At 32.4% G+C, this 144,179-nt stretch overlaps 9 protein-coding genes across 9 annotated transcripts; 1 reads left to right on the plus strand and 8 right to left on the minus strand.

Annotated features, from left to right (window-relative positions):
* Positions 1–1,001: 1,001 nt before the first annotated feature.
* LOC132734680 (allene oxide synthase-lipoxygenase protein-like) lies at positions 1,002–1,925 on the minus strand (the record flags this gene model as incomplete). Its single annotated transcript, XM_060721469.1, is given in 1 exon segment — positions 1,002–1,925. A coding segment is annotated over 1 exon segment (485 nt), but the record flags the coding sequence as incomplete, so codon positions are not given.
* Positions 1,926–6,069: 4,144 nt separating this feature from the next.
* LOC132734683 (polyunsaturated fatty acid 5-lipoxygenase-like) lies at positions 6,070–6,546 on the minus strand. The gene has a single exon (XM_060721472.1). It carries the CDS (start codon positions 6,544–6,546, stop codon positions 6,070–6,072), a length of 477 nt encoding a protein of 158 aa, XP_060577455.1.
* Positions 6,547–8,334: 1,788 nt separating this feature from the next.
* On the minus strand, positions 8,335–10,062 carry LOC132734682 (allene oxide synthase-lipoxygenase protein-like). The gene has a single exon (XM_060721471.1). It carries the CDS (start codon positions 9,472–9,474, stop codon positions 8,950–8,952), a length of 525 nt encoding a protein of 174 aa, XP_060577454.1. The 5' UTR covers positions 9,475–10,062; the 3' UTR covers positions 8,335–8,949.
* Positions 10,063–15,633: 5,571 nt separating this feature from the next.
* LOC132734684 (allene oxide synthase-lipoxygenase protein-like) lies at positions 15,634–16,131 on the minus strand. The gene has a single exon (XM_060721473.1). The coding sequence runs from the start codon at positions 16,129–16,131 to the stop codon at positions 15,634–15,636; it is 498 nt and encodes a 165-aa protein (XP_060577456.1).
* A 6,218-nt stretch (positions 16,132–22,349) lies between these two features.
* On the minus strand, positions 22,350–24,476 carry LOC132734685 (allene oxide synthase-lipoxygenase protein-like). Its single transcript, XM_060721474.1, has 3 exons — positions 24,374–24,476; positions 22,979–23,766; positions 22,350–22,394 (listed from the first exon to the last, which is right to left on the minus strand). Exons 2-3 carry the CDS (start codon positions 23,711–23,713, stop codon positions 22,350–22,352), a joined length of 780 nt encoding a protein of 259 aa, XP_060577457.1. The 5' UTR covers positions 23,714–23,766; positions 24,374–24,476.
* A 7,375-nt stretch (positions 24,477–31,851) lies between these two features.
* Positions 31,852–47,187, minus strand: LOC132734681 (UPF0547 protein C16orf87 homolog). The gene is made up of 7 exons (XM_060721470.1): positions 47,020–47,187; positions 43,673–43,748; positions 42,015–42,064; positions 40,903–40,969; positions 40,078–40,187; positions 35,075–35,195; positions 31,852–33,763 (listed from the first exon to the last, which is right to left on the minus strand). The coding sequence occupies exons 1-7, from the start codon at positions 47,062–47,064 to the stop codon at positions 33,624–33,626; spliced, it is 609 nt and encodes a 202-aa protein (XP_060577453.1). The 5' UTR covers positions 47,065–47,187; the 3' UTR covers positions 31,852–33,623.
* A 3,742-nt stretch (positions 47,188–50,929) lies between these two features.
* LOC132734677 (UPF0547 protein C16orf87 homolog) lies at positions 50,930–60,796 on the plus strand. Its single transcript, XM_060721465.1, has 5 exons — positions 50,930–51,121; positions 55,042–55,117; positions 55,794–55,915; positions 57,456–57,618; positions 59,374–60,796. Exons 1-5 carry the CDS (start codon positions 51,041–51,043, stop codon positions 59,505–59,507), a joined length of 576 nt encoding a protein of 191 aa, XP_060577448.1. The 5' UTR covers positions 50,930–51,040; the 3' UTR covers positions 59,508–60,796.
* Positions 60,797–62,186: 1,390 nt separating this feature from the next.
* LOC132734678 (uncharacterized) lies at positions 62,187–68,855 on the minus strand. The gene is made up of 2 exons (XM_060721466.1): positions 68,691–68,855; positions 62,187–64,111 (listed from the first exon to the last, which is right to left on the minus strand). Exon 2 carries the CDS (start codon positions 64,102–64,104, stop codon positions 62,386–62,388), a length of 1,719 nt encoding a protein of 572 aa, XP_060577449.1. The 5' UTR covers positions 64,105–64,111; positions 68,691–68,855; the 3' UTR covers positions 62,187–62,385.
* A 12,554-nt stretch (positions 68,856–81,409) lies between these two features.
* Positions 81,410–91,320, minus strand: LOC132734679 (uncharacterized). Its single transcript, XM_060721467.1, has 2 exons — positions 90,776–91,320; positions 81,410–83,202 (listed from the first exon to the last, which is right to left on the minus strand). Exons 1-2 carry the CDS (start codon positions 90,812–90,814, stop codon positions 81,433–81,435), a joined length of 1,809 nt encoding a protein of 602 aa, XP_060577450.1. The 5' UTR covers positions 90,815–91,320; the 3' UTR covers positions 81,410–81,432.
* Positions 91,321–144,179: the final 52,859 nt, after the last annotated feature.

The following is a 144,179-nucleotide window of genomic DNA, read 5'->3' on the forward strand; positions in this document are numbered from 1 at the left end:
CATTGTCAAGTTGAGCTGAATTGACTACATATTTCTGAGGATTGACAGTTTTAAAGGTGACTGGCCAACAATTGATACTGAAAAAAAATGTTTAGGCTCCTGAATTATAAAAAGACTTAACCCCACTCTTTTTATAATTTGAATGTTAAAGTTAATTTCTGAAGGATATTTGATATTATTTATGGGCCATGTGAATTATTTATCATTCATGTGAAGTGAGTTATAAAACTGAAAGGAATTCATAATAGCAAAATGTTAACTTATTTTGACTTTCACTTATTCAATCAAAATATACACTTGGATGCACATAATGTCACTTTAAGGTAAAATATTAACAATTCACCATCAATTTTCAATGTAAAACATGTAAAATAGGTCATGTTGCACCGGAAATAGGATAAATCTAACATAAACGTTTCATACATAATAAACATCATCAATTTACAAGACTATACAAGCTCTTATTTTAAACCACTCAAGTAGGTCAAATGATAAAAATGTAATATATAGTAGTGTTTGTGGTTTAAATCTGTAATAAAATTTCTGTGTAAAATATTTATCTTTATATGCAATTTCTTACACTTGATGTCAATTTTCACATGACATCAGATAAAAATCAACCTAGTTTACAATAAAAAGGAATGCTGCTTTAATTGCCATTAAAGGGAGATGACAATCTGTTTTTAAATATATAAAAATCAGACAGGCATAACATTTGATGTTGTATGTTATACAATTGTGAACAAAGTTTTCTATTCCCAGGGATGTCAAATTGAATATCACTCTAAAAAAGTCAAGTATCTACTTATTATCTAAATTGTTTAAACATAATTTTGAATAAGAAAATGTTGCTTATTAATAAATGCATGTCTCATGGCAGTTTATTTAAAAAAATATCAGTCTATCCATATTGATAATTTGTACCACATTATTTGTTTAATACATAAATATTTATACAAAATGTGACTATACAGGGACCATTTAGCTATACCTGCGCAGGTCCGTTTGGAACTTTCTGAGCCGTCTGATACACCTCGCGTTTTGCTTCAAGCTCCTCTTTTCTCTGATCCGGATGAGGATCGCACTGGGGTAGCGACGTATCTAAGTGTTCAATAAGATAATGATAATCTGGTCTAATCCACCGGAAGACCGGAAATATGTATATGTCATTCGTTTTTCTATTTTCAACAACAATTTTATCCACATACCAGTCGGCACCTAGTCCAGCATTGTCTCGCCAAAATTCCACCCGACAAACATGCCCATCAAAATTTTTTATTTTCAAATCTTTAATAGGAAAAACATCCAACTGACCACTTTCAAAATCATTACGAAAGAAATTATCTAAAACTAAATCATCAGTGTTATTCCCATTTTTATCATGCAGTTTAATCTTTACATTAGCATCTGTACCAGCATGCTTCTTATCTCCAGTCTTTACATAAATCACAAATTGTGCATTTTGCACACCTAAACAAGCACCCATTGTTTTATTTCAAATCCTGTCACTTAAATTTAACTCATTTAATCCATAATTCCAATAACTATGAAATATTTGTCAATTTTTTTTTAAACGTCAATAAATCAATCAAAATTCCGATAGGTAAAAGTTTAAGAGCATACACTGTAGTACACAATTCAAATACAGTTGACAAAATACAAAATGACATGCGCTTTTATCTTATCTAATATGTACAACAACAGTCCAGAGATCTCGATACTAACTCCGCCTATTCACTGTAATACTGTTTCCAATACTAATTTTGCGGACTTTATAGTAATAATGCGTTTATCATACTACCGTAAAAGTTCGTGTTTACGATAAAAGTCGGCGTCCTTTAGAAGTTTTGTCAACTTTAAAATCGCTAGACCATGACGCGTCACAGGTGTATTTATAGAGTAAATTTTACACACAGGGACTTGTATTTTAGTTAAATGAAATAGTATATTGAATTGAATTGTTGTCAAATAAAAACGAATTTATTTAAACGTAGGAATATAAATTTAGCGTGACTGTTCAAACGTACATTAAAAGGGACACTACTGTATATTAGTTAAGTCTGGTAATGTTATACGTTGTTTTTGTTTGTTTTGCGATATTAAAATGGGATTTCATTTTAGTTGAAACAAATGGAAATCCTCTGAATTCTCTTCTTTTAAAACTTTTAAGTTAATTGATCTTTAGTGCAATTTATATTTTGACATACACATGTATTAAATTAATATAGCATATTCGATGAAATTAAAGAAATGCAATTAGAAATATATAACAGTCAAATATATATAGATATATAAATATATCATATTTTATTTGATGTTTAATTATTTGCGTCATTAGTGTAGGTTAAAGTTTAAAAGTACGTATAAACTATAAATGCTGCAAAACTACTTAATAGATTGCTTTTCATTTAGCCATTTAAGCTATATCTTATTTAATCATGAACTCACGTCACCAACGGAACTTTCTCATAAAACAGAACAGAACAGAAGATTCTTCGCAATTTAATGGTTACGATAACTTTATAAATAGAAATAGAGTGAGGACAGCCTTTTTATATTTAAGCCAGGTTTTATATTTTAGTTTTATCATTTGTCATTATCAATTATTGATATATCACCATGTAATTGCCTATCTTTGGAAGTATATAGCTTATTATTGTCAACATGACAACAACAAAAAATGAGTATAATGTCACTATCAAACTTTATCATGCTATAAAAGTGTAAAATGTAATTTGACTAAGCGTCTAAATTTCAAATGCTCCATATGTATTATAAAACCTTTCTTGTTTACAAACAACTATAATATACGTAAATGATTTTTTTGTTCGATTTTCCGACGTTCAGTTGTTTTTGTTGTTGTTGTTTTGTTTTGTTTTTCTCCAATAAATTCTCTTGAAAAGAGCTATATTTTGTGAAACTTCAAAACGGTAACATTTCCCAATCCAAAATCATACTTAATCTTAAAATGCACGTGCAACTTTTGGTTCTGTTTTTTGACGCTGGCGGCGCAACGCGCACTTTCAGCCAATATCAAAGACCATGTCATCTCAGAGGCGCAATTTTGTTTTAACAAACAAACAAGCATAAATAAATAAAATAGATAAGTAAATAAATAAAATAAATTAAAGCTCATCGTTCTTTCCTGTAGTAGACCAACTCGCGTTATTTGTTTCTTTTATTATATATTGAATTATTTTAACTTACTTATTGTTTCATCTATCTTGAATTAATTTAAGTGTGAACATGACATAATGTGGGATAAATAGTAAAGAAGAATCTGCTATGGGAAAAAAACTGCGTCTTTAGTTAATGATATAATGTTATTTAGTAAATAATGTCCCATATATAGACTTGTAAATTAATAAATGGACAACTTATCTACTCTTAAAATCAAATTAACATTCATTGAGAAAGTTATGAATGAAAATACAACAAGGTAAAAAGTAGGACGAATATTTTTAAAATGGTAACCGCAAAGTATTTTATAACAAATAAAGTAGGATGAATTGATGGGTATTTGTCATAGTTGGGTACATCAGCAAATCTATAAATAGTAACATATTACTCGTGGGAGGAAATTGAAACATGCCCTTTTTAATTCATGTTGAATTGCCCGAACATCACGTTTTCTAAGTTTTATTGGCTGACTAGGCGGATACAAAAATTCCTATACGGAACACCTTAATAGATGTACAGCAGATACGGTTCAGTGACGCACCGTCCTTAATGTGGAAATAAAATCTGAAAACAAGTTTTATTATGGGAAGTCGTAAGCGATTCGATAAAAAAAAGACTCGTATTTGCGGGTGGCGAGAGGGAACCTTCTCGAAAATTAGTATTGTTGCCCGTTATATCTGGGAAGTAGTAATTTAACGTCTTCCCAGATTACATGGATAACTTCAATTTAGCAACGCAGTGATATAGTAAATTAAAATAATGGACCACGATATTTAGTATGTCTTTAGTCTAAAATTAATAAAAAAAGTGAATCCGTTAAATAACACAAGTTTTCTGCATATGTGAACCCAATATCACGATAAAAAAGAACACACGTGATGATCATGTAAGTTCATCATCATCATAATCATCATTATCATTATCATCGTCATCATTACACGTAATGGTAACATCGTCACGTTATAAATGCTTACAGATCTAGAGCACACATTTAATTTATAATTGATTTTCTCTTTTTTTCAGGGAAGTTAAATTACATATGTCGTCCTTAAAATCAGGTCAAAATCTGGGGGATATATAACCAGTTTCATATAACAATATATCTAGTAACATATGTCACTATATAGATTATAATCTATAACAGAGAGTAAATAAAAGTCTCTGTCTATAACAACTTGTTACGCAACCTGATACATACATTACAGAAACATATAAAATACGCTAGTTTGCATGTCGATCATTCTCTCATCCCCCCTGTATGTCAGCGTTAATTTGTACCTGTATCATCAAACAAAATATCTTAAACTAGTTGGTAATGTTACATCAACATTCTTCACCTTGCCCCGTGGCGGGAAAGCAAAGGCTGATCATTGTGAAGTCATTCTACTTTCAACAAAACTAATCTTTTCCCCCCTTTACACCTTTCATAGATCATTATCATGCCTTTCTGTCTTTATTTGATATTTTTATTGACTGTACTCATTTCACTTGAAATATATGTTTAGATACTAATATTTTTATTAAGAAAAACTCTTCCTTTTGCTTTAATTATTTGTATGAAAATTAAAAAGTAATACCATAAGACGAGGGTTCAAATTTGTCTACAAAGAATGTAATACCAGTATACACAACGGTTGATTAGAAATATGGTAATTGCTTGATATTAGAATAATATCATAAATACACTTAGTACTCCTTTCTAAGTCTGAATGAAATTTATGCTTCGTTCTCTAAGCTCACATTTCCAAGACTGAAACAGTTAAACTCCCAAAATTTGATGATGTGTGGTAAACTTTGCCTAAGCAAAGTTCCATATCCAGTCAATTTAGCAATATACATTGTAATTTTAGTTAACGCACTGTGCACGTATATGTATACGATTTAACTCTGACACATTTTCAACAGAAAGGTCCCAAACTATGATACAACATAAAATATCAAGAACAATGAAAATGGTCATTGTTTGGTGTGTTTTTTTCTTCACCCCTGGTCTGCAGATAAGCCTTTGCTTCCAGTATGATCAATACTGCTGGTAGCTAAATTTTAATATTTTAATATTGAAATCCCTTGCAATTTGTATTGACTGTTCTAAATTCAAAATTTGGGCAAATCCATTACACATTCAGCAGTTAAATGGTTAATTAAAACCATGTCTGGATAGGTCAGTGAATGTATGCTGTTTTATATATTCTATGGTAAATCTAGTCGTGTATAAAACAGATTTAAGCTTTACTAGATCACAGAACACTTTTTGACTACTAGTGTTTAATTATGAAGATGAAATGAAAGATGGGTTACTTTCTGTTTGCATGTAAGAAACAAACCAGATGCCCTGAAGAATCGTTATTAGATGTATCACAGGTGGTAGCTAAAATGAGGCTGTGTACAATCTTCGGATTATTTCCCACCCCATCCCCATCGACCGTTCGTTTTCATGTATAACATGAACAAATTGTTAAAAATCAGCAGTAAAAACACTAAATTTCTTTGTCATTGTGACCCTTCTAAAATGCGTTACTTCTGCATACCTTGCACATCAAACTACCATGGCAACCGTATAATAATGAACAACCATCATGGTTCGGAGCTCTATGTGCAATATTTACCGTTTAAATTGCCGTGAATTATTATTGAGCCGCGTCACGACAAAACAAACATAGTGCGTTTGCGACCAGCATGGATTCAGACCAGCCTGCGCATTCGCGCAGTCTGATCAGGATCCATGCTGTTCGCTTACAAACCCTATAACAAGTAGAGAAACTGATAGCGAACAGCATGGATCCTGATCAGACTACGCGGATGCGCAGGCTGGTCTGGATCCATGCTGGTCGCAAACCCATTATGTTGGTTTTGTCATGGCGCGGCTCATACATCTTGAATTATCTCCAATCATACCTGACTAGGTGCTCCTTCAAAATGGGGCCCAAGTTCATACTTTTGTCTTTTGTCCTCTAATTCCATCTTTCTTTGGTCTGTGTACGGTTCTGTTTGCGGTAAATTGGTATCATAGTTAACAATCTTATATTTCGTACCGGCTTTTATCCATCTAAACAGAGGGAACTCGTATAACTCCTTTGCAGACGTCATTTTTGTAACCTTGATGTAGTCAACGTACCAGTCATCAAGGATACCGGCGTCGTCCCGCCAAAATTCTATGAAATCGACAGACGACAAATTTTTCTGGCGCTTGAAATCAAAATTGTCCAGTTGACCAGTTTCAAGATCATTTCTAAACATGCAATCCAGGAGTTTTTCTTCCGTAGAATCACCATTGTTGCAGTGCAGTTTTATGTAAACGTTAGCGTCAGTTCCGCTGAAAAGTCTATCTCCAGTTTTTACGTCAATACTATATGTGACGTCACCCATATTCGCGTGATAAACAGACGTAACCGTGAATGACACTATATTATTATAAGCTTGTGTAAATTTCCAAGTTACTACACTTCTATAACTTATACAAATTTTATATTGTACACACTAATATATACATGTATTTCAAAATATCTTTTGTTTAATTCATAAAATTTCCTTTCTCGAGTTTTGTTTAAAGTACGTTGTTTCTGCTAACGTACTTATTTATTAAAGGTTTAAAGTCCGGGTAAAACTTTATATGTCTCACTTCAAATTTCTTTCAGCCAATTAAAAATCAACATCCGTTTTGTACGATGGAACACGCGCGTATATTAGATAACATGCTATTTTATCTTATAAACCTTATTAGCATGTTTTGAAATATTCTTGATAAGATAGCTTTACAATAAAACCGTTCTTAAATACGACACGACATTACTCAGTTATTACAATTCACATATGATACATAGCACTAGAACAATCTCGATTTCTCGAGTGCCAAATTTGAGTGCCAAAATTATTTTTTCATTATATACATTTCACTTCTCAAAAAATCTCCTTTTTTCTGTAATTAATTGTATAGATGTATTATAGCAGCTATCGAAACAGCTTCGTCTGACATCAATTCCTACTAAACGAGGATAATTAAATAAAACACACACTCGTGAAAATCGAAAGTAAAACACATCATTGGAATTATAAGTCCATTAAATAACAGTGGCAACTTTCGTGTGTATATTAATTAGAGAAACGGAGGATTAATATTATCCTTGACGCGTGAAAATGTTCAATATCAATAGTAATACCTGCAGAATTATAGCAAATTCTTTCGATATTAATAACACGTTTACCGTCAGGTTTCAAGAGTATGTTTCCATAAAACAGACTTATGTGATATCAAACTTTTTCCTGCATAGGTCAATGAAATATCATGCTTCATTACCAATGCAGCTGTTTGTTTCATTTTTTTAGAAGCGTCTGTTTATTATGTATTGAAAAGAAATGCTGGCTGGAAAACAACTGTTTGAATATCTTCAACTACTAACTATTTTTGTAACTTAAAAGTGCAATTATGCACATTTTAAGATGGTTTGGTCATGATGGTATGATTTTTTGCTTTTTTAAACGGTATGATGTAATCTTTTTTATATCAAAGATATTTGATATGATATCCTTAAAATAAAGGTATGAACTCATACCAATAGATCCCAGTATTATAAAAGGATGAGATTAAAAGAAATTTAAGGTAAAAGTTGCCATAATATTCTGTAACTACATAAAAACCACTTTAGTGCCTGGACAAGACACAGAGATGTTCGTCTAACCGCTATTTTCCTACTGGAATTGCTTACTTGCAGAGGGTTTCAAAAGTGAGTATGTGCATTTTCAGCTGCAGTTTAGTTTACAATAATTTCAATAAATCAAGCATGCATAAAATTATCGTAAACTAATTAAACACGTGTTTAGTCTAATTTAATTTCAATTTAAACAAGGCTATTAACGAATGACAGGTTCTTGAGCTAATCAGGTCTTTTTTCTCTAGTTGGTTACTTCTGGAAATTCCTGTAGATGTTGCGGAAAAATATTTATAGCATATTTGTTTGCCGGTAGTTTTGAAACTAATTAATGGGCATATTTCTACAAAATAACCCAAGAAATTCCGATAGTGCATAAATGACACGTTCCAATAATAACCAGAAACCAATTTACAGTAACATCCAAATGAAGTATAATAACACTCGTGTTATTTTACAGTAACATCCCGATGGCATGTATCATTTAACAATAAAACCTTTACCCTATTATTATATTAACCATGGAATTGCTATGCAATAAAGTAGCGATATTCAGGAAAAGTTACCCAAAAATCGTTCCGACAGGTATAGATCCTTACTCTTTTATTGGAATAAAAACAGATTTAAACACAAACATTGACATGTATTCTTTTGTTTACAAAAACATTATAAGCTGTGCTGAATTGCACTTATCTGATCATTTGATTTAGACAGATTAGGGTCTTTTATATAGAGAGAGATATATCAATAGTAAGTGTTGAGATTTGTTACATTTCAAACGTTATTATATGAAATGCGTTGTTAGTGTGTGTCCAACATTACATGTATAAGCCTAAAGTCATTTAAATAATGTTAATGACTTCACAGATAAAATCAGATTTTACCAATTTGATGGCAACGAAAATATGACACTGAACATGTAACTCGAGTTTTGTTAAAATACGAACCGCGGTATACGGTTATATTTATATTGACAATTACTCCTACTTTTTATTTAAAATGTAAATCAGACAAGAAATAAACCTGAATTGAAAGTTAAAGCTCGACATTGCAAAATGTTGATTTTAAATGGCATTTGGTATTTACCATTATTGCAAATAAACATTCTGATATGAGCTGAAGGTTATTTTCTTTTCGGAACTTGGCCTTTAAGAGAGGTACTACAGTATAATTTAATTACCTGCGCCGGACCACCTGTAATCTTCTGGCATACAATATAACTGTCTCGTTTTCGTTTAAGTTCATTCCATCTTTGTTCAGCTTCCGGGTCTTGCTGAGGTAAAGAAGTGTCATTTACCCGGAATATCAAATGTGTTTTTGCAGGAATCCATCTAAATACCGGAAAAGAATATTCCGTATCTTTATCTTTTCGACGGACTTTAACATAGTCTAAATACCAAGCACTTCCAAGTCCAAAATTATCTCTCCATAATTCCAATTTTTCAATATTTCTGATTTTAAATTGTTTTTTCACAGTAAAATTGTCAATTTGACTTCGTTCAAAGTCATTTTTCAGTATATTCCGCAGTTTCATTTTATCAGTTTTCCGTCCTCCATCACCATGCAATATGACCTTAACATTAGCATCAGTGCCCGCGTTCTTACGGTCCCCGGTCCGTACTGTGAACACGTAATCCACGGGGTCCATTTTGTTTTGTTAAGATGTAACTACTGGCTGACCTTTTTGTGTTTGTATAGTGAATTTATGATGAATCAATGGTACACCTTCCTAGGTATTTATTTCGTGACACTTTTAAAAATTTGACCACTTGATTTATAAGGTAACGATGTCTAGTTAAAACCCACTTATCACTTCGTAGCCTTTGATATTGCTATAACGGCCCCTGGTCACATCACGTCCATTAAGAACACCGAATTATTGTTGCTAGGGTACGTACATTGTCCATTTTAAATCTATGAATTCCAAAGAATATACCTATTAAAATTTAGGATATTTCACACAAATTTTTATGACCTTACAAACATATTTTTATTGACGACAAACAAATATTTCTTTACCCCTAAGTTTGCTATGATAACAACTATGTCAATATGTTAAGCATAATCCAACAATACAATAATTTTAAAATATATCGTCCTTTAGACGTTAATATCCTATATTTACTAAAATACACCACGGATTTACAAGAATATACACGTTTTTTATTGACGATTTCTTTTCATTAAATCTAAAGTAAATATGCACTTGTCATACTCTGTATTTCATAAATAGTAGTACGGTTGAAGAACGTAAAATGTAAATACCAGTGCATTATTAAGGAAATTTGAAACCACCTTCCATTGTGTTGAGTTCACATCTTTGAAGGGAATTTTTATTTATATTATTACCAACAAACGGACCATATATTCACTGAAGTGGAAAATATATACATAGTTATTACCATTTTTAATTCATCTTCTTGTCATTGAAATAACTATACTTTTACTGCCGGTGTTATATTATATATACACAGCAACCTAAAAAAAATATTCAAAGGCCTAAAGCTAATAACTTTCATTCAAGCCTAGTACATGTAGTATATAGTTATATATTCAAAAAATTAGTCTGCGTATCGCGAGAAAATAGAAGGAGAGAAAAATAAAAAACAAACACAAACATATTAGTATTAAACAATGACTAATTTTTCTGCAGTTGGAAATTCTAAATTAGTAATTGTATTATTAAATATTGTATTTTTTGTGTATATATATCATATGACATACAGGTCATATAATCAGAGAAACTTGAAAACGTTAGTCACGCTTTATGTTAAAATACTATTAGAAAAATTTCATAATATTTTATCTTTTTATACTATTCACGTGCAAACACTTTATTATTCCTGCAAGGTTCGCGAAAATTTTGCTTTTTTTATTAAGAAAAAAAAAACACACAAAAAAACAAAACAACCTTTAATGCTTATCTCGAGGCAACTACAGTAAGTATGCTAAAGTGAATTCTTGAAGCGGTACTTTTGGGTTAATAGTATGACATTAACATAAATTCTATAATAGGGTTATGGCATCTAATTTCTCGAGTGATCAATCGAGCGGAGCTCACTGAATGATACTCAATTTTCATTTAACAGGAAGCTTCAATCGGATTGTCCTCGGCATTTATCTATTATAACCGTATCCGAAGACTGACGGAAGGGGTCGAAAAGTTGCGATTGCTAAAGCTTGTGCTGGGGGTGCGATGTGGAGGTCAATGTAGAGGAAGAGTTGCGCCTAAAAAAGCCCAATCAAACTGAGCCTGCAAAATTTTGAATTTTGCCGTTGGTGGGCGTTCTTTAAGTTTTCACTTTTACCAATTTAATTGATTAAATTGTTCAACTTATTGCAAACTTATTGATAATCGTATTACAGATGAGCTCTGACTTATGCGTTTATCTTGGCTATAAGTTTCATGTAAACAAAAAAACAGATAGCCATACTATCTAATGTAAGCATGTTACTTACATAAATTAGCATAATAGATTATTTAAATAAGCGGGACGACCATAAGGTAATGTAAAGGCAAAAGCCTATTCGTGACAAGGACATTGTCTAAACGTAGATTAGTGGAAAATGAAATGAGCCGCGTCACGACAAAACCAACATTATGGGTTTGCGACCAGCATGGATCCAGACCAGCCTGCACATTCGCGCAGTCTGACCAGGATCCAAGCTGTTTGCTTACCAACCCTGTTACAAGTAGAGAAACTGATAGCGAACAGCATGGATATATTTATGGTACATGTATGCGTTATTTCATGTAATACTAGTATTTCAATAAGAAATCACGTCATTTTATGCTGACATTTATTTGATTGCAATGCATATCCTGGTTAGTCAACAAACAATGAAACAAATACAATAATATGGAAAATATCTGACTGATATACTAGTAATTGAATATCCAATCGAAAGTGAATTATATTGTTTTTACAGGAAATTTTAAATATCCTGACAATTAATTTTACATTGTTACTTGAATTATACAAGTGTTGCATAATGAAACTACTATAATTCAGATTACACGATGCAGCTTGAATTGTTTAAAGCTGCATGCAGATGAGCCAAAATATTTCAAGAAAATCAAACTTGCGGAAAATGTACTTAGATTTTATGAAAATTAAAAGGATTCAAGTAATAATTTAATGTTAGGTGCAATTAATGCCTGATACAGAAGTATTTACGAGTATTTCAATATTTCCACTATGAGCGCAGTATATAAGGACTATTTGTGCATATTTTAACCTCTTTGTTTTGGGTAATTTACGTGGATTGTTAACGCCGTTCATGCAGCTTTAAGATTCTTGGTCATATAACAATATATTTAACAAAATAACCTTATTCATATAAGTTATATTATTTCATTCATCAACAATTATCGAGTTTTTTTTATATGCCATCCGGGTTTTCCGGTGTTGCGAAAACTGGTTGTAGGAAAATTTACGGAAATGAAACTGGCAACTATAAATTAAATATAATGTAACTTGTAGGGTTATATTAACAATGATGATTTTCTGTTTCAAAGATTATCGTGACGTTCATACAAGTAAAATCAATATAGACGACTATTGTACATATATAGAAAAGCTCTACGGAGGTAAAAAAACCAACAAAATAAAACCTGAATTTCTTTTACAGATCAAGACTTAGTTGTGCACTTAAAATGAAAAAAAAATCTGCAGAAAGATAATGAAGAAATATACTCAGAGTAGAATTGAAAATCTTTTTTTTGCGCGCGATTTTTAGCCGGTTTTGAGTGAAAAAACGTTGCAACGCTTTTCATTTCTTGTCATTTTGCACAATAAAAGTAAATATTGTAGGAAAACGGAGCGAGGGAATGATCTGATATTTTCACACAAGTTATTAGTTCAGACTTTCATGATTCTCAAATGTACAAATGTGTACGAGTTTTAAGTGGCGAGACAACCTTAAATGTACATCTATGCAATGTAGCCTATATTTAAGCCTTACGAACACTTGGTTAGCGTCTTTATTAGACAATATATATGTAGCTATTATGTTACTTATATTTGACCTTATTTTTCTCAGTTTGGTTTCATGATTTAAGTCCATTTTACGACCATCTATATCCGATACGGAAAAAAGACCCTTCAAACTGTTACTATATTTATACGATAATCGCTTTTGAACATGGTCCTTCAAAAGAAATAATGTGATCAACACGATATTAGGTGGAAACAAGAATTTAACACCGTTTATTTCTATTTTAGACCAAAGTAAAACACCCCTTTGACACAAAAGATGAAATACGTCTATTTCTGGACATAAACAAGCGTGTATGGAAACATAATTATGTCATAAAGAAATCTCTCTGTTGAAATACGAAACGCAGGAAAGTTACCAGACAGTTTTGAAGTCATATTTTAGGCTTAAGCCAATTTAAGAAAGAACTAATAATAATAATAATAATAATAATAATAATAATAATAATAATAATAATAATTATAATAATAATTATAATAATTATAATAACAATTACGAATAGAATCTTCAAAGCAGGCATAAACAGTAGTGTATTTGCACCAGGTAAATATTCTATATAACAAAAAGTCACTTTGTGCCTGACATTCTGGTCAGATACGATTTTTGAGTTCCCATTTGTCCGGAAATAATGATTCCGCCGGATAAAACAATGTATACTTTCACTTTACTATGAAATTTGGACCGGCATTTTTTGTTAAAATTACAAGTTGATGGTTTTATATTAAATTTTAGAATTTGTCTCCTTTTCTTTGAATTTCCATACGTCATATCAACAACAACCAGTGAATGTACGATCTTTCCGGAAACGGAAGTATACTTCATAACATAACATTGAACCGGATATGACTATTTTCGGGCACGGAAGATATTCATCTAATGATGAAGTGTAGACGGAACAAAAAGCTCCCACAAAAAGCTCCTGTGGTCAGTAAGTGAACTAATGTAAACATGTACATGTAAACGGATAAGCATAAAAAATTGATTTAACGTCAAGACATAAACTTATACATCCTTTGTTTAAACAATAGAAAGTATGTTTATCAATATACACTGAATTAGCCAATTGATTTGTAAACATTGTAATAAGCTCATTGTTAATCATTATTAATTAATTAACAGTACAACTCATATGAAATTCATATGATATTGTCTGATAAGTGGGTTATGCGCGGGGAAAATTCCATGTATCATCATCGAACAGTCTGTACTTCACATTGGAATTGATTTTATTCAATGTAAAAACACATCTTGTTTAACTTGTCTTCATAAATGTAACAATATTTCAGTTTATTTATTAACAATATATAGGTTTTATATAAATTACAAATGATAAGTGAAAAGGCTACGCTTTATTCGTATTTTTAATACTTAAGTACCGGCACTCATGATTCTCAAGAAAAATTTCATTCATAATTTTTTTGTTATTTATTGCAACAACATATGCGTTTTAAATTTGAGAATGTCTTGCGAGGCGAGTATGATAAATTTGGAAAAACCTAATAAACCTTTTATAAAAACACTGTTTACCAAATGATGACATTAATTTGTAAATGCTCGACCTTTTCCGTGAAATTTCGGATATGTACGGTAGCATAAATGGGACATCAGATATATTTTATCTATCAAAAGCGCACGCGATAGCTTCAACGACAACTACTATCGTGCGCACGTGGCAGAAAAAAATATTTCTGATGGCCCCATTATGCCACCGTAGTACGGAAACAAATTCGCTGTAATTCATCTCACTGTCATCTCATTTATAGTAAGTATCGAAATGAAATATGTAATTGTATATGGAAATTAATATAATGTTGTATCATAGTTTGGGGGCATTTCTGTTGAAAATGTGTCAGGGTTAAATCGTATACATATACATGCACAGTGCGTTAACTGGAGAGCAGGTATTAATTACCTGCACTTCAGAGCATGCCCATTGATTGGCTCATTTTTGTTGGGGTTTACTTATTGTCACTGCAGAGAAAGGAAACGCGGTAGAAATATCATATTCAGATGCTCGTTCATTGGTTACTTTTTCTGGGGTTTCATATTGTGGCAACAGGGAACGTGTTTTTATGTTTGACTATGATACAAAAGAGAAAGAACATCAAAACACTCGGCAATCGGATTAATACTCGTAGTACGCCCCCTCGTACAAATCGGATAGCCTCGTGTTTCGATGCTCTGTCTATTACTTATATAGTTATGTTTCACAACTCCGTTTGTGTGTTTACTCTATTACATACAACAGGTGTCTTATTTTGTTTTTTTATAACACAGGTGTGCATGTAATACAAGATAATACGAGGAAATAGGTTCTTCATGTATGTAGTGTTATTTTTAAGCTCCATATTTCCAATAGTTCAACAGGGAAACATGCATTAACCTCTGTTATAGGTAACTAGACCACAGAAATATCAATACAGACGTAGGGGGTATTCTGTGAAATCGTAAGAATATTAGCCAATGAACTTATAATGTAGCTCGAAAATATTTTATTTCTGATATTTCCAGAATTAATGCATGTTCAGCTCTGGCGTATATATGCTAAAAATAAAGCGCACACGCAAAAAAAATCCCGATGTAACTATGGAAGAAACACTTCACAACATGGTCACTTTAGGAAAACGCTGTTTATCGTATGCATTAGTATTGAAGACCAAATGCATAGAAGAGATAGTTTGTATCAAGATGGGCTATTCGTTTCAGACAGATAAAGAAATGAGTAAAATGTGCTGAAAGGATCGCATTTTCAAAATAACTTCCTGTTTAATCATTCGAAACTAAAATCGTTTGAAATGCGAATATAATGTCACAGCTTTACCTGGGCAGGGCCATCCGGAACCTTTTGCGCAACTTCGTATTTCTTTCGCTTCTTCTGCATCTCCTTCCATCTTTGCTCAGCCATAGGATCCTGCTGGGGTAACATTGTGTCGTGCAGACGAAAGAAATGATGTACGTCTGCTTTCACCCATCTGTAAATTGGGAAACTATATTCTGTGTCAGAGCCCTTTTTCTTGATAATTATATAGTCACAGTACCAGCGGCTTCCAAATCCAAAGTTGTCTCGCCATAACTCGATTTTCTCAATAGTTTCGAGTTCGGCTTGTTTTTGAATCACAAACTCGTCAATATGTCCGCATTCAAAATCATTTTTGAAAACATTATGCAGACGAATTTTGTCCGTCTTGTTCCCGCGGTTGTCATGGAATATAATCCGTATGTTGGCATCGGTGCCGGCCCTTTTCCGGTCCCCTGTTCTAACATGCACAATGTAGTCCGTTTTCTTATTCACTGTTGTCTCAGCCATTCCTTACAATCTCACAGAAATACAATCGATATGTTTATGAAGAAAAGAAAGATGAGATTCTCAAGAAAAACTAACCACAGATAAAATTTATATTGTCACTCGAACTGTATAACATAAAACTAAACAATGTCTTTATATTAACGGACAAAAAATCGTCTGCAGTTTGCAATTTAAATCCTTTGTAAACTTCTACACTAACGTACAATCCAACCTTTATGAACTCACTTTTTACAATGCTTCTGAAGTTTGATTTAACAGTCTCCCGGATAAATGGATAAATAATTTCTTAAGTTACCAGTTTTGTTTTCAGTTAAACAATGCAATGTTTTAAGTCCGTCAACGTGTGCTACATTTGTAAAGTATAACTCCGGGTATTGTTTTAATCTCGACAAATCAGCCCGTCCACTTTAAACCATCACATCTCAAGCATGTCCGCGTTATTTCGTGTTGTATACCTTACTTTAACACTTCAGAGCCAGCACTTTTGCGCACATACAACTATTCAATGTACTAATTGCTAGCAATTTATTAATAACACGGCTCAGAAAGTCCATTTGCCACTAATCACATATATATTTATATACATATAATTTCATAATTGTAACATGTTTGATGTTTCTGAACTGAACACTGTTGATTGCCAGTTATTTGCGAGTTGATTTTTTTTCCGCAAAACATATATCCTCAGGGTGAAACCTTAACACGTCACAAAAATGTTTCTAGTTGTTCTTTTCACCGACCTCCTTGTAACCTGATCTTTCTTCAAATATGCATATTATGCAAATCAAAATTTGTTACATTAGATATTTTATATACACAAGTCATATATAAATGACAGTAAGATGCAGATAGTATTTATTGAGATGACAAAGTGGTCACGTATCCTATTTCCTATATAAGTGTTGTTTCAAGTACTTTTATAACATTTCTTACATTCCGGAACACACGAACGTATCATCTCACCATTCATAAAACCCATCATAATCTTGATAAACTTTTTTTCTGAGAAAAAAACCATACACATTTCTAGTACCTACTCTACTCTGTTACTGTAAACCATAGCACCTAAAGGCCTCAACAGACGGTAGGATTTAGTTGTACAGCACTAATTAGAGATAAGATGTACAATTTTCAAAGCTATACAACACTTGCATTCAGACGGTAATTCTATACTGTAAGAATCTTCTGAGGTTTCCCCTGAAAAGGATCCCTTTACATTGATTCTTTACATACTTTTCTAACTTAATACTTTTTTTCGCCATGAGTAATGATTGAAACACATCCATTAAAAAATATATATTTTTTTTTTTAATGTGAAGCCTGACCGAGACTCAAACCTGGGACCCTCGGAATACCGTACTGTGGCTCTACTGACTAAGCTATGTGGCCGCCTACAAATTACCTCCCCTCCCCAAGTTCATGTAATTAGAGAACAATTCAATACCGTGACATAATCATTTTCGGAATAATTTGGGATTCGAACACAACACAACTTTGGGTCTCCTGAAGAGTTTTTCAACATCATTTTTACCCCATCTTACTACTTTGTTTACCTTTTAGCCCTAATTGTTCTGGAATTTCATTCATTACATCCATTATCAGGAGATAATTTGCTTATCTGTTACTTGTCATTGTGGGAGGTCTGTAAAAATCGGTACGACAAGATTTTCAAAATAGAACATGTCCTATCCCTTACATCTCGACATAAGGTTTCCAAAATCAAGAAATAGTAGCCTTCACACATTAAGATTTGCCTGTACATCTTAGTTTTAATTGGTGCTGTACTTCAAAATCCTACCGTCTGTTGAGGCCTTTAGTAACCTCCGCACTCACTTACTCACTTCATAACAAGATGATGGCTTGTAAGTTAATCATGTATACAAAAATAAATATGTCAGGTTATCAAAAAAAGCCTTCTTGTTTATTTATCCGGAAGTATTTACAGCAGACGATTGAAGAACATCACACCTAGGTAATAAAGTGGAGTTTCAGAAAATATTTAGAAGATTGCTATGGCATGATAAAACAATAGTTGTCTGTGAATATTATCCTCTAATTACAACACGTTTTTTTTTATCGAATCAAGCAATAATAGGAGTGTACTCTGGATCATTACAAAACAGAACATGTTTGATTACATTTAAGCTGTACAATTTCAACCGTGTTGCAAAATCAAAGTGGTATTCATCTTCAATTTCGTTTGAATTACATATCTGACTTTCTATCGTTTTGGATATTTGTGAATCTTACACTATGAGTTGAAATACGTATTTACATCATAGGTATGCTAAGGTTTTGTGAAGTGAATTGATATAAGATCATTTGCTTTTTAATTTACTTTTAATTAGTCTTCATTGACGCGATTATGTTCTCTGTAAATATTTAACATTTCATTATTAGTTCAGAAGAACATATCTCTGTTTCAAAAAATAATATACTGATTTTTAATTTGTTAGCAATAACAATATTATTTTCATATTATACGTGACCTCATTTGCAATTCTTTTGATGTGACTGCTATCTGCAGGTGAACGTTTTAAGTTATAACTATTTAGGTATCAAATAAATAACTAAATAAAAATGAAACTGTATTAGAGATGAAAATTAAATTGTCGGAAAAAAAGAAACATTTTCAAAGCATTTCAATTATTACGCATGCTTTTCATTAATTCACATTTAGACAATTGTTTACACAATTTTAAATGATCAATAATTCACATCAAAATTTTGATAATTATATTTATTTATAATGAGTGGTAATTTTACAAGAAACTTAATTTCTTCTTTGACAAGCAAACATTTATTTTTAAGACAAATTTATAAAATGTTTAATAAAACAGATTTCTTATCTCCAAGTTGACTACGATTTACACTATCACCCTACATTCCTTTGTCAAGATTATAACTCTCAATGTTAATGTATGTATTTGGGTTAGAATCCTTGATGATCTCCTTTTTAAGAAATCAGATATTTAATGTTCATATTATTCAAAACAGATAACGCCAAGAAAGTAATAGCTATAAAGTATTCAAATTATTACAGGTTAAAACAATATATAAACCCATAGGCAACAGACAAGGGTTATATAACATACAGCCCATCAATACACGGTCATATAGCCCGTATACCAGAATACCAGACGATTTTATTATGCTTAATAGCTTTCTTCGATCAAAATAAAAATAAAATATATATAATTGAAAACATTGTAGCAACTGTTAATGTCGTCCTATAACCATTAGCCTGCCACTGGCAACTGAATATACATACCCATGTCACCAGTGCAGACCAAGATCAGCTGGCACATCCATGTCGTGCCGGCTGATCTTGGTCTGCACTGGACGTTGTTCAGAACAGAACAGAACAGAACAGTTTATTATACACATGTACCATAAGTCGACAATCATCATACATATAGATAAATAAATTGAACCTATAATAAAATGTCACAACGGTAAAATCAGCACATATCACAAATTCATATTTTGAGAGGATGAACTGTATTTAATTACATTAGTATAAGTAATTCTATAAGTTCTATAAGTACAAGTTTAATATAATAAGCTAGGGTTTTCAGAATAATCTTTATTTTTGTATTTAACACGATAATAACGTTTAATATATATTTTGTCTATACTTATATTATTACAATGAAGAATAATAGAAATAACTTCAGTAGAATTTCAAATATTTGCATTGTAAAGACGTTTCGTCAGTACCAACAATACATATAATATAAAATGGAAACTATAAATTTAATGTGAGTTCGACAGAAAAGAAAACTTCCTGTAACTTGAACCAATTTATCATCTTGTTCAGATGTTTATGCTGTACATTAAGAAAGTATTTCAATGAAATTCTCAGAACCATAAATTTCTGCCGCTTTTAAGAATTTACCCAGGTAAGGAAATAAAGTACAACTCCATCCGTCTTATTTGACATGAGAAAAAATTAAGTTCCGTATCTTGCATCAAAATGACTGATAAATTTGTTTTGTTAAGATTTGGGTTATATAGCGGTGTGACAAGCTTGAAGTGTTTAACATGGACTTGAGTGTTTCTAAATTCCAATGAATATTATTACCTTATAGAATAGCCAGCTGATAAATACGTCCAATTTTGAGATAGCTAGATAACAAGCGTATCCGGCAACACTTTCTCATTTTTTGTCCTTCTTCTTTTTGAAGAATTTCTTAAAGGTATACTATAAGTATTAGAAAAATGATTGATAACTGCTGAACAGTCTCTATGTAAATATTAAATTGACATTTTTTGACTTCACACACAGTAGATATATCATGTTTCAAATTCTAAACATTACAGCTGGTCCACACAATGAATATATATATTTGACCTGTAATAGGGAGCTCAGCTTCCCATACATAGTTTATCTATTCATTTATTCAATTTAGACAAATTCAGTAAGACCTTATAGATTTAAATAAATTTCTGTGAGTAAAATATTTCAATAAGGATGAGAGAGCATAGAAGATCTTTAAAAAAGTATCCGGGTTATATTCAAATATATATGACTCCAAACACATTTGAAACTTTAAAAAGATACTCAGCCGAAGTCAAACGTGTTATCTTGCATAGGATAAGTTACTACTAACCATGCTAACCGCAAACAGAACATTTTAATCGTCCTCAATAATTTTATTTCAGTTCATTTTACCCGCAATGTTTTTCCCCATTAATTGTTATCTTAGATTTAAACAATATTACTTACATTATTTGATTTTAATCAAAATGGAATTTGATTTGAATAGAAATTTAATATAAAACAAAGATTTAGTAGATACTGTACACTAATTCCACGGAGAATTTTGCAACTGTAAATTAGTCGAAAAGATCGTTTCAACTGTGTTATGCCCGGTTCGAAAAGAGAATATTATGACTAGAACAGCTTAGAAGAGAAACCCAACCGAACGCAAAAGTACCAAAAAGGCGATCTGTCATATTTAATTTCATATATTTATTGAAAAGCTGTTAGAAACATCTAGAAAATATCATTATTGTGTTTTTATATTTATTCTGATTTGTATCTTTTCCCAACACTTTTTGCCACAGAGGTAGCTCTTCTACAATCGCAACTACTCGGCCCTTTCCGTCAGTCTTCGGATAAGGACCTCGAACACAATATAGTATGAATACACAGAACGGATGCGGTATTTCGGTCTAACCTGCGCTAAGAAACTAAACATGTAAACAAATAGTAATTTAATGCTGGGAGTTTTTGACAAGTTTATTTCTAATAAATGTAGTAAAAAGTCCACCTAAAATAAGTGAAATCATAGGTAAAAAAGCAAACAATACATTATTTATATATTTATTATTATGGTTGTAGAAACCGAAAGTACTAAAAACCAACCTGTTGACATTTATTCGTATTTGTTTAAAATTGAACATCAGTGGGCATATTTAAATTACAAATTGTTGTCAGACATATTTTCAAGCAAAAGAGTATCGGAATTTCAAATATATACATTCGTTTAACATTATCTCTGTTTCTGTTTACATCTGAAACCACGTGGTAGAACTACTTTCAATCCGTATTGTTTCCGAGGTTATTATAGATAATAGCCGAGGCAGTTCCAAATGGCTCTTCTAAAGTATCAATCGAATAGGCTATTAGTGTTAAAATGACCAATGGAAATTCTGCCTATATTCATTTCTTAGCGGAAATCAAGGCCGAAAAAAGTAGTGTTTACCTGCTGTTTTACTTATTGTAACTTTACATTCATTTTTGTGCTAGCTAGATATATAAAAGTGATATGTAAGGTATAGACATTGTCGCATTGTGAGATGGGGTTTAAATTTGTTTTACGTTTGCTCAGCATATTTGATATAAGGAGAAAGATAGTAGGTTTTTATTTCAAATAATGTACATGTATTTTCAAAATATTTATTATCATTATTAACTCTTTCACAAAGTGACAAGCCTTTCCACTATGATATAGCCAGAGCAGCCTGCGCGTCAGTGCAGTCTAAGCAAGCTCTGTACGCACTGCCTAACATATAATTTAGATGGATTCATTGACAATACATGTATATTTAGTAGAGCAGGCTGATTTAATCTGTATGACAAACAATAGCTTAATTTAAAAAGCGATATACATGTAGCTTAATTTAAAAAATGACATTGTAGCGTTCTGCTGGCGACAAATTAATCAAACAACTAAATTATCATTCAATTCAATAATTAAAAACTGTTCGTATTATATGATATCATACATAGTTCCTATATGATGTACAGACTTAGCCTACAATATAACGGTAGAGTATGATTTATCTACATTGCTCTTTTAATATCTCATTTTATGTAGGCTACAATGCTTTTTTCTGTAATGGCGTGCTGTTTATCGTTTTACCCCTAAAACTGTGCCTTTTATAGAATAGCGTTAGACCAGTATAACTAAACAGAGTGCGTGATCATTGATTCCTACACTTTAAAGCGTTGAAAATTGTGTACAGCTCAAGCCGGTGCTAAGGGGGGGGGGGTTTGGGATGTTGCACGTTTTCATTATCCCTTAATTTTAACTTTCTGATATAAAGATCCCTAATGAAAGATTCCAAAGCAGGATTTGATATTTTCTGAAACGACAAAGCGGTCTAAATAAATTCAAAGCAACTTACATAAAACAAGAACTTATCAGATTTTTAATGTGATAATATTGAATCTAATCTACATCTAAACCTATTGGGAAATACGCATACACTTAAAGAGAGGTCTTACTCATAGATACGGTGGTTGAAATTTCAAAAATCATGCGATTAAGGGTTATTCAAAGCCTAATTTGGATAAGACCACCATTTTATTTAAGACAGTCATATATAGATATCTTACCTGAGCAGGACCATCAGGTACTTTCGTTGCACACTCGTAAGCACGCCTCTTCTCTTCAAGTTGCTCTAGTCTATTTTTAGGCTCAGGATCAAATTGCGGAAGGAAATTGTCCATATGATGTATGATATAGTGTTTGTGCGGTTTAATCCAACGGAAAACCGGAAACATAAACTGCTTCTGGTTTTCTTCAGCCTCGATTTCAATGTAATCCAGAAACCAGTCTGAAAATCCTATTCCGGAATCGTCCCTCCATATTTCTATCTTGTGAATGTCGCCTAAATTAGAAACATTTTTAAGCTTGAACTGATCCAGCTGTCCCCTTTCAAAATCATTCCGAAAGAAATAGTCCAAGTTTATTGGTTTTGATTTATGCCCAGATTCACTATACAGAACAATGTATATGTTTGCATCCGTACCAGCATGTAACTGGTCCCCTGTTTTGACATTTGCAACATAGTGCACTTTTCCAGATCCAAAAAGTCCTTTACTAACACATGTACGTGAAACACGTGTTGTATCTGTAGACCGGAAGTTCCTATGAAATGGCAATCGCGTGGCATTACTCTTGAGGATTGTACTGGCAGTGAAAGTAGTCCTAACTAACTCCTTGTCGACAGATTCCTTTAAGCGATGCTTAAATAGTTCATGTCTAAAGTCACAAAGACTGTTTCTCGTTAAAGTTGTTAATCCATGTCCTACTTTGTGACACCGAGTGCCGAATGTCTTAAAAGACATCTTTAAGTGTGACCACTCTTTTAAAATCTAACAGAAGTTTAGATTAACACTGTCTGAAATGAAATACAGTACAATAATGTAGAACGTAAGGTTCATTTTGTCAATACACTAAAGAATATTTTACGTATAGTAAAACAAGAATACAACCGAACCATACTGAATGAAACTTTTAAACCACAAAGTTTACTTTTGAAAACGATATAAATACGTTTTAACACGTCAGATAAAAAATCTTTTCTTAATCGAAATGATTGACTTTTTTACAATGTCTTTTATAGCTATTATATTGAGCGTAAACTTACACAATTAAAAGGCTTACCACGGCTTACAGTTGTAATTATAGATATAAATGTCCTGCCCGGTAGACAATATATAATTGTGATTTAGGAAGGTAACAAAAAGCACGTTCTTTTCCGCGTAATCTAAAATTTTCGCTTTAATTTATCAGCAACTTTTAAGATAATCTTTATACGGCTGTATTTTGAACAATAATAACCGAGGCCTATGTTTTAACAGGGTTTTTGGTATTAAACTCCCCGTGCATATGATTAACACTATAAACTCGTCTATATGGTATAGTATACTATACAAGTTGTACTTCTAAATAAAACATTGCTTGCATAAAAATATGATGCATGCATGTGAATCTTTTTATCAAACCTGACAAAATCCATGAGTTAAAATTATTCATTCGGAACACCTCATCGATAACCAAAAAATGACAAACGGGCCGAAAAGTTGCAATTGAAATAGAGAATCAAATTATGTTGTTTTTTAAGACCGTACGGAAATAAAAGCGCATCATTTCGTTTTCTTCCCCAATTTTGTTATAAATTTCCTTTATCTTACTTTTTTTTACTTCATTAAAATGTCTGTTTACAAATTTACATATATCGTTTTATGTGATGTTGAACTTTAAGTAGTCCAGTCAAGTTATGACATTATTAAATTTAACTTAGAAATACACTGTTTAAATAGTTGTTTATTTGAAGAAATACGGTACATGACTTTTTATGCGTAGCGCGTAACTAGTGATCCGTGCATTTAACCAACATTGATTTTATTCTCACAGTGATCGATCTTTGATCTATTGATTATCAATAACATTACTTTCATTAATAATCGCACCAAACAACCTTTTTATTTACTTTTACACCCTGAAATATTCCTTTCTTGTATAACGTTTTGAAGAAATTTTTTTTTAACAAACCCCAAGATTTTATTACAAATAAAGTAGGACCATTAAATAGAATATTATTTGTCAAATCCTACAGAAATCCTAGTGGGTAAACATTTCTTATTTATGTACTTGCAAGGAAGTATACAACTTGAATTAAATAAGCTTACAATTAATCATAAAGTTATTGGAAGTAACAGGTGCTTGTGCTCGCAATAATGCATATATACATGTACATTGAATCAAATAGACTCGCAAAAATTCATACAGTGATTCCGATGACGGATTCTCGAATGTACTTATACACTGTATCCGTATCCATATCATACATACATTTATAAATTTTGAAATATCTTTTATTTCTTCTTAATTGTCATGTTTTACCGCATATCTTTTTGACAGTTTAAGATTAAGTTTAAAACGTGTTCATACCTGATACGTACAGGTAAACATACACAGAAACAACTGCTTTATGATATGATTAAAGACAAAATGGCTGAGCCAAAGTTCTTAAAACACTAGCGATCAACTCTCCCCTAAACTGACGTAAAATGGCTTTATTAACCAGAAGTTTTGGCTTCTTTAATGAAATATTGTAACATGTTTACATATAAAGCAACAAAAAAAAAATAGAAGCGTACGTTTAAAGGCCCTTTACATCCCATATTTTTGTCATGCTAAAGGAAAGAATATATAACTGTTTGAGGCATAATGTTCAAAACTGAAATATATCGTCACATCAATGCAGTAACGAGTTAATTTCTACATATTATTAAAAGAAATATGTAGAATCTGTTGGACACTGAAAGCTATATTCACTTGTTTTTATGTGTGTTTGAAAACAAACAAAATGGATGGTCATTCAATCAACAATAGTATATAAGAATTGCACATTCGGTTAGATGAGCCTGCAAATAGTCATACATATGTATTGTTGATTGAGGGATCATTCCTTTTCCCAGATTTTTTTTAGGTTTTTAACACAAACTTAAAAACCAAGAGATTATAGCCTTTGCTACCAGTATAAGGTCTGACTAGCCTGAACATTTGTGCAGTCTAACCAGGCTTTATACCATGGATTTATGCTGTTTACTACAAACTTAAGTTCCCATTTCGATATCCTTCCCAGAGTCCAATACATTTATCGATGCCTAAATTATGATGTTTTTCCGGAACAAATGTCTTATATTTCCATCAGGTCGTGCTAAACAGTATACGAGTTAAAGATAGCACGTGCTTTCGAATAACCAATCAGCAATGTGCATTATAATTATATATATAAACATATTCTTGAAAAAAAAAATGAAACAAATAAATGCTCACCTTTTATGCTTGTTCTCCACCACATATCTGTAGCAATCGAACCGTGCTCACGGGGTTTAGCACAGCTTTATTTTTATACATGAAGCTGTTAAATTATTTACAGACGCTCGCGTGCAAATTGTCGTCTGTGATAAAGATATAGAAATGAAGGGATACAAAATTGTATCGCTACTTAATGCTTGGAAGCATGTCTTTGTTGCCTTATCTTATTTACCTTTTGCACAATTAGAATGGAAATTTCGTAATATTCTGCTAAAACAAAGCAAAATAAAGAAATAACTTCCATTTATTGTCTCAAAATTATATCCAATTTTGCTTTGAACATTTATTGACCTAATCAAATAATCTCAACGTACGGGTTAACCTATCTGTTCTGTCGCTGCGATATAAAATTATAATAGGTCATGCTGAAAAAAATCTTTTCCCATAGGCAAAACAATAAATTCATTTAAGATTTAAAGCAAGCAGTTTTGGCTATTTTTGGTGAACTTTTTGTAATGTAATTTGCAGAGCTGTTCGTTTTGGGGTGATGTCTTTAGCATCAGTTTTACGTTATGAGAGACATCTACTCGTACGTAGCAGTCATCTAAGAATCTGCACCCGTGCGCAGAGACATACAAAACAACATATCTGCCGTACCGAACGGGTTTATTATCTTACAAATAACCTAAAACAAATTTAAATGACGGTAGATAGCGAAAAGCAATATGGTCGAGGACTATCTACAGTCATGCAAACAACACCAAGGACTGTATATAAAAGAAAAATGTATTTTTGTGTGTATTTGCGTTTATTTATACTCGCCACCGGTTGCCCATATGGGCGAGTCCTCCAGAAGAGTATTAGTCATTTTATTTTTTTGGAGGATAGTGCAATTACAGATACAGAAAGATGCCCCAATTCCAGAAGCTTCTCCTGGTTCTTTAGCGTGCCAAGTGTTTAAGCACCCATACACGGGACCTCGTTTAAAGTCTCATCCGAAAGACTGATTAGTAATTTTTAGTTGGCCAGCCCGGGAATCGAACCCACAATGTCGAGATTACAAATCTCGCGCTCTAACCGATTGAGCTATGCGGGCTGGTAGAAAAATGTATGAAGTTTTTGTGTGTTTTAAGTTTGTTTATACTCGGCGCCGGAATCAATCATACGTTTGCGGCTGTCATCGTCCTGGCCGGTCCGCATCTGATACATAACAGGGGGCGTCTTTTTTCATGCTGATCTGTCCGCAGATCTGTGTTTTTCGTATGTAGGTGGTATATAGCAGCAGCAGCAGACGATTACACCAAGGCACCCTTCTAAACGACTCTCAGTAGGACCACACCATTCGAGAAAGTCAGAACAGTTTGACAAATCATCCCTGGTACTTAACCTTTTACCCCATGAGCATATTGTGAAAAATGGCAGTTTTCATTGAAAAGCCTCCTGTTACAAGTTCCAACTGCTATAAAACTATGAAAAATGCTTCAATACTGATGAAACTTGGCACATATGTTGACTGAACAACCATAACCTCTGTAACACTATGCTCAATCTTAAATTTCCTGTTACCATGGCAACGGGGGGAAGTCTCAAAAGTGCGAAAAATCACTATTTTGCATTATTTTTTTCCATCAAAACTTATTTCAAAGTGCTGCAACTTCTCAATGCAATAAGATAGAGTAAAAGGCTTTTCAGCGTTGGTTACACGTCACCTTAAGATCGACCTGAGGCCATTTTTAGCCTGTCACATGTCCAAAATTTTCTTGGCGATAAGGGGGACTACCGCCCCCCTTCAAACCCCAAAAACAGAAGGGGGCACATCCCCCTTCTGGCAACCCCCTGATGTATCATTTTGATGGAGGGCCGCGCCGAAAAAGTGGTCTCTTTTTTAACAACATTTCTCAAACGAAAACAAGTGTTTGGGCCTAAATAGGGCATTTTTTTCACTGTTTGAGGCCTCAAAAAAGGGGGAGGGGACAAAAAGCCGTCGAAACACGTCTATATGAGGGAAAAGGTTAATATCACATGACCATGACGATTTCCTTCTTCGCGACGTCCTTGCCTCTGGATAGATTTGGAGAAGGCATGACAATTAACACGTACACTGCTTTTATTACATGTTTTAACTGCTAGAAACACAAAAGTAACGATCTATGGCCTAGCCGGATGTCTCTATTGTATTCAAGATGGGTTTTTATTTCCTTCTTTTAAAAAAGTGATTTTTTTATTGTGTAACAATATAACAAAACAGGAAATATATAATCAAGGAAAATATCAGTTTGTAAAGGATCTTAATGAATGAATAAACACAATTATCTAAGTCCTTAAATGTTAAAGTGTTACAGTGACAGTATCTACAACTCACATTTCAGATCATTTATGTTCCTCAAAAATATTCCTAGCAGTTCAAGTGTTTTCACTTATTCTCACCATTACTCTACAAGGGGAGCGGTGGCCTAGTGGTTAAGATGTCTGCCTCTCAACCCAGAGATCATGGGTACGAGCCCTACTCTGGTCACGACCATTTTTCTTCGTATGACACCAGTACAGGTTGGTTCCAGGAAGCGCTCTTAAAAGTGATTAATATAAGTTGTAAGAACTTGTAATGCAATCGAGCTAAAATAAATATGTTTAAACCAATACCCTTTCAAGTTGTCAGCCCTTATTTTTAATTTATTTTATGAAATATTTATGTCTTAATCATATACAATGATGGTGTTCCACAATAAATCTACCTCGGTGAAAACAAGAGGGCCATGATGGCCCTGAGGTCGCTCACCTGTATTTAGGCCCCCAACCCCCCCCCCCCCCCCCAACGTTGCAGGGCCAATTTAACCAAAGGGCTTTTATTTGCACAAACTTGGTAGACACCCATAAGAAGATGTTTCATGCTAAACATCTAAGCTCTAGCTCATTGGGCTTTTTAAAAGAAGATTTTTTTTTAAGTTTTTACTATACACATATAGTTAAAAACAATGACACCCCTGGGGCCGGGCCAATTTTGACCCCAGGGCTTTTATTAGAACAAACTTTGTAGACACTTACTAGATGATGTTTCATGCTTAATATCTAAACTCTAGCTATTTGGGTTTTTTCAAAGAAGATTTGAAGTTTTTGCTTTACACATATAAAGAAAATCAATGACTCCCGGGGCGGGGCCAATTTTGACCCCAGGTCTTTTATTTGAACAAACTTTGTAGACACTCACTAAAAGATGTTTCATGCTTAATATCTTAACTCTAGCTACTTGAGTTTTTTCAAAGAAGAGTTTTTAAGTTTTAGCTATACACAGATAAGGAAAATCAATGATCCCCAGGGCGGTGCCAATTTTGACCCCAGGGCTTTTATTTGAACAAACTTGGTAGACACCTATTAGAACATGTTTGATGCTAAATATCTTAGTCATAGCTCTTTGAGTTCTTTAAAAGAAATTTTTTTAAGTTTTTACTATATGCATATACCGGTAGGGAAAATCAATGACCCCCCGGGGCGGGGCCAATTTTGACCCCCAGGGCTTTTATTTGAACAAACTTGGTAGACACTTATTAGAACATGTTTCATGCTAAATATCTTAGCTCTAACTCTTTTGGTTCTTTGAAAGAAGATTTTTTAAGTTTTTACTATATGCATATAGGGTTAATCAATGACCCCCTGGGGCGGGGCCAATTTTGACCCCAGGGCTTTTATTTGAACAAACTTGGTAGGCACCTATTAGAAGATGTTTGATGCTCAATATCTTAGCCATAGCTCTTTGAGTTCTTTAAAAGAAGATTTTTTAAGTTTTTACTATATGCATATAGGGAAAATCAATGACCCCCCAGGACGGGGCCAATTTTGACCCCAGGGCTTTTATTTGAACAAACTTGGTAGACACCGATTAGAACATGTTTCATGCTAAATATCTTAGCTTTAGCTCTTTGGGTTCTTTAAAAGAAGATTTTTTAAGTTTTTATTATATGCATATAGGGAAAATCAATGACCCCCCGGGGCGGGACCAATTTTGACCCCATGGCTTTTATTTGAACAAACTTGGTAGACACTCACTAGAAGATGTTTCATGCCAAATATCTAAGCTCTAGCTCTTATGGTTTTTTAAAAGAAGATATTTAAAGTTTTTTCTTTCGGTTGCCATGGCAACCAGAGTTCTGCATGGAATTAAATTCTTTGAACAATTTTTAAAGGTGACCACCAAAGGAACATTCCTGTGAAGTTTGGATGAAATTGGCTTAGTGGTTTCTGAGGAGATGTCATTTAAAGTAAAAGTTTACGGACGGACGCCGGACGGACGGACGCCGGACGAAAAGCGATCACAAAAGCTCACTCTGTCACTTTGTGACAGGTGAGCTAATAAAAACAATTGGGCAACGCCTTCAAAAGTTACACAGAGGTCAGATCCTAGAGGTCAAACTACTACCGCACTGCGTTTGGGATTAAGCTGCTCTCGCTTTTACTAACAAGCTGCCGATGTCCTGAATGAAGTTTGCAAAAAGGGAACGTCTACAAAGGAAGCAGGGACAAGGAAGAGAAGTCCCTAGTACCTGTGACGGCTTGAAAGACGAGCATGTTGCTTGGCACAAACTGCCCTTATTAGGGTTACCTTCTTCATTATTGCCACAGGTTACTGTACGTTCTAGGTCTCATTGGCCGCCGTACAGTATAACCTTTTCGGGTCAAAATTCATCTCGTTGGCTAAATACTCAGTAGAAATTACCACGAAAGTAAATTATTACCACTTTGTGCTTCAAAATTATTTATTTAAGGGCTTTAGTGGTGGTATGCTCGATAGCGGAGACTATTTTTTTTCAGCTGTAACAATCGGATGGACCTTTATTTAACATACATATGAGATGTTTCAAGATTTCATGTTTAGCTCCTGTGACCTACTTGAACACCAGACTGAAACCATTTATATGACTTTTGTAGATGACCACCAAAGGTTTATACCTGTGAAGTTTGGTCAAAATCTACAAGTAATTCAAGAGATGTCTTTAAAGAAATTGTGGATAACGACAGATGATGAACGACTGCAACAGAAACACTACTATCACAAAAGCTTAAGCAGGAAAATTTCAATGTCAGAACAGGTTTCATGATGCTATTTATATGTTACAACATAGAAAATATTGTTTATTCCATTTTAATACGACTATAGCTGCTTGTTTCAATTACATGAACACATTTGTGACAATCCACGATTAAAAACATTTCTAACAAAGGTAACATTTGTATATTATTACATAGTATAATAACTGGTTTCTAAACTTGTTGATTTTAATTTTAACTGTTGTTTTTATGATGATTGACAAATACAGGAAAAGGTAAGAAAAATAGAATAAATAAAGTACAAACAATTGCCCTAGCAATGTGGACAGCTGGGATGTACACAACATGAACAAAGCATTTTTGCACACTATCAGTGTGTAACATACACCATATATATAGACATATGATTTATCTTTATGTACCAATGTATAATTACCTCGATAGTATTTAATATTACACATAACAACAAATCACGAAAGAATTATACATGTATGTTGATAGCAAGTGTAAGATATACATGATCCGATATTACATGTATATATATATATATATATATATATATATATATATATATATATATAGCAGATAACAAAATGTTCTAATAAAAAAAATCAAATTCTTCATCATACAAATGGTCATTCTAAATCACTTAGAACTTTATCAACATTTTTTCCAGCAGCATTTTATAAGAGTATCAAAGTGATACATTTCTGCTGTGGTTTTTATCAATATTGAATATTTAAAATACTAATGGAAAATATGCCCATTGTAGACCTATACACTTTAAAATTCCAATAGCAGTTTTAACATATAACTGTTATGTGATCAAATTTGATGAGATTGAATTGTTCGTCTTAATATGTGTAAAGCTTTATATCTGACATAATTATATAAAAAATTTCTTATTGAATTTTGAAAAAATAAAGCAAAACTTTCAAAATACTTTTTACAAAACAAAATATGCTTACAAAATGTTGCATGCAAAATATTATTTCTAAATGGTTAAAACCCAACTTAAAATAGCAGCATAATAATTTGTCCCCAGAACATTTTTTTCTGTTTATACAATATGCATGTATGTTAAATAACAGGGTCATTCTACATGACATCTCTTTGATGTATTTTTATTTTTTTAGCATGTTAGTCTATTTCAATAGACAATGCATTATACTCTTAAATTATACAGATCCGCAAATATAGGAAAGACATTATTTACAATAACAGTATGCAATCTACGGTAAACTGTAACTTAATTTGAGCCGCGTCACGACAAAACCAACATAGTACGTTTGCGACCAGCATGGATCCAGACTAGCCTGCGCATCCGCGCAGTCTGATCAGGATCCATGCTGTTCGTTATCAGTTTTTCTACTTGTAATAGGGTTGGTAAGCGAACAGCATGTATCCTGATCCATGCTGGTCCCAAACGCACTATGTTGGTTTTGTCGTGACGTGGCTCATTTAATGTACTCAGTTTCAATTGATTGACAATTCTACAAGCAAAGCAAAAGCAACCAATAACATATCTTAATAACAACATTAAATACAATATAAAAGTGTTTAAAAACAACATTCTAAATTTGAAACAAATCCAGTCAAGCTGAGAGCTGCCATTTACATTTGTCTTTTCTTAATAACTCTAAATTTCCATCTCCAACTCTTTGAAATACAATTAATACATATTCAGTAAAGGTAGCAAACTTTGTACAAAGCATATTTGGACTTCCATACAAAATTCTAAATCCCTATTGATGAACTAATTGCCAAAAAGCAAAAGATTGGAGCAAATAAGTAACAGTAACAAAAAGCAGTAGCAGGACAACAATAATACCAAGCTTGTAAGAAATAATCAAAATAATAAAAAAATTGTCTAAACTGGCCTTTAAAAAAAAATGCCAAAACCATTATTTTTGTAAATGGTTAAACATAGTGCATTTAAAATGCTAAAAAAACGCACAAGCTCATATTTTTCACTTTTTTTATTGTCACAGTTCAAAACTGTTCACTATTTAATAAAAAAATATGGAAGCGGGCAAAAAGCTCAGTCTGTAAAGCCGCAAAACGGTATTCAAAGGGTCCAAGGTTCAAGTCCCAATCAGGCTGCACATTTTTCTCGCCCTGTAACATTTGGCACCTGACGTGGGGCAATAACTGCATAAATCTCTAAGTTCAATTAGCGCAAGTTTGTTACTCTTAAGAAATTCAAAAACAAATTTCAATATAGCAGGGGGAGTATGTCACCGGTCAAAATTGTTCACTTTCCAGGTTCAAGTCCCAGTCAGGCTGCATATTTTCCTCCCCCTGTAACAATTCAAATTATTAAAAATTTCAACATGAAAAGAGTCACAAGTAAGATCCTCTATGTAAAAATTTTACAATGCCCACCAATTATTGTTTCTCATTTAACTCGTCAATACTATCCTTCAGATCATTAACAGACTGTGTTAAAGCTTTCAATGTCTTAATACAATCCTTCATGACCACTGTCTGTTCATATACAAGCTGATGGACATCCATTTCTGTCTTCTCTGAAATATATAATACAAATAACTCAGGTTAACAGATACATAATACAAATAACTCCGGTTAACAGATTAAATTTTATACAAGGTGTATTTCAGGCATGCATACAGGATTCTGTTTTACCACAGGAGGTTGGAAAATATATGTCAAGGGGAAAACCGAATTCAAAGGAGGTATAGGCAGTTTACTAGTTAACTGTTTTCCAGAGGAAGTTATGAGTAAAATTTTCACTAAAATATCTAAGTTGATAATTAAATCTCATAGCTGTAAGAGATTCTTGCCAAATCCCCATGGGTAGATAAAAGACCTAACCTTATCTGGATCCACAGACTGATTTAATTAGAAGAACTACCAGTACATATAGTTAAGATAATGTCAGTTTGATTGAAGTGTACTGTGTATTTAAAATTACTACATACATTCTTCTAAACTGCACTGGATATGAATAATGTTTGTCATTATTTGTTTTATATTTTGCTCCAATTAAATGTGTCAGTGACATACAGCCAAGTAAATTTCATCATAAATCTGAGCATAAGTCTGTCAACAGGTAAGTAACTTATCTTTCAATCAATTCAAAACATACAGAGCAGACACAAATGTTTAAAATTAATAAATAAAGATCTAATGTGACCTTGAACCAAGGGGGCCCAAACCTGCCCTCTGCATATCAACTCATTAAGGTTAACATTACTGCCAAGACACTTCAGTTTCCTTCTATCAGTATAAAAGATACAGAGTGAACACAAAATTTACTAATGGATGGATAGATTCACAGGCACATACTGATAACAGTATAAGCTGAAATTCTTTCTCACCAAGGGAATTATTCAAGAAAAAAAATCTCTGTCTGAAGAGTATGTAACTATATCAAAAAAGTTTGGTATAATTAAAGATATTCATCAAGATTCTGTATCAGAACAGGGTTACATATATTGAATGAGTGTAGTTTCAATAGTAAATTTACTGAACAAGTTGAATAAAATTATATTATGCTAGCCTTTGGCCAGCAAAATATTATTTCATTCAACCAGTTCAATAAATTCAGTAATGAACCTACACAAATATAATATTCTATTTATCACATACCCAAAATAAAGACTGTTTAAAGTGCACACAAATCATTTTTAATTGACGCGCATATAGTGTAACACTTACATTTAGTGCATCTTTGCACCTCTTTACACTATGCTTGTATAACGAAAATAAAACACATCAAAATATATGCACGGCCTTGCAAAACCATTTATACGGAGTCGCAAAATCGGCACGGGCGTGTGATAGATAAGATTATTGTTAAGAAATAAAACACTTACCGTCATCTGAAGGGTTTAGATATATTGCACAAGTATTGGTCACTTTCCTTGGTCGTCCTCTCCTTCTCTTTGGAGCATAATCTGAACTAAAACTACCATCACTTGATGAACTAGTTGATCTCTGACAAAATAACATAAAATTTTCATGAAGAAATTTTACTTGAATAAATATTGTACTTTGTATTTTACTTGGTTGTTCATGGTAGGTGAGTAACAATTTAGACATTGATTTTGAAGGTTATGTAAAGGTTTGTTGAAGATTATATGCTATTTGAATTATAGATACATGTATTATACTTGTATATCTAACAGTATTATTTACTGTGTACACCAGTGGTTAAAAACGCCATTTCATAACACCGCCCACCCCCAAGTTAGAAAAGTCACATAAGTCACATCCTTTAAATGATGTCATTTATTAATGAATTGCATTCTAAAGATGATGCCATTTTGCCATAATGAATGAGAGAAGAAAATAGAGAGATACAAAAATATTCCTTTCATGATTTATATGTAATATTCAAGAAAAAGAATCAAACACTGGCTGTCATCACAGATGGGAATATTAAGTTCTTGGGTAAATGTTTAATTGAAACTAAGGAGAGCCTTGTAACCACCATGAGCAGTTACCCTTGTGCTAGGTATTCTTTTAATCTTTACATACAATAAGGTATAAATCTAGTTATAACAAGCAATTATCATAGTATTGCAAGCAATCCATAAGTCCCCTACCGGTTAAAATATTATAGAAGTTGGAGTGAAAAATACCAATATCTCGAAAAAAAAATCTACGTTCAAGAGGGAGATAATTCTGGAAATAGTCTTGCTTGAGTATTTAACCTTCTCAAAAATGTTGAGTGATAATAAGAAACATATATATGAAGTTTGAAGTGGAAACATTAGTAAATAAAGAAGTTATTTAAAAAAGGCAACTTTTTTTTTCATAAAGATTCTAAGTTCAAGGGAGGTAATACTGATAATTTTTGTGCTAGAGTTGTAAACCTTGTCACATATGATGTGGTTGATGACTAGAAACTTATATTTAAAGTTTGAAGTAAACACATTAAGAAATAAAGAACTTATAGTGAAAAAGCTGAAAAAATTAAATCAGAAATTTTGAAATTCAGGCTATTTGTTGCCATAGCAACCAGAATTTTCAACATAGGAAGAAAAGAAAAAGATGTGCATAATCTCCAGACTGCCATCTACCCATATTTCAAGTTTCATAAAAATATTTTTAGTACTTTTTGAGTAATCATTGGATCCAGTTTATGTGTTAAATTTGCCATATTTTCAGATTATTTGTTGCCATAGCAACCAGAATTTTCAACATAGGAAGAAAAAAAAGACGTGCAGATTATGATAATCTCCATACTGCCATCTATCCATATATCAAGTTTCATAAAAATATTTTCAGTACTTTTTGCGTTATCGCGGGATCCAGTTTTGTGGACGGACTGACAGACAGACGGACGGACAGACGGACGGAGGGTAAACCTAAAGTCCCCTCCGGTTAAACCGGTAGGGGACTAATAACATGATAAAACAAGAATTCCACTCTTTGTTTTAAAATTTTATTGCTGAATTTCTAGAATGAACTTTCCTAATTTTGATTTGAAACTGTCCAGTGATAATGTGTAGGATTTTTAAATCAAAATCAAAGAATTATGTAAAGGTTGGTCAAACTGCAAGAATATGCAGGATGTCCTGGCCTAATGAAATGGAAGCATTCTAATGACATAACTTTGTTTCTATCATAGCCCTTTCTTTTCTCTTAAAGCTGATATGGAAAAAGAAGAACCAGGTGTTTTAAATAACTAAGTATGAAAATTTAATATATATTAGGGATGTCATCTGGAGCTAAAACGGCCATCCGGATATCCGAATCAAACATCCGGATACATCCGGTGTTCGGATCGTTGTTATATTCTTAGTTGGCTGATATGACGTAAACATTTTTTCGCTACCTTTTTCAAAGTGTTGTTGTTCATTTCACTTCCCTTTTAATTGAATGTTATGTGTCAAAAAATTTTCATTATTGGTTTTATTTTTTCTATATACAATATGACTGTTATCGATAAATTTAGTGCATGTGGTACTTAATTACGATTTCAAATGAAATGAAAATGGAATTCATCGCCGATTGTCTCAATTCCTCAATTAGTGCTATAATACACAATAACACAGTAATAAACTGTCACTCACTCACATTTGTGAAAACAAAATAACACCCGTAAAAATAAATATAATGTTTCCATTGTTCAATAACACGCATACAATTTACACACGATGACATTTGACAGGTGTGTAGCCGGCTTTTCAAAAGAATCTGCCAATCTTTGATGTTTACCAACATGTAGCCCTGGCTGTTTGATTCGAATCATCAAAGAAGTCGCTGAAACTTACATGAATTACACACATTTTAAGTGTTCATAAGTGAAAAAAACTGAAAAATTTGTTTTAAAAAAAATGCACATGTTAAGATTAATACTAAGGGAGAAAGTTTTTTTGTCGGATAATTATTGTATCAATTCAAATAAAAGCTGTGATAATTAACATATTATTATTCGTAAGTGCATTTCTTGATTTGATTATTTTATTTCTGCAAATTTTTCATTTTCTCATCAAATAATAGCCTAATTAAATAATTACATTTGGATATAAAAATGTAACATCGTTGCCGATGACAATCACACGGGACTTAGAATTATCATCTTAAATCCTACAAAACTTAAATTTGTTTGGTGTTTAATATATACATGTATTAACAATTGTGTCATACCTGACTCGTAATTATTGATTTTTTGTGGTCTGCAGAGATTATGATGTGTATTGTCAAACTAAGGTACAATATACAATATGGTGTCAACACCATGTCTACGTCGATTATCTCAGCGCATGTTTTTTATCACATTTTCTCAATATTCTTAAATATTTTTTGCAAACATCCGGATTCGAAAATCTGCTCCGGACACCGAGTTGTGATCCGAATGTTCAGATATCCGGACTTCAAATGACATCCCTAATATATATACATGTATACATAATGTCTATCAAGTGATATCTAGGAGAATTATTTATCTGTAGTTTATTTCAAGTTCTTTATATTTTTGGTTAGGTTTTAAAATCATTATGACCTTTTTAAGGTCATATGGCAACTTTCCAGATTAAGTTGTGGAGGAAGGACTGTGGTGTCCCCCTCCACGCATTGTTTTCATCATACTGTTTGTGAGTTAGGTTGACAGCTCTAATATTAACCCATTGCTTCATGAGCATTTTGTGAAAAATGGCTGTTTTCATTGAAAAGTCTCCCGTTACAAGTTCAAATTGCTATAATACTATAAAAACTGCTTCAACACTAATCAAACTTGGCACAAATGTTGACTGGACCATTGTCCTTGCAACAACATGCTATGACTTAAATTTTCTGTTACCATGGCAACGAGGGGACATCTCAAAATTGCCAAAAATCACTATTTTGCGTTGATTTTTTCCATCAAAATTGATTTCAAAGTGCTGCAACTTATCAATGGATTGAGATAGAGTCAAATGCTTTTCAGCGTTGGTTACACGTTACCTTATGATCAATCTGGGGTCATTTACAGCCTCTCACAAGTCCAAAATTTTCTTGGCGATGAGGGGGACTCCGCCCCCCTTCAAACCCCCCAAAACAGAAGGGGGCACATCCCCCTTCTGGCAACCCCCTGATATATCTTTTGGTTGGGGGGCCGCGCCGAAAAAGAGGTCAATTTTTTTAACAACATTTCTCAAACAAAAACAAGTGTTTGGGGCCTAAATAAGGCATTTTTTCATCATTTGAGACAACAAAAAGGGGGGGGGGTGAAAAAGGCGTTAAAAGGCGTGTATATGAAGTAATGGGTTAACTGAAAATGATGAAAATACTTGAAATTACCCTAAATCGCGTTTTTTTCAATGTTTTAAACATGGCCTGTCATATAAATTTGAAGAAAAAATTGTTGTTTTGTAGATTTTTTTACTTTTTTCATTAACCCATTGCTTCATGAGCATTTTGTGAAAAATGGCTGTTTTCAATTGGAAAAGTCTCCCGTTACAAGTTCAAATTGCTATAATACTATAAAAACTGCTTCAACACTAATCAAACTTGGCACAAATGTTGACTGGACCATTGTCCTTGCAACAACATGCTATGACTTAAATTTTCTGTTACCATGGCAACGAGGGGACATCTCAAAATTGCCAAAAATCACTTATTTTGCGTTGATTTTTTTTCCATCAAAATTGATTTCAAAGTGCTGCAACTTATCAATGGATTGAGATAGAGTCAAATGCTTTTCAGCGTTGGTTACACGTTAACCTTATGATCAATCTGGGGTCATTTACAGCCTCTCACAAGTCCAAAATTTTCTTGGCGATGAGGGGGACTCCGCCCCCCTTCAAACCCCCAAAACAGAAGGGGGCACATCCCCCTTCTGGCAACCCCTGATATATCTTTTGGTTGGGGGCCGCGCCGAAAAAGAGGTCAATTTTTTTAACAACATTTCTCAAACAAAAACAAGTGTTTGGGGCCTAAATAAGGCATTTTTTCATCATTTGAGACAACAAAAAGGGGGGGGGGGGTGAAAAAGGCGTTAAAAGGCGTGTATATGAAGTAATGGGTTAAATATTCTGAAGTCCCTGGAAGGACTCAAATACATAGTGGTGACAGGCAATTCAGTGACCCTAGCCACTCAGCCATCAAATAGTTAAAATGTGGTGTTGTGAGTAGTGAGTGAGTAAGCAATATTTCTTTTATAGAACAGCATGAAGAAAGCATAATCAATATCTCTTGATGATGAATGTCCATAAACTTTTTTTATTCTACCTTTAAATGATAAAATCTCCAGGATGGAAGATTTAAGACCATTAATTGTCAGCAACTAAACTGAAATGAAAAAAACAAACCTAATCTTATTGAAAGAAATTTTACAAATGATTTAGACTGACAATAATTTTTATACTATTAATTTATTTTCAAGCCTTACTGCTTTCCTTTTCCTCTTCTTTTTGAACTGGTTATCAATTTTCATGGCATTGAAGAAGTCCGGTCTTTCTCTGTTGATTCTCTCTGTCCTTCGTATCTCTGCATCATCATCTATTTCAGCATTTTAAAAAGATAGAAAATGTTAAGGTTCAGTTTTTATGCCATTTCATTTAATTTATACAGAATTTATTTTAGTTTAAACAATATTTATTTCTTCTTCCATATTTTCAAACAAAATTTCAATACATAAATTGCATCCAGGATTGAGTAGAATGCTTTAAGCTTATATTAAACTCTCTTCTGAAGAAATTTATTTTAGTTTGATTGTGTTGTTGTTTATTGGGTTTTACGTCACATCGACACAGTATAGGTCATATCGCAACGTTCCAGCTTTACTGGTGGAGGAAGACCTCAGGTGCCCTTCCGTGCATTATTTCAGGCACGAACGGGCACCTGAGTAGAACCACCGACTTTCCGTAAGCTAGCTGGATAGCTTCCTCACATGAAAGAATCCAAAGTCCCTGTCGAGATTCGAACCCACAGCGGTGAGGGGCAAATGGTAGTTTGATTGTGTAGGAAGCTATGAGCTTAAAAATACACTTTTTCGAATCTGTTCCTGGAATTAACCTGTTCAAAAACACCTTTTAATATTTAAATTAAAAAACATTAACATAATCAATCAATATAAATTATAAAAATTCTCATTCATGACTGTTTTTGAATGATTTAGTTACATCATAAAAACAACAACAATAACAACAACCTAAAATTGATAATGAATCAAGATGGGGTGGTTAAAATGGCAACATGGTATCTTTCGACTTACCTTTGACAGTTTTTGCTGGAGCAACTTGACATTTACACAGTGGACACAATTTGCAAGCGACTGGAATCTAAAATTAATGTATCATAATATAATATAATCATTCTGTCACACTCTCTCAATACCAAATTTAAGCTGAAAATTGTCTTCTTTTTTATTATTATAAAACTCTCGTGTCAAGAAAACAAACAAAACCATTGTCTTTTCAAAACATTTTTCGTACATGTGAACTTTTTTGGATGATCAAGTGGGAGATTTTCTTCAAAAAGAGGGAGATTTTAGAATTTGTTTATTCAAAGTTTATTTAAAGTTCTGACATCAAAAATTGAGAGATTTCTTTGATTTGTGAAAATACCTCTTATTTTAAGAAAAATCTTTGAAAATATGGCTGCAGAAAGTGGGAGTCTTCCGCTAAAAGTGGGAGAGTTCACATTTATGATGTTTGTTTGGTTTCGATGCTAATTCTAACACACTTTAATGTCATACATCATTAGTCAGTCCACCTTGCCAGCTTTCCTGGATAAATAACAATTGTCACGGAATAATTTAACCTCACTCGATGTACTACAATTTTCATACCATCATGATGCGCACAATCATGAAAATTTAAATGATATGTGAATGAATGCACAGGAAATCCTGGTCAGTAGAGAGTATTGAAACAACATGAAAACGCAAAATCAATGCGAGTGTTTAAGCAGCTTTTTATGGAAAAATAAGAACAAATATGTCATTAAAGTCTTAAATGGTCAGAATTGTCAACAATGAAAACAGTTTGAAAGTTTCTTAAGACTGTTCACATCTGTGAATGCATTTCTTAGTTGGGGGTCAACTTGCTTCTTGTATTGTACACCAGGCCATATATTTTTATATATGTAGCATTTATTAAAATAAGTTATTTAAACAAGTTAATTTACCCAACTGATTATCATCTTAAAAGGGTTAATTTATGGTGAGCCATCATTAAAATGGGTCATTTTTTAAAGCTGATAAATCACAAGTGGGGGTAAATTGTGATAAATTTATTCATTAATTGCTAAGTCCCACGTCTACTAACTGACACATATCAAAATTTTCATCATGGAAAATCTCAGAGGAAAAGAAAAATTTGTTACCTCTTCTCCACATTCAGAGCATTTCTTCACCACTTTGATATCAGATGTACCTGTAAGGTATTTGTACTCGTAATACTATAAGCAGTCACCTTACATTAGGAAATCAATGCTAAAGGTAATCTCTAACACTTAAACAATTATACATATATTTCAATCATACAGAACAATATCTTAAAGAAGCATGCCTCCAGATTCATGTTTTCATGAAAATTTTAGAAATGTATTTGAAAGTAAAATATTGTGAGGTGATGAAAAATAGTAATTTAAATATTGCAATCAGCACTTACAATCCTAGAAAATTACCAACAAATGGTCAACATATGCAAAAACAGCCCTTACTGTGTTTAGTTACGCAGTAGAAATATTGTGATAAAATACTGTAACCCAATGAATATTCGCGACCAATTAATATTCGCTTTATTCGCGGATGGCCACGAAGCGCGAATATTTGTTTGCGCGAATAAGTTTGCACGATTTCGCGAATAAATTGGGAGAGAAATTTTTATTTTAGACGTTGTTCATGCAAAGCTACTTGACCGGATATATTCGAATTTTATGGGCACCTGTTAGGAAGTAATGAATTGTTATGAATATTGCCATAAAGCAATAAAAACACAAACTAAGTAAACTACTACTATTTTATAAATATCAAAAGAACTCTATGTCAATATAGCAATCACTATTTCATTTACATTTAAAGTCATAATTAATTGATACAGTGTTCGAATATTTATAAAGAACGTATAATTCACTCATTTTGGACATAAGTCAATCAACACCCTAAATAGATTAACTTTATAAAAACAGCTAAACATGTTACAAACATAATCATCATTATGACACGTGCTTCTGAGCAATTATCGTCTAGTTTGTGTTTTTCACATGTCTGAAGGGAACAGACGAAAGAAAACTATTAGTCGAGAAAAACAAAGTATAATAGTGTGATACCCACCCTTTTAACGACATGTTTAGAAATGAAGACGAACGATGCGTACATGTACACATATAAATAAAGAATATAGAGAAAATGTTTTGCTGAATTGTGATCACAATTCACTTACCAATACAATATATAAGGCTAGCGTATTGTTAATCCCATTTTAGACACTAATAATGACCTCAATTATTGAAGATTAATAGTCGGCTAGTGGATTTTACGGTCCCATCGGACTTTCCAATCCGCGAATTTTTTTTTTCGGAAATCAAGAAAACGCGGAAATTAATATTTGCGAATATGTCAGACCTCTGCAAAACGCGAACATTTGTATTCGCGAATATAAATTGGGTTACAGTACTTCAAAATCAGTCTTAAACCGCGCATAACATGTAAAATTTAACTTGAACCCTGAATGTTTTTACCTTTCTTAAAATTTTAGTAAATTTTTCTCAATATGGAATTTCTTGAAATATTTAAATTAGGCTCATCTGGAGGCATGCTGCTTTAATTTTGAAAGATGTAGTATTTTTATAAAAAGAGCACACCAGGTTCAAAATTATGTTTTCATTTAAAATACATCTACATGATCTTTAGATTATAAATTACAAAAGTTCTTAATTTTGGATTATCTTTTGAATGACTAAATTACATCAGAAAAAACTCAAAACTGAATATGCAAGATGCGGTGATTAAAATTGAAACATAATATCTTTTTGCTTACCTTTTGGAGTTTTGACAGATTTTGCTGGAGTTACATAACATTTACACAGTGGACATAATTTGCAAGCAACAGGAATCTAAAATTAAGAACCATAATATAATTATTTAGACCGTGTCTCTCATTCAATTATAATAAGAAACTTTAACTTGTTTTTTAACTCCTTTTTTGTTGCATCTCAGAGGTCAGTCAACTCACCAGTCTTCCTGGATAACTATTAAACCAAACCTAAAACGAAACTTCTCTCAAAGTGACCAATAATTATCCAAAATGATTTCTGAGACAATGGAAAATAATCAATAATCATGCTTTTAAGATATAAATATTTTATTAATTTTATGAATGATAAAAAATGTGATAAAGGAAATTATAAAGCCCTGTATTTTTTGTACCAACAAGTTGTACACTACTAAAACTTAAATGTAAGCAGATGAATGCATAGATTGTTTGTTTGTTTGTTTCATTTTACGCCTTTTCCCAACAGTATTTCAGTCATAAAGGCGTAAGATGAATGCATAGAAATTGCTAGTCATAAAAACACATTTAAATATAACAATATGCTGAAGCAACAACAAATTAAGTACTTTACTTTACATCAGACCATACAATTAATAAATTTACAAATGTATATAAACAAATATCAAACTAGTCTAAATAATTAGACTTGTCAAAGAGACATGAAGATAATTATAGTCTTAGACAGGCGATCTTTTTCCAAGTCCAACCACAAACTGCTTTTGTTGTACATGGACATTGCCCAATTACTGAATTAGAAGTTGTTAACTAAAAAAGAAACGACCCACTTTACCAGATACTGGCTGATAGATATCTGTTTTTTTAAACAAATTCCCAATATTTCATTTTTCAATAAAGACTTGAAGACACAATCCCAATTCATTAATCTCTCAATGGTAATAGGCTTTTCAATCTGCCATAGTTAATGATTTTATAGTAACTGTATAACATAACATAACATAACATAACTTTTATTCGACATTAATTTAAAATTGTAACAACAAAATTATACGCGGAAAGTCCGAGCGGGGCCGAAGGCCCCGCGAATGCTGTAGCGCTCTTAGATAACATGTATGACGCGTATCAATTGAAATGAAATCAAATTGAAAGTAAATAAAAATTTCAAAAAAAATATATATCCTATACCTAATGAGCTGTAAAAAAATCCTTAGTTATTGGGGCGCCGCCATTTTGAAATTCTTTTGAGCTTAATATAGATATCAGAGCGCTTTTAATGAGCGTCTACAAAATCCAGACCATTGCTAGCAGACGCATGCTAAATAACACTTCCGGTGAAAGAATGATGTGCAAGATCAGAAAAAAAAAACATTCATTTCATTGATAAGAACTATAGTAACGATTATAAATATAAAATGTTACTTTAACATATCCTTTTTGATAAATTAGGACATTGAAAATAACGTTAGAACAACTGGATTAGAGATTAACAAAAATGGCCGCCCAAAAATGGCGGACAGGATTTCTCCACACGCCGACGCATGCGCAGTGGTAGGTTGAACACCACCAATTTATTCGTTTTGTTTACGTTAGAAAATACCGTAGAAAATACTACTAATGAAGTGCAAAAAAAGATCTGGTTTACATGAACACTAAACATGTTATGCTAAAATCATAATTCATAAGAGCTTTCCGCGCAATAGGTAGCACCTAATTTCATATTAGTCGATTTACATCAAATAGTGCAAAAGTGAGACACGTGAATTCCTAACCTAGAAATATATATATGTTTACAGAGAAGTTCATTACATGACGAATGTCAATCATATTAGAATAAAATATGTATTTGGTAATTATATGTAAATAACATAATCATTGTAACGTATTGTCGGGGCGAGAACTCTGCAAGTGTGTATTAGGTTATTTTTGCGCAAGTTGTTTCCCTTTCATTGCAAAAGTGGTTATCCCGCTTATATGCAGTCAAAACATTACCCCTCTAATTTCCAGTGTCCTCCGGTCTCTGTTGGCCTGCAAATATTGGAGACCAGCAAACTACTGTACATGTTTTTATTAGTCTTTCTCTCTAGTATTTGCCGATCTAGAGAGACCAGAGAAGACTGAATTGGCCATTTTTATTTTATTTCAAGTTATCAAGGAGTTGATTTTTTTCACTATGTCATAACATGTCCGTGAATGATATAGCTGGCAGTACAAATTTAATATAAATCCCTTGCAATTGCATACATTAAAAAACTCATTTTTTATAAATTACTGAGATATTAGTACACATGTAACAAAATATATTCGAATGATTTTTCGAAGAACTGAAATTCATATGTGTATAGGCTAGTTGTATCTAACTTAGCCTACATACGGCTAGAACTTTTACCTTGTGATACCTTGTGATGTTTGGGAAACTTTATTAGTCCCCTAACGGACCACTTACAAACTTGCTTGCATGATTTCAGTCGGCCATATTCCCTAGCTATGAAAGATAACTCCCTGTTTCCCTGTCTAAAATCCAACCAAATTATTCCCCTTTCAAATGAACTTATAGAAGGGACCTTTTAAAAAGACTTTGTACTTATTTATTTGATTTTTTGTTCAGAAACGGACAATTTTTTCTTTACCTTTGTTTAATTTGCTTTCTATCTATATATGGTTTCTATGGTAAACATATGAGTTTTGATGGTAAACAAATGAATTTTCTGAACCGAAAGTAATCTAACACACAGCGTTGCTGTCATCACATGTAAACAATACATTAAATCGGTAAGAATATTGAGATATTTGTTTGACTATCAGTTATTAATATAGAAAACAACTATGTGTAGTTTTTGTGTATTGTTTTAATGTGTTTGTCTGATATTTTAGTTGTAAAAGCCATGTACGCTTAGTGCCGCTTCATAGCAACCGAGTTTAAAACGTGAGCGGAAACTGAACGAGATATGGCAAAGTGCATGCTCGCGCACTGACTTCCGCTCTATCGAAATACTGCATATACGTATAGCGAAAGTTCGTAAGTGCGGACTATCATTCCCCTCGAGTTCCGTTTTCAGTGTCGTCCGCTCCGGTATTGGTCTATCTAATATATATTGTCCATTTTAAGTCTCTTCCATTGCCAGTGTTTATCTAACTTAGATTTGAACTTGGCTAGCAGTACGGGTTCTAGCCATATGTGAGTCAGGTCACTGCCTAGAAATAAGCTCTGTACAATGGGTCAAAATATTCATACAAATTAATCAGACTCAAGTGCTAGACTTACAATATTATAAATATGCTAATTTTGAATTTTCATGAATTTGCACAGTGCACAAACCTGCAAACATGCCAAAGAAACTTCGATAGAATACCTTTGGAAAAAAAGTCAACATTACCTGTTGTTCACACTTAGTGCATTTCTTTACTACTTCACGACTCATTTTGATAAAGTGTGTTCAAATAATTAATGACAAAAACATGCAATAAACAAAGAAAATAAAAAATTGTCTGCAAATTACAATTGCAAAGTATTAAAAACGCTTGGAGTACCAAGCTCTTTATTGAATGGAAGAAATATACAATGAACCCAAAGATTTATTTTCGGCGGCATATTTTCGGCCCTTTCTGTCAACGCCTTCATATGTATACAAATTAACGAATTAAAAAAATATGTTCATAAAGATATTTTGTATCTGAATTCTAATGGAGTTTAATAATGTAAAGACATTTCCCTTTAAATATAATACTAGGAAAGTCAATCTTATTATGTAATAAAAATCTGGAAGAAAATTGATCCCTCGGTTCGAAGCATTAACCACAACAAAATTACATGAAAATTGAAGACCCGGTTTGATTGAGTCTGTACATGAGGGATAATGAGTAAGTGCAACATCCCCCATGCCCCTTGCACCGGCATGAGCGGTACTCAATTTTCAACACTTCAACGTGCTGGAATCAATGATCCCGAAGACAGACTATTCTTCCATTTTCTAGTTCTTACCGTGAGGTTCTGCCCCAAACTATTTACTCCCCAGACAGTTCTTTCTCAAATTTGAAACATGCAGTCAGTTCTCCACCAAAAGTACTTTCTATCTTTTATCTTCTTTCATTCTTTTTCTTACAAAGGAACTTTATTGTTATTAATTTCTAACAAGAGAATTATAGCAAATAGTGTGGACAACATTTTTATATATAATATTATATCAACAATATGACTATTAAGGAAACATTTTTAAAATGTATTAAAGTACAGTATGAAAGCAAGTCTTTGAAAATTAGTCAAGAACTAAACATCAACAATGTCTTAAAGGTCCCCTTTTCGCCCTTACAGCCCTTATCTCTTTAATTCCCACATCCGTTTTAGTTTATATTATTTCACACATTACATGTCATTCTCCTTTCGCCGCCCTTATGTCCACTCCAGGTTTTTGTCGGTTTTTTCCTGGGTGCCCTACTTGGGGGTGTCGGGGGCTACGTCCTGTGAACGTTGCCTTTACCTTGTTGATCTTTATTCTTATTGTTTTTAAAGGTCAGTGGTCAACTATTTCATGAATGTGATTGGTATTACTTGCAATAAAAACATTCCTGGAGATCCTGTTTAAAAAATGTTTGAAATTGATGTTTTCTGCCAAGAAAGTATCTATACTTTTTAACACTTCATTTGTTTAAATAGTTAGTTAAGTGGTAAAATATATTTTCGGGTATGTCACCAAAAATTATCTTTTACTACAAATATATATATTAAAGATATACAATAAATAGTAAAATACAGTTTATGGAATGAAAAATGAAACATAACATTAGTTACACATGTTCAGAAATAATAACTCATATTGTGTGGTAATATGCTATTAAGATTCTCAATTTCTTATTTATATTGTAAATTGATGATTATATTAATCAATAAGTATTAAATAATACATAAGACTTAAAATGGGGAGAAATAGTCTGCACACATGCAAACAGGTTTACCATAAAATAGGAGGAGGATAGTGAGTGAGGATACTTCGGGGGAGGGGGACTGATAAGGGGTATTAACCGGATATTCTGACTCAAAGTATGTCCAATAACACGTTCAAACGTATGAGCAGTCATTTCAAAAAAGGAACCAAAGAGTTAATGTACAGTGTAGTGGATTATACCAGCCAGTGGAACAATATAATTAAGGGCTTCCCCCAGGATCAATATTAGGTTCCCTGCTCTTCAACATATTTATTAATGATACTTCATAAATAAATTCACTTTTTATAATTATGCTGATAATAATACTCTGTCCAACTGGCTTAAATGATGCAGAATTGTTTTTAATCTAATCAAATGCAGGCACACATAGAAATGTTTCAAACTATTTCAGTGTGATGACATACTGAAATTAAAGCATTCGATGTAAGTGAGAACACTGTCTCCTGTGATGAACAGGACACATTACGCAAAGTAGATATAAGCCATTTTCTAAAGGGCAGCAAAACTGTTAAATGTTCTTCAAAGATTAAGTTGAAGCTGATCTATAAGCTACAAAGCCTAGGTGTTCGTCCCAAGGTATTGACCTGGTTCAAATTCTTTCTGTCAAATCTGTGATGACGGGTAGGTGAAGTTTTTCGCTTGTCCATTGTACTCCGAGTCCATCCTGGAGTTCCAAAGAGGTCCTTAGACTTCCCCTATTCGTGGCTTAGATAATAGCAGAGCAGACTCTTTCTAAATTGGACCAGATTGTCTGCTGATGACATTATTTGTTACCGTCCGGGAAATGGGAAAAGTCTGGATTACCGATAAATGCTGTACAATACTGAATTGAAATTAACTATAGAAAAAAATACTAATGTATAACCATTTCTTCACCTTTTAAAGGTCAGCAGCCGGGTATGTCATGTAAGACTATAACAAAACAATGGAATGGAATGTAAAATGTTACAAAGGCTAAACAATTCTGTCAAACAACCATACAAAATTATTTAAACAATTATTGCAATATACAATTATAGCCGCCATAGTCTTGTCTAGCTACACGTTATTAGAGGCTGCTTCCCGTGAACGATACTCTCACTTGTTGATCTTGTCACAATTTCATCCCACGCTACGACATTATACTTTAACCAGCATTACAATTTGTTTTCAGGAACATGTTTACTTCTTTAGATCATTCGTTAGAAAGAGAATCCCATTACCGTTTTGAAGGTGACTTTTGTGTTTCGTCAAATAAATATAATTATTATACATTTAACACATTTAAAACATTTTTTTTTATTTTCTGTATACCTAAGACATTTGTCAAACTACAAGACTTAGTGTCGTATAACTTTAGAAGGAAGCTGGTAAAATAAGATTAAGCTACTTTTAATAAGATAACCGCCGTTGCTTTAGTGCTACATTCACGAATTCCGCGTTACGTCGTAAAATTAGTCTCAATTAATTACGTTTTATCTGCTAAATTATGTGTAATATGACACAAGTAGATTGGAAAATGTCTCAGGTACACCATATATAAAAATCATAAAGTAATATGTATGTTATTGCATTTAAAGACATCAGCGAGACTAAAAAATCGCCGTCAGGTCGTCATTTTCACAAATGATCTTGAAAAATAAACATTTTCATGGAATTTTTTTTATGAGGTTTAAAGTATTATGTCTCAGCAACTGTATGCGCTAACATTGATTTCTTCCATTGCCGTGTACAATCAATAAAATATTATTAAGTTCTCGGAGAATTCAGGCATACTAGTTCAAGATATTCATAATGCACAATAATCTTCACACTTAACTTCGTAGGACCCCTACATATACCTGGTCAATTAACAATGTCCATTTGTTTCTTCGCGTCATGTTTGTATGTTCCCGCGTATTGCATAAGGGGCCAGTTAAGTGTCAAATTGCTAATCAGCGATGCGTGTTTTTTTTTTTTTTTTTTTTTATTTTTGTTTACTCATTTTTACTCATTTTGGCCAAAATATTGGTCCGGCCAAGGCCGGACCGGCCGGACCATCGACGACGGCCTTGATGGTGTGGAATAAATGTATGAAATATAAATACCCTCTTTCGAAACAACTATTACCCTAACTCCTTACCAAGAACTATAAGATTCTGAAATTCCGATCCTAACCCATATTGGTCTAACCCCAGTCTCTGATTATTCTTTGTGAGGATGGTGGTGGTTTGCCTTTAAATCTATCTTTGCTTTTAAGTTTTAACTGTACATAGTGAACTTTTACTTCCTACCATATAAAATCATTCAAATTTTATACTCATAATGCCGCCGATTATAGATCTTTGGGTTCATTGTTGATGATAATTTTTCAAAAAGGCGCTTGGTTAAATATTTCAAGCGTTTCAATACTAGGAAGATTTTTTGTTTATTTTCTTTGTTTTATATTTGATTTTTGCGTCTATATATAAGTCTATTTGATCACAGTTGTTCAAAATGAGACGAAATTCAACAAAAACTGAACGTTCTAGGTCAGATTTTAAAGTGGTGAAGAAATGCACTGAATGTAGTAAAGAGGTAAATTTTACGTTTTCTCTAAATTTTGCATGTTTTGCAGGTTTCTTGTGTCACGGTTCAGAACTGTTCACTATTTAGATGAGAAGATGTGTAAACGGCTGGATAGCTAAATCGGTAGAGCCACGGTAAGGTATTCCGAGAATCCCGGGTTTGAGTCCAGGCCAGTCTGCACATTTTTCTCACTCTGTGACATTTGGCGCCGAACGGATATAGCTCAGAGTTTAATTCACATAGCTCTATAACTCTGTGAAACCGGCGGCACGAAATACCCAAATACACCCAAATATACCCAAATATTGCCCATATATACCCAAATATAGCAATAATCATTTTTGTTTGTATAAAATACAGATTATGATGAGAAAATGAATTAATATTTATAACATTGTATGACTTAGGCAACTATAACTTTCATTCATTCAGATGTTGTAAGACAAAATAAAAATAATCTTGTGACATTGGCTTATTTAGGTTCATTAATGAATATACTAGCAATATATGATAAAGATATGATAAAATTTGTTGTCTACATTTTTTTAGTGTATTACTTTGTTCAAATTTCATACAAGTGTCCATCGTATTATTTTCTTTAATTTAATTTTAATATAGCTTTAATGGAGTATACTGTATTTGGGTAGATTCTATATTTTGGTGATAGGAAAGTGTATAAATGGGTATGTATGGTTTTATCTTATTCTTAGTGAACGTTTATATTGTAATTCATAATAAAAACAGCACTTTTTGTTATTAAACATTTATTTTTAGTATATTTGGACGTTATTTTTAGTATATTTGGACAATATTTGGGTATATTTGGGTATTTCGTGCTGCCCCTGTGAAACAGAGGATGAATTTCAATATAGCAGGGGAGTATGTCACGGTTCACCATATAGACGTGTAAGCCTTTTTACTTACCTTATGTACAAATCTTTACGTACTACGCAGCACTTGTCAATAAATATAATCTTCGCCTCCAGGCATAACTTAAACTGAATTGGTGACTAAACAGTTACTGCCGATAATTGACCGCAATTAACACCTTTAAGAGACATGACATGCAGATTAATCGGACATAATTGCCCTCTAATTTGCCGATGAAAATTCACGAATTCGAAAACCTAGCTAAACACCGTTTTCCGGTACTTTCTGTACATAGCTCTTGGGAATTCACCTAATGGAGTGTAATAGCGAACTCGATGTTTTCGGCCTTTTTTTAAATTAAATTGAAATAAAACAGTTATTTCTTTATAAGAAAATAATTAAATATCATTGTATGAATAATTCCATACAAAAAGTAAAGTAAATACACAAGAAAATATCCTTGTTTATTATGGAGGATTCCACTACGTCTGTTTGAATTTTATTGATTTTCATTATAAATAATTTATTTTTTTGAATAATTTGCAATAGATATTAAAGGAATATTGATAATTTTCAAAAACATCAATTTTTTCACCTTAAACGCTTAAATAATGATAGAAAAATAGAAATATCAGGTAACTGTGTTATTTACTTCATTTGGTGTAATTCCCCACAGCTAAAACGGTAACGGTCCGGAAAACGGTGTTTAGCTAGGTTTTCGAAAAGGTCAATATCACAATTATTTGAGCATAATTTAATTTATACGACACTTGCCACTTTTAAATCAGCAATTTAAAAAGTTTACAACCGCACTCGGTCTTACTTTATTTGACAGTTATTACACACAACGTCACACTGAACGTGTTAAATTACTTGCATATAAATTAATACACAACAGCAGCACAAGTAAATGGCTTGACACAGTTATGTTTGCATCAAGTTAAAGTCGGCGGCACCTTTGATCTTCTTTGAATAGCAGTAGCAAAAGAACAGATTCACAATTGGTAAATAACTAAATTCATTAAAACTGGATCATATAAACACCTGTTAAAATGTGATGAAAGACTATAGAATTAATCTGTTTTAACATTACAACCTGTAATTTTTAGCTCGACTTTTCTATGAAAAGGGGAGCTATCCTACTCGCCCCGGCGTCGGCGTCGGCGTTGGCGTCACACCTTGGTTAAGTTTTTCGTACCACCCCACTTTATTTCAGAAGTATTACAAGTATGGCTTTGAAACTTACCATACTTGTTCACCATCATAACCTCCATCTACAGACAAGAGTACATAACTCTGTCAAGGTTTTTGACAGAATTATGGCCCTTTTTTGACTTAGAAAGTGTATTGAGCTTGGTTAAGTTTTTGTACCACCTCACTTTATTTCAAAACCATTGGAGGTATTGCTTTGAAACTGACCATACTTGTTTACCATCACGACCTTCATCAACAGACAAGAGGACATAACTCTGTCAAGGTTTTTGACAGAATTATGCCCCTTTTTGACTTAGAAAATACATTGAATATGGGTAAAATCCACTTATTGCCTTAACCCTTTGAGATATTGCTTTGAAACTTTTAATGCTATTTCACATCATTACCCCCATCTGTACGCAAGAGAAGGTAACTCTGTCAAGGATTTGTTTTAAAAATTAAGGTCTTTTATCGACTTAGAATCTTGGTTAAGTTTTTAGTACCAGTCCACTTTTTGACTGAACTGTTTGAGATATTAATTTGAAAGTTGGAATACTTGTTTACAATCATGATTCCCAAACATGTCCAGGAGAAGGTAATTCTGTCAAAGATTTTATTTGAATTATGGCCCTTAACTGTCAATGTTTTGTATTATAGGCAAGCACTAAAAAACTTAAAAAATCTAAAAAAATTCATTCCTATCCACTTGTTCACTTTACCATAAATTATGTCATATAAACATTGCTGTAATATTCAAGGGTATCAAACAACTAGTTCACTTTAAAAATACAGAGATTCTTGTATTGCCTTTTACTGCAAAAACTTTTTTTATTGGCAAGCAATAAAAAAGTCGAGCGCGCTGTCTTACGGACAGCTCTTGTTTATTGTTTTGTGTGTACTTTACTCAAAACATTAATCTATAAAAAAAACCAATGAACATAAAAAAAAACGGATTTAATAAATGGAAAATAACTTTGATTTTTTAGGAAATCATGATTTTTGGTTTTTAACTTTTATTTCATTGAAAAGACAGAGCATCAGACGATCACCACTCGATTTCTGTCCATTCATTTTAGGCCGTAACCCCATTATGTCTTATTATTAATGCAATATAATACTTGTTGAATTAAAATAAAAAAATCTGTATTTGTATTACATAAAAAAATCTGCATTTGTAATCCTATTATGTACATCTTTTATATATATAATTCAAATATTAATATATCTGAGTAAATAGATAAAACATCTTTTTATAGATCAAATCAATGTGCCTAGCACTTTTTCACTTCTCCCTATGTCTTCAAACTTCTCTTTGATAGGAGCTGAAGGAGGAGTCACTTCTCCCTAAAATTTTGTTCTAGCTAGAGCCCTGTGTTCAAATGTATACAAATCCGCACACCTGCCTTCAAAATCAACTTTTTTATTCCATTTCCAATATTTTCACATAACCCTTGATTCTATCGACACAGAGCATATTATTCTACATTTTAAACTTCATCTTTAATATATACAAACAACACAACAGGCAAAATTAACATCAAAACTATTGCCGATTTACGCAATTTAAATAAATCATTTGACAAATTCAAACATGGCTCCCAACAACAGTCAAAATAAACAACAAAACTATCACTGTTAACTTCATTTTAAAAAAAATCTTCTGACAAATAAAAAAGTGAATATGGGAACCAGTCTAGCTAAAGTCGGAGCAATTCAGTAAAATGTTGGTTCCCATTTTCAAAGCACCCCATTCAGGCACACAATGCTTTAAAAAGATAACAGCTCTGTTTGTTTTCATGATGTATAGGTTTAGTAAAAATACAATGTACAAAATGATTAATAATATGGTGATACTTTAATTTTAGATTCCAGTAGCTTGCAAAATGTGTCCACTGTGTAAATGTTACGTAACTCCAGCAAAATCTGTCAAAACTCCAAAAGGTAAGCATAAAGGTACTATGTTGTAATTTCATTTTCATTTAAAGTTATCCAGTAAACCAGATGTTGAGATATGACTGGCAAAAATGATTTATAGTCTGCATTATAGAACGGAATAAATGTTTCTTCGCTTTTTGCAACCAATTCTGAAAACTGCTTTAAACTGTAGATTTACGCCACTAATAATTACAAGGCTATTATTGCTTTTCAAATCGAGCAATATTTGTCTTGGAAATGATGCCGCAAATAATGTTCAGGTCACGTGTGGTATTGCCACACTGTGTTTTGAGCTGGTAAAAATTATTCATACATGTAATAATAAGATGTTTGAATTGTTAATTATCATATATGTATATAAAAAAAGATCATAATGAAAAAGGCATGTAGTTTATACAAATTTATTTTAGTTGGATTGTGTTGGAAGATATAAGCTTATTGAAACACTCTTGAATCCAATTCTTGAACCAACCAGTACTAAGCAATGAATGTAAAGTTTCCTGCTCAAGGAAACAAAGGCTTGCCTCTGACAGGGTTTAAACCCACATGGTCAGCAATCCTTAGATTGCTAGTCTGACATGTTAACCACTCTGCCAGGCCAACACACATAAAAAGGCATTTATTGTAAGTTGTATTGAACTAACTAACATAATTATTGGACTATAATTTTCCTATTTTTTAGATGATGACAAAGAGGTTGATGCTAAGATACGAAGGACAGAAAGAATTCGTAGAGAAAGACCCGACTTCTTTAATGCCATGAAAGTTGATAATCAGTTTAAAAAGAAAAGGAAAAGAAAAGAGGTATGGTCGATAAACTGAGAATTAAAATTAATGTCAGTATAAATCATTCATAAAATCTGTTTTCATAAGTTTAGTTTTGACATTTTATTAGTTGATTACAATATGTCAATAGATTCTGATCTTTTATCCCTGATTTAGGCACATGAGGAGCTTTAAGTGCTTTTATCATCTATTTGAATAATAATAAAAAAATGAAAGTTCATCATCAAGAGATACTAGTAGTCATGCTCTTTTCATTTTGTTGAACAGTCCAATAACAAAATATTGCTTAAGCACTTATTTCTCACCACACCTTATTATTTACTACTTGATGGAGCCTCCATGGCTGTGTGGCTACTGTCACTGACTTTGAATCACTTGTACCCAACTGCTGTGGGTTTGAATTTGTAACAATACTAAAGATTTCATATGAGTATGCTATCCAACTAGCTTATGGAAGGTTGGTGATTCTAATTAGGTGCCAGCTTGTGCCAGTAATAATGCTCAAAAGGGAACCCTGGTTTTTTCCACTTTTTGTGCCCCCACGTAAGTGGCGGGCATTTAGATTTACCCTCGTCTGTCCGTCCTTCCGTCCGTCCGTTCACTTTTGTGTCGCACGTAACTCAAAAAGTATTTGACCTAGAGTCATTAAACTTTACAGGAATGTTGATCAGCATGTGTAGTTGTGCACCTGGGTATTTTCGTGTGGATATTTTTAGTATTTTCAGAGTTATTGCCCTTGACTTAGTAAAATTTTGCAATTTTCAACTTGTGTCGCACGTAACTCAAAAAGTATTTGACCTAGAGTCATGAAACTTTACAGGAATGTTGATCAGCATGTGTAGTTGTGCACCTGGGTATTTTCGTGTGGATATTTTTAGTATTTTCAGAGTTATTGCCCTTGACTTAGTAAAATTTTGCAATTTTCAACATGTGTCGCACGTAACTCAAAAAGTATTTGACCTAGAGTCATGTAACTTTACAGGAATATTGATCAGCATGTGCAGTTGTGCACCAGGTATTTTCGTCTGGATTTATTTAGTATTTTTAGAGTTATTGCCCTTCACTTAGAAAATTTTTGCAATTTTCAACTTGTGTCGCAAGTTACTCAAAAAGGATTTGACATAGTCATTAAACCTTATGGGCAGGTTGCTCAGCATATTTAGATTTGCACCTGGGGTTTCGCTTGTGGATTTATCCAGTATTTGTAGAGTTATTTCCCTTGACTTAGTAAAAAGATTGACAGAACAGTGGCGCGGTGGGGGCACCCGTGTCCTATGGACACATTTCTAGTTTAGTCTAAAGCTAGAAAGACACAATATGACCTGTGCCTGAAAACTCAACTAAAAATAAAAGTAACAACAGGATGACCAGAACCCAAACTATGGATAGATTTTTCAAAATCTTACTTGATATAAACATTTAAAACCTTTCATTACATTCAACATAACTATATACCAGGGTATCTGAAAATTGTAACTCTCCTACCATGAGCTCACAAGTATTTGAATTTTGATTAAATAAAATTTGCTCATGAAAATATTAAATATTATTTTGTCAGAGTACAGCCAGTATATCTAGTATTGGTAGCACAAGTACAGCACCTAAACCTACCACAATCCCAGTGAAGGTTCCCACAGATGATGCTGATGCTCCAAAGAGAAGAAGAGGTCGGCCGAAAAGTGTTGCTAGTGTATGTGCTAGTATAGATCCTTCAGATAAAGGTTAGTGTTTAATTTACTTAATAGTTATCTTAGTTACTCAGTTTTGGTTACACTAAAGTCGTATACAATATGGAAGCCTGGTCATCATTTTCATGAATGATCTTGAAAAATAAACTCTTCTCTTGAAATATTTTATATTGGTCAATGAAGTTGAAATGTTATGTCTTAGCAGCCGCAACATATTTGAGTTTCATTAAATTTTATTTACTATAATATATATATTAGTCTATTTCCTTGTCATAGTGCTTTCATCTGACATATATTTGCACAGATTTGGTGTAACTTTTGCACATTCCTGCATTACCGGATAAGAATATACACATCATGGCATTTGTATAAAACTCTGGTTATAACCAAAGTTTTATGTGCAACTTCTTTTGCAATTTCACTGCAACTTCACACATGTCTTACACATATATAGTTCAATGTCTTAGACATACGAGGGTTGTCCCAATATTCTGTGACAAGATTGTTTAAAAGCTAAATAAAACAGGTACGAATTTGATATTTTAATATGTTATAAACCCATATAATTTAAACATTTTCACAAATTTTCATAGATAAATATCAACAAACAACAAAAATATGCCATAAACACCATGGCAACTAACTGAATCGCCGCGCACGTCCAACGTCAAAGATGGCGTTAAATCCATATAAGGCGCCTTTCTCAAATACTCTCAATGGCTTTCAACGCAATAATTGTACCCATAAATCGTCAATTTCTGACTTAAATCATGTGGTTGTTAATGTCTGTTGAATGTTTGGATGGCATACATTAATTTTTGCTATACGCGAACTTCCGGTCTCGTTACTCCTGTTTTAGCTGTAGGAAATAGGCGACGAAGATCGGTCTTCCTATCCGTGTTTTCCTTATTTTCGCTTTTTGTAGCGCAAAACTCTGGTTCCGTTCATGCCTTTTGTACACAAATGCTCAGAATATGTTGCTAAACTGTTATATTTGGTATATTTGTTGAAAATCGTTACATGTGTCATCTCTAAATAGTCATGAAACCCGAGTGACATGTTCTTAGCGCCGCAAATTCTTCGAACGTCGTCATTTTAACTTTCCTATGTTATATGAGATATTTTCATTTATTCGTATCTTTTTCGTTTTTTAAGTTATTTAACTAAAATTTTTAGAGATGATTTAAACATAGCAGAAGAGGTAGTCAATGTGACATTGTGCAGACACATCATCAGATATTTGAAATATACGTAATTAATTTCAGCCTATTCATAACAAAATGTAAATTATATGACGTGCGCCGGCAACTCAAACCAATGTCGTTTATACTGAAAATTTCCAAGTAACTAGGGTAATTTTTTTGTAAATGATTTGTTGTAATGTTAAATAATAAACTTAACGGTTATATGTGTGAATTATTTTCTTTTGGCGTTAAAAATGAACCGGCTATAAAATTTGTCACGGACTTTTGGGACAACCCTCGTACATAGTTCAAAGTCTTACACATACATATTTCAAAGTCTTACACATAACTAGTTCAAAGTCTTACACATATATAGTTCAAAGTCCCTAGGATGGATTTTGATTGAATTATGGCCTGTTTTGATTTTCCTGTGTCATGTATTTTGAAAGAAATATTCTTCCCTTTAATTAATACAGTATCCATTATTTTGTTTTACTATCAAGCACTGAAAATTAGTTGAGCACTCTGTGAAACTGAAAGCTCTTCATATTTATGTCTTGGAGTTATTGTCCAATCACCAAAGTTGTTTCTTATCCATGTCCAGGTTCAGAAACAAAATCACCTCTACCAGAAGAAGACTGGTATGCCAACCTTCCACCAGAGAAATTCATGCAGTACAAGATAATTCTGGCAGAAATCAACAGGAAGTTCTCTACACAAAATTTCAAACCAGTCTGAGGAAAAAATGAAAACCAGAGCTTAATTTGAAACATAGACTGTGATTATTTCTTATGTAGAAATCATAGTGAAATTGACTATGTTCACTTTTGAAAAAGAGTTTTTCAAGGACCAAAATGTGTTCATTTAAAAACTAAGGAGAAATTGTCTTGCAGAAATGGTGTAAATCAGTGCAATATGTTAATTTAGTGGATGTTGAATATAATAATATAAGAGCCTGTTTTAACAAGATAAAAATGTGTATACTTATGAATATGCATAAATTTTATATATGAAAATGTATTCAGATATTGTATTGCCCAAGATGCATATATTTAACCGAAATTAAATTCCTGGAGAAAAGAACTATATTTTTTCTTGGCAACATTGTGAAAATGTTTACACATACATTGTTATGACTTTAAACTGTGTGTAAATTGGAGTATTTCACATGTAGAAATTTTGGCCTCTGCATAACTAGATGCACCTTTAATTTACATATCTAATTTAGTTACAGTTATTTTGATAAACAATGTATCACTATGTAACTAAAAGTGGAATAATCGGGTCATGATGTCAAGTTGTACACAGACACTTATAAAAACTTGTATTTCTTTGAGAAAAGTGTCATTTTTATATGTTTATGGACCAGAATGCGTTAGAGGATATTGCCAATTTATAGTATTTTTTAAGAGGGTATAAAACTATATCTATTGTAATGTTTGTTAATTTTATAATTGCATATGGAGTAATGTTGTTCAAAATCTTACGTTTTTATTTAGACATCAGATATATAACTTTTTACTTTTTGAAGGGATATCACTGAGGTTTTTTTAACATGACAGGACAGGAATTTAAAAAAAAAATTGTCCCACTTGACGAATAATCTTTTTAGAAAATCATTTGCTCAAGTTGAGGAACTAACACACAAATGAAAAGCATTCTAAAGGTTTTAATTCAAATCGGTTATGAATGACACAATTTTTTTGGGGGGGATTTATTAATTCTGAGAATATTTCTTTGTAACCTTGTGTACATTTTCTGTTTTAAGTGCCCAAGTAGATCTATATAGGAATTTTGAATTTTGTTTTCATATTTTTGGACCTCAGTGGAGCGCCTTTTAAGTTGGAAACTTTGTAACAGAATAAAATAGAAAGTGGTGTGTAGTATTTGTAAAAACATTTTTATGCTGTAGTTGTATATATTTTCTCTCTCAAATTTTGTTTTTGTGATAATTATATTGTTTATTGTATTGAAGATATTGATAAAACTTACATTTTGAAATAAATGGAATTTGAAAAGTTGTATAATGTATTCGCATTGTCTAATGTATTCACATTTTCTGCACACTTACTAAGTATTAGCCATTAAATTGTTGCATACTGAAATGTGTTTATATTCTAGGACAGGTTACTCAACAAACGCTAGGTGACTCCAATTTCTTTTCGCTCAAAATGTTTCTAAAATCATGCAAAGTTTAAATTGATTCTTTATTAAGAGAGTATTCATTCTGCCTATATGGATATATGAAAATTGTAGCTTACGGAGATTTATTGAAAACTGTTACATTACAAGGGCAAAAACCATGGACCTTTTTGCAAAAATACTTTTTAGTTTTGTCCCTTAGTTAAAAACTTGCTATATTCATCAGATATTTGAAGAGTATTCAGGGTCATACAAATATTTTTTAAAGATCCTAGTGTAATGCATGTCGTACGAAAGAACGCTTTTTAATTTAAGCAAATAAGTGGTTGAAGTGATATTTCGCCCAATGAAATCGTTTAATTTTAAAAATTCTTTATTACATTTAATTCATTAAATCAGCACCAATTATGCTGGTAAATCAGCGTACTGTATCATACTGTCACTGTGTACATATTCAAAACATTATTTCAAGCATTATGTAGGTAAGTGTCTGTTAAGGCAGTATTTATTCCGTTAAATCTGTCACTCTTAATATATATGCATTTAATGTTAAACTTTATTTCAAACTGCATATCTATTGGACAAAATATTTTCAAACACTAAATTTGATTAATGCTGGCTAACAAACATTAAACAATATTAAGTTATATCTAGACAACTAGAACAAAAACAAAAATGTTAACTTTGCTAGAAACATCACTATTCAAAATGATTAAGTTATGTAATCAAAGGAGTGATAAGTAACTATAATTATACACGAGTGCGTTTTGTAAGATGAAGAACATTTACTCAATATTGGTTTCCAAGCAGTTTAGACTAGAAACAGCATCACTTTCAAATTGTGAAAGCTTGCCTATGATTGACTGTTTGAAAGGTCATATGAAGATGACATCCTGTTGTTGCTTGTCAAATCCTATGCTTAGCATTAATTTGGAGCTGACTTTCATCAGATTGATTATGTGTTACATATAAGTTTATTCTCTGAATGTTCATTGTGACAATGGATTGTTTAAGCCACTAGTCTAGAAGTAAAAAGATACACCAGTTTGTCAAGTAAACGTTTTTAACAAAAAAAAACAAAAAAAAAACAAAAAAAAAAACAGTAAAAAACAACATTTAGACAACAACTGTCACAGTTCAAATTTATGTAAGATAGCTGAAACTACTTGTGTGCAAGTATGTTAAATGTTGGTGGCACTCTGTTTGTTATAAGCTTGTTATAAGCTCACCAAGGGTGTTTGTGCCTTACCAATCTGGATGATGGCAACTTTAATATTGTAATTGTTTCCAGTGAGAAATAGTTTCTTTGTTTACAGAGTTACTGTAAAGAAATAGTTTATTGTTTACAGAGGTACTGTAAATAACAGTCACCAGTTCTTAATAAGTACCAATAATAAGCACCATCTATCATACAAAAGTTAATCCCTGTACATTTGTTAATATTTTGTCTGTCTTTGAAGCAAAATTTCTTTCATTATTTTGACAGTTTGAAGAGTTTTATAAAGTTACTTTCTTTTAAAGCACGGTTGCTTGTGTACAATGTACATGTTTCAGCAGACCAGTAGACAGCTTGAGGGTATTTTATATCCTTTACAACAATCTGTCCTTCACTACAGTCTCCTGATATCTCTTCTATGGTATTGTTGTCTATACAAACAAACACAGTCCCATCATCTGACATTGTCAAGCCACGTGGACTGGCTGTACAAACATATTTACCTGTCACCTCACACTGCCAGTTTAACTTGGTAACTGTTTTTAATGAATAATCAGATACAAAGATACAATTGTCACTTGTTGTAATATAGTTTGGATTTTTGAAAATATTTTCATCTTGTATTGTCTGTAATACAGTGCCATTGATAAGAAGGATTTGAATTTTAGCTGGATTGAGATATGACACCACCATTTTATCTTTATGACAGCTTATACCATAACATTTTCCGTCAACCTGTAGAGTGTGCTTCTTCCTGAGATTATTTCTAGAAACAGAAAAGAACTGAATAGTTTGATGAAATGGCAATGTGACAGCAACTTCATTTTGTGAAACTGTTGTGACATCATAAGGTTCACTATCAAAGTTATGCTGAGCTTGAACAGACTTTCTACTGATATCAACTATTTTTATGGCCTTGTTGTTATAATCTGTGATGATAAGAAGATCAGGAGTAAGGAGAGTCATTCCTGTTATCCAGCAATCAAGTCTGTCTTGTGATGTTTTGATACCGATTTTATCCATTTGTGAACATTGTCTGGACCTCAAAGCAGGAGATAATATCCTACCTTTCAGTGTCCCCAGTGACTTCTCTTTTGCAAGAAGATTTGATATTACCTCATTTGGTTCAAAATTATATTCTTTGACTTCAAATTCTGAGAGCTTAGAAACACTATGTTCATATTCTTTTATCATCTGTTGTGCATGTTTTAGTTCCATGAACAAATCATTGGCTTGTTTGGAAGTATTAAGATTTTTAATGACATCAGAGGATGACTTAACTGATTTAAATACATCTCGACATGCTGTTTCTACAGTCTTCAGATCCTTGACATTGTCTTCTTGGATGACTTTTGCAGCCTTTTTGACTTGTCTTTCCATTTCATCTAGTCTTTGGTTGATTTTTGCTCGGAATTTCAATATGTCTGTCAATGCTTCTGTCAAAGACTTGATCGATAACTCATTCATTTTCTTCATGTCTTGAAGTATTTTGCTTGATCGCTCAGTCATGTCGTTCAAATCCTTCAATACATCTTGATACTCTGTGCCATTGATGGTTTGGCCTGAAATGTCAGGTATATAGTTGACATTGCAAGATGTTACTGTATGCTCAAGTGTTACACAAACACTGCAAAGTAGAGCCTTATGATCATGGCAGTAAAACTTGATCATCTCAATGTTGTGTTTAGGACATGGTTTTGTGAAATTATCTGGTTGCCTTGGAGTTACAGTTGAAAGAGTCTGAGGCATGTTGGTCTTATCAAGTAATGCATGGTGTCTTGACAATGTGTGTCTTCTGTGGACGGTAAAACATGTTTCACACAAATGCTCTGAACAGTTTGTACAATAGCCATGGGCAGGAAGTCTAGGTCCATCTCGATCACATGGCTGACAGTATAGTTTGAGATCTTCATCAGAACCCATAGAAGTTGTGGAAGATGAAAATTGTTTTGTGGCTTTTTTACCTGGGACAGCCATGATTTCCCTGAAACATAAGAAAAACTAAACAAATGAATTACCATGTTTAATGATTTTGAGAGTTTATCATAGTGTGAAATGAATATTTCCTACAGTAAGACAAGTGAGCATGATGTCAAAATAATGTTTCAGTGTTAGGTAAACAGGAAGCACAAGAATTTCAGAAAAGTATTTGTCTTTTTGTAGATACAGTCTTACAAGCTCAGTTTATTGTGGTCAGTCTTTTCATTTAGCAACTACTTACCTGTCAAGTGTTTGTGTTTTATAGATCAGGGCCTCATGCGATCACAAGTGTCAACAATTAAAAACAAAATAAATTTGTTGAAAACATAAATTCCCAAACCATAGCATATGCAAATGAAGTATACATGTGATTTTTCAATAAAATTGATAAGGCAAATCAAAGCTCATTTACTGTGATAGTGTATACGCTACTCTGGCATCAGCAGTTAAAATTGACCTTGAACTTGATCAGCAGTAAAAATTGACATTGAACCTGATAAGCAGTTACAATTGACATTGAGCTTGATCAGCAGTTAAAATTCACATTAAACTTGCAAAATTGACATTGAACTTGATAAGCAGTTAAAATTGACATTGGGCTTGATCATCAGTAAAAATTGTCCTTGAGCTTGATCAGCAGTTAAAATTCACATTGAACTTGATCAGCAGCTTATTGACTTTCGGCTTGATCAGCAGTTAATATTGACCTTGAGCTTGATCAGCAGTAAAAATTGACATTAAAATTAATCAGCAGCCAAAATTGACATTGAACTTGATCAGCAGTTAAAATTGACATTGGGCTTGATCAGCAGTTAAAATTGACATTGGGCTTGATCAGCAGTTAAAATTGACATTGGGCTTGATCAGCAGTTAATATTGACCTTGAGCTTGATCAGCAGTAAAAATTGACCTTGAGCTTGATCAGCAGTTAAAATTCACATTGAACTTGATCAGCAGTTAAAATTGACAATGATCTGCAGTTAAAAATGACATTAAAATTAATCAGCATTTTAAATTGAACTTGATCAGCAGTTAAAATTGTCATTGAACTTGATCAGAAGTTAAAAAATTGTCATTGAAATTGATCAGCTATTAAATGAATTAGTTGTTGTAAAAAGACATAAGTTGTTAATGCACAACAGAAAGCATCACCACTAATACGCCAGGGACAAGTAAAAGAAAACATTTAGGAGTCTGAGCTTAAAATTTCTTGAAAATCAAACATGTATGAATGGATTAAGACCGTTTTGTATGTTATTAAATATTAGGAAGTCATTTTTATGCGCCCAAAAGAATTTCAGCGTATATTGTTGCAAGCACCTGGTTGTCCGTCCCACCGTCCATCCGTCTGTGGGCAGGTTTTCTTGTCCGGTCTATATTTTCTTAAAAAGGTGGAAGGAAATTGAAACCTTTTGGCAAAACTATTAACCATAATGAGACAATGTGCAGAGCGCAGGTTTGACCTTTGTCAGGTTAAGGTCACACTAAGTAATTTTGTTTTAATATCAAAATTTTGTGTCCGCTCAGTATCTTTTGAACCAATAGAAAGAAATTAAAACTTTTTGGCAGAAATATATATTATTTTGAGACGGTGTGCAGAACACAAGTTTGAATTTTGGATTTCCTACAATTGAAATACTGTTGGGAAAAGGCGTAAAATGAAACAAACAAACAAAAACAAAAGCCCCACCCTGGAGATTAATTTATTTATAGGCGTTTTGCTGTCCGGTCTGTATCTTTTGAACCGGTAAAAAGGAATTGAAACTACTTGGCAGAAATGTTAATCATAATGAGACGATGTGCCGAGTACAGGTTTCACCTTCCTCAGGTCCAGGTCACACTTAGTCATTTAGTTTCAAAATTTTGTGTCTGCTCTGTATCTTTTGAACTGAAAAATACTTTTTTGCAAGTATCATTTATATCAAGACGGTGCGCAGAACTTTAAACTTTGGCAGGAATATTACTTATATTAAGACGGTGTGCAGGACACAGATCCAGACTTCCTAAGATCAAAATTGTAATGAGCCATAGCATATAAAATGTGAATTTCTAAAGGTAATTTATCAAAACTATTTATCAGTTTTATCAAAACGTTGGACATGAATACTGTTTTGCTCCATTGTAAGCAGTCTCTCTCTAATTGAAAGACTGATATATGTTCATAGGAAGAAATACCAATATAATAAAACACAGAAAATAAGAATCCCTAAAGAAAGTCCAACACGGCAAAATTGAAAACGTTGCAGGCTCGGTTTGATTGAGCCTGTTCATGGACGGAACTGTCAAGTGCAAACTACCGTCCACGCCTCCTAGCACCGGCTTAAACAGAATTCAACATTTAAATTATGAACTGGTACAATTTTGAAACATCCGCAGATGTGTTCATATGGCGGTTATCATGGAACCTTCAATGTGACACGCAAGTGCCATTCCATGAAAAGCCGTATATGGTCCACAAGTTAAAAAAAATGCGTTTGCCCTAAACGAAAAAACAATGGTGGAACTAAATAAAATGGAATTTTGAAAGGGGATCAGAGGTTATGAAGCCTGCATACCACAGATATGACGTCAAAAGGCAAATTTAAAAAGCAGGCAACATATCCTAAGGGTGAGGAATACTGGAACCACCTAACAAGAAAATAGCCGAATAGAAATAACTAAATTACCACAAGCACAACAATAATGTCGTGCAGAACGATCTTTAAGGATTGGAAATATAACATCTATGATTGAATGTACAGGGCGACTTTTTACGGCCTCCACACGGCACAAACAACGCTGATGTGGCGATAAATAGAGAAAATAAGTATCCTTAAAGAAAGCCCAACACGGCAAAATTGAAATGTTGCAGGCTCGGTTTGATTGAGCCTGTTCATGGACGGTACTGTCAAGTGCAAACTACCGTCCACGCTCCCTAGCACTGGCTTAAGCAGAATTCAACATTTAACATGAACTGGTACAATTTTGAATTTTGAAACATCCGCAGATGTGTTCATATGGCGGTTATCATGGAACCTTCATAAGTGTAGCCCAATGCATTTTGAATTGCTGAATTTTAAAAGCCTTGAATCAAAGAAGGTAATAACAACATATTTCCATATGCCCAAAAATATTGTATTTATGTTAAAGCTTAGATATTTTACATGAAGCATCCCTTGTTGACATCTACAAAATTTATATAAATCATGCTCTTGGGTTCAATATTGGTACTGCCCAAGGGGTCACATAGATAGAAAAACTTATTTTCATATATGTATTCTTATGTTAAGTTACAAATCCCAGATCTCAGTTATTTGGCATGTATCATTTGATAGAAGAACCCAGAAATTGTTCCAAAAATCATTTCACTGATATGAAAAAATGGCTGTACCCAGTTGGTTGATGGGGGGATGGGTAGGTAAAGCATAGTTTACATGTACACATATTTAAATAGTATACATGTTTGAAAAGTCTTTTTTATTAATTTTATTTCTTAAAACAGATTTGCATTTGGGCGTATATTGCCACGCTTATGCGGTGCTCTTGTTTATTTATAGCATCTATTTAGATTATCAGAGAATTATAATTATTAAACATGTATATTAATGTTATTCAAAAACTTCCCCACCGCACAGGGAAGATGTCGTAATTAAATTTTGACTTTTTCTTATGCTTTGTCTTAAGAGACATAGACGACCATTTCTGGTGTTTCCCTTGCATGTTCTCTTTTTTCAAGTTTGACTGTAAAAACCTACTTTTGTATGACAATACATTTTTGTCTGATGTCAAATAAATGAAAAACATCAAAAAGGAGACATTTTGTCAAGCTTGAACTTGTAACAAAATGTGAGTTACATGCAAATCAAGTTCACCATCCAGAAATATACACTTTCTTGTACAATCTTAATCTTATATTCGATACTTTAATATCCTGTTTTACCTTTCCAATCAATTGTTGAAAAATTTTATGTACACATAAAATGATACGTCACTCTCATATTATCATAGACAAACAGTATAGCGTTTTATATTGTTAAAGTATTTTAGATGAATACAAGGTACTGTATAGCGATAAACTATTAAAGTCATTGTATAAAGTGTATATACAGATCAGATGCTTTATTTTGATTGAGATTACATGTGTATGATGACTGTTTAATTTTTGCCACTTTGGTAGATTTTGTCTTTTTGAAGTGATTGTTATTAAATTGTTATTGATGCTCCTGTTCAATTATAAAAGGTATACTGTCTGTCTCACAGGCGCTAGTCACATAATCAAATATTTTACATAATAGCGCCTGTGGTCTGTCTGAAAACATTTTAAATTTACCTTTTTAAACTAATATTCCTATTTTCATTTACACGTAGCCCTACCTTTATTTAAAATATCTATTTTTTTAAGAATATGTAGTTTTTATTCATATAAAAGAGATAAGTTTTTCATGCAGTTGATTTAAGTTGACAATTTTATATAAACTACAAAATTATGCTTTTAACTTTAATGAATGACATTTGTCCAAATAGGAAATAAACAATGACAAATCTAGTTATTTTAACATATCTAGTTTACATAACAAACACATAAGAAATTTAAAGTAACATACCTTTTAACTTGAAATAAGAGTTTATATTCCAACAGTTTTTAATTCATTGCTGTGTTTAATATTAAAAAAAATTGAATACACAAATATGTCTGCCTTCCATCTTGGATATTTTATTTCTACTTCCTGGTAACGAGTGTAAACAAGTTTGATAGTTACAACAGGTCGGTCGATGAATTGAATGGTAACATGATCACTCAATGTAAAACTAAATAATTGAAGATTGATTTTTCAGTTTATAAATACGGTGATATAAATTATGTTTAAGATTGAGAGAATATTTGAAAAGATCAATAGACAAGTTTGATTTATTTTAAACTTGCATATTATTATTGATTTACAGGGTCGTCATTATGTGATGAATTGGTTAAATTTTTGACTGTTAATCACAAAAACCATACCTATGCTACCATACTTTAAAGGAATCATAATTTATTACACATATCAAATGGAAATAATAAAAAAACATTATTTTGTTTTGCACTGATGAATGTATATAGCCGAAACGTAATTACTGAATGTGCGTGTTTGTGTGGCTTGTCTGTTTATTAACATATCAAATGGGACACTTAAAAAGAAAAAATATGCTAATATATAGAGGATATTCAAGTTTTTTCTATAAATACATGATTTATTTACATCGAGTGGTATGAAAATAAATATTTCATGAGTGGCGGTAGCCACGAGTGAAATATGGTAATTTTCATACCACAAGATGAAAATAAATCATATATTTATAGAAAAAACTTGAATTTTCTGTTTATTATACATTTTTCTCTTTTTAGACATTAAAATTTGAAAAATTTCCCTTAAATTTTGTGAACTAACAGAATTTAAAAGAAAGTAGTCCGGCAAGACACCAGTGAAAATACGGAAAATATGCTTCACTGCAGTGAAAAATAAATTTTTACAGTGAAAATACGGAAAATGAAAATACGCATTTTATTTTATCAATATTTCTCAATATTTCATTAATAAGTATATAATAAATGTATATATGTAATATAATTATATTCTAATATATGCAAGGTCACCAAGGTGATGAAATATCAAGATGTTGTCTTATGCATATCTCCTACATACATGGAAGAATTTGTATGATACTTTAAAGAATTGTTCACCACTATGAGCCAAATTGTTCCATGCAAAATTCAGATCTATTTAACAACTGTCAATCTCACACTTTGAGGTGATAGAAAAACGCTTGTCCAGAGCAAAACTTCTACATTTATAGGGGGATTTTAATATAACTTGGCATAAAAGTTCACCATTGTGAGGCGGAATGTTGCATGCAAAAATTCAGGTCCCTGTTGCCAAGATCAAGGTCACACATAGAGGTCAAATTCTGAATAAAATATAAAGATGTGTATAGGAACCATTTATTCATTATTTATTGAGGGTTTGTAATACAAATGGTAACTATCATGACTAATAGTGTGACACATGTAAATTTGGGTAATATTTGCAAGGTCAAAGTCACTAGATATGATTAAATATCCAGATATTGTCCCCAGCATATCTCTAACATGCATAAAGGAATTTTTCAGACTATAATATATGTATAGTGACCAACTTGTCTGTCGATCTTCTTATCAACCTCATCTCCACCTAAAGCTTTTGTATTTGGCGTATTTTTGACAATGTCATAATTTAAGACTCGGTATATTTGTCCTGTTCATTAAAAAGAGAACACTAAAATTTTCAGATCCCGAAGGATCAAAAAATTATGACACCTCAGTTGGAAATTTTTTATAAGAGTTCAATCCACCTGCTTCATAGGAATGACACCTTTATCTTATATGACTTACATATTAAAGTTGCATGCCTCCAGATGAGTCAGAAATATTTCAATAAAATCAAACTTGAGAAATATGTACTACGATTTTAGGAAAAGTAAAATGATTCAAGATTCAAGTAATATTTTACATGTTATGTGTGGATAATGACTGATTTTTGTGCCCACCACTATGGGGGGGGGGGCATTTAGATTTACCCTTGTCCGTCCATCCTTCCGTACGAACCCAGAGGTACTTAAGTGACTTGGAGAACAATGGGTAACAGTAAATTCTCTTTGATCCTGTTCATTCCGTTTTTACTTGTGTGTCTTTTTTTAAGCCTTGTGTGACTAAAGATGGCCAAAAAGATCAAAGGAAAAGTCACAGAAGTACCATTTTGTGTGTACCTCCGTCTATCCGTCCGTCCGTTCCCTTTTTGTGTCGCACGTAGCTCAAAAAGCAATTGACCTAGAGTCATGAAACCCTACAGGAATGTTGATCAGCATGTGAAGTTGTGCACCTGGGTATTTTCATGTGGATATATATTTAGTATTTTTAGAGTTATTGCCCTTGACTTAATTAAAATTTGCAATTTCTGTCGCACGTAAAAAAAAAAATTTACACAGAGTCATGAAACCTTACAAGAATGTTGCTCAGCATGTGTAGTTGTGCACCTGGGTATTTTCGTGTGGATATTTTTAGTTTTTTTTTAATTATTGCCCTTGATTTAGTAAAAATTTCCAATTTTCAACTTGTTTTGCACGTAACTAAAAAGTATTTGACCTAGAGTCATGAAACCTTACAAGAATGTTGCTCATCGTGTGTAGTTGTGCATATGGGTATTTTTGTGTGGATATTTTTAGTATTTTCAGAATTATTGCTCTTGAGTTAGTAAAAATTTACAATATTTTACTTGTGTTGCACGTAACTCCAAAAAGTGTATGACCTGTAGGCCTGAAAGTTTGCAAGAATGTTGGTCAGCATGTGTACTTATGCACCTTGGGGTTTTCTTGTGGATTTATTCAGTATTTCTAGTTAAATATTTACAACTATATTTCTACTGCGTTACTAACGCTGTAAGGGCTATTTATGCATATTTTACAACTTTTTGGTAATTTATGAGGGTTGTAAGTGCCATTGACAATGTGCAAATTGCTTCATTTTGGATATTTCTTAATACATGTATTATACACGAAGGAAGGTAGTCTAGTACTGGTGTAACTCTCCAGGAACGATGGTTAGGAAACTACCCGCCTATATGACTGAAATACTGTTGGGAAAAGGCGTAAAATGAAACAAACAAAACAATATTATACATTCAAATACATTTTCAAAATTTTCATGAAAATTAGCGTGAATCTGGAGGCGTGCTGCTTTAAATAATTTACAAATAAACATCAAAATGATAAGTACTAAGTAGGAAGTGTCTTATTTATAAACTGTTACATGTAATAGTTGTCTTTTTCATTTGTTTTCATGCCTTTTGACCCCAAAAAACTACATGTATGCAGCAGATTATATAGAGGATATTTGTTTAGTTCAGTGTAAGATCGGAATATATTTCACCGAGTGAGCACCAAAAGGTTTATTTCACGAGTGGCGCAGCCACGAGTGAAATATAAACTTTTGGTGTTCACAAGGTGAAATATATTTCGATCTTACACTAAACTAAACAAATTTTCTTTTTATTATATGCAAAGAAACGTTTTAAAAAGACATTTAACCTAATATTGAATGAAAAGCGCGCCAAATAATTATACAACGTGACGTCATTTACGACGTCACGTCATTAAGTTGGTACCCAGTACTGTGCACGCTTGTATTTCATTGAAACAACGTAAGGGGCTTAAATTCAAAACAGTGAAATTATCAAAGTGGTAATTTCACTGTTTCAAACAGTGAAATTACCAGTTTTATATCACTGATATATTTCTATAAACCACCGAAAAGCATGTAATAAAGAAGTTCAAACTTTGTCACTTATATTATCAATAGAATGCAAAAGAACCGTAACTCTGCCTTGCTTATTTTGGAGTTAGTGTCCCTTTTCAATTTTACACTGTTGACTTTGTCTTGGATATTACTGTGGAATACTGGAGGTATCAACAAGAAACTAAACCGGTAGATAGATCTCATTGAGACTTTGCCTTGTCTAATTTTGGAATTATTGCACTTTGAACTTTGTCTGGTACATAACTCTGAAACTACAAGAGGTATACATTTTGTGTCCAAAAACTATTTGTGCAGCATCACCCATTTCAACCGGCTCTTGTATTACATGATTTATAACGTTATTCCTCATGATTATCTATTTCATGGGATTAATTTGTATCTGTAGACACAATTGCTGTAATACTTATATTGTTGTATATTTAAGGTACCATCAGGATTGTTCATACCTAGTATGGCAGTTGGTGCTATCATGGGACGATTGATTGGTATTGGCATGGAACAACTAGTCATGTGAGTATTTACAAGTATATACATGAAATTTCACAGTGTATATTGATTTTAATTTTGTTAAAAGAGATACATGTACTATATCTTTTAAATTTGCCAACCTCTTGACAGTATTTTTTTTCCTAAAACTTAAAACTTAACAAAAATATACCAAATTGTGTAAGATATTTGTACATTGTCCTAATTCATGTAACGGTTTGATTGACATTTTGCAACATATTTGTTCCCGGTTCCTGATAGAGTAAGGCCTACTTTTGCAAAGTTAACACGCTTTATGTATGCTAGGTTACCTACACTTAGTATTTGTAGTTACAAGCTGAAACATACAATATATTTTCAGATTCTATAGAATATCAACATTAATCTGGAGGTGCGATGCCACAATTACTGAAGATTTATAGTCAATATTACATTCCTTATTTGCTATGAAAAAAACTGTTTACAAAAATACGTCTTTGTAACACGTAAACCACTGTAAGTTATTCCTGAGTGGATGGTCTCCTGTTAGAAGTCTATTTAATTAATCCTAAAGAATAGTACATAGAAAAACCACTCAGTCACAATTAGTGTGACTTCATGTGCTAATTTGTTCATCAAAGCGAAATGTGACTGTTGTAGCGTGACACAGAACTGTCTTACACACTGAAGATTGTTGCCTGGAAATATAATTACTGTAACATAAGTATACAGTTATGTTTGCGTAATGTTGTGTTTCTATGGTAAGATTGTGTGCCATGTGATAAATCTAATCTATCAAAGTCTGTGTTGCATTATAGACGCATCTTATATAAGTAATTTTTGTTCAGCATTTTCAGATTTATCTATGGCGCTACTTAATAACGCAATTACTATATTCGTATACCTGATTTTTCGGGTGACTTCCTATATGGCCTAGTTTTTTTGTATAAATGTCTTTGATTATCAAGAAATTAAGAAAGAATTATAATGAAATAATTCTGTATGATAAATAAATAAGTATTTCACGAACGAACATGCAGACTGTTTAATATACGGACTCCTAACATATTTATATCGTGAATTTAATTTTCTAAATTCAGGTATTTCTGAATTTACTCTAATTTTAGAGACGGCTTTTAAATCATTCTTGAAATAGGAACAGTTTATTCATGACTTTATCATGATTTTGTTTATTTGATAGACATTCCTTCCGTTTAATCATTATCATAACTTTATATTTTGAAAACATGTCATAACAACTTTTATTAATAGTATATTATTAAAGGCGCCACTAGTTTTGTAGGCAATTGTACAAGGCCATTTAGAGCAAACAAGTCTCTTATGTTTGAAATCTCGTCTTGAAAGCTAAAGAGATAAGAGATAATATTACTATATTACCGATCAACGATGTTCTATAAAACCAATGACAATTAGTTTTCTTATTATTTTCCGGTTTGTTGTAGGTTTTTATTGCATAATTTCGGGATTTGAAGATAGATTTCTACAGCAACATTCAAATTGATTCATCGTGAAACGTGTAATATTTTGAATCAATGTGCTCATAATGTGTTTAGTGAATATTTATGTCGATAAGTTGTCATAATCTGACAATCCAATTGTAAAACCAGATTAACCAACTTGCAGATATCAATTTTATCAATTCAGTTTCTGTGGCAATTCTTTGCTGTGGTTTTACAATATATTGTTTCTTCATATTAATTTTCAGTCTTCATATTAGATGACGGATCTGTCATCCCAGAATAGGTGTTTGTTTATTCAGATCAAAAATATTTCGTTGTCCTTTCGTGTGCACATGTTTACTTGAAGTGCGTACAAAAGCATACAGAATGATAATTAAATACAGACAGTTCGAAAAGTAAAAGTACATTGTACAAAAACGTAATAATTCTTTTTAAATAAGCTTTGCAAATTCTGAAAATGGGTGATGCTTTAAGTGCAATGAAAACAAAGCTGCCATGCAGTTGAATATCACAGATCTTATTTTACTAAGTCTGTTCGTCATATTAATTTGCCGTCTTAATATTAGATGACAGGTCTGTCATCCCAAAATAGATGTTTGTTTAATCAAATCAATTTACGTTTGTACATGTTCCCTTGAAGTGCGTACAAAAGCATGAAGAATGATAATTACACAGACAGTTCAAAAAGTAAAAGAAGAACTGTAATTACGAACGTTGTACAAGTACGTAATAATGAATTTTAAAAATTCAGAAAATGGGCGATACTAAGAGTGCAATGAAAACAAAACTGAAAGTTGAAAATTACACACTCGGTTTTATTGCGTCAATGAGAAATAAAGAACACTGCAACATCTCTCACCCTCCTAGCTACGGCTTAAGCGTGTCCTATTCTCAACAAAAAAATCTGACCACATCGGACTAGAAATAATATAACTACACTGAGATGTTGTACATGCAACTTTTACAGCCATCACACATCACTAAGCTCCTGTGCTATGATAAATTGGTGATTTCTCGAAAGCAGTGAAAATTAAAATAAAATCGCAGACCCGATTATATTGAAGTTTGTTAATTGTTGAAGACTTAAATATTTCATGTAATAATATTTTAGAATGCTGGTAGTAGTATATAAATGTTTGTGAAGTTATGTGTACTTTATAGGATGGTGCTTTTCTGAACTGAAGATTTTATCAAATAACAATATGTTTCCCTGATACAAAAGTAGAGCTTCTTGACCGAGAGTATATAATTTTGTTATATTAATGTATTCAAGTCAAAGACCTTTGGTAAATAACAAAATATAACAATCCAATCAGCAGAAATATTTCTTTTCAATCAGTAAATAAGGACATGAAGTGGCGTAAATTGCGATTTTGTTCTGTAAGTAGACACAAATTGTATACACTCTTTAGAAGAAAAATCCACAAGGAAATACCAATTTGTTGCTTACGGTTAAGGTGATTTCTGTTTTACATTCGAAAAAAAAAGACAAAATGGTTTTCTGGTAAAGATTGTACTTAAAACCAGAAAAAAATCTTTTCACTTTAACTTATTGTTAATAAAGGTTGACTCGACAATGTTTATATGAGTTTTGATTTTAACTGGTTACATGTATCTTATAATGCTATTTTTTGTTTTTTTTTCGAGTAAAGGTTATCTATGAAAAACAAATATTTTATGAAGCCGAAACTAATATGTTAGGATTATTATAAAACTATCCTGTTCTTGACTCTTTACCAGGATTGCAAGAGGCGCTTTTTCGATCATAGTTTAATCTATGGAAATCCAATGGAGTTTATTTCAGTACACTTGTTATATATTCCTTAAGTATGTTTTAGCAAACTATAAATGTTTATCGACGCAGCTAAATAAACGCTTTTGTTTTAAATATGATAAAATATATCATTTTATTGCATAGTGTGATGCATCTGTGGAAATCATATTTCATAGACTTATTTTCTATTCAAACTAATTATAAAGAGTGCCTGAAAATAAAATCCCGGCATTTTGATGTATATTGACGATTACAACAAGCTCTTTTACGGTATTAGTTTGTATTATTCTTGACAGCATACTTTTCAAACTAGGTCAATAAACATATTTTTTTCAGGTACCATGACGTATATTTCCGAATCGTCTTCCGTTTATAGTCAGAAAGAAATGTCATACTAAAGAAATGTTCACAGGAGTCATCCAATAAGTTAACATTTTATCATTTGTTTGTATACCAAAAACAGTTTAATGTAGAGAAATGCAAATATTCTGTGTTTTTATTAATGTTTTAAATTCCTCTTGCAAAAGAGATAAACAAGAGGGCCATGATGGCCCTAGATCGCTCACCTGACCCATCAAACTCATCCAAACAATTACCTAGACAAGCATTCTGACCAAGTCTCATGACAGGTGAGTCAAAAATGTGACCACTACAGTGTTAACAAGGATTATCCATATTTGAGCAGTGTGACCTAGTTTTTTTATCCTGGTGACCCATATTCAAACTTGACCTAGAAATCATCAAAACAACTTTCAGACCAATTTCCAGGATACTTGGATCAAAACAGTAGCAACTAGAGTGTTAACAAGATTTTTCTATTTTTAGCTCTGGTGACCTAGTTTCACATGCGATTTCAAACTCATCCGAGCAATTACCTAGACAAGCATCCTGACCAAGTTTGATGATAATTGAGTGGAAAATGTGACCACAAGAATGTTAACAAGGTTTTTCCATATTTGGGCGGTGTAACCTAGTTTTTCATCCAAGATGACCCATGTTTAAACTTGACTTAGAAATCATCAAAACAAACTTTCAGACCAATTTACAGAATATTTGGATCACAACAGAAGCCACTAGAGTGTTAACAAGATTTTTCTATATTTAGCTACTGTGACCTAGTTTTTCATCCGAGCTGACTCATGTTCGATTTAATCACAGCAATGACCTAGAAAAGTTTTCTGACCAAGTTTGATGACAATTGAGTCAAAATTGTGACCACTAGAGTGTAAACAAGGTTTTTCTATTTTTAGCTCCTGTGACCTAGTTTTTCATACGAGATGACCCATGTTCGAACTAATCTGAGCTATCACCTAGACAAGCATCTTGCCAAGGTTGATGATGATTGATGCAAAAATGTGACCGCTAGAGTGTTAACAAGGTTTTTCTATTCTTAGCTCCGGTGACCTACTTTTTCATCCGAGTTGACCTATGTTCGAACTCATCCGAGCTATCACCTAGACAAGCATCCTGACCAAGTTTGATGATGATTGAGACAAAAATGTGACCGCTAGAGTGTTAACATGGTTTTTCTATATTTAGCTCTTGTGACCTAGTTCTTCATTCGAGATGACCCATGTTCGATCTCATTCGAGCTATCAACTAGATAAGCATCCTGACCAAGTTTGATGATGATTGAGGCAAAAATGTGACCGCTGGAGTGTAAACAAGGTATTTCTTTTTTTAGCTCCGGTGACCTAGTTTTTCATCCGAGATGACCCATGTTCGAACTCACCCGAGCTATCACCTAGACAAGCATCTTGACCAAGTTTGATGATTGATGCAAAAATGTGACCGCTAGAGTGTTAACAAGGTTTTTCTATTTTTAGCTCCGGTGACCTACTTTTTCATCCGAGATGAGCCATGTTCGAACTCATCCGAGCTATCAACTAGACAAACATCCTGACCAAGTTTGATGATGATTGAGGCAAAATTGTGACCGCTAGAGTGTTAACAATGTTTTTCTATTTTTAGCTCTTGTGACCTAGTTTTTCATCCGAGATAACCCATGTTCGAACTCATCCGAGCTATCACATAGACAAGCATCCTGACCAAGTTTGATGATGATTGATGCAAAAATGTGACTGCTAGAGAGTTAACAAGGTTTTTCTATTTTGAGTTCCGGTGACCTTGTTTTTCATCCGAGATGACCCATGTTCAAAGTCATCCGAGCTATCAACTAGATAAGCATCCTGACCAAGTTTGATGATGATTGAGGCACAAATGCGACCGCTAGAGTGTTAACAACTAAATATGAACGGACGACGGACGACGACGGACGACGGACAATCATCGATCCTAAAAGCTCACCCTGAGCATGCTCAGGTGAGCTAAAAAAGCGGAAAAAATAGAATTAAATTACCATAGAAATAATTCGTTTTGTTAAATATATTGTTTATTGTATTGATTATGTTTTGAAATATATGAAATTCAAAATGTTGAAAAATGTTTTCACATTGACTGCAGGCCTACTAAGTATTGGCCATTAAGTTGTTACATACTAAAATGTTTTTATATTCTAGGGCAGTTATTCCCAAAAAAAACTAGGTGACCCCATATTTTTCACTCGAAAAGTTGAAAAAATCATGCAAATTTAAAATATATTCTTTAATACAGTATTCATTCTTTCTATAAGGATATATGAAATTTGTAGCTAACGAAAACTGTCATATTACAAGGGGAAATAACATCTACTTTCTTTCTAAAATATTTTTTAGTTTTGGCCCTAAGTTAAAAACTTGCTATGCTCATCAGATGTCTGAAGAGTTAAACATCTTAAACATTTATTTATTAATCTCAATTAATTTGGTGAAATGCACAGCGGACGAAACAACACTTATTAAAGTGAATAAGTGGTTAAAACCAATAAAATCGTTCAATTTTTTAAATTCTTTAATACATATACCAACTTAACTTTTAAAATCAGAGAATCATACTCTCATTGTACATATTTTTAAGCACAAATTAGGCCTTTGTTAAGTCAGTGTTTATTCCATAAAATCTGTGGCGCCAGACATATATAGTATTGTCACGATCTAGGCACGTGACGTTGCTGTCTTCACCGTATAATTGGCTATGTTGATAAAATATGTCACAATCTGGGCACGTGAAGTTACTAACTTAGTCGAATAAATTCTAAGTCTTGATTATAGACTTATTATAATATGTCACGCTTTGGACATGTATCACTGCTGCTGCTATGATGAATATATATTGGGTTCAATTAAACTATACCTATTATTTATAGTCATACATCACAAAGGAGAAAGTCGTTGTAAAGTTTATAACTTTTAATAAAGCACTTAGCTCAACAATTATAAATCAATAGTAAAACATGAAATATTTCTAACGTATTAAAATCAATTCCTAATGTTCTTCACAGATTGATAATGTAATCATACAATTCACACAAGAGAAGTCAATTAATAATGTAATCATGCAATTCACACAAGAGAAACTCATTTGATAATTCACACAAGAGAAATTCACTCTTTAATTAAATATACTTATTATTAATATATCTAGTTGCTTTTAATCAGAAATATCACTTAAAACTTGTGTTAACTATTCCTAATAATTGTTGCCTTAAGAGTTAAATAATTCTCAACGCTTTCCTAATTGTCAACTTTCTAATTTTGATAACAGCATAAACGACTTTTCACAGTTAAAAATACGCGCGAACAAAATGGCGCACCAGTGAACCGTGATAAAACAGCAGAAATGTTTATCACTGACAATTACAAAATATGTATAAATATCTGTTTAAAAATGTAACAGCTTATCAAAACTCTGAAGTGAATAAAAATGTTTATCTAGATAAAATAGCCCGCTTACATTTAGTGTAAAATTAATTTTATTAAGGCTAACGGAAATTTAACCGAGCGTAGCTTTACGTTAGAAATTCTGACTTATGACTCCCCGAAATGCGGCAATCCCAGCCTATTTATACTAAATCTGCAACCGCAACCTAAATGCACCCCAAAAACTGACTGATCACCCCAGAAAATGGTTGCAGGTTAATGCACCCCAAAAATAGTCTGCTTGCAACCAAAGTGCACCCAAAGAAATGGTTGATCGCCCGTAAAATTGGTTGCAGTCTTAGAGAATTTACAGAGACTGATTTACAAGAAATAATGGCTATCTCGGTAAAGCCTACGCTACTGGTTTAAAGTAGAGACTATATAACAGTATCATGTACCTGAGACAGGTTTAAATTATCGATTTTCCTCTTGTACATAGTAGATTTACGCTTGGTAACCAACAACAATACCACAATGCACTGCGAATAACATGGCGTCTATGTAAAACTAGTGAAATGTGTTTACAACAATTCCTAACATTTCGAGATAAATACATGGATTTAAATCAAGTTACATGATGCTAAAGGAACACAAGACTTTGCTCATATAGTGCAATAATGCTTCAGCGCAATTTTAAAGGATTTACACATGGAAATAAACAAACAATTGAAAATATACATGTCCGAAAAATTCGGATACATATTCAGACTGAAATAAAGGATCAATAAGGATTTCCACAAGCATGTACAGGCTAAACTAGTATATAAGCTACTTGTATGAGTGTATGTTTTGTCATTCTAAAGCGAAATATGCCTCATCTTGTGATTTATAGCTGGTTATATCACCAAACATGTTTGTCAAGAATTAATGAAATATGCCTAATGTCAAAGTACCAAGGTGGGTAAGTATACATATTTTAAACTTGTAGAACTCTACAATACCCCCTTGTTTCTATGGCTAAACTCCTGTTGCCATACCAATAATATGACTTGAACTATATCAAGACTTGAAAAATAACACTTGCATAATATAAATTAACTTAAAGTTCTTCGCACTTTTGACGCGTAAAATTTTAACATCATAAAAAAACAGTCCATCTTAAACACACCGAAATTATTTAAGGTTCAATGTCTTTTGTATTGTCACATGCGGTATATTTTTTTATTTAACACTACAGTTTGTTCACAATATTAAAAGTCCTGATAAAATTTTAAACAGTTCGTTTTTTCACAATACTTAAGGAAACGTCTCCATTGATGATCGTGTTCTAAGAATGACCCTTATCCTACCCTCTCGATGCCTTACAACCTTGACTAGCATCGAGAGGGCCCGCTTAAAGTTTGCGGGCGACTTTACCCCACCCCACTGCCCTGAAAATTTAAAAAAGGGCCCTGTGCCCCGGACTCCCCCCAAGGGCGAGCTTTAACACCCAAATTTAAATTTGGGTAAAAAGTTACAGAAAAACCCAACCCCTGTTTTTAGATGGCTTAATCTTCTTTCTCACTTTTTCCTCTTTACCTGGTGAATGACACTCTTTAATGGCTCTCTCTTTTTACTAGTGTCTATCTCTCCTTGCCCGCTATTCCTCTGTTCTATCACTGCATTCTCCTTGTTGTTATTGATATCTTCATCACCCTCTATTGATGTTTCCCCTCTAGATCTTGATGCTATTGTTCGCTCCATTTTCGTCAATTTCCTCTCGATCCTTTCGAGTTCCCCAGCGATCTTCAAGGAGGCCTTCTCTGAGCATCGTGCGGCACGAGTCTGGTCATCCAATGACTTGCAGATCATTTTCGCAGCTTCCATTATGGCCTCAGCTGTGGTCAACTCATTCTTCTGTTGGAACTCTATGTTCAACGGGTTCTTCCCTTTGTTGCTTTGGGGTACTTTGCATGACTGCGTCACTCTTTCTTTTGCGGTTTCCCTTTCTACTGTAGCTGATGTCTCCTCTGTTCCACCAGACCCTACTAACTGCTTACTAGGAACTTCCTGCTGCACGAGAACAGGTTCGACCCTTGATTTCTTTGCTGGTGGGTGGTTGTTTGTACCAAAAGCTTCCTGGTATAGAGGGTCGTATACATCAGTCACTTGGAGCTGAACTTCATCCTGCACAGGAGTTCCTAATGATGACCTTGCTGATGCATTTGGTGTGAACAGAAGCTGGTCAATACTGATATCCATATCTTGGACGGTCTCTTGCTTTTGGCGACTCGCACTTACACCTACAGCTGGGTATGACAGGTTGGTAGTGATACCAGTTGAACCCTGCGCCTCATTTACATTAACAATTGGGCACTCCAAGTCATCCGTTAGTAGGTTAGGCAGCTGAGGAATACCCTGTGCCATCTCAGACTGTTCTGCCGATCTCTGAGTCAATGGAAGCTTGGCCTTTTGTGCCACATACCCTTGGTGGTTCGATGTAATGGGCAGTCTCGGGCTTGGAGTATTGAGTCGTCTGGAACTGTTAGGCTGCATCCTTGTAGTTCTGTCTGCCTGATCCAACGTCTGACCTATAGAGGTTTGCATCATAAGGCCTCTGTTTGAACCCACACTAACATCTGGAATATGCAGTACCCCAGAGGGAAAAGTGGAGACAACTGTGGAGTAGGTACCAGTTGTACCTGTGACTAGAGGGAAACCAGCAGACACCTTGCGTTGACTAAGCTCTAACTGCATAGGAGCTGGTGGGAGACCTGAACCCAAGTGCTGTGTCTGCGGAAACGACGGCAACTGTGCTGCTAGCGTCTGAGCCTGTCCCATACATGACATGTTACCGGTTGCTCTCTTCGGCGCCCCAACAAGGTTGTGGTTGTCGTCTGTGACAAGCCACCGTGGAAGAGTTCTACCATCTGCCACAACCACATCCTCATCGTCTTCGTAGAGGCCCTCGCTGTCGTCTGGGTTACCCTCAGGTGTTCCCTTACTCTGCCTCGCATACCACCGTGCTGACTCTTCCTGACCGAGTTGTGCCATATCTTCGTCTCCTACCCAATAAGGTTCTGCGGCTTTCACCAGAACCTCAGTGTAGTCCGGGGTTCCCATCAGTACCTCCTTCTCTTTGTGTCTCGAGTAACGAGTGAGATGATTCTGAAGGGACTGCCTGTCCGTACACCTGAAGAGGCAGAATGTACAATGGTAAGGTGCCCTAGCAAGTGGCACATGATCCTTCAGAATGTGTGAAATCATACGCCCTCTCCTATCGATCTTATAACAGTGCTTGCATTGGTATGCCCTGCCACGTCTTCTATATAATGACAACGTCATCCCTGCCTGCAAAATACAAAGAATAAAAGGCTCTAAGAATTCAGCTGACACCCTTAATCTCACGGTCACTGGTGAACCTGGAGCTTGATTTCCTACTAATGCGTGTTCACATGTCAACGCGTGTAACGCTTATATTGGCGGCATAGCTCGATTATACTAAATCTAAAACTTCTATCGACTCAATGCGATTCCATAAATACCACAATGTCGCGCAATAAAATCCTAATTGTTACTAAAATCTGATCCGTGTCTCACGGTTAACCGCACTTCTTGACTTACCACTAGCACAATGTATGCTTTTTGACTAAGCAACCATAATTAATGAGTTCAATACAGACTTTGTTTTAAATACAAAAGGTCATCTCTAATAAATCACCTATAATTGTTTTTAGGCAATGCGCCCATCTAAAATAAATGTTTCTATGTCTGTTGCTAGGCAACAATTTTTCTCTAGGTTAAACAAAAATGTTATCACGTCAAAGTGACAAACAAGTTCACATTTCAGAAGATTTATTAATACGAGTAAACAACACAGCAAATCCATAATCATATACAAGTTATTATAGTTTACAAAACAATAGAAATCAACACGGATTGCATAACACATACAACATGCTTTATCACACAAAAATGCACCGACTGAACTATTGCTGTTCACCGGGCTTGCCCTTAAATTTTGTCACTAGTTGTCTGGCCCATCTAGGTGGGTTCACTCCTTCGTACAGCTTAAGTTTGTTATGATGAACAATTCTTTCCGTTCCCTTGCTATCAAGTTGTAAGACAAAGTTTATTTTTGACAGCTTCACTTTGATCACATAAGGGCCATCATATGTCTTTTCGAGTTTTGGTGCGATTCCTACTTTCTTGGTCTCATGTAGGTACCAAACTAGGTCACCGACATTGTAATCTGTAAAAAACATTTTCGCGTCATATATTTCTTTGTTTCTTTTTGCGTTCAAACCAAGGTGTCGCCTTGCTACCTCATGGGCGTGCAACATTTTCTCTTTGAGGCCAATGACATAGTCTGAGAGGTTCCCTGTGTTTTGATTCACTTCTTTTACGTGTTCAAATATTAAGTCAGCTGGCATACGAATTTCTCGGCCAATGGCGAGTAGATTTGGAGACATTTTGGTGGCTTCATTCGGTGTCGACCTATATGCACCCACCAGACAACCTAAGTTGAGGTCCCATTGACTCTGCTCCCCGACAAGATATGCTTTAACCATCGCAACTAGTGTTTTTACAAATCTTTCTGCTTGGCCGTTACCCCTAGGATTCCTGGCACTACACCTTGACTTCTTTATTTGCAGCATAGAGCACAAGGACTTAAATACTTTGCTCTCAAACGTAGGGCCTTGATCAGAGTGAAGCACCAAAGGCGTACCCCACCTTGAAATGATTTCATTCAGTATGCGCGAAGCGCATTCTTCTGCCGATTGATTGGGCACAGCAATGACCTCTGCGTACTTCGAAAAGTGGTCAGTCAGCACCAATACATATCTGTTATTGCGAGGGGTTACTGGGAATGGACCAACATAGTCGACAGCTAAAAGGTCCCCATGGCGCTCCTGCGGCAAGCCTACCAAGTGGAGCTCTTGGTGGCTTTTGCGGTTTCCTGTTTGCTGCGCAAACATCGCAACGTTGGATATAAAGTCTTATATCCTCTTTCATTCGAAACCAATAGTAGTGTGTATGGATGCGAGCTTTTGTCTTCTTTATTCCTAGGTGTCCTCCGACAAGTGAGTCATGAGCTTGTTGCATTATAGTTTGTATATGACAACGTGGTAAGATCATCTGCATATATTTATCGGTGCCGTCTCTTTTGTCGAATGCCTTGTACAGCACACCGTTCTTCAAGACCAAAGCATCCCAGAGTATCCAATAGTGTCTTACAGCTGGACTTTTTACCGTCATGGCTTCGCTTGTTGGCTTTTCTCCGGCTTCAAGTGCTTCGATCAGCATTACAATATCAGGATCTTGTCTCTGTGTTACGCCAACATTTTCTGGTAAATGAAGGCTAAGCCAGTTGTCCCCTCTTCGGTCTCTATTGACCTCCTTTGTACTAGCCTTGTCTTCACTACCGTGCTCAGTTGAGGTGCTGGCACCTTCATTTACCTTTCTTAAGTTATCTATTTTGTTCCCATTGGCAGTACAGGTATCCACATTTGTCTTAGCCAACATTTCTGTGGCTCTTCTGCGACACTTGTCACATGGGCCACATTTAAGGGGCTCGCTCATGTCCACATTACTACAACTGCAATCTCTTGGGTTCTCACATCTGGACAAGGCATCACAGTGCCCCTGCTGTCTTCCTGGTCGGTATTGTATGCTAAAGTCGAAAGGAGCAAGGATTTCTATCCATCTTGCAATTTTTCCATTAGGCTCTTGCAAGCTGAAGAGCCAGGTCAGGGCCTTGTGGTCGCTTCGGACAATGAACTTGCGTCCTAAAAGGTACTGTCTGAAATACTGGACAAAAAACACAATGGCTAACAATTCTTGTTCTGTAACGCAATAGTTGCGTTCAGCCTTGTTTAATGACCTACTTGCATAGGAAATAACACGCTCTCGACCCCCTTGTTCCTGTTGAAGCACGGCCCCTATTCCGTGCCCCGACGCGTCTACATCAAGATAGAATGTGCCGCCGTCGTTTAATGGGTACCCCATGACATCTGGACTTGTCAATATATCCTTCACTTTATTAAAAGCCTCCTCGCAAGCTGCATCCCAGACGAATATACTTTCTTTTTTCGTGAGATCTGTCAGTGGTCGCACTATTTTTGCATAATCCTTTACAAATCTACGATAGTATGATCCCGTGGCTACAAATTGTTTCACTTCTTTAGCATTTTGAGGCCTTTGCCACTGAACAATCTTCGCAATATTAGTGGGGTCAGGGCTGACTCCCTTGCCTGACACTACATGTCCCAAGAATATGACTTCGGTCTGCAATAACTGGCATTTCTCTGGTTTGAGCTTCAGGCCAGCATCACGGATCCTCCCAAGAACTTCATCCACATTGCATAGATGTTGTTCAAAGTCAGGGGCAAACACTATTATGTCATCTATGTACACAAGGCAAGTGATCCATTGTAGTCCTTGGAGAGCCAACTCCATTGTGCGCTGAAATGTACTGGCTGAATTTGACAAGCCAAACGGCATCCTTGTCATCTCGTACTGGCCATATTTGCTCACAAACGCACTCTTTGGAATATCTTCTGGTTTCAGGGGTATTTGAAAATACCCGCTGGTCAAGTCGAAACTGCTGAACAAGCTTGATCCTGATACCGCATCTAGGCAGTCCTGAATGCGGGGCAACGGGAACCCATCTTGCTTGATTAAGCTGTTGACTTTTCGGTAATCAACACACGGCCTAACTGCTCCAGACTTCTTCCGAACTAGTACAATTGGGCTTGCCCATGGCGACGTACTTTCCCTGATCACACCTTTTTTTATAAGATCGTCTATTGCTTGTCTTTCTTCCTTCGCAAAAGCGAAAGGAACGCGACTCGGTCTTTGACGAATTGGTTTCGCATCCCCTGTATCTATTGAGTGCTCAGTTAGGTGTGTAAGACCAATGTCCCACTCATCTTTTGAAAACGTGTCGCTGTACTTGACGAATAGACCTGCAACAGCTTGCTTTTCGACTTCTGATCGACCCTGTGTTGACTTGTCGAAGAGTTCTTTTAAATGCCCGGGCACTTCGCTTTCGATGGCTGCTTTGAATGGCAATCGTCTAGTATTTTCTTGTCTATGTACGGTGCTAACTCTACGGGTTCGGTTGAAATTAACTAGTTCATTTGGATTTTCTCTTTCAGCGATGGTATTCAAAACAAGTTCAATTTTCTCCGCCCGTCCTACTTCCGCGTCTTGTCTTAGGGTCACAGTATGAGAAAACGGATTCAATACTCTTACCTTGCAAGTGGTCGATGCATTGATGTCTACCAGCACAGATGCCATTAAAATGTGATACCTTCCTACAAATTGTTCGGTTGGTTCTATAATGTACTTCCCATTCTGATCGTGATCATCGCCTTCATTCCTTTCAACGTACACATCTACGAGGGCTTCTGTCCTACCCGGAATTTGCGCATCATCAGCCATCACTACTCGCTTAATTGTATGGCTTCGCCCTACTTGAAAGCAAGGGATTTCTATTCCATCCAAGATGATTTTATTCTGGCTAAGTAAAATGTCGGCTCCTTGGCTACCCCCTCAAGGACATCATAGCCCAATAATGCCTCATCCTCTATGTCGGCAACTACAGCCTCTATGGACCTTGAGTGCATCCCCAGGCGAATAACAAAATGTCCTTTCCCACACTCTTGGATTGGCAACCCACCAGCGCCTACTAGGCATGATGAACTCTCTAACTTTGGCTGTTTCTCAACAGCAATCTTATTGTAGACCTTCGTGGATATGACCGTTCTGGAAGCCCCTGTGTCGGCAGTGAATATTATGGGTACATCTTCCACCAAACCTTTAATGTACACCCCACTACTCATGCCCCTACACTGCTTCACTCTTGTCTTATCCTCTATCTCCTTTGGTCTTCGTTTTTCGAGCTCATCCCCAATGCCATCTTTCAAGGTTGCCTCTAAAAAATCATTTGCTTTCAATTTGTTCCGGCCTTCAACATTTCCTACATCCTGTTGGACCGCCCTTTGGCCACAAGAGCCGGTCCCTTGTAGTTTAAAGGTTTTCTCTCATGTTCCGATTTGTCGCTCTGTTGGTGTCCACCCTTGTCATTCTGACGGTCTGACTTCTCTGGGCAGTCGCGCGCAAAATGTCCAAGTTTGTGGCAACTAAAACATTCTATTTCGCCCTTATTTTGTCTTCGTGGCTTGCTCTCGACAAAATGATTCTCCACCTTTTGCAGTCGGTGTAAAATTGATTTTAAGATTGCCTTTTGCTCATCATCATTTGTCATTTCTTTCGCTAGGCCTGTGTCATGCGTATTATTTTGCCGCTTGTACGAAATCTTAGGTTTCTCGACATGTGTTTGTTTTATCTCTCTCCCAGGTTCACCTTCATCTGTTGTTATCCTTGTTTCGCTAGCCCATCTGATATTTTCTTTTGACCTCCGGTCCCTAAGATTACGCGTGTGAATATAGCTCACCACCTGGAATACCGCATCATCTATAGTCTCAGGTTCCTTGTTGTACTCAACCTCAAACCGAATGTCCTCATCTCTTAATCCATCCAAGAAGCGTCTGACCAAGTCTTCATCCCTTGTCTTTCGATCACGGAAGCCGTGTGCTTTGTCGTACAGCACTTTCAACTCTGCCGCATATTCTTCTGCCGTCTCTCCTACCTTTTGAGATCTCCTACTGAATCGAGAGGCATACAGTTTAGGGGTTTCTATGACCCTGTATCGATTGTTCATCTCTGTTTTAAGCACACTGTAGTTTCGCAAGGCTGCAGGGTGTAATTGCGAAAAAACAAACTCTGCTGCTTGACCTTCCACTTTTGGCAGGAGTTGATCCAGTTTGTCATTCTCATTCCACCCCATTCTCTCTGCAATCGTTTCAAAGCGAGTGATCCAAACCACCCAATCTTCCTTTCCAGTGAAAGATGGAAACTTTACATGATTGGCATCTCGGGAACCTCTGTGCATGTAGTTGGGTGGTGTGCTATTGCAGAAATCGCCCCTGCTATATCTAGCATCTGGCATATAGGAGTTAAAGGCCTGGTTGTCATTTCTGTCATAAACATTGTTGCGCGGGCCATACAAGTATTCATTGCTAGGCAATCTTCTATTTTGAGGCTGGTTTCCATGGCAACGGAATTCATCCCTCACCAGGTTAACGTATGGGTCACTGTTTATTGGTGGTACAGCTGTCCCCGTAATTGCCCCAGTAAGGCTTGGATCTGACCTATGACCCCTAAAAGACTGTTGGTTTGATAAATCATTTTCCCTACTACCAGTCCCGTAAGCCCTGGGCCGAAATGATTCAGCGTTAGGCGACAACTGTCTATTTTCTGGCATCGCCTTATCATTCCGAGCATTGTGTTCAAATCTTCTGGTTTCGGTTGAACTCTCAACCTGTTTGGGCTGCTTGAGCTCCCGAAGCTCACTTACTACCTCTTTAAGGAGACTTGTCATGCCACTCACCATCTCGACCATTTGACCAATAGCTTTTACGCTACTATTGTCTTGCTCACAACCAGATGAAACGGAACTATTGCTTATTAATGACATCACCTCTGACCTTTCATCAGCTGTCAAAGCTTCCTGTTGTTCGTTTGCCTCCTGAACTTCTTCGTCTGGTATGAAGGAAATTATACCCTCGCTATCGACTGGCACTGGGTTGTTCATGTCACCTCTCTATTGCCTCTAAAATAAATCTTAGCGTGAACTCGATACTGTAATTTCTACAGATCCAACTAGGCTGCCACCATAAAATATGTCACGATCTAGGCACGTGACGTTGCTGTCTTCACCGTATAATTGGCTATGTTGATAAAATATGTCACAATCTGGGCACGTGAAGTTACTAACTTAGTCGAATAAATTCTAAGTCTTGATTATAAGACTTATTAAAATATGTCACGCTTTGGACATGTATCACTGCTGCTGCTATGTTGAATATATATTGGGTTAAATTAAACTATACCTATTATTTATAGTCATACATCACAAAGGAGAAAGTCGTTGTAAAGTTTATAACTTTTAATAAAGCACTTAGCTCAACAATTATAAATCAATAGTAAAACATGAAATATTTCTAACGTATTAATATCAATTCCTAATGTTCTTCACAGATTGATAATGTAATCATACAATTCACACAAGAGAAAGTCAATTAATAATGTAATCATGCAATTCACACAAGAGAAACTCAAATGATAATTCACACAAGAGAAATTCACTCTTTAATTAAATGTACTTATTATTAATATAACTAGTTGCTTTTAATCAGAAATATCACTTAAAACTTGTGTTAACAATTCTTAATAATTGTTGCCTTAAGACTTAAATAATTCTCAACGCTTTCCTAATTGTCAACTTTCTAATTTTGATAACAGCATAAACGACTTTCCACAGTTAAAAATACGCGCGAACAAAATGGCGCACCAGTGAACCGTGATAAAACAGCAGAAATGTTTATCACTGACAATTACAAAATATGTATAAATATTTGTTTAAAAATGTAACAGCTTATCAAAACTCTGAAGTGAATAAAAATGTTTATCTAGATAAAATAGCCCGCTTACATTTAGTGTAAAATTAATTTTATTAAGGCTAACGAGAATTTAACCGAGCGTAGCTTTACGTTAGAAATTCTGACTTATGACTCCCCGAAATGCGGCAATCCCAGCCTATTTATACTAAATCTGCAACCGCAACCAAAATGCACCCCAAAAACTGACTGATCACCCCAGAAAATGGTTGCAGGTTAATGCACCCCAAAAATAGTCTGCTTGCAACCAAAGTGCACCCAAAGAAATGGTTGATCACCCGTAAAATTGGTTGCAGTCTTAGAGAATTTACAGAGACTGATTTACAAGAAATAATGGCCATCTCGGTAAAGTCTACGCTACTGGTTTAAAGTAGAGACTATATAACAGTATCATGTACCTGAGACAGGTTTAAATTATCGATTTTCCTCTTGTACATAGTAGATTTACGCTTGGTAACCAACAACAATACCACAATGCACTGCGAATAACATGGCGTCTATGTAAAACTAGTGAAATGTGTTTACAACAATTCCTAACATTTCGAGATAAATACATGGATTTAAATCAAGTTACATGATGCTAAAGAAACACAAGACTTTGCTCATATAGTGCAATAATGCTTCAGCGCAATATTAAAGGATTTACGCATGGAAATAAACAAACAATTGAAAATATACATGTCCGAAAAATTCGGATACATATTCAGACTGAAATAAAGGATCAATAAGGATTTCCACAAGCATGTACAGGCTAAACTAGTATATAAGCTACTTGTATGAGTGTATGTTTTGTCATTCTAAAGCGAAATATGCCTCATCTTGTGATTTATAGCTGGTTATATCACCAAACATGTTTGTCAAGAATTAATGAAATATGCCTAATGTCAAAGTACCAAGGTGGGTAAGTATACATATTTTAAACTTGTAGAACTCTACAATATAAGTGTTAATTACTAAGCATTTACAAAATTCAATTGGCAAATAACTGCACATACGATTTACCAAATAGAAAACGAACTTTATTAAGATTCATTTGAAAATACTGCATACCTATTGGATAGATATATTTTTTTAAACCCTAAATTTGATTAATGCTGGCAAACATTGACTTGTCCTTATTTAAACAACTTAAACGAAACAAAAACGTTAAGTTTGCTTGAAAAATCACCATTCAAAGTGATTATGTAATCAAAGGAGTCATATACCTAACTAAAACAATACAAATATGTTAAATGTGCTTGTTTATTATGCGGATAAATTCAATAAGTTTTGGTACATGCTTAGTTTTTATGCATAGAAGATGCCCAGCTTCGATAATATGTATAAGTCATTGATGCCAACCAAATAAGCAGGGTTATATCACGACAGTGCTCCGGTATGCATTTTTTCTTTTTAACATTTTTTAATTTTCCTTTTTATACCCCGTTTGATTCATTTTACTTGTCTGCGTTCTGTCAGAAGGAGTACTTGATCTTTCAAGTTTGCACGCCTCCTGACAGTAGACAATTTTTGAAAACTTGAAACTTAACAAAAATATATCATATTGTGTAAGATATTTGTACATTGTCCGAATTCATGTAACAGTTTGCTTGGCATTTATCACTATACTTTTACCTGATTCCTGACGAGTAAGAAGTTTACACGTTTTATTTAGCTTTTTAACTAATAGTACTGTAAGTGTATTATGCTAGGTTACCTACACTGTTTGCTACTTACAAGCAAAGGCATACATTTGTAATTTCAGATCTCATAAATTGTCAACATGAATCTAGAGGTGTGATGTTTAACTGTTTGTCACGATAACTGAAATTTTATAGTCACTATTACAATCTTTATTTGCTATGAATAAGTGTTTACGTAAATACATCTTTGTATAACACGTAAATCACTCATAGCATGTAAATTATTCCTGAGTGGATCGTCTCCTGTGAGAAGTCTATTCAATTAATCCGTACAATAGTACATAGAAAAACCACTCAGTCACAATTAGTGTGACTTCATGTGCTAATTCGTTCATCAAAGCGAAATGTGACTGTTGTAGCGTGACACGTAAGTGTCTAATATACTGAAGATTGTTGCGTCGAAATATAATTATTGTAACATAAGTATACAGTTATTTTTGCATAATGTTGTGTCTCTATCCAAAGATTGTGTGCCGTGTGATAAATCCAATCTATCAAAGTCTGTGTTGCATTATAGACGCACCATAAAGTAGTAATTTTTGTTCACCATTTTCAGAATAATCTATGGCGCTACTCAATAACGCACTTACAATCACTATAATCGTATACCTCCTATTTCGGGTGACTCTATATGGCCTAGTATTTTTGTATAAATGTCTTTTTCAAGAAATCAAGAAAGAAATATAATAAACTAATTCTGTATGATTAAACAAATAATTCACGAACGAACATACCGGCTGTTTAATATACGGACTCCTGACATACTTATATCGTGAATTTAATTTTCTTAATTCAGGTATTTTTGACTTAAATCATTCTTGAAATAGGAACAGATTTATTCATGACTTTATCATGATTTTGTTTATTTGATAGACATTCCTTCCGTTTAATCATTTTCATAACTTTATATTTTGAAAACATGTCATAACAACTTTTATTACTAGTATATTATTAAAGGCGCCAATATTTTTGTAAGCAATCGTACAAGGCCATATAGAACAAACAATTCTCTTCTGTTTAGAATCTCGTTTTGAAAGCTAAAGAGATATTAACGATGTTTTAAGAGATTTTTCTATAAAACCAATGACAATTAGTTTTCTTATTATTTTCCGGTTTGTTGAAGTTTTTATTGCATAATTTCCGGATTTGAAGAAAGATTTCTACAGCAACGTGCAAATAGATTCATCATGACACTTGTAATATTTTGAATCAATGTGCTCATAATATGTGTAGTGCACATTTATGTCGTTTTCATTATTTTTAAATTGTAAAATAATCCTGTATTTGGTGTTTTTGCCGTAGGCATAGAAACCATTATGTTCACTCGGTCTAATTTCAAACAAATAGTTTACGTCATACGTCGTAAAATGTATTTCAGATAATATTGAGTTTGTCATTTCAAATTTATTTAATAACAGTTATAACTTTTGATTTTGTTCACTAATTAAGACTTTCGTCCCTGTCATATCTAATAATTAAATTTCGCTTAGATTTTCGACGACAGGGGAAAAAAACAACATTTTTTGTTGTAATGGTATCATGATGTAATTTTAATCGTTTAGTTTTCTTAATAATTACTTCGAACAAAACTAATGGATCTAAGTTGTCATAATTTGACAATCTAAATGTAAAACCAGATTAACCAAATTAGATATCATTTTATCAATTTATTTTCTGTGGCAACTCTTTGCTATCGTTTTACAATATATTGTTTCTTCATATTATTTTTCAGTCTTAATATTAGATAACAGATCTGTCATCCCAAAATAGATGTTTGTTTATTCAGATCAAATTAATTCGGTGTGTTTTCGTTTGTACATTTTCCCTTGAAGTGCGTACAAAAGCATGAAGAATGACAATTATACAGACAATTCGAAAATTAAAGGAAGAACTGTAACGTACATTGTACAAGTATTTAACTATGCATTAAGAATAAGCTTTAAAAATTCAGAAAATGGGTGATATTATGATTGCAATAAAAACAAAACTGAAAGTTGAATATTACACTCTCGATATAAAAGAGGCTATGGGAGAAAATGAAACTGGAAAAATTTCTCACCCCTTGAGCACCGGCTTTACCGGGTTTCAATCCTCAACAATTAAATTTGACACCATCGGACCAGAAATGATATAATTACACTAACACAATATACAGGCAACATTTACAGCCATCGCACATCACTTAGTACCTATATTATGATAAATAGGTGATTTCTCGAGAGCAGTGAAAACAAAAAAAAAAAATATTTGAAAATCGCAGACCTGCTTTTATTGAAGTTTGTTAATTGAAGATTGAAATATTTTCTAACATTTAGAATACGGTAGTAGTATAAATGTTTGTGAAGTTATGTGTACTTTACAGGATGGTGCTTTTCTAAACTGAAGGTTTCCCTGATACAAAAGTAGAACTTCTTGACCGAAAGTATATAATTTTGTTATATTTATAAATTCAGGTCAAAAACCTTTGGTAAATAACAAATTCTAACACTATCGGAAATTTTCCTATACAGACAAAGAAGGCCGAATGCGTGCATTATTCTACAACAATGCACTCGCCGTTCTTATTATCTCCCTGTGTATTTTCACATTGAGGGCGCCATTTTGTTTAAAAAATCTGATAAACAAAAACAATTTTTTTCGAATTTTGTTGTGAAAACTATCTAGAATGAAAGAAAATGGTCTAACTAAGAAAATTAATCCGAACACCAATATCTTTAATTCAGTCGTTAACGTTGTACAGGCGTTTAAAGTGTTGTTTACGTGACGTCACAATGTAGCGCCAAACAGCACGTGAAAAACAATCAAATCAAGTACAAATCATGTTGCAAACGAGTTAAGTTTTACATTTATTTCACTTTTAATAATTTGTATTTCGCTTGAAAAATTATAGAGTGAAATAAAATAATCAAACAAAGTTTTATCAACGTTTTCAAAATTCGTTATTCTCAAAATTTTTCTTCACACGGTAGATTTAACGACAGTTTTTTTTCAGCCCACTGGAACAGCCTTTAAAGAACGTTTCTATTGGAAACTCTGAGACGAAAACAAATTAAACCACCAAACATAAAGTCCAGCTTTAAAATAATAATTATATTTTTCTTGACGTGTTAGAATGGAAGTAGATATTAATTCTTCGTGCATTATTGTATAATAATGCACGGTTTTCGTTCAAATGTTTGTAATTAATCACTCAGGCCTATCGGCCTTCGTGATTATATTACTACGCATTTGAATTCAAACCGTGCATTATTCTACAACAATGCACTCAGAATTTATATCTATTTCCTAAATAACAATTCAATCAGCAGATATATTTCTTTTCAATCAGTAAATAAGAACATGAAGTGGCGTAAATTGAGATTTTGTTCAATAAGTAGACACAAATTGTATACTCTCTTTTGAAGACAAATCCACAAGGAAATAAATACCAATTTCTTGCCCACGTCAATGTTGAATGATTGATGGACCATACCATATTGAGATTATTTAGATAATTATATTAAAGTAGTCTTAAAATGAAATATATGCTATTTTGTTTGCACGGACAATATGTATTCTTGATTTAGGTGATTTCTGTTTTACATTCGAAAAAAGACAAAATGGTTTTTCTGATAAAGATTGTCGCTTAAAATCAGAATAAAAAAATCTTCACTTTGGATTTGTAATATTTTCGAATTAATATGTTGAAATTGTATCTAGTTATTTTACGGTATAAGTTTTGTATTATTCTTGACAGCATACTTTTATCAAACTGGGTCAATAAACATATTTTTTCCAATCACCATGACGTATATTTCCGAACCATCTTCCGTTATTGTTAGAATGTAATGCCATACTTTTAAAATGCTAGGTAGAAATATTCACAGGAGTCTCCCAAACACAGATAAGTTAACATTCGATTATTTGGTTAGTTTGCCAAAGAAGTAATGTAGTTTTGAATTGTGTCGCAAATGCCTCTTACAAAATAGATAAACAAGTCAAAATACGATATAAATAATTTGTCATGTTTTAACAATTGTACAGTTGCAAAGTTGTAAAAGGTGCAAAGCAGCACTAATTACCTCTACACAACAATATCATATTTTCACAAAGTAATGGTTATTACTATATTTTGTCTCTGCAGAGCAAACCTCTTAACAAAAGAGTTGTCTCCCAAACCGTGTTGCTCTGTAGAGTTTAGACTGTAATGTATAATCATCATAAATAAAAAATCATGCTGTTATATACATGCACACCTGCAATTTTAATCTCCGCCAATAGCTTTGTAGGCAATTGTACAAGACATTTAGGACAACCAATTCTTCTCTGTTTAAAATCTCGTTTTGAAAGCTAAACTAAAAATACTACTATAAACCGATCAACGATGTTTGAAGAGATTTTTCTATACAACCAATGGTTATTAGTTTTCATATTATTTTCTGGTTTGTTGTTGATTTTTTATTGCATAATTTCTGGATTTGAAGATAGATTTCTTCTCCAACATTCACAAGCATGAATAAATGTATACAATATTTTCAAATCTTAAAATTATCACATATTTGGTGTTTTTGCCGTTGTCATAGAAACCAATATGTTTACTTAATCTAATTTCAAACAAATAGTTTACATCATACGTCGTAAAATATATTTCAGATAGTATTTTCTATGGACTTTGTCATTTGAAATTTATTAAATATCGGTATAACTTCTGATTTTGTTTAGTTATTATGACTTTTGTCCCCGTCATATCTAGTCATTTAATTCCACTTAGCTTTACGGCGTCAGAGACACGAAAACAGCAATTGTTTGGTGTAATAGTATCGTTATGTAATTTTAATCGTTTTTTTTTCTAAACAGAATTCCTTCCAACAAAACTTATTGATCGAAGTTGTCATTATCTGACATTCCAAATGTAAAACCAGATTAACCAAATTGCAGATATCATTTTATCAATTTATTTTCCATGGCAATTTTTTGCTGTCGTTTTACAATATATTGTTTCTTCATATTAATTTTCAGTCTTAATTTTAGATGACAGATCTGTCATCCCAGAATAGATGTTTGTTTATTCTGATCAAAATTAATTCGTTGTGCATACGTTTGTACATATTCACTTGAAGTGCGTACAAAAGCATGAGGAAGATAATTAAATAGACAGTTTGAAATGTTAAGGATGAACTGTAACGTACATTGTACAAACAGGCAACATAAGCTTTAATAAATCTGAAATTGGGTGTACTATGAGTGCAATGAAAACAATACTGAAAGTTAAAAATTATTGAGTTTATGAGAGATAATGGAAATTGCAAAATCTCTCACACCCTCTCGCACCAGCTTTACCGGAATTCAATCCTCAACAATAATTAGTACCTTTATATACATGGGTGATGATTTCTCAAGAGCAGTGAAAACAAAAACAAATATTTGAAAATCGCAGACCCGATTTTATTGAAGTTTGTCAAATGAAGTCTTAGATATTTCATGTAAAAATATTTTAGAATACTGGTAGTAGTAATAAAGTAGTTTGTGAAGTTATGTGTACTTTTAGGATTGCGCATGAAGATTTAATCAAAATTAAGTTTGCCTGATACAAAAGTAGAATATTTTGACCGAGAGTATATAATTTTGATATATTAATATATTCAAGTAAAAAACCTTTGGTAAGTAACAAAATAACAATTCAATCAACAGAAATATTTCTTTTCAATCAGATAATAAGGACATGAAGTGGCGTAAATTGAGATTTTGTTCTGTAAGTAGACACAAATTGTATACACTCTTTAGAAGACAAATCCACAAGGAAATGCAATTTGTTGATCACGAATAGGAATGATGAACTATTGCATATTGACAATGTTTAGATATATGAACGCAGTTTTAATGAAAATATGTTATTTTGTTTTTCATGAACAAAATGTTCTACGATTAAGGTTATTCTTATCTTTATTTGAAATAAGGACACGAATGTTTTCTGGTATAGGTTGTACTAAATAATCAGAATAATACATATTTTCAATATGGGATTGTGACATTTTATAAAGGTTGGAATGGCAACATTTATACAATACTGGATGTCACTGGTTATTTAATTATGCTTATGATAATAATTTGGGATTGTAAATATTTTTTTCTGAGCTTCATTTTGTATTTGTTCGCATGAGGATTACCTACAGATAACACATTTTTTTATTAAACAGAATCTTATATGAGACTTTTTTGTTTTTACTCGAGTAAACTTTTCTAGGCTACAAATGTTCAAGGCGATTTTGCGGAGAGTATAGTTCATTCTAGTTAAATCCGTGATTACCAAATAATATGTCTCATTAGGTATGCGTTTACAAAAATACAAACCACTTGCCCCTCACCGCTGTGGGTTCGAATCCCGACAGGGACTTTGGATTCTTTCATATGAGAAAGCTATCCACCTAGCTCAGGCCTCGACATTAGCGGTGGTCCGTTGGTCCGAGACCACTTGATTTTGGCAAGGACCACCTAATTTATAAACCCACTGGTCCGTCGGACCACTTGAATTTTCTGGTTGATGCAAGGTTCATTTGGAAGAATGGCGATTCTGTCAAAAACATGTTATATAATTTTGTTTAAAATCATGTGTCCGATGTGCATGTATATGGTTCATTAATCTCTGATTAGTGAAAGAAGTTCTTAAGTCCTCAATAACGTTCATTTTAAGTCGCTTAAATTTTGTTAATGCACGTTAAAAGAGTTAAGAATTTGTGATATTAATTTAGGTACAAATTTCATTCAAATGGTGCTAGTAATTATGCATCGCCTGATACCCAAAGCGGAACCATTAACATTTATGTTATGTTGTACATGTTAATCAACCGTGAGTATCCGATGATGGTAATTATATGATATCAGATAAACTTAAATTATAGATACATTGTAATTGAATAACGACAGCAAACGAAAGGAACTGGAAAAATACATCTAGTAATTCTATGCTATTTATCTTTTAATTATTCCCTGCGGTCTGGAGACCGCAGGGTATTGGTACGCGTTTAACTTTTGAGGCATGGAGGAGCACGTGACCTGTTTTCGGTACATGGAGGAGCATGTGATCTGTAAACCGTACATGATTGGTTAATTGACCTTTCGAAAACCTAGCTAAATACCGTTTGTCGATACGTTACGGATTTACCTCTTGGGAATTAGTCCGAATTACACCTAATTAAGAACAAAAAACTATTACGTGATATTTCTAATTTTCTATAATTATTTTACCGTTTAGGGTGGAAAAACTTGAATGATGTGTTTGAAAATAATCAATGTTTTTTTAAAATCTATCTCAAATTTTACAAATACTGAAAATCTACAAAATTAAAATATTCGTAGTGGCATCTGCCATAATAAATAGAGATATTTTTTGCGTAAACTTGAGTGTTTACTTTTTTTTGCTCGGAATTATTCATAAAATTGTAGGTCTATTTAATCATTTTCTTAAAATGTGTTTTATCTTCGGCCTTCTCCGGTCTTCAACGGTCACCAGTTTCCAAAGACCTTCTTCTATGTTGATCGATTATTGTTAACTATATTCCTAATACAAACGTTTATTTGAAAATAGTTAAATGAAATATCTTTATATCATTAAAAATGTTCCCCGCAGGAAACCATTTTACTTGTTTTAACTGTATAACGATAAGAGATCTATGTCTTCTAGAGTTAAAATTATTTTAAAAGGTTAAAACTACCCATGTCAAAAATGAATATCAACCAACAAGCAACAGGGAGGTAAAATTCTGTATTATAAATCTGTGAGAAAAATAAGATAAATTATAGTTATATATAACGTTGTTACTATTTTAATAATTTAGATATTTCTTTCTTTTCAAAGACAAGAATAAGATAATTTATTACTTTCATTGAAAATGTTAATCTATAAAAGATGCTATGTTATTATCATGATTATAAGACGTACCACGTACCAGCAATTAATGAATATTTGAATAACAGTAAAAATAATAACAGACACAAATGGCTTCACTATTCCCTAACTTGAGTTGAGGGAGAAATCACTTCAATATAAACGTTAACATAAATAAGAGCTCTGTTGTGTATTTTGAAAGAGATAAAAACAAAGAAACAAGTAACTCTACGATAAAATACCTACTGACTTGCTCTTCCTTTTCTGATTAGATGAAAAATATAAATCTAAAAATATCTGTTTTCTTTAAAGGTTAATAATACATCTTTGTCATAAAGTTTAAACATTTTTTTCTACATTTGCAGTTAAATGATATAATAATAATAACTGACCACCTGACTTCTGGAAGGACAACCTAACTTTCAAATCTAGTGGTCCGGTGTACCACCTGATAAAATAGTTAGTGTCGAGGCCTGTAGCTTACGGAACGTCGGTGGTTCTACTCAGGTGCCCGTTCGTGCCTGAAATAATGCACGGAAGGGCACCTGAGGTCTTCCTCCACCAGTAAAGCTGGAACGTCGCTAGATGATCTATACTGTGTCGGTGTGACGTAAAACCCAATCAAACAAACAAACAAAAATACAAGTGTATAAACGCGTACTAGAAAAATGTTGTTGCTTCAGTTATCAATTTATTGCATAGTGTGATACATTGTGTAGCTCGTACTTCATCACTTATACACATTTTGTTGTGTTGGTTAATTCAGATGTCTCACTTGCCCATTTTAAAATGTCAGAAAATTATTAATATTTCAACTTCTCATTTTTGTACCTCATTTGGTTACACTTAGATAAATCATGTAACTACAAGTAAAATTTAGATTTTAAGTTGTACACGAACTGGTATTTCTTTCAAAAAGATTTGTAACATAACATGTATCTGTAAATTGCATAAGTATTGTACGTAAATAGAAAAAAAATGTTCCGGAACTAAAATAGTACGCTTCTATCTGGGTTTTATTCGTTTATCAATGCTTTTGTGCATTTGCCATTCTCTTTTGAGGAAACATACAGCAATGTTTCTTTCATACACGTATTTAAGAAGTATTATTCTTAAAATTTTAACTATAAATTCGTAAACTGCAGGCAGCTAAAATATAGCTTTATACACTTTACAGGGAAAACAGAATAATATAAAAACATGATATTAAATCATACAATGTTTGTAGTAATGATGTATAATTTTCCCTTTAAAATTCTAATTTTGCGATCTATTGTGTTTTTTTTGTATTAAAGTTTGATGTAACATATGCTTTGAAATAAATGGAATATGAAATCGGTACAGTGTATTTCATTTTAACTGCATGCTATCTTAGAATTGGCAAATGTTGTTACACATTAAAGTTCTCAAATACAAGGGCAGGTAACTCGAAAACTAAGATGAACACTTATTGTTTAAAAAAAAACAACATATCTTAAGATCTAGCAAACTTTACATAAATTCTATTACAAAGTATTCATACTGTATATATGGCTTTACGCGGAACTTTACAAGGAAAAAAATCATGGACGTCTTTGCTGAAATATACTTTACAATTTTGTTCCTTAGTTAAAATGTTCATATATATATTTTCATTCAGATATCTCAAGAATTGCATATATTTAACACTTCATTTATAAATCTTTATCATGTTTATATAATGTATGACGGACAAAGAATTACTATTGTCAGCCATTAAATTATGTATTCAAAGGAGTCATATACCCAACTTAAACAAAACAAATATATTAACTTTGCTTGTTTATTATGCGGATAAATCAAATATGTTTTGGAACATATTTAGTTTTCATGCATCAATATACGTCTCATAAGAAGTTTGCTCAAACGCAATCATATTTTTTGGGGTGGAAAAAAGAAGATCATCGTGTTTGGGTCCCAAAAAACAGGGTTTTATAAAAATTCTGGGTTCAATTATTGTTTTTCCTTTAAAGGGAAATTTATTTATACTGAAATTTTTCTTTTAAAGCTCTCTTAAAAAAAAGAAAAAAAACCCCTCCTGACATTATACAATTTTCGAAAACTTGAATCTTAACAAAAATATTTCAAGCCGGATCATGTTAAAAATGGCCAATTTTGCGAATTTTACAAGCTATGGGCAATTTTATAGAAAGTGCCGTACGTGCATAAGGTAAGGTAAGATGAACACACTTTATCTACACATTTCTTTTGTGTATTTGTTATTTACAAGTTACAAAATATTTCAAATTTCATAAAAATCCACCTGGGCCTTTCCTTGTTAATCTTGCTAATCATACTTTTGAATATTAAATCATATAATGCTTATTTTTTGTCACAATTCCCGAAGATTTATAATCAATTATATTTCGTTTACTTGCTGAAACAAGTGTTTACGAAAATATATCTTTATAACACGACAACCATTCTCAGCATGTAAATTATTCCAGAGTTAATCGTGTCCTGTCAGAAGTCTATTCAATTAATACTAGAAAATAATACATAGTAAAACCACTCAGTCACAATTAGTGTGGCTTCATGTGCTAATTCGTTCATCAAAGCGAAATGTGACTATTAAAGCGTGACACGTAACTGTCTTATTTACTGAAGATTGTTGCCTCGAAATATAATTATTGTAACATAAGTATACAGTTATTTTTGCGTAATGTTGTGTCTCTATGGTAAGATTGTGTGCTGTGTGATAAATTCAATCTATCAAAGTCTGTGTTGCATTATAGACGCATCCAATAGTAATAATTACTGTTCACCATTTTAAGAATTATCTATGACGCAAATTGTATGTGCTCCACTACACCTACTATTTCGGGTCGCTTCAGACTGTGATTCTATATGGCGTAGTATTTTGGTATCAATGTCTTTGAATATCAAGAAACTAAGAAAAATATAATAAAATAATTCTGATGTAATGATGTGCATACCTTTTATACTTTTGCAGGGTTCAACAAGTAAGCAATTCTCGACGAACAGGCTGTTAAATATACCTACTAATGACATAATCAAATCGTGTCAAGTTTTACATCCCCTTGCAAGTGCAATTTAATTTTCTAAACCTCTATCATACGTTAATTTTAGAGACGACTTGTCAATCAAACTTGAAATAGGAACAGATTTTTCATGACTTTATCATGATTTTTTTTATTTGAAAGTCTCCTTCCGTTCAATCAGTATCAAAACTTTACATTTTGAATAGATGTCATAACAACTTTTATTACTAGTTATTATAAAAGGCGCCAATAGTTTTGTAGGCAATTGTACAATGCCATTTAGAATAAACAAATCTCTTCTCGTTTAAAATCGCGTTTTGAAAGCTAAAGAGATAATATTACTATCAACGATGTTTTAAGAGATTTTTCCTTTAAACCAATGGTAATAAGTTTTCTTATTATTTTCCGGTTTGTTGTAGATTTTTATTGCATATTTTCCGGATTTGAAGATAGATTCCTTCTCAAAGAAGAAGAATAAATGAATAAAATAGAGTCATCATGGAACGTGTAATTTTTTTAATCAATATGCTCATAATGTGTTCAGTGCATATTTATGTCGTTTTCATTATTTTCAAATTTATTATGTATTTTTGCAGTTGGCATAGAAACCAATATGTTCACTCGGTCTAATTTCAAACTAATAGTTTACGTCATAAGTCGTTAAATGAATTTCAGATAATATTGAGTTTGTCATTTGACATTCATTAAATATCGTTTATAACTTCTGATTTTGTTTACTTATTAAGACTTACGTCCCCGTCATATCTAATAATTAGATTCCATTTAGCTTTTCGATGTCAGAGGCACGAAAACAGCAAATTTTTGTTGTAAGAGTATCATAATGTAATTTTAATTGTTTAGTTTTCTTAACAGAATTTCTTCTAACAATACTAATTGATCTCAGTTGTCATTATTTGACATTCCAAATTCTAAACCAGATTAACCAAATTGCAGATATCAATTTGCCAATTTATTTTCTGTGGCAATTCTTTGCTGTCGTTTTACAATATTTTGTGTCTTCATATTAATTTTCAGTCTTAATATCAGATGACAGATTTGTCATCCCAGAATAGATATTTGTTTATTCAGATGATCAAAACTAATTCTATGTGCTTACGTTTGTACATATTCACTTGAAGAGCGTACAAAAGCATGAAGAATGATCATTATACAGACAGTTCGATAAAAAAAGAACTGTAACAATGCATTTTACATACGCCTTAAAAAGTCAGAAAATTGTTGATACTATGGGTTCAATGAAAACAAAACTGACAGTTGAATCTCACTTGTTTCATTTTATTCAGTCTGTGAGAATCTGTAATATATCTCACGCACCGGGTTAAGTGGTATTCAATCCCCAAGCAACAAAGACTGGCCCCATCGGACCAGAAATAATATAACAGCACTGAGATTACGGGCAATATTTACACTAAGTACCTTTATTATGATACATGGGTGATGATTTCGAAAACAAAAACAAATATTTGAAAATTGCTGACCCGATTTTATAAGTTTTTTAATTGAAGATTTAGATATTTTCTGTAATAACATTTAGAATACTGGCAGTAGTATAAATGTTTATGAAGTTATGTGTACTTTACAGGATGGTGCTAATCTAAACTGAAGATTTTATCAAAAATCTGGAAAGAAAGTGATCCCTCGGAAGCATTAATCACAACAGAATTACATGAAAAACCATATGTTTCCCTGATACAAAAGTAGAACTTCTTGACCGAGAGTATATAATTTGTTATATTAATAAATTCAGGTCATAAACCTTTGGTAAATAACAAAATAACAATTCAATCAGCAGATATATTTCTTTTCAATCAGTAAATAAGAACATGAAGTGGCGTAAATTGAGATTTTGTTCAATAAGTAGACACAAATTGTATACACTCTTTAGAAGACAAATCCACAAGGAAATACAATTTGTTGCTCACGTCAATATTGAATGAATGATGAACTATTGCATATTGAGATTATTTAGATATATAAAAGTAGTCTTAATGAAATATATGTTATTTTGTTTGCATGGACAAAATATATCTAGATTAAGGTGATTTCTGTTTTACATTCGAAAAAAAAAGACAAAATGGTTTTCCGGTAAAGATTGTGCTTAAAATCAGAATAAAAAATATTCACTTTGGGTTTGTAATATTCGAATTTATTGTTAATAAAGGTTGACTCGGCGATGTTTATATGAGTTTTGATTTTAACTGGTTACATGTATCTTATAATGCTATTTTTGATTATTTAAATAGTTTTAATGAGGTTCATTTTGTTTTTTCTTCGCGTAAAGGTTATCTATGAAAAACAAATATTTAATGAAGCCGAAACTAATATGATAGGATTATGATAAAACTATCTTTTTCTTGACCACACACAGACACAGAATTGCACGAGACGCTTTTTCGATGAGTATTTTTCACTATAGTTTAATCCATGAAAACCCGATTGAGTTTATTCAAGTACATTTGTAATATGTTTTCTGAAGTATATGTTAACATAATATAAATGTGTATCAACGCAGCTAAATAAATGCCCGTGTTTTAAATATCAGAAAAAGTGTATCATAGTGTGATGCATTCTGTGAAAATCATATTTCATAGACTTTTTTCTATTAAAAGTAATTATAAAGAGGATGCCTGAAAATAAAATCCAGGCATTTTGATTTATGTTGGAAATTATATCTAGCTATTTTACGGTATAAGTTTGTGTTATTCTTGACAGCATACTTTTTTCAAACTAGGTCAATAAACATATTTTTTCAGGCACCATGAAGAGTATTGACGTATATTTCCGAACCATCTTCCGTTAGAGTCAGAAAGTAATGTCATACTAAAGAAATGTTCACAGGAGTCATCCGATAAGTTAACATGTTATAATTTGGTTTGTTTACCTAAAAGAGTTATGTAGGGTAATACAGCGCGTGTATGTTTTTAAGCAAACATAACATTTTGATTAATCCAGCTTCTATCATCTGTTAAACTTGATTTTTTACTGTTATTTAACGTGTTTAGAAGAACTGTGACGTACATTGTACAAGTACGTAACAATGCATTAACAAATAAGCTTTGAAAATTCTGAAAAAAGGTGATTCTTTAAGTGCAATGAAAACAAACTCACAGATTTCATTTTATTTTGTCTGTGAAAAACTGTACCATCTCTCACGCACCGGCTTAAGCGGTAAACAATAAAATATGACTCTTTTGGACCAGAAATAATATAACAACACCGAGATAAAGTACGGGCAACATTTACAGCTTTCCTCAGCACTTAGCACTTATAAGATGATAAATCGGTGATTTCTCACTAAAGATCAGTGAAAACAAAAACAAATATTTGAAAATTGCAGACCCGATTTTATTGAAGATAATTGCAGATTGAAATATTTTATATAATAGCATTTTAGAATGCTGTTAGTAGTTAGAATGTTAGCGAAGTTATGTGTACTCTATGGTGCTGTTCTTTTTACTGAAGATTTTATCAAAACCATATGTTTCCCTGATACAGAAATAGAACTTCTTGACCAAGAGTATATAACATTCAAGTAAAAAACTTTGGTAAATAACAAAATAACAATCAAATCAGCAAAAATATTTCTTTTCAATCAGTAAATAAGGACATGAAGTGGTGTAAATAAAAATTTTGTTTTCTGAAGTAGACACAAATTGTATACAATCTTTAAAAGACAAATCCACGAGGAAATACGATTTCGTTACCCACGTCAATGTTGAATGATTGATGGACCATTTCATATTGATACTATTTAGATATATAAAAGTAGTCTAAATGTAATATAATATACAAAATGTATCTAGATTAAGGTTTTATTCGAAGAAAAAGAAAATGGTTTTCTGGTAAAGAGTGTGCTTACATGTATCTTATAATGCTATTTTTTTATTTAAATAGTTTTAATGAGGTTCATTTTGTTTTTCTTTGCGTAAAGGTTATCTATGAAAAACAAATATTTTATGAAGCCGAAACTAATATGATAGGATTATAATAAAACTATCCTGCTCTTGACTCTATACCAGGATTGCAAGAGGCACTTTTTCGATTATAGTTTAATCTATGGAAATCCAATGGAGTTTATTTCAGTACATTTGTTATATAATTCCTTAAGTATGTTTTAGCAAACTATAAATGTTTATCGACGCAGCTAAATAAACGCTTTTGTTTTAAATATGATAAAATATATCATTTTATTGCATTATGTGATGCATCTGTGGAAATCATATTTCATAGACTTATTTTCTATTCAAACTAATAATAAAGAGTGCCTGAAAATAAAATCCAGGCATTTTGATTTATATTGACGATTACATCAAGCTGTTTTACGGTATTAGTTTTATTAGTTTTACGGTCAATAAACATATTTTTTTCAGGTACCATGACGTATATTTCCGAATCGTCTTCTGTTTATAGTCAGAAAGAAATGTCATACTAAAGAAATGTTCACAGGAGTCATCAAATAAGTTAACATTTTATAATTTGTTTGTATACCGAAAACAGTGTAATGAAGAGAAATGCAAATATTCTGTGTTTTTAATAATGTTTTAAATGCCTGTTGCAAAAGAGATAAAAAAGCGGAAAAAATAGAATTAAATTACAATAGAAATAATTTGTCATGTTAAATATATTGTTTATTGTATCGATTACGTTTTGAAATAAATGATATTTGAAATGTTGAATAATGTTTTCACATTGACTGCAAACTTACTAAGTATTGTCCTTTAAGTTGTAACATACTGATATGTTTTTATATTCTAGGGCAGGTTATTCAACATAAAAGCTAGGTGACCCCATATTTTTCACTCGAAATGTTAAAAAAATCATGTAAATTTTAAATATATTCTTTAATACAGTATTCATTCTTCCTATAAGGATATATGAATTTGTAGCTAACGAAAACTGTCATATTACAAGGGGAAATAACCTCTACGCTCTTGCTAAAATATATTTTAGTTTTTGCCCTTAGTAAAAAACTTGCTATGTTCATCAGATTTCTAAAGAGTTGAACATCATAAACATTTACTTATCAATCTCAATTAATTTGGTGAAATGCACAGTGGACGAAAACAACACTTATTTAAGTGAATAAGTGGTTAAAAACCAATAAAACGTTTAAATTTTAAAATTCTTTGATACATATTCATTAAATCAGCACCAACGTAACTTTTAAAATCAGAGAATCATACTCTCATTGTACATATTTTTAAGCACAAAGTATGCCTTTGTTAAGTCAGTATTTATTCCATAAAATCTCTGGCACAAGACATATAAAGTATAAGTGTTCATTACTGAGCATTTATAAAATTAAATTGGCGAAGAACTGCACAGACGATTTACTGAAACGAAAACAAACTCTATTAAGATCTATTTGAAAAAAACTGCATAACTGATTGGATAAATATATTTTCAAACACTAAATTTGATGAATGCTGGCAAACATTGACGTGTCATAATTTAAACAACTAAAACAAAACAAAAATGTTAAGTTTGCTTGAAAAATCACCATTCAAAGTGATTATGTAATCAAAGGAGTCATATACCTAACTAAAACAATGCAAATATGTTAACTGAGCTTGTTTATTATGCGGATAAATTCAATAAGTTTTGGAACATGCTTAGTTTTAATGCATCAATAAACTCATTAGAAGATGCCAAGGGCAGATAATATGTATAAGTCATTGATGCCAACCAAATAATGCCAACCAAATAAGCAGGGTTGTATTACGACAGTGCTCCAGTATGCACATTTTTTTTTCTTTTTAAACATTTTTTAATTTTCTTTTTTATTCCCCGTTTGATTCATTTTTACTTGTCTGCGTTCTGTCAGCAGGATTACGTTATTTTTCAAGTTTTCCTGCCTCCTGACAGTAAACAATTTTTGATAATTTGACACTTAAACAAAAATATATCAAATTGTGTAAGATATTTGTACATTATCCTAATTCATGCAACAGTTTGCTTGGTATTTACCAATATACTTTTAACCAGATTCCTGACAAGTAAGAAGTTTACACGTTATATTTAGCTTTTTTATTGATAGTACTGTAAGTGCATTATGCTAGGTTATCTACATTATGTGTTTGCTACTTACAAGCAAAAGCATACATTTGTATTTTCAGATTTCATAAATTGTCAACATGAATCTGGAGGTGTGAGGCTTTAATGTTTGTCACATTAACTGAAGATTTATAGTCAATATTACATTCTTTATTTGCTATGAGTAAGCGTTTACTAAAATACATCTTTGATAACACGTAGACCACTCATAGCATGTAAATTATTCCAAAGGGGATCGTCTTCTGTGACAAGTCTATTCAATTATTCCTAAAACAATAATAGATAGAAAAACCACTCAGTCACAATTAGTATGACTTCATGTGCTAATTCGTTGATCAAAGCGAAATGTGACTGTTAAAGCGTGTCACGTATCTGTCTTATTTACTGTAGATTGTTGCCTGGAAATATAATTATTGTAACATAAGTATACAGTTGTTTTGCGTAATGTTGTGTCTCTATGGTAAGATTATGTGACTTGTGATAAATTCAATCTATCAAAGTCTGCGTTGCATTAAAGACGCATCCCATAGTAGTAATTTTTGTTAATTATTTTTAGAGCACTTAAAATTACTAAACTCGTATACCTGCTATTTCGGATGACTTCAAACCGCGGTGATTCTATATGGCGTAGTATTTTTGTATTTATGTCTTTGATTATCAAGAAACTAAGATAAAAAAAGAGACGGCTTGTAAATCATACTTGTTGATGATTTCTTTAATCATATATAATAATGACAACTTTAAGCTTTAATTTTGATATTTTCAATTCGATGGGATCCATAACTTTATTCGATATTTATTTTCTGTCAATATTTGCTAATAGTATTATTATATAAGTTGACATTTTAGTTTTCTGAGAATTCCTTCCAACAAAACTTATTGATCTAAGTTGTCATAATCTGACAATCAAAATTTAAAACCAGATTTACCAAATTGCAGATATTATTTTATCAATTTTTTTCTATGGCAATTCTTTGCTGTCGTTTTACAATATATTGTTTCTTCATATTAATTTTCAGTCTTAATATTAGATGACAGATCTGTCATCCCAGAATAAATATTTGTTTATTCAGATCAAAATTAATTTGTTGTGCTTACGTTTGTTCACTTGAAGAGCGTACAAAAGCATGAGAAATGACAATTATACTGACAGTTCGAAAAGTAAAGGAAGAACTGTAACGTACATTGTACAAGCATATAACAATGCATTTTACATACGCTTTGAAAAATCAGAAAATTGGTGATACTATGGTTGCAATGAAAACAAAACTGAATCTTGAAAGTTGAATCCAACAGTGGTATAAATGTTTGTGAAATTATGTGTACTTTACAGTATAGCGTTTTTCTAAACTGAAGGTTTCCCTGATACAAAAGTAGAACTTCTTGACCGAGACTATATATAATTTTGTTTTATTAATAAATTCAAGTCAAGAACCTTTGGTAAATAACAAAATAACAATCCAATCAGCTGAAATATTTCTTTTCAATCAGTAAATAAGGACATGAAGTGGCGTAAATTGAGATTTTGTTCAAAGTGATTTAGTTATGTATACATAGGAGTGGATACCCAATTAAAACATACAAAAAAGTTAACTTTGCTTGTTTATAATGCGATTAAATTATGTACGTTTTGGAACATGCTTAGTTTTCATGCATCAATAAACGTCTCATGAGAAGTTGCTCTACACAGCTCATATTCTTCTAAGAGTGAAACAAAGAAAGATCCATTAGTGTTTGATGCCAAAAAAGCAGGGTTTTATCAAAATAGTGCTTGGGTTGTTAATCTTGTTTATCATAATTTTTAATATGAAATAATTTAATGCTTATTTTTTGTCAAAATACCCGAATATTTATAATCAGTTATATTTATTTGCTATAACAAGTATTTACGATATAGCCTAAATGAACACACTTTATCTACACATTTCTGTTGTGTATTTGTTATTTACAAGTTAGAAATAATTCACAAATTTCATAAAAAATCAACTTGGGGGTTGCGTTTATTGAACACCGCCTTTCCTTGTTAATCTTGGTAATCATAATTTTTAATATGAAATAATTTAATGCTTATTTTTTGTCAAAATACCCGAATATTTATAATCAATTATATTTATTTGCTATAACAAGTATTTACGACAATACATCTTTATAACACGACAACCATTCTCAGCATGTAAATTATTTCAGAGTGAATCGTGTCCTGTCAGAAGTCTATTCAATTAATGCTAGAAAATAATACATAGAAACACCACTCAGTCACAATTAATGTGGCTTCATGTGCTAATACGTTCATCAAAGCGAAAAGTGACTATTAAAGCGTGACACGTAACTGTCTTATTTACTGAAGATTGTTGCCTGGAAATATAATTATTGTAACATAAGTATACAGTTGTTTTATGTAATGTTGTGTCTCTATGGTAAGATTGTGTCGTGTGATAAATTCAATCTATCAAAGTCTGTGTTGCAGTATAGACGCATCCCATAGTAATAATTATTGTTTACCATTATTTATGACGCAAATTGTATGTGATACACTACACCTACTATTTCGGGTCACCTCAAACCGTGATTCTATAGGGCGTAGTATTTTTGTATAAATGTCTGAATATCAGAAAACTAAGAACAAAATATAATAAAAGAATTCTTATGTTAGGAGCTGCGTCCCTATAATCCTTTTGTAGGGCTCAACAAGTAAGCAAATTTCTAACGTCGACAGGCTATTTATTATTCGGGATTCTTACATATTTATTTCGTGTCAAACGTTACAACCCCTTGCAAGTGCAATTTAATTTTCTAAACTACTAGCATACGCTAATTTTAGAGACGGCTTGTAAATTATACTTGAAATAGGAACAGATTTTGTCTTTATGATGATTTTGTTTATTTGATAGACATTCCTTCCGTTTAATAGTTCAGTCATTATCATAACTTTATATTTTGATAACATGTCATAACAACTTTTATTCTGGTATATTACTAAAGGCGCCAATAATTTTGTAGGCAATTGCACAATCCATTAAGAACAACAATTCTCCTCTGTTTAAAATCTTGTTTTGAAAGCTAAAGAAATAAAATTACTATAAACCGATCAACGATGTTTTAAGAGATTTTTCTACAAAACCAATGGTAAATAGTTTTCTTATAATTTTCCGGTTTGTTGTAGATTTTTATTTCATAATGTCCGGATTTGAAGAAAGATTTTTACTTAAACATTCACAAGCATGAATAAATGAATAAAATAGATTCATCATGGCATGCGTAATGTTTTTAAATCAATGTCCTTATAATGTGTACAGTGCATATTTATGTCGTTTTCATTATTTTCAAATCTTAAATAATTCCGTATTTGGTGTTTATGTCGTTGGCATAGAAACAAATATGTTCACTCAGTCTAATTACAAACAAATAGTTTACGTCATACGTCGTAAAATGTATTTCAGATAATATTTTCTTATGTCATTTGAATATTAAATGTTGGATATAAAATTGAAGTAGCCTACTGATTTTGTTTACTTATTAAGACATCTAATAATTAAATTGCACTCAGCTTTTTGTCGTAAGAGGCATGAAAAACATCTTTCATTATATCAGCAAATCATTGTTGTAATAGTATTGTTATTTAAGTTGAAATTTTAGTTTTCTGAACAGAATTACTCCTAACAAAACTTATTGATCTAAGTTGTCATAATCTGACATTCCAAATGTAAAACCAGATTAACCAAATTGCAGATATTATTTTATTAATTCATTATTCATTTTCTGTGACAATTCTTTGCTGTCGTTTTACAATATATTGTTTCTTGAACTTTCTTTATATTAATTTTCAGTCTTCATATCAGATGACAGATCTGTCATCCCAGAATAAATGTTTGTTTATCCTGATCAAAATTAATATAGTGTATTTACGTGTGTACATGTTCACTTGAAGTGCGTACAAAAGCATAAAGAATGATAATTATATAGATAATTCGAAAAGTAAAAGACGAACTGTAACGTACATTGTACAAAACGTAATAATTCTTTTTAAATAAGCTTTACAAATTCTGAAAATGAGTGATGCTTTAAGTGCAATGAAAACAAAGCTGACATGCAGTTGAATATTACAGATTTCATTTTACTTAGTCTGTGAAAAACTGCAACTATTTAAGCGGTATTTAATTCTCACCCGCCAGACCAGAACGATAACGTACAGGTTACATTTTCAGTCACCACACAACACTTAGCTCTAATATTGTGATGAAAGGGGTGACAACGAATATTGTAAAATCACAGACCCGATTTTATTGAAAGTTTGTTAATTGAAGATTTAAACATTTTATTTTATAACATTTTAGTAAATCTTTTTGTGAAGTTATGTGTACTTTAAAGGATTGTGCTTTGTTAAACTGATGATTTTATCAAAACCAAGTTTCCCTGATACAAAAGTAGAACTTCTTGACCGAGAGTATATAATTTTGTTATATTAATACATTCAAGTCAAAAACCTTTGGTAAATAACAAAATAACAATCCAATCAGCAGAAATATTTCTTTTCAATCAGTAAATAAGGACATGAAGTGGCGTAAATTGAGATATTGTTCTGTAAGTAGACACAAATTGTATACACTCTTTAGAAGACAAATCCACAAGGAAATACAATTTCTTGCTCAAGTCAATATTGGATGATTGATGGACCATTGCATATTGAGATTATTTAGATATATAAAAGTAGTCTTAATGAAATATATGTAATTTTGTTTTCCTGAACAAAATGTGGCATGATTCATGCGATTTTTATTTTACATTAGGACAAAATACGACAATGTTTTCTGCTATAGGTTTTGGGAAGGTTAATTCTGCGATGTTTAGATTTCACTGGTTACATGTGTCTTGCTATCATATTTGTAATTGTTTAAATAGTTTTTATGATATTTATTTTGTTATTCGTCGCGTAAAATTTATCTATGAAAAATAAATACATGATGAAGCAGAAATAATATGACAAGATTATTATAAGACTATCTTGTTCTTGACTCAATTATGTTTCTTCAGACCAGGATCGTACGAGGCGGCTTTTGCGAAGAATATCATACATTAGTGTTTAAGTAATGTGTTTTCTCAAGTAAATGTTAACATAATACAAATGTACATGTAGTTTTGAATTGTGTCGCAAATGCCTCTTACAAAATAGTTAAACAAGCAGGAAAATAAAAGTTCAAATATGATAGAAATAATTTGTCATGTTATATCCATCGTGCAGTTGCAAAGTTGTAAAAGCTGCAAAGCAACACTACTTACCTCTACACAACAATATCATATTTTCACAAAGTAATGGTTATTACTATATTTTGTCTCTGCAGAGCAAACCTCTTAACAAAAGAGTTGTCTCCCAAATCGTGTTGCTCTGTAGAGTTTAGATTGTAATGTATAATCATCATAAATATAAAATCATGCTGTTATATACATGCAATCCTGCAATTTCAAACTCCGCCAATAGTTTTGTGTTTTTCCTGTTTTTGTTTGGGGTCCGCCTGGGCTCCTTGCCATTGGTTCTTGTTGCTGGGTCATACGGGGTTGCGTTCATTGAACGCCGCCTTTCCTTGTTGATCTTGTTTATCATATTTTTTGCCGTTGGCATAGAAACCAATATGTTCAATCGGTCTAATTTCAAACAAATAGTTAACGTAATACGTCGTAAAAATGAATTTCAGACATTATTTTGATATGGACTTTGTCATTTGAAAATTTATTAAATATCGGAAAATTTATTAAATATCGGTTATAACTTCTGATTTTTTTTATTTATTAAGACTTTCGTCCCCGTCATATCTAATAATTAAATTCCACTTGGCTTCTCGACGTAAGAGGCACGAAAACAGTAATTTTTTGTTGTAATAGTATCATTAAGTAATTTTAATCGTTAAGTTTTCTTAACAGAATTCCTTCCAACAATACTGATTGATAGAATTTGTCATAATCTGACATTCCAAATGTTAAACGAGATTAAGATATTATTTTATCAATTCATTTTCTGTTGCAATTCTTTGCTATCATTTTACAATATATTGTTTCTTCATATTAATTTTCAGTTTTAATATTAGATGACAGATTTGTCATCCCAGAATAGAATACATGTTTGTTTATTCTGATCAAAATTGATTCGTTGTGCTTACGTTTGTACATTTTCACTTAAAGTGCGTACAAAAGCATGAGGAATGATAATTACATAGACAGTTCGAAAAGTAAAGGAAGAACTGTAACGTACATTGTACAAACATCGTAATAAGCTTAACAAATTCTGAAAATGGGTTATGCTTTCAGTGCAATGAAAACAGAGCTGACATGCAGTTGAATATCACAAATTTCATTTTACTAAGTCTGTGAGAAACTGCAACTTCTTAAGCGGTATTCAATTCTCACCTGCCAGACCAGAAATAATATATCTACACTGAGATTACGTACCGGTGACATTTACAGCCAGCACACAACACTTAGCTCCAATATTGTGATGAAGGGGTGATACCAATTTTTTAAAACCACAGACTCGATTTTATTGATGGTTTGTTAATTGAAGATTATTTTATTTTTATTTTTATAACATTTAAGAATGCCGGTAGTAGTTAGAATGTTTGTGAAATGTGAACTTTATAGGATGGTGCTTTTCTAAACTGAATATTTTATCAAACCAAGTTTGCCTACAGAAACAGAACTTCTTGACCCAGAGTATATAATTTTGTTATATTAATAAATTCAGGTCGTAAACCTTTGGTAAATAACAAACTAACAATCCAATCAGCAGAAATATTTCTTTTCAATCAAACATGAGAAATTTATATGAACAGAAATTTTCTTTTTTATATTCCCTCTTAAATCATGATATTTATTTGATACCGTTTTGTCAAAAGGAATATTTACACTTCTGAATAGCACACCTTCTGACAGTATACAATTTACGAAAACTTGAAACTAAACAAAAATATTTCAAGCCGGATCATGTTAAAAATGGCCAATTAAGAATTTACAAGCTATAGGTAATTTTATGGATAATACTATACATGCATGAAGCTAGATGAACTTAAAATTTCATAAAATCAACATGAATCTGAAATCATTTAATGTTTTATTTTTGTCACAATAACCGAAGACTTATAATCAATCATATTTCGTTCATTTGCTATAACAAGTATTTACGAAAATACATCTTTATAACACGCCAACCATTATCAGCATGTAAATTATTCAATAGTGGATCGTGTCCTGTCAGACATCAATTCAATTAATACTACGAAATAATACATAGAAAACCACTCAGTCACAATTACTGTGGCTTCATGTGCTAATTCGTTCATCAAAGCGAAATGTGACTGTTAAAGCGTGACACGTAACTGTCTTATTTACTGAAGATTGTTGCCTCGAAATATAATTATTGTAACATAAGTATACAGTTATTTTTACGTAATATTGTGTCTCTATGGTAAGATTATGTGCCATGTGATAAATTCAATCTATCAAAAAGTCTGTGTTGCATTATAGACGCATCCGATAGTAGTTATTATTGATCACCATTTCTAGAAACATATATGACACAAATTCATGTGCTTCACTATACCTACTATTTCGGGTCACTTTAGACGGGCAGAGTATTTTTGTATAAATGTCTTTGAATGTCAGGAAACTAAGAAAAAATATAATAAAAGATCTTAGGAGCTGCATTCCTTTAATACTTTTGTAGGGTTCAACAAATAAGTAATTCTCGAACGAAAAGGCTGTTTAATATACGTACTGATGACATATTTAAATCGTGTCAAGTTTTACATCCCCTTGCAAGTGCAATTTAATTTCTAAACCTCTATCAAACGCTAATTTTAGAGACGGCTTGTAAATCATACTTGAAGAAAGGAACAAATATTATCATGATTGTATCATGATTTTGTTTATTTGATAGACATTCCTTCCGTTTAATTATTATCTTGAAAACATGTCATAACAACTTTAATTACTAGTATATTATTAAAGGCGCCAATAGTTTTGTAGGCAATGACACAAAGCCATTTAGAACCAACAATTCTCCTCTGTTTAAAATCTTGTTTTGAAAGCTAAAGAGATAAAATTACTATAAACCGATCAACGATGTTTTAAGAGATTTTTATGCAAAACCAATGGTAATTAGTTTTCTTAATATTTTCCGGTTTGTTGTAGAGTCTTATTGTATAGTTTCCGGGATTGAATATACATTTCTATTGCATATACACCTTAACATTCACATGTATGCAGCAGTTTGGAGATTGTGATCGATGTAAAAGTAAATTATTTATAAGTCACTGGCATTCGTTTAATAAAATATCTTTGATAGTGTATGAAAACATACGAAGTTGATTTATGCTTATGTTGCTGGAGATGCAAAAACAAATCAGTTCTGAAGGTTAGTTTGTACGCCGCCTTCAGTTGATGATTTCTTTAATCATTTATAATAATGACAACTTTTAGCTTTAATTTTGATATTTTCAATACGAATGGGATCCATAACTTTATTCGATATTTATTTTCTGTGAAGATTTGCTAATAGTAATATTATGTAAGTTGACATTTTAGTTTTCTGAGAATTTCTTCCAACAAAACTTATTGATCTAATTTATCATAATCTGACATTCCAAATGTAAAACCAGATTAACCAAATTGCAGATACTATTTGATCAATTCATTTTCTGTGGCAATTCTTTGCTGTCGTTTTACAATATATTGTTTCGTCATATTAATTTTCCGTCTTAATATTAGATGACAGGTCTGTCATCCCAAAATAGATGTTTGTTTAATCAAATCAAATTTATTTGTCAAGTTTACGTTTGTACATGTTCACTTGAAGTGCGTACAAAAGCATGAAGAATGATAATTACACAGACAGTTCAAAAAGTAAAAGAAGAACTGTAATTACGTACGTTGTACAAGTACGTAATAATGAATTTTTAAAAATCAGAAAATGGGCGATACTAAGAGTGCATTGAAAACAAAACTGAAAGTTGAAAATTACACACTCGGTTTTATTGCGTCAATGAGAAATAAAGAACACTGCAACATCTCTCACCCTCCTAGCTACGGCTTAAGCGTATCCAATTCTCAACAAAAAAATCTGACCACATCGGACTAGAAATAATATAACTACACTGAGATGTTGTACATGCAACTTTTACAGCCATCACACATCACTAAGCTCCTGTGATATGATAAATGGGTGATTTCTCGAAAGCAGTGAAAAATAAAATAACCCGATTATATTGAAGTTTGTTAATTGTTGAAGACTTAAATATTTCATGTAATAACATTTTAGAATGCTGGTAGTAGTATATAAATGTTTGTGAAGTTATGTGTACTTTATAGGATGGCGCTTTTCTGAACTGAAGATTTTATCAAAACCATATGTTTCCCTGATACAAAAGTAGAGCTTCTTGACCGAGAGTATATAATTTTGTTATATTAATGTATTCAAGTCAAAAACCTTTGGTAAATAACAAAATAACAATCCAATCAGCAGAAATATTTCTTTTCAATCAGTAAATAAGGACATGAAGTGGCGTAAATTGAGATTTTGTTCTGTAAGTAGACACAAATTGTATACACTCTTTAGAAGACAAATCCACAAGGAAATACAATTTGTTGCTCAAGTCAATATTGAATGAATGATGAATTATTGCATATTGAGATTTTTTAGATATATAAAAGTAGTCTTAATGAAATATATGTTATTTTGTTTTCCTGAACACAATATACAATGATTCATGCGATTTTTATTTTACATTTGGACAAAATACAACAACGTTTTCTGGTATAGGTTTTATAATACATATTTTGGAACGGTTAATTCTCCGATGTTTAGATTTCACTGGTTACATGTGTCTTGTAATCATATTTGTAATTGTTTAAATAGTTTATATGATATTTATTTTTGTTATTCGTCGCGTAAAATTTATTTATGAAAAATAAATACATGATGAAGCAGAAGATAATATGATACGATTATTATAAGACTACCTTGTTCTTAAATCTAATATGTTTCTCCAGACCAGGATCGCACGAGGCGCTTTTTGCGAAGAATAGCATACATTATAGTGTTTAAGTAATATGTTTCCTCAAGTAAATGTTAACATAATACAAATGTGTATCAACGCAGCTTGATAAACGCATTTGCTTTAATACTATAAAAATATATCATTTTATTGCATAGTGTGATACATTCTGTGAAAATCATAGTTAATAAACTTTTTTCTATAAAAACTAATTATATAGAGAATGCCTGAAATTTTGATTTATGTTGGCGATTATATCCAGCTGTTTTACGGTATAAGCTTGTTTTATTCTTGACAGCATAATTTTTTAAAACTAGGTAAGTCAACATATTTTTTCAGGCACCATGAAGAGTATTGACGTACATTTCCGAACCGTCTTCTGTTAAAGTCAGAATGTAATACCATACTAAAGAAATGTTCACAGGAGTCATCTGATAAGTTAACATTTTATAATTTGGTTTGTTTACCAAACAAATGATATGTAGCGAAATGCAAATATTCTGTTATTTTAATAATGTTTTAAATGCGTCTTGCAAAAGAGATAAACAGGCGGGAAAATAAGAATTAAATTACAATAAAAATAATTTGTCATGTTAAATATATTGTTTATTGTATTGATTACGTTTTGAAATATATGACATTCGAAAAGCTGAATAACGTTTTTACATTGACTGCAGGCTTACTAAGTATTGGCCTTTAAGTTGTTACGTACTGAAGTGTTTTTATATTCTAGGACAGGTTACTCGAAATGTTAAAAAAAACATGCAAAGTTAAATATATTCTTTAATACAGTATTAATTCTTCCTATAAGAATATATGAAATTTGCAGCTAACGAAAACTGTCATATTACAAGGGGAAATAACATTTACGTTCTTGCTAAAATGCTTTTTAGTTTTGGCCCTTAGTTAAAAACTTGCTAGGCTCATCAGATGTCTGAAATGTTGAACATCATAAACATTTATTTATAAATCTCAATTTGGTGAAATGCACAGCGGACGAAACAATACTAATTAATGTGAATAAGCGGTTGAAATGATATTTTGTCCAATAAAATCGATCAAATGTTGAAATTTTTAACTTTTTAAATCAGAGAATCATACTCTCATTGTACATATTTTTAAGCACAAAGTAGGCCTTTGTTAAGTCAGTATTTATTTTATAAAATCTGTGGCGCCAGACATATATATAGTATTTGTATAAGTGTTCATTACTAAGCATTTACAAAATTAAACTAAATTGGCAAAGAACTGCACAGACGATTTACCGAAAAGAAAACGAACTTTATTAAGATTCATTTGAAAAAAAAACAAACTGCATACCCATTGGATAGATATATTTTCAAACACTAAATTTGATTAATGCTGGCAAACATTGACGTGTCCTAATTTCAAACAACTAAAACAAAACAAAAACGTTAAGTTTGCTTGAAAAATCACTATTCAAAGTGATTATGTAATCAAAGGAGTATTCTAACACTATTGGATTTTTTTCTATATAGACAAAGAAGGCCGGAGGCGTGCATTATTCTACAACAATGCACTCGCCGTTCTTATTATCTCCCTGTGTATTTTCACATTGAGGGCGCCATTTTGTTAGAAAAATCTGATAAATGAAAAAAATTATTGTCGAATTTTGGTGTGAAAACTATCTAGAATGAAAGAAAATGATCTAACTAAGAAAATGAATCCGAACACCAATATCTTTAATTCAGTCGTTAACGCTGTACAGAAGTTTAAAGTGTTGTTTACTTGACGTAACAATGTAGCGCCAAACAGCACGTGCAAAAGAATCAAATCAAGTACGCTATTTCAATTTCGCAAACGAGTTAAGTTTTACATTTATTTCACTTTTAATAATTTGTATTTCGCTTGAAAAAAATATAGAGTGAAATAAAATAAACAAACGAAGTTTTATCAAGTTTTCAAAGTTCGTTATTCTCAAAATGTTTCTACACACGGTAGATTTATCAACAAAGTTTTTAAACCCGCTGGAACAGCCTTTAAAGAACGTTTCTATGGGAAACTCTGAGGCGAGAACAAATTTAACCACCAAACATAAAGTCCAACTTTATAATAATAATTATATTTTTTCTTGACGTGTTAGAACGGAAATAGATATTAATTCTTCGTGCATTATTGTATATTATAGCATAAAATCGGCTATTTTTCCCTCTTTTGCCCATGTTATAACGGGGCCAAAACCATGCGTTAACATAGTCACGCGCTCTTGTTATAGCCCGGTTTTACCTATGCGCAATACATACAGGGCCCAGAAAACAAACAAAAAATGACGATTTGGCCTGTTTGCCAGAGTCATGCGCTCTTGTTATATTGGAATTATTTATTCGAGGGCATCAGTCGCATAACGGCGAGCAGCATTCAAGTAATTATGCCGGCAATACGGCGTATAGACATCGCCGCTTATCTTGGTTGCGGACAGTTGTCAATGTAAACAAATAAAATCTGTCATTCAGTTTAATCCCCCGATTAACTTACAAAAAGGGAAATCACAAAATGAATATAAGAAAACGTTGTTTTATTGACGTTTATATTGATAAATGTTCTGTATGTTTCTTTGAGAGAATAATGTTTTATGCCTGATTTTTTTTAAACTCGTGCTTAAAAAAAAACGATTCTGAAATTGAATTTGATGTCACTGATCTTTTTCCTACCGCCATTCTGTAATCATTCTAGGAATTTCTGAGGCGCCTGTTATGTCTTCGGTAGAGTAATGTTATGTTTTCTTAAGTTAATATATCTCCAAAGTTAAACTTTGTTAAATCAATTAAAATTCGACATTTCGTTCGGTTCTCAAGTTGTTGGCCCCGGAAAAAATAAAACGCATACGTAAAACATGTAGAGTTGGATAAATACCGTTCAAGCACAAGGATTTAATGTTTGTGTTTTATATATAATATAAATCATGAATCTGTTTTAAAATTTTATGCTATAATAGCGTCAACGCACGTTTATTTCGTGTTATAACGTCTGCAGAGTCCCTCGGAACTGTTCCTCGGGACTCTGCAGACGTTATAACACGGAAAAACGTGCGTTAACCCTATAATAATGCACGCTTTTCGTTCAAATGCTTTGTAAATAATCACTCAGGCCTATAGGCCTTCGTGATTATATTACAACGCATTTGAACTCAAACCGTGCATTATTCTACAACAATGCACTCAGAATTGATATCTATTTCCTAATTCTAACACGACCCGCATTTTTCCCTATTGAACATAGCAGAACCGAAAGTGTGTGTTATTATGCAATAGAGTCACTGTTTGACGTCCTATATTTAGACATGTGACGTAATCATTATACATGAGATGTAACCTCTATAATATCCGACGCGCTGACAATTAGTACGGAAACAAACCAGGCGCAATTTTGCCTAACAGCAGGTACGGCAGCATTTATTTGTTTATGTCGTGTTAGAATCGAAATAATATATCCAAAACGGTGATTTTATCGCTGGATAACATCACTGTTTGTCGTTCGGATGCGCATCATTATATCACTCGGGCTACGCCCTCGAGATATAATTCCTCGCATCCGAACTCCAAACAGTGATGTTATTGAGCGATAAAATCACAGTTTGGGATATATTATTTCTTAAATATACCTAATTAAAACAATGCAAATATGTTTACTGTGCTTGTTTATTATGCCGATAAATTCAAATAGTTTTGGAACATGCTTAGTTTTTATGCATCAATAAACTCATTAGAAGATGCCAAGTGCAGATAATATGTATAACAATCTCGAAACAAAGTGATCCTTCGGAAACATTAATCACAACAAAATTACATAAGAATTGGAGACTCGGTTAATTAAGCCAAGTCATTGATGCCAACCAAATAAGCAGGGTTGTATCACGACAGTGCTCCGGTATGCAAATTAATTTTTTTCTTTTTAAACATTTTTTAATTTTCTTTTTTATATTTCGTTTGATTCATTTTTACTTGTTTGCGTTCTGTCAGAAGGAGTACTTTATCTTTCAAGTTTGCCCGCCTCCTAACTGTAAACAATTTTCGAAAACTTGAAACTTAACAAAAATATATCAAATTGTGTAAGTTATTTGTACATTGTCCTAATTCATGTAACAGTTTGCTTGGCAATTACTTAGGAAATAGATATCAATTCTGAGTGCATTGTTGTAGAATCATGCACGGTTTGAGTTCAAATGTGTAGTAATATAATCACGAAGGCCGATAGGCCTGAGTGATTAATTACAAAGCATTTGAACGAAATTCGTGCATTATTATACAATATTGCACGAAGAATTTATATCTATTTCCCTTCTAACACGTCAAGAAAAAAATACAATTATTATTATAAAGTTGGACTTTATGTTTGGTGGTTAAATTTGTTTTCACCTCAAAGTTTCCAATAGAAACGTTCTTTAAAGGCTGTTCCAGTGGGTTGAAAAAACTGTCGTTAAATCTACCGTGTGTAGAAATATTTTGAGAATAACGAATTTTGAAAACGTTGATAAAACTTTGTTAAACTCTATAATTTTTCAAGCGAAATACAAATTATTAAAAGTGAAATAAATGTAAAACTCTACTCATTTGCGACATTAAAATAGCGTACATGATTTGATTGTTTTGCACGTGCTGTTTGGCGCTACATTGTGACGTCACGTAAACATCAATTTAAACGTCTGTACAGCGTTAACGACTGAATTAAATATATTGGTGTTCGGATTCATTTTCTTTCATTCTAGATAGTTTTCACAACAAAATTCGACAAAAATTGTTTTTTATTTATCAGATTTTTCAAATAAAATGTCGCCCTCAATGTGAAAATACACAGGGAGATAATAAGAACAGCGAGTGCATTGTTGTAGAATAATGAACTTTGTTTATATAGAAAAAATTTCGATAGTGTTAGAATATACTTTTTACCGGATTCCTGACGAGTAAGCCCTAGTGTTGCGAAGTTTACATATAGTTTTTTATTGATATCACTGTACGTGCCAGGTTATTTACAATTAGTATTGGGTATTTACAAGCTGAAACATATAATATATTTTCAGATTTCATAAATTGTCAACATGAATCTGGAGGTGTGTTTGCAACAATGACGACTTATAGTCAATATTACATTCTTTATTTGCTATGAATCAGTGTTTACGAAAACACTAAATCACTCATAGCCTGTTAATTTATTTCTGAGTGGATCGTCTCCTGTTAGAAGTCTATTCAATTCATCCTATAAAATAGTACATAGAAAAAACCACTCAGTCACAATAAGTGTGACTTCATGTGCTAATTCGTTCATCAAAGCGAAATGTAACTGTTGTAGCGTGACACTAACTGTTTTGTTAACTGAAGAATTTTACCTCGCAATATAATTATTGTAACATAAGTAAACAGTTATCTTTGCGTAATGTTGTGTCTCTATGGTAAGATTGTGTGCCATGTGATAAAGTCTGAGTTGCATTATAGACGAATCCCGTAGTAGTTATTATTGATCATCATTTCTAGAAATATTTATGACACAGATTCATGTGCTTCACTATACCAACTATTTCGGGTCACTTCAGACGGGCAGAGTATTTTTCTATAAATGTCTTTGAATATCAAGAAACTAAGAAAAAAATATAATAAAAGGATTCTGATGTTAGGAGCTGTGTCCCTATAAGTAGTATAGGGGTCGGTTTGGGGGCACGACTGCGCATGCGCGGCGGCCATTTTGTTTTCTATAAATAGTAACTCATTTGCATAGAAGTAATGACCTTACTACACATGCACGGCGGCCGTGTTGAATAAAAGACGCGCGGCGGCCATTTTGGATTCTTTTTTAAGAATGACATCATCACGTTATAAATAGAAATAATATCTCCCGGAAGTATACGGAGCTGACTTGTATACACGATCTTAGGGCTTGAATCGCGGACATTGAAGGTCAGGTCCTCGGCCCTAGACGGGGAGATAATCACCATTATTATAACTACAGATAACCTTTGTATAAATACGTGCTTAACTACACATATCAATTAATAAAATCATTGTTCGAATAAAGTAGAATCTCTTTTAAAAATGCAAACTGCTTGATTACATTTTTAATTAGTAATAAAAACTGACTAAATATTAATATATTATTTTTAATGTGTTTTTCTATAAACATTCCAAATAAAAGAAAATACATAAGTAATAAGATATTATTGAAAACCGACTGACTAATTGACTCTCTATAATACTATAAATAAGACAATTAATTTATTACTTTAAATTTGTTTCTTTATAAAATTCTTAACATATAACAAAATATATGAAATTTATTTTCAATTTAATTCGATATTATGACTCTGTCAAATAATGTTTCTATATAAAATAATAATAAGGACATTTACTGTAAAATGATTTAATAAATATCTGCGTAAAAACTGACTAAATATTAATATATTATTTTTAATGTGTTTTCCTATAAACATTCCAAATAAAAGAAAATACATTAGTAATAAGATATATAATTGAAAACCGACTGACTAATTGACTCTCTATCATACTATAAATAAACCAATTAATTTATTACTTTAAATTTGTTTCTTTATAAAAATTTTAACATATAACAAAATATATGAAATTTATTTTCAATTTTATTCGATATTATGACTCTGTCAAATAATGTGTCTATATAAAATAATAATAAGGATATTTACTGTAAAATAATTTAATAAATATCTGCGTAAAATACATACATACGATGTTGACTCCTCGGCGGTCCGAATCCAAATGACACAAATCATCAGTGTATTATTTCTAAATGCTCTGAGCACGAGTGTTAAGTCGCCACAATGTATGGCGTGTTTATTTAGGGACGGAAACACTAACAATGGCCTATTGAAATGTTAAAGTTAATCCCTTTAAAGTAGCCACTTGGTCTGGCGTATGTTTATTTAGGGACGGATATGCGGACAATGCTCCATTCAACTGTCAAAGTTTATCCGTCTTAAGTAAAAACGGGTAATTAATTATTTATTGAAGTGTCAGTTTACCACTGGGGCATAATTTTAAACTCATTTTGGAAAAGAAACGTTTTAAAACTGATCATCACGAATGTGAAAAATTATATATAAAAAAAACTATTATAACCGAACAAAAATACAATAGAAAAAGCGTTTTTCGTCTTTTGTGCAACATTTTACGATATAAATTTTGATTTGTTTCGCATCAAATGATAGACTTGACAAAATGCTTCAAAATAAACCATAGGTTCTCGATTCGATTTTTAGCCGTTTTCGAATTATGGCCAATTAGCGATTTTTAAACCATTTTTTTAAAGTTTATAAAACCCTAAAATTTATATGCCGTTTGAAAAATCTCTGCCAGTAGATACAGAAAATGTATTATTATATGGATCTATCTTTTACTATTTCTGAGATAGGAGAGTTTGAATATGGCAGACAAAATCACTCATGCGGAAAAACGCGCATAACTTTTTCGTTTATGAACGAAACATAGTCGTGTTTGGTATCAAATTGAAGGTCTTGACGAGTACATTTTTGTCACGCGATCAAACCGGATGTCAAGTCACTCATGCGTGAAATCCATTTTTTCTCCTCAACCAACAGACCGATCTTATCAATACCTGTATCGAACGAAAGGTATTACTCACTAGATTCAGAAAATGTATACTTTTGTATCGCTGACTCGGATAGGGACCGAGAAATGAAGTAAAATCACTCCAGCGTAAAATGTGGATTTACACCTTTATTAGTCAAAATAACCCGGTCATGTTTGGTATCGTACAAAATGTTTTCAGGCGCTCTTTATGAATACTGACTAAAAATCACTAGTGCATAAACGCTCTATTTCTTTAAACATTCTTCATTGAAAATACTGTACTTGAAATATAAACTCAACTTACTGCGTTAATGATGTTAACTCCAAAACGTCCAATCACCAAATGACGGAAGTCACCACTGCGATACATAATACGCATGCGCTAATCTAAATTTAGAAATGACATTGTCCAATCTAAAAGCAGTTTCTCTTTTCTTACGGACTGAATGTAACCAATCAGACAGAAGGATTATTTGACCAATGATTTTGGTCACGTGACTATTAATAACATAAATAGATGGATAACGGCTTGCCAAAAGTAGCAGCCAATCAGGTTTTAATACGTATGTATAAAAAAGAATATGTTTTTCTGCGTATATTTCATAAACATTTATGACTGGAAACAGGATCTGTCTTCTATTTATCTCTTGCTCCTCCACCACCACCGCCGCCGCCGCCGCCGCCGCCACCACCGCCTCCGCCGCCGCCACCTCCACCACCACCTTCACCGCCACCACCAACTTCACCACCACCACCACCACTACCAACTCCACCACCACCACCATCACCAACTCCACCACCACCATCACACCACCACCACCATCAGCACCGCCACCACCTCCCACACCACCACCGGTGGCGGCCGGTGGTGGCGGCGGCGGCGGTGGCGGCGGAGGTCGCGGCGGCGGTGGTGGAGGAGCAAGAGATAAATAGAAGGCAGATCCTGTTTCTAGTCATAAATGTTTATGAAATATACGCAGTAAAACATATTCTTTTTTATACATACCTATTAAAACCTGATTGGCTGCTTTTTTTGGCAAGCCGTTATCAATCTATTTATGTTATTAATAGTCACGTGACCAAAATCATTGGTCAAATAATCCTTCTGTCTGATTGGTAACATTCAGATCGTAAGAAAAGAGAAACTGCTTTTAGATTGGACAATGTCATTTCTAAATTTAGATCAGCGCATGCGTATTATGTATCGCAGTGGTGACTTCCGTCATTTGGTGATTGGACGTTTTGAAGTTAACATCATTAACGCAGTAAGTTGAGTTTATATTTCAAGTACAGTATTTTCAATGAAGAATGTTTAAAGAAATAGAGCGTTTATGCACTAGTGATTTTTAGTCAGTATTCATAAAGAGCGCCTTAAAACATTTTGTACGATACCAAACATGACCGGGTTATTTTGACTAATAAAGGTGTGAATCCACATTTTACGCTGGAGTGATTTTACTTCATTTCTCGGTCCCTATCCGAGTCAGCGATACAAAAGTATACATTTTCTGAATCTAGTGAGTAATACCTTTCGTTCGATACAGGTATTGATAAGATTGGTCTGTTGGTTGAGGAGAAAAAATGGATTTCACGCATGAGTGACTTGACATCCGGTTTGATCGCGTGACTAAAATGTACTCGTCAAGACCTTCAATTTGATACCAAACACGACTATGTTTCGTTCATAAACGAAAAAGTTATGCGCGTTTTTCCGCATGGGTGATTTTGTCTGCCATATTCAAACTTTCCTATCTCAGAAATAATAAAAGATAGATCCATATAATGATACATTTTCTGTATCTACTGGCAGAGATTTTTCAAACGGCATATAAATTTAAGGGTTTTATAAACTTTAAAAAAATGGTTTAAAAATCGCTAATTGGCCATAACTCGAAAACGGCTAAAAATCGAATCGAGAACCCAGGGTTTATTTTGAAGCATTTTGTCAAGTCTATCATTTGATGCGAAACAAATCAAAATGTATATCGTAAAATGTTGCACAAAAGACGAAAAACGCTTTTTCTATTGTATTTTTGTTCGGTTATAATAGTTTTTTTTATATATAATTTTTCACATTCGTGATGATCAGTTTTAAAACGTTTCTTTTCCAAAATGAGTTTAAAATTATGCCCCAGTGGTAAACTGACACTTCAATAAATAATTAATTACCCGTTTTTACTTAAGACGGATAAACTTTGACAGTTGAATGGAGCATTGTCCGCATATCCGTCCCTAAATAAACATACGCCAGACCAAGTGGCTACTTTAAAGGGATTAACTTTAACATTTCAATAGGCCATTGTTAGTGTTTCCGTCCCTAAATAAACACACGCCATACATTGTGGCGACTTAACACTCGTGATCAGAGCATTTAGAAATAATACACTGATGATTTGTGTCATTTGGATTCGGACCGCCGAGGAGTCAACATCGTATGTATGTATTTTACGCAGATATTTATTAAATTATTTTACAGTAAATATCCTTGTTATTATTTTATATAGAAACATTATTTGACAGAGTCATAATATCGAATAAAATTGAAAATAAATTTCATATATTTTGTTATATGTTTAAATTTTTATAAAGAAACAAATTTAAAGTAATAAATTAATTGTCTTATTTATAGTATTATTGAGAGTCAATTAGTCAGTCGGTTTTCAATTATATATCTTATTACTAATGTATTTTCTTTTATTTGGAATGTTTATAGGAAAACACATTAAAAATAATATATTAATATTTAGTCAGTTTTTACGCAGATATTTATTAAATTATTTTACAGTAAATGTCCTTATTATTATTTTATATAGAAACATTATTTGACAGAGTCATAATATCGAATTAAATTGAAAATAAATTTCATATATTTTGTTATATGTTAAGAATTTTATAAAGAAACAAATTTAAAGTAATAAATTAATTGTCTTATTTATAGTATTATAGAGAGTCAATTAGTCAGTCGGTTTTCAATAATATCTTATTACTAATGTATTTTCTTTTATTTGGAATGTTTATAGAAAAACACATTAAAAATAATATATTAATATTTAGTCAGTTTTTATTACTAATTAAAAATGTAATCAAGCAGTTTGCATTTTTAAAAGAGATTCTACTTTATTCGAACAATGATTTTATTAATTGATATGTGTAGTTAAGCACGTATTTATACAAAGGTTATCTGTAGTTATAATAATGGTGATTATCTCCCCGTCTAGGGCCGAGGACCTGACCTTCAATGTCCACGATTCAAGCCCTAAGATCGTGTATACAAGTCAGCTCCGTATACTTCCGGGAGATAATATTTCTATTTAAAACGTGATGATGTCATTCTTAAAAAAGAATCCAAAATGGCCGCCGCGCGTCTGTTATTCAACACGGCCGCCGTGCATGTGTAGTAAGGTCATTACTTCTATGCAAATGAGTTACTATTTATAGAAAACAAAATGGCCGCCGCGCATGCGCAGTCGTGCCCCCAAACCGACCCCAATACTACTCCTATAATACTTTTGTAGGATTCAACAAATAGGCAATTTTCGAACGAACAGACTATTTATTATTCGGACTTCTGACATATTTATTCCGTGCCAAACGTTACATCCCTTGCAAGTGCAATTTAATTTGCTAAATCTCTAGCATACGCTAATTTAAGAGACGCCTTATAGATCATACTTTAAATAGGAACATATTTTGTCATAATTTTATCATTATACTTTACAAGAGAACATATCCTGGCAGTCATTGATCAAATACTTTATAGTTTTGTCCCTTAGTTACATTTCATATATCCTTTAAATAGATACCTGAAGAGTTGCATATCTTTAACATTTCATTTATAAATCTTTATCAAATTTATGTAATGTATGGCGAATAAAAATCACTGTTCAAAGCGATTTAGTTGTGTATACATATGAGTGGATAACCAACTAAAGCAGTACAAAAAAAGATAACTTTGCTTGTTTATAATGCAGATAAATTATATACGTTCTGGAACATGTTTCGTTTTCATGCATTAATAAACTTTTCATAGAAAGTTGCTCTAGACAGATTATATTCTTCTTAGAGTGAAACAAAGAAAGACCCATCAGTGATTGGTGCCACATAAGCACGATTTTATCAAGTACTTGAGTATGCAAATTATTGTTTTTTCCTTTTAAACATGAGTAATGTATATAAACAGAAATTTTCTTTTGATACTCCCTCTTGAATCATTATATATATTTGATACCGTTTTTTCCAAACGAAATACTTAAACTTTCAAAACAGCACATCTTCTGGCAGTTTACAATTTTCGAAAACTTTAAACTAAACATAATTATTTCAAGCCGGATCATGTTAAAATTGCCAATTTTGTGAATTCTACAAGCTATACGTTATTTTATGGATATAACTGTACGTGCATAAAGGTAGATGAGCTTAAAATTTCATAAAAATCAACATGAATCTGAAGACTTATAATCAATCATATTTCGTTCATTTGCTATAACAAGTATTTACGAAAATACATTTTTATAACACGATAACCATTCTCAGCATGTAAATTACATGTATTCCAGAGTGAATCGTGTCCTGTCAGACGTCTATTCAATTAATACTACAAAATAATACAAAGAAAAACCACTCAGTCACGATTAATGTGACTTCGTGTGCTAATTCGTTCATCAAAGCGAAATGTGACTGTTAAAGCGTGACACGTAACTGTCTTATTTACTGTAGATTGTTGCCTGGAAATATAATTATTGTAACATAAGTATACAGTTATTTTTGCGTAATGTTGTGTCTCTATGGTAAGATTATGTGTCGTGTGATAAATTCAATCTATCAAAGTCTGTGTTGCAGTATAGACGCATCCCATAGTAGTAATTATTGTTCACCATTTTTAGATTTATTCATGACGTAAGAGTGTTTGTGCTACTCAATAATGCACTAGCTTTTTTATATACCTGCTATTACGGGTCATTTTAAACCGAAATTCTTTAGGGCCTAGTATTTTTATATGGTACGAATATTTATCAACAAATTAGAAAAGAATATAACAAAACTATTCTGATGTTTGGAGCTGCGTCTTTGTATAGTTTAACAAGTAATTCTCAAACGAACAGGCTGTTTAATACACATACTCATGACATATTTAAATCGTGTCAATTTTAACATCCCCTTGCAATTTAATTTTCTAAACCTCTATCATACGCTTATTTTAGAGACAGCTTGTAAATCATACGTTAAAAAGGAATATATTCTTTCATGACTTTATTATAATTTTGTTTATTTGATAGAAATACCTTTCGTTCAAAAGTTCAGTCATTATCATAACTATATTTTGAAAACATGTCATCACAACTTTTATTACTGGTATATTACTAAAGGCGCCAATAGTTTAGTAGACAAGGCCATTTAGAACAAACAATTCACCTCTATTTATAATCTCGTTTTGACAGCTATAGAGCTATAGAGATAATATTACTATAAACCGAACCACGATGTTTTAAGAGATTTTTCTATAAACCAATGGTAATTAGTTTTTTTTTTTATTATTTTCCGGTTTGTTGTAGATTTTTATTGCATAATTTCCGGATTTTAAAATATATATTTATCCTCAAACATTCACAAGCATGAATAAATGAATAAAAAAGATTCATCATAGCACGTGTAATTTTTTAATCAATGTGCTCAAAATGTTTTCAGTGCATATTGATGTCGTTTTCATTATTTTCAAATCTTAAAATAATCCCGTCTTTGGTGTTTTTTCCGTTGGCATAGAAACCAATATGTTCACTCGGTCTAATTTCAAACAAATAGTTTACATCATACGTCGTAAAATGTATTTCAGATAGTATTTTCTATGGACTTTGTCATTTGAAATTTATTAAATATCGGTTATAACTTCTGATTCTGTTTATTTATTATGACTTTCGTTCCCGTCATATCTAATAATTAAATTCCATTTAGCTTTTCCACGTCAGAGGCACGAAAACAGCACATTTTTGTTGTAATTTTATCATAATGTAATTTTAACCGTTCAGGTTTCTTAACAGAATTCCTTCCAACAATACTAATTGATCTAAGTTGTCATAATCCGATAGTCCAATTGTAAAACCAGATTAACCAAATTGCAGATATTTTATTTTATCAATTCATTTTCTGTGGCTATTCTTTGCTGTCGTTTTACAATATAATGTTCCTTTATATTAATGTTCAGTATAGTATATATATTATTTTAATATTATATGACAGAACTGTCATCCCAGAATAAATGTTTGTTTATTCAGATCAATTAATTCGTTGTGCTTACGTTTGTACATGTTCACTTAATGAGCATACAAAAGCATGAAGAATTATAATTATACAGACAGTTCGATAAAAAGAAGAACTGTAACGTACTTTGTACAAATACGTAACAATGCATTTTACATCCACACGCTTTGAAAGTCAGAAAATTGGTGATACTATTGGTGCAATGCAATGAAAACAAAACTGACAATTGAATCTCACAGATTTCATTTTATTCAGTCTGTGAGAAACTGTAACATCTCTCACGCACCGGGTTAAGTGGCATTCAATCCCCAGCAACAAAATCTGGCCCCATCGGCACATAAATAATATAACAACACTGCGATTAAGTACGTGCAACATTTGTAAAGCAACATTTACACTTAGTACCTGTATTATGATACATGGGTGATTATTTCTCAAGAGCAGATACAACAAAAACAAATATTTGAAAATTGCTGACCCGATTTTATAAAATATTTAATTCAAGATTTAGATATTTTCTGTAATAACATTTAGAATACTGGCAGTAGTATAAATGTTTGTGAAGTTATCTGTACTTTACAGGATGGTGTTTTTCTAAACTGAAGATTTCCCTGATACAAAAGTAGAACTTCTTGACCCAGAGTATATAATTTTGTAATATTAATAAATTCAGGTCCTAAACCTTTGGTAAATAACAAAATAACAGTCCAATCTGCAGATATATTTCTTTTCAATCAGTAAATAAGAACATGAAGTGGCGTAAATTGAGATTTTGTTCAATAAGTAGACACAAATTGTATACTCTCTTTTGAAGACAAATCCACAAGGAAATAAATACCAATTTCTTGCCCACGTCAATGTTGAATGATTGATGGACCATACCATATTGAGATTATTTAGATATATTAAAGTAGTCTTAATAAAATATATGCTATTTTGTTTGCACGGACAATATGTATCTTGATTTAGGTGATTTCTGTTTTACATTCGAAAAAAGACAAAATGGTTTTCTGATAAAGATTGTGCTTAAAATCAGAATAAAAAAATCTTCACTTTGGATTTGTAATATTCGAATTAATATGTTTGAAATTGTATCTAGTTATTTTACGGTATAAGTTTGTATTATTCTTGACAGCATACTTTTATCAAACTGGGTCAATAAACATATTTTTTCCAATCACCATGACGTATATTTCCGAACCATCTTCCGTTATTGTTAGAATGTAATGCCATACTTTTAAAATGCTAGGTAGAAATATTCACAGGAGTCTCCTAAACACAGATAAGTTTACATTCGATTATTTGGTTAGTTTGCCAAAGAAGTAATGTAGTTTTGAATTGTGTCCCAAATGCCTCTTACAAAAGAGTTAAACAAGCAGATAAATAAGAATCAAAATACGATAGAAAAAAAATTGTCATGTTATATTAACTGTACAGTTGCAAAGTTGTAAAAGCTGCAAAGCAGCACTAATTACCTCTACACAACACTATGATCATATTTTTACAAAGTAATGGTTATTACTATACAAAAGAGTTGTCTCCCAAACCGTGTTGCTCTGCAGAGTTTAGACTGTCATGTATAATCATCATAGATATAAAATCATGCTGTTATATACATGCACACCTGCAATTTTAATATCCGCCAATAGCTTTGTAGGCAATTGTACAAGACCATTTAGGACAACCAATTCTTCTCTGTTTAAAATCTCGTTTTGAAAGCTAAACTAATAATACTACTATAAACCGATCAACGATGTTTGAAGAGATTTTTCTATACAACCAATGGTTATTAGTTTTCATATTATTTTCTGGTTTGTTGTTGATTTTTTATTGCATAATTTCTGGATTTGAAGATAGATTTCTTCTCCAACATTCACAAGCATGAATAAATGTATACAATATTTTCAAATCTTAAAATTATCACATATTTGGTGTTTTTGCCGTTGTCATAGAAACCAATATGTTTACTAAATCTAATTTCAAACAAATAGTTTACATCATACGTCGTAAAATATATTTCAGATAGTATTTTCTATGGACTTTGTCATTTGAAATTTATTAAATGTCGGTTATAACTTCTGATTTTGTTTAGTTATTATGACTTTTGTTCCCGTCAGTATATATCTAGTCATTAAATATCACTTAGCTTTTCGACGTCAGAGGCACGAAAACAGCAATGGTTTGGTGTAATAGTATCATTATGTAATTTTAATCGTTTTTTTTCTAAACAGAATTCCTTCCAACAAAACGTATTGATCAAAGTTGTCATTATCTGACATTCCAAATGTAAAACCAGATTAACCAAATTGCAGATATCATTTTATCAATTTATTTTCCATGGCAATTTTTTGCTGTCGTTTTACAATATATTGTTTCTTCATATTAATTTTCAGTCTTAATTTTAGATGACAGATCTGTCATCCCAGAATAGATGTTTGTTTATTCTGATCAAAATTAATTCGTTGTTACGTTTGTACATATTCACTTGAAGTGCGTACAAAAGCATGAGGAAGATAATTAAATAGACAGTTTGAAATGTTAAGGATGAACTGTTACGTACATTGTACAAACAGGCAACATAAGCTTTAATAAATCTGAAATTGGGTGTACTATGAGTGCAATGAAAACAATACTGAAAGTTAAAAATTATTGAGTTTATGAGAGATAATGGAAACTGCAAAATCTCTCACACCCTCTAGCACCAGCTATAGCTGAATTCAATCCTCAACAATAAAATCTGACTCCGTCTGACCAGTAATAATATAACTTCACCGAGATATTTGCAGATGTTGCACAGCACTTAGTACCTTTATATACATGGGTGATGATTTCTCAAGAGCAGTGAAAACAAAAACAAATATTTGAAAATCGCAGACCCGCTTTTCTTGAAGTTAGTCAAATGAAGTCTTAGATATTTCATATAAAACATTTTAGAATACCGGTAGTAGTAATAAAGTATTTTGTAAAGTTATGTGTACTTTAAGGATGGCGCTATTTTGGAAAATGAAGATTTAATCAAAACCTAATTTGCCTGATACAAAAGTAGAACATCTTGACCCAGAGTATATAATTTTGTTATATTAATACATTCAAGTCAAAAACCTTTGGTAAATAACAAAATAGCAATTCAATCAGCAGAAATATTTCTTTTCAATCAGTAAATAAGGACATGAAGTAGCGTAAATTGAGATATTGTTCTGTAAGTAGACACAAATTGTATACACTCTTTAGAAGACAAATCCACAAGGAAATACAAATTTCTTGCTCGCGTCAATGTTGAATGATTGATGAACAATTGCATATTGAGATTATTTAGATATATAAAAGAAGTCTTAATGAAATATATGTTATGTTGTTTTCCTGAACAAAATGTAGCATGATATATGCGATTTTTATTTACATTTCGACAAAATACGACAGTGTTTTCTGGTATAGGTATTAAAGTACATATTTTGGGAAGGTTAATTCTCCGATGTTTAGATTTCACTGGCTACATGTTCTTATAATCATATTTGTAATTGTTTAAATCGTTTTATGAGATTTATTTTTATTATTCGTCGCGCATCGTTATATATTTATCTATGAAAAGCAAATACTTAATGAAGCAGAATCTAATATGATAAGATTATTATAAGACTATCTTGTTCTTGACTCAATTATGTTTCCCCAGACCAGGATCGCACGAGGCGGTTTTTGCGGAGAATATCATACATTATAGTGTTAAAGTAATATGTTTCCTCAAGTAAATGTTAACACAATACAAATGTGTATCCATGCAGCGTGATAAGCGCCTTTGCTGTAATATGATAAAAACATATCATTTTATTGCATAGTGTGATACATTCTGTGAAAATCAGATTTCATAGACTTTTTTTTCTATTTAAACTAATTATAAAGAGAGTGCCTGAAAATAAAATCCAGGCATTTTCATTTATGTTGGCGATTACATTTAGCTATTTTTCGGTATTGGTTTGTTTTATTCTTGACAGCATAAGTTTTTCAAACTTGGCCAATACACATATTTTTCAGGCACCATTGAGAGTATTGACGTGTTTTTTCCGAACCATCTTCCGTTATAATAAAAAAGTATTGTGATACTAAAGAAATGTTCACAGGAGTCATCCGATACGTTAACATTTTATTATTTACCAAAACAGTGTAATGTAGAGAAATGCAAATATTCTGTGTTTTTAATAATGTTTTAAATGCCTCTTGAAAAAGAGATAAACAAGCAGAAAAATAGAATTAAATTACAATAGAAATAATTCGTTATGTTAAATATATTGTTTATTGTATTGATTATTTTTTGAAATAAATGAAATTCGAAAATCTGAATAATGCTTTCACATTGACTGCAGGTTTACTAAGTATTGGCCTTTAAGTTGTTACATACTGAAATGTTTATATTCTAGGGCAGGTTATTCCAAAACAAACTAGGTGACCCCATATTTTTCACTCGAAATTTAAAATATATTCTTTAATACAGTATTCATTCTTCCTATAAGGATATATGAAATTTGTAGCTAACGAAAACTGTCATATTACAAGGGAAATAACATCTACGTTCTTGCTAAAATCTTTTTAGTTTAGGCCCTTAGTTAAAAAACTTGCTATTTTCATTAGATGTCTGAAGAGTTGCACATCATAAACATTTATTTATAAATCTCAATTAATTTGGTGAAATGCACAGTGGACGAAACAACTCTTATTAAAGTGAATAAGCGGTTGAAACCAATAACAACGTTTAAATTTTAAAACTCTTTGATACATATTCATTAAATCAGCACCAACTTAACTTTTTAAATCAGAGAATAATACTCTCATTGTACATATTTCTAAGCACAAAGTAGGCCTTTGTTAAGTCAGTATTTATTTCATAAAATTTGTGGCGCCAGACATATATATAGTATTTGTATAAGTGTTCATTACTAAGCATTTACAAAATTAAATTGGCAAAGAACTGCACAGACGATTTACTGAAAAGAAAACGAACTTTATTAAGATTCATTTGGAAAAAACTGCATACTTATGCATACCTATTGGATAAATATATTTTTAAACACTAAATTTAATTAATGCTGACAAACATTGAATTGCCCTAATTTAAACACATGAAACAAAGCAAAAACGTTAAGTTTGCTTGAAAAATCACCATTCAAAGTGATTATGTAATCAAAGGAGTCATATACCTAACTAAAACAATGCAAATATGTTAACTGTGCTTGTTTATTATGCGAATAAATTCAATAAGTTTTGGAACATGCTTGGTTTTTATGCATCAATAAACTCATTAGAAGATGCCCATGGCAGATAATATGTATAAGTCATTGATGCCAACCAAATAAGCAGGGTTGTATCACGACAGTGCTCCGTTATGCAAATTTTTTTTTTCTTTTTTATCATTTTTAATTTTCCTTTTTATACCCCGTTTGATTCATTTTTACTTGTCTGCATTCTGTCAGAAGGAGTTCTTTATCTTTCAAGTTTGCCCGCCTCCCGACAGTTAACAAGTTTCGAAAACTTGAAACTTAACAAAAATATATCAAATTGTGAAAGATATTTGTACATTGTCCGAATTCATGTAACAGTTTGCTCGGCATTTATCACTATACTTTGAACCTAAGAAGTTTACACGTTATATTTAGATTTTTATTGATAGTACTGTACTGTAAGTGCATTATGCTAGGTTATCTACATTATGTGTTTGCTACTTACAAGCAAAAGCATTCATTTGAATTTTCAGATTTCATAAATTGTCAACATGAATCTGGAGGTATTATGCTTAAATGCTTGCCACAGAAACTGATTATCAATATAATATACATGTATAGTCAATATATTGTATTACATTCTTTATTTCCTATGAATAAGTGTTTACGAAAATACATCTTTGTACACTGATAGCATATACATTATTCCTGAGTGGATCGTCTCTTGTAAGAAGTCTATTCAATTAATCCTAAAAAATAGTACATAGAAAAACCACCCAATCACAATTAGTATGATTTCATGTGCTAATTCGTTCATCAAAGCGAAATGTGACTGTTAAAGCGTGACACTTAACTGTCTTATTAACTGTAGATTGTTGCCTGGAAATATAATTATTGTAACATAAGTATACAGTTGTTTTTGCGTAATGTTGTGTCTCTATGGTAAGATTATGTGTCGTGTAATAATTTCAATCTATCAAAGTCTGTGTTGCATTATAGACGCATCCTGTAGTAGTAATTGTTGTTCACCATTTTTAGAGCACTTAAACTTATTTAACCTGTATACCTGCTTTTGCGGATGACTTCAAACCGCGGTGATTCTATAGGGCGTAGTATTTTTGTATAAATATCAAGAAACTAAGATAAAAAAAATAAAAGAATTCTGATAATAGGAGCTGCATCCCTTTATTACTTTTGTAGGGTTAAACAAGTAAGCAATTCTCGAACGAAATAACAGTTTAATATACCGCCTACTGACATATTTAAATCGTATAAAGTTTTACATACCCTTGCAAATGAAATTTTATTTTCTAAACCTCTAGAATACGCTAATTTTAGAGGCGGCTTGTAAATTATACCTAAAATAGGAACATATTTTTTCATGACTTTATCATTTTGTTTATTTGATATACATTCTTTATCAGAACTTTATATTTTGAAAACATGTCATAACAACTTTTATAACTAGTATATCATTAAAGGCGCCAATAGTTTTGTAGGCAATTATACAAGGCCATTTAGAACAAACAATTCTCCTCTGTTTAAAATCTCGTTTTAAAACTTAAAGAAATAATATTACTATAAACCGATCAACGATGTTTTAAGAGATTTTTTCTGTAAAACCAATACTAATTTTTTTTTCTTATTATTTTCCGGTTTGTTATAGATTTTTATTGCATAATTTCCGGATTTGAAGATAGATTTCTTCTTTAACATTCACAAGCATGAATACATGAATAAAATATATTCATGGCACGTCGTCATGTTTTTAAATCAATGTCCTCATAATGTGTACAGTGCATATTTATGTCGTTTTCATTATTTTCAAATCTTAAAATAATTCCGTATTTTGGTGTTATGTCGTTGGCATAGAAACGAATATGTTCACTCGGTCTAATTTCAAACAAATAGTTTACGTCATACGTCGTAAAATGAATTTCAAATAATATTTGATTATGTCAATTGAATATTAAATGTTGGATATAAAATTGAAGTAGCCTACTGATTTTGTTTACTTATTAAGACATCTAATAATTACATTGCACTTAGCTTTTTGATGGAAGAGGCATGAAAACAACTTTCATTAAATCAGCAAATCATTGTTGTAATAGTATTGTTATTTAAGTTGTAATTTTAGTTTTCTGAACACAATAACTTTGAACAAAACTTATTGACCTAAATTGTCATAATCTGACATTCCAAATGTAAAACCAGATTAACCAAATTGCAGATATTATTTTATCAATTCATTTTTTGGTGGCAATTCTTTGCTGTCGTTTTACAATATATTGTTTCTTGAACTTTCTTCATAATAATTTTCAGTCTTGATATTAGATGACAGATCTGTCATCCCAGAATAGATGTTATTCAGATCAAATTAATTCGGTGTGTTTACGTTTGTACATGTCTACTTGAAGTGCGTACAAAAGCATGAAGAATGATAATTATACAGATAATTCGAAAAGTAAATTTTAAAGAAGATTTTTAACGTACATTGTACAAGTACGAAACAATGCATTAAGAATAAGCTTTAAAAATTCAGAAAATGGGCGATATTATGATTGCAATGAAAACAAAACTGAAAGTTGAATATTACACACTCGATATAATTGAGTCTATGAGAGAAAATGAAACTGCAAAATTTCTCACCCCTCTAGCACCGGCTTTACCGGGTTTCAACCCTCAACAATTAAATTTGACACCATCGGACCAGAAATAATATAACTACACTGAGATTATGTACGGGCAACATTTACAGCCATCGCACAGCACTTAGGTCCTATATTATGATAAATAGGTGATTTCTTGAGAGCAGTTGAAACAAAAAAAAAATATTTGAAAATCGCAGACCCGATTTTATTGAAGTTTGTTAATTGAAGATTGAAATAATTTGTGTAATATCATTTTATAATGCTGGTAGTAGTCAGAATGTTTTTGAAGTTATGTGTATCTTATAGGATAGTGCTTTTCTAAACTGATGATTTTATCAAAACCCTATGTTTGCCATATACAAAAATAGAATTTCTTGACCGAGAGTATATAATTTTGTTATTTTAATACATTCAAGTCAAAAACCTTTGGAAAATAACAATCCAATCAGCAGAAATATTTCTATTCAATCCGTAAATAAAGACATGAAGTGGCGTAAATTGAGATATTGTTCTGTAAGTAGACACAAATTGTATACACTCTTTAGAAGACAAATCCACAAGGAAATACAATTTCTTGCTCACGTCAATATTGATTGATTGATGGACTATTGCATATTGAGATTATTTATATATATATAAGTAGTCTTAATGAAATATATGTTATTTTGTTTGCATGAACAAAATGTATCTAGATTTAAGTGATTCAAAAAAAGACAAAATGGTTTTCTGATAATGAGTGTGCTTAAAATCAAAATCAAAAATCTTCACTTTGGGTTTGTAATATTCAAATTTATTGTTAATAAAGGTTTACTCGACAATGTTTATATGAGTTCTGATTTTAAGTTGTTTCATGTATCTTATAATGCTATTTTTGAATATTTAATTAGTTTTAATGATGTTCATTTTGTTTTTCTTCGCGTAAAGGTTAACTATGAAAAACAAATATTTAATGAAGCAGAAACTAATATGACACGATTATAATAAAACTATTTTGTTCTTGAATAGACACGGGATTGCACGAGTTTAATTCATGAAAATCCGACTGAGTTTATTCAAGTACATTTGTTATATGTTTCCTTAAGATAACATAATACAAATGTATATCAACGCAGCTAATTAAACGTTTTTGTTTTAAATATCATAAAAATATATCATTGTATGGCATAGTGTGAAACATTCTGTGGAAATAATATTTAATATACTTTTTTTCTATTAAAACTTATTATAAAGAGAATGCCTGAAAATAAAATCCAGGCATTTTTATTTATGTTGGCAATTAAATCTAGCTATTTTACAGAATAAGCTTGTATTATTCTTGACAGCATACAGTTTTCAAACTAGGTCAATAAACATATTTTGTTCAGGCACCATGAAGAGTATTGACGTATATTTCCGAACCGTCTTCCGTTAGAGTCAGAAAGTAATGTCATACTAAAGAAATGTTCACAGGAGTCATCCAAAAGTTAACATGTTATAATTTGGTTTGTTTACCAAAAACAGTAATGTAGGGTAATGTATATATTTTTAGTTTTGAATTTTGTCTTAAATATTTCTTGGAAAAAAGTAAAACAAGCAGAAAAATAAGAATAAAATTACAATAGAAATTTTCTGTCATGTTATATCAACAATCTTGTATTTTTTCATCACAGTAATAGCTTACATCTACAGATGTTTTAAAATATAATTTTTTTTATTTTTTATTTTATCGTTGAAATTTGCTAAAGCCGGTGCTAGGGGGCAGGGACAGTAGTTTCCACTTTCCTGAACTGACTATGAACATGATTAATTTAATCAAACAGAGCCTGCAACATTTTCAATTTTGTCGCTTTGGACACTCTTTAGGGATTCCATTTTTCTCTATTTTCAACTATATTTTTAAACTCTACAAAAAAACCGACAAATTTTAGTAAAACAATTTCTTTTTGGGTCTCTAAACAGGCTAGTTGCTCTGCAAAGTTATACGGCTATATGTAAATGATCAATTATATCATGTATAAAAGGTTTTATGCTGGTTCAGCCCGTCTTTTCGACACACTCTCATGCGGCGATAATATTTTTTTCTTTTACACCGAGAATAGATTAAGCTTTAAATTAGTGACAACAATGGCTTATAGGAAATATTAATGTCTGCTTTAAGGGTACTCGGAATAATTTGTATTATAATCCCTATGAACGAAACATGTTTTCCTATTTATTATTGTTAAGACACAAATTATAACATACCGGCACTGTTAACGATCCACACACACTTAATATATGAAAAATGTTTGTCCTACTGGGGTTTGACCTTCAGTTTCAATACAGCCGACAGTAATACTAGCCTATCTAAATACTCTTAAAAATCTAAAAATATCACTTCAGTAGGGTTTTATGCAATATATTGTAACCTTTTCACTGATCATTTAGAGAAGTATTTTATCATATGACATACCCTGATAATGTTTTCTAGAAAACATACCGGTACCTTAGATTCATGTATCACGCAAGACACAATGCAAAATAAATAATTAAAAAAAAAATAAAGAAAGAAGAGAATAATAAGTAACTAAGTTACTCAATTACAGACAATGTTCTCCTTGATGAGCAAATTAGTACCTGCAGTCATATAATGTTGTATTATGTTCGATATAATTGAAAAGCCTTTCAAAAAATTACGCTTTTGGTTAGATAATTCATACAAATTATCTTTAAGAAAATAAAAAACTATAAATTTAAGCCAAATTAAAGGAGGAAACATCAAGACAATGACGTAGGTATGATATTTTAAAATTCATCATTCGCAATGTCTAATTAAGTGAGCAGTTATAAAATCACAATGTTTAAGCAAATCTGAATGAAGTTTTGGCAAATGCAGGTATTTATTTCGTATTCTTTTTCAATCTGTAAAATTCACACACTACTGTTTTTACATAAGAACTTTATTGCAAATGTGTAGCTAAAGGAGCAACTTAAATTCTCCAGATAATTGCAGTAACCGTTTCCCCCACTAATAAAAAATAGATAGATACATAAATAAATAAAAACATTTCGGTGGTTCTATAAGAAATACACAACAATTAAAGATGAATGAAAGGGCGACTGAACTCCCATTTAATGTTTTTCTATCCTTTCAACAATTTGCATGTGTATTCGTTTCTCTGAGATGAAAAAATACCCAAATACACTTGTTCGAAGCACAATGCACACTGCATTTATACTTGATTCTATTTGGTATTGTGTACGTATTTCAAAAGTGGGAGTAGATATCTCTTAAATTCTCAGCAAACGACACATTTATAATGACCATATGTTTGGTAAAGTTCTGACCCAAATAAATAAGGGAAGAAAGGTTAGTTTGTTTAAGGAATCTCAATGTCGATATAAAGGATGTACATTTCGACTATTTTAATTCGAAACAAAAACGTATTGGACGGGTACATATAGTATATGCAGAC

The sequence above is a fragment of the Ruditapes philippinarum genome, unplaced genomic scaffold (assembly GCF_026571515.1).
Source record: "Ruditapes philippinarum isolate M1 unplaced genomic scaffold, ASM2657151v2 ctg7195_1_1_1_1, whole genome shotgun sequence".
NCBI lineage: Eukaryota > Metazoa > Mollusca > Bivalvia > Venerida > Veneridae > Ruditapes > Ruditapes philippinarum.

Bases quoted from the DNA above. Each gene is read 5' to 3' on its own strand.
- LOC132734677 (XM_060721465.1), top strand. From the start codon at position 51,041: ATGAGACGAAATTCAACAAAAACTGAACGTTCTAGGTCAGATTTTAAA. The intron at 51,122-55,041 runs GTAAATTTTACG...CTTTAATTTTAG, and splicing joins GCACTGAATGTAGTAAAGAG to ATTCCAGTAGCTTGCAAAAT. The intron at 57,619-59,373 runs GTTAGTGTTTAA...ATCCATGTCCAG, and splicing joins TATAGATCCTTCAGATAAAG to GTTCAGAAACAAAATCACCT.
- LOC132734679 (XM_060721467.1), bottom strand. From the start codon at position 90,814: ATGTACAAGAGGAAAATCGATAATTTAAACCTGTCTCAG. The intron at 83,203-90,775 runs GTACATGATACT...TGTATTTTGCAG, and splicing joins ATAATTTAAACCTGTCTCAG to GCAGGGATGACGTTGTCATT.
- LOC132734683 (XM_060721472.1), bottom strand. From the start codon at position 6,546: ATGGGTGACGTCACATATAGTATTGACGTAAAAACTGGAGATAGACTT.
- LOC132734682 (XM_060721471.1), bottom strand. From the start codon at position 9,474: ATGGACCCCGTGGATTACGTGTTCACAGTACGGACCGGGGACCGTAAG.
- LOC132734678 (XM_060721466.1), bottom strand. From the start codon at position 64,104: ATGGCTGTCCCAGGTAAAAAAGCCACAAAACAATTTTCATCTTCCACA.
- LOC132734681 (XM_060721470.1), bottom strand. From the start codon at position 47,064: ATGAGTCGTGAAGTAGTAAAGAAATGCACTAAGTGTGAACAACAG. The intron at 42,065-43,672 runs GTAAGCAAAAAG...AATACCTTACAG, and splicing joins ATCTGTCAAAACTCCAAAAG to GTACATCTGATATCAAAGTG. The intron at 35,196-40,077 runs GTAAGGCTTGAA...TTATTTTGTCAG, and splicing joins AGAAGAGGAAAAGGAAAGCA to AGATCAACTAGTTCATCAAG.
- LOC132734685 (XM_060721474.1), bottom strand. From the start codon at position 23,713: ATGTCTTTTAAGACATTCGGCACTCGGTGTCACAAAGTAGGACATGGA. The intron at 22,395-22,978 runs GTAAGATATCTA...GTTATATTGTAG, and splicing joins TACCTGATGGTCCTGCTCAG to GCTAAGTCTGTACATCATAT.
- LOC132734684 (XM_060721473.1), bottom strand. From the start codon at position 16,131: ATGGCTGAGACAACAGTGAATAAGAAAACGGACTACATTGTGCATGTT.